Source organism: Pristis pectinata, chromosome 2 (genome assembly GCF_009764475.1).
Source record: "Pristis pectinata isolate sPriPec2 chromosome 2, sPriPec2.1.pri, whole genome shotgun sequence".
NCBI classification, from domain to species: domain Eukaryota; kingdom Metazoa; phylum Chordata; class Chondrichthyes; order Rhinopristiformes; family Pristidae; genus Pristis; species Pristis pectinata.
In genome coordinates, this window is record NC_067406.1 from 103,474,129 (window position 1) to 103,614,276 (window position 140,148).

The 140,148-nt window shown below is 40.2% G+C and overlaps 1 protein-coding gene across 2 annotated transcripts; it reads left to right on the forward strand.

Moving 5' to 3' along the window:
• The first annotated feature begins 11,495 nt into the window (after positions 1–11,495).
• egf (epidermal growth factor) lies at positions 11,496–106,652 on the forward strand. Of its 2 annotated transcripts, none has more exons than XM_052045463.1 (24): positions 11,496–12,067; positions 36,739–36,870; positions 39,557–39,756; positions 42,772–42,953; positions 47,509–47,739; positions 48,441–48,643; positions 50,810–50,908; positions 52,621–52,743; positions 58,155–58,277; positions 60,825–60,950; positions 63,757–63,893; positions 65,193–65,341; positions 68,289–68,393; positions 70,304–70,527; positions 70,632–70,799; positions 74,977–75,123; positions 77,234–77,404; positions 80,054–80,170; positions 83,543–83,665; positions 85,320–85,503; positions 90,842–91,006; positions 93,650–93,755; positions 105,442–105,535; positions 106,324–106,652. In XM_052045463.1, exons 1-24 carry the CDS (start codon positions 11,947–11,949, stop codon positions 106,479–106,481), a joined length of 3,588 nt encoding a protein of 1,195 aa, XP_051901423.1. In that variant the 5' UTR covers positions 11,496–11,946; the 3' UTR covers positions 106,482–106,652. The 2 variants fall into 2 exon arrangements, with proteins under 2 accessions (XP_051901423.1, XP_051901434.1); XM_052045474.1 differs by having other exon boundaries at positions 11,497–12,067; positions 106,327–106,652.
• Positions 106,653–140,148: the final 33,496 nt, after the last annotated feature.

The window sequence follows — 140,148 nt, forward strand, 5'->3', positions numbered from 1 at the left end:
CAGGTGCTTTGAGAGCAGTTCCATATCACTCAGCATTGGGAAGATACATTCCAGATGTACATTCATGGATGCATGTTATCAATGACCAAGTGCTTAAGTACTCATAGACATGGTGAAAATGGTAGATGGAAAATACATGGCACAAAGCTATTCTTGATACAGCTCTTCTATCTACAGAAAGTACACATTTTATATACAGAGTGTTTAATAAATTATGGATTGCTGTACTCGTGACATGATTTTTAATTGTAGAGTTTCTAAGAATAGGTACTGGCATTTTATAGTCCCGAGCACACGCACCTCAAAATACCATTAAAAAAATTAATACTTGACTGTTTGATCTACTTTGAAGTTTAAGTGAAAAATTCTTCAGGTTGTAAGCAAAATTTCAAATTGTTTATATTATTTTTCAAGAGATTAGGCAGATAAATTTGATTATAATGAGAATACAGACCCTTGACCACAATGTTTTGTATTTGTGGTCCAAACTGTGACCAGCAGTTCGTCAGGTTGCTCTTTGGAAGTAGTTTCACCAGTTGTTTGTATCATACTGGTGCATAGTTTCTCTCTGAGTAACAGAGAAACATGAGTAAAGGAGATTTTGAGGCTTGGAAAACAGCTATTATTGGATGACTATTACACCTGGCATGTTCTGTGAAAACCAAACATACACCTTTACTCATTTGGCCAACATTGTGAGCAATGCCTGCATCCAGCTGAAGAGATTAGCCAGATACCATATAGTGATACCATATAGTGAAGAGGACTTATCATTTTTAATGTCATTAAGTAAAAGAACTAAATTTAGAGATGACTAATATCCCGGAGCATGCTTGATGTTTTTCCTTATCTTGATTTGCTTATTCTGGGCATTCAGCCAGAAAGAAGCTGTTACCTGCAATGACAAGTTAGTCTTTCTTCATCACAGTTCTGCATTGATTAGGAGCTCGTGTTCAATGCATAACATCACAGACTGAGAATAATGATGGTCCTCTATCACAAAAAGACAGAAATAAAGAAAGTAATTATGTAATATATTAAACATCCAATTTTAATTCATGCTTTTATCTCTTTAATAGAATGTACATGTTTTAACAGTTTTGTGAGAGTAGGAGGCTGACAGTCCCAATAGTGTTCCAGGCACTGAACTGCAATGCAATGTGCGTTGGTGGCCTTCTGATCCCACAGAACCATCTGGGTTGGTGTCTGCATCTTCACTGGTGCCTCTTCTAACCGACAATTTGGATGAGATATATAGCATTGGTAGGACTCTTCACTAGAAGATGGTGCCACCAGTTAAGAAGTTTCTGCTTCTGCAATGCAATTGTCCCCTTTGGAAAGAGAATGATGAAAATAACAGGTGGTACTTCAATGGGGATTCAGGACAAAGTCCTCCTATGGGCTCTAGCTTTGCTATTGCTTTGAGCAGCTATTTACATCAAATTCATTTATAGTAACTTTAAAACCCATAATTATTCAAAAGAAAGATCTATTTAACAGGAACAGTTCTTGAAATACAAGAGAAGAAATTTATGTCCCAATTACACAATCATATTTTACCTACTGTCTCTCTTAATTCAGATTTGCTTACTGCACCTGTTCATTTTTAATGTTCACTTCCCATTTTATTCAATTTAAATCATTGGATAATTAGTTTTTTAATGATGAAAGCAACCTTAAATGAACAGAAGTTGACGATAATCTTCAATTAATTTCCAAGATGGGAAAAATAGATAAAATCTTAAATCCAATTATATCATCTGAATAAATTTTATGATCTCTATTCATCAGAAATAATCTTAATCACAGATGAAAGAAATTACATCATCAAAATAACAGTAAAAAGAGAATGTCCTGGAATATGCTTGTCACCTGCAATCATCATTAAAAATAGGGGATAAATAGTCTATTCATATTTCTTTTTTTTTATGTTCTTGATAAAACAAAAGAAATAGGAGCAGACTATTTATCGCCTTGTACCTGCTCCACCATTCACCAAGGTTGTGGCTGACCTTTTATCTCAATGCCTCTCTCCTGCACTAACCCTACATTCCTTGATTTCCTTAATATCTAAAAACCTAATGATTTCTGTCCTGAATATGCTAAACAACTGAACGTCCATAGGCCTTGTGGGCAGAGGATTCCAAAGCCTTCACTACTCTCAGAGTGAAGACATTTTTTTCTCATCTCTGTCCTGAATGGTTGACTCTTTATTAATTTCTTTAACTGCTTATGATAGGACAACCCTCTCATCCCAGGAATTAGCCAGACAAATCTCTTTTTGACAACCTCCAATGCCTGTACATTCTTCTTAAATAAGGGCACCAAAACTGTGCACAGTAATTCAGGTGTGGCCTCACCAGTACCCTGTACAATAGTTTACAATAGGGAAGAAATACCTTCCCTATTTCTCAAGCCTCTTGTAGTAAAGGCCAAAATGCTGTTTTCTTAACCACTTGCTGTACCTGCCTTCTAACTTTTGCTATTTGTGCACAAGGACAGTTGGGCACCTCTATACTTCGCTCATCTGCAATTGTTCGGCATTTAAGTAATAGTCTGCCTTTAGAATCCTCTTACCTCACACTTTCCTACATTAAACTCCATTTACCACTAACTTAAACTCTCTATACCCAGTTCCAGACTTCTAATATTCCCACTGTTACATGCCTTCCATCTATATTTGTGTCCTTGGAAAATGTGAATACAAGTTTATATCAGGAATGACACTGACACTAACATTTAAACAATTGTGTGAATCGGACGAATATGCCACTGCATCTAAGTGCACTGCCATCTCTGCTCCCTTCTACAGGCCATTAATATAAATTGTAAGTAACTGAGGGCCAAGAATTGATCCTGGGGGCAGTTCCTGAGCGTCAACATCTCAGAGGATCTATCTTGGGCCCAGCACATTGATGCAATCACAAAGAAGGCATGCCAGTGGCTCTACTTCATTAGGAGTTTGAGGAGATTTGGTTTGTCACCAAAGACTCTTGCAAGTTTCTACAGATGTACAGTGGACAGCATTCCGACTGGTTGCATCACCACCTGGTATGGGGGCTCCAACGTGCAGGATCGAAAGGAGCTGCAGAGGGATGTAGGCTCAGCCATCTCCATCAGGGGCACAACCCTCCCCACCATTGAGGACATCTTCAAGAGGTGGTGCCTCAAGAAGGCAGCATCCATCATTAAGAAGTCTCACCACCCGGGACATGCCCTACGTTACTACCATCAGCGAGGAGGTACAGGAGCCTGAAGACCCACAATCAATGTTTCAGGATCAGCTTCCTCCCCTACCCCGCCCCCTGCCATCAGACTTCTGAATGGTTCATGAACCCATGAACACTACCTCGTTATTCCTCTTTTGCACTACTTATTTATTTTTGCAACTTGTAGTAATTTTTATATCTTTATGTCTTGCACCGTACTGCTGCCGCAAAACAAATTTCATGACATATGTCAGTTATAATAAACCTGGTTCTGATTCTAATTCTTTGTTACATCCTCCAAGCTGAAAGATCCCTGACATATATTCCTGCTCTCTGTCTTCTATGTCATAACCTTTCTTCCATGTTAACACACTTTCACTAATATCGGGAGTTCTTATCTTGTGTACCAGAATTTTATCCATGTTTCAATCCATGTTAACACACTTTCACTAATATCGGGAGTTCTTATCTTGTGTACCAGAATTTTATGACATCTTGTCAAATGCCTTCTGAAAATCATAATGCACTAAAAAGTCAAAAGTCAAGTTTACTGTCATATGCACAAATACATGTGTGCACAGGTGCAACGAAAAACTTACTTGCAGCAGCATCACAGGCACATAGCATCAGATAAGCAGCATTCACAAGAAAAACATAAATTAAACATAAATTATACACAATTTTTACAAGAAAGAACACAATTAGAACACAAAAAAACCCACAAAATCCACTTTAGTGCAAAATTATCAAAGTGGTCATAGTGTTGTTAAACTGTAGTAGTTAGGGTTTTTCCAGAACCGAATGGCACATCTACCGGTTCTGCTTGCTACATCTTTGAACAATTCTTTCTAATTTGTCAATCATGATTTACCTTTCATAAAACTATGTTGACTTGTTTTGATTACATTAAGCTACATTAGTTAGTTAGTTTAAGTGACCACCTTCTCTTTGACAAGTCCCTGTGTGGTTCCAGTGCTTTGTCATTTGACCAAGCCTGAACAAGTGTCACCTGAAAACAGGTGAGAAAACCTTTAACTGAGAGCAGAATCGTCCCCAGCTTTGCCCTATGTCAAACCTGCCAAATTTCCTGAATGTCCTTGACATGCAGAAGCATTTAAATGCCATTAAGCGCCAAAGAAACAGTTAAAAATTAATAATGATTAAATATTTTAAAGTATTTTTAAATAATTTTAAAAAATGCAACAAACACAATGCAAAAACCTTTTCCTTGTCTTTCTTCTTTGGCCATTTAAAATCTTCATTTACATGAATTGGCTCATGGATCCTGCCCAAGATCGAACCTAATGCGAAATCTGTGAGCAGGTTCCCCAGTTTAGATGCTGGGGAGTTCCACCAAGTTTGGGCTGCACCACTGGACTCAAAGTCCAGCAGCAGAAACCTGCTGGGAAATTGCCAGTGTGGAATCCAGGTGAAACAGCCAGCATTTCTCAGAAAGGTCTGCTCCCTTAAGTTGAAGGATGACACTGGAACAAACAAAGATGGCAGTAAAACCACATTTAACAAACAAGCCAAATGGAGTGTGTGTTGGTCTAAGGAACAATGGAAGTAGTGAGTGACCCTTGTCACCCGTGATCTGGCTCTCGAGGCACCACAGTCCAATAAATTTGTCTGGCAAAGCAAACACCCTCAGAATGGAGTCATGTGAACTTCCAGGGTTCTAATGGTCAATGACCACAAGGAACTTTGAACATCTTTCAATACATTGGAGAATTCCATGTACCTCAGGAGAGTTCAAGTGAGTGCAGTTCATCACTGCCTACACTGTAGGGAAGCTGCCAGTGTTGACAAAGCACTGGACTCACAAATCTGTGTCCTCATCATTGCAGGAAAAAAGGAAGAAATCTATTCTCCTCCAGTACAGAGCATCTTCGTGACCCGTCTAATGGTGGTGTGCACAGCAAACTGTGGAAGTGGCAAAAAACAGCACGGAACAAGGCATTGACCAGGAAGTTGTGAATGGTTAAGATGCTGTAGGCAAAGCAGTCCAGACACATCTGTGTGGCAGGAGAACATCGCAGAATGTTACATATCTCATTAATGACTGCCAGGGCAAACCTAGGCCTGTGGAAATATTGACATTCTCACCCACCTCTTTTGCTTTTCAAGTTTCTATCTACTCTGTCCCTCAAAAGGGCACTTAGTTTCCCTGTTAGCTTTGTTGTGCAGGTTGCAATGGGCTTTGACAAAGTCTGCAGTCCTCTTGGGAGAGGATCTTTTGAATTGATATGGACAGCAGAATCTCATCTAAAGAAGGACCTTGGCATTTTCCGTTAGTGTCCCAGTGATTTCAAGGCCTTTATTACAGGGATGCCCTATGGGAGTTGATGGAGTAAATGCAGATGCAACATACCATGGAAGGTAGGGCTAATTCCTATCACCCATGGACCATCTCTTGGGACAATGCTGGTCCTGAAAGGTGGCTGGCAATGTGAACTTTCAATGTGAACTTTCTGCATACCTGGTATTGACCATTAGTAAAGTCCTCTCATGGTCAATAATACTTCCACATTGACTGAGTAGAAGGCATTGTGATTGATGAAGAGCTCCAAGTTCGGAAAGGGATGATGAAGTATCACATTATCAACAGGGAATGAGCCTGGCCAGATGATTGGATTTCAGTGGGAGAGAATTTTGGGAACAGTGTATGTTTTATGATACCTATGGATAAATATAAGACTGGACCTTGGAGGAAAATACTAAACTGGGGAAAGGTTAATTACAACAGTATAAGGCAAGAGGGAGTAGATTGGGAGTGGCTGTTATTGGAATCACAGGTAGGATAACAGAATGGGTGGAGCATTGGCTGGTTGGCGGGAAGCAAAGGGTGGGAATAAAAGGATCTTGTTCTGGTTGGCTACGCGGTTACTAGTAGTGTTCTGCAGGGGTCGGTGTTGGGGCCGCTTCTTTTTACTGTGTACATTAACGATTTGGATGATGGAGTAAATGGTTCTGTGGCTAAGTTTGCAGATGACACCAAGATAGGTAGAGGAGTAGGGAGTATTGAGGAGACAGGAAGGTTGCAGAGAGACCTAGATAGTTTAGGAGAATGGGCAAGGAAATGGCAGATGAGATTCAATGTTGAGAAATGTGCAGTTGTACACTTTGGAAACAGAAATAAACGGGCAGATTATTATCTAGAAGGAGAGAAAATTCAATGTACAGAAGTACAAAGGGACTTGGGGGTACTCGTGCAGGATACCTTAAAGGTTAACCACCAGGTCGGATCGGTGGTAAAGAAAGCGAATGTTATGTTGGCATTCATTTCGAGAGGTATAGTGTATAAAAGTAAGGAAGTGTTGATGAGGCTCTACGGGGCACTAGTGAGGCCTCATTTGGAATACTGTGCACAGTTTTGGGCCCGTACTTTAGGAAGGATGTGCTGATGTTGGAGAGGGTTCAGAGGAGATTTACGAGGATGATTCCAGGAATGAAAGGGCTTACGTATGATGAGCGTTTGTCAGCTCTTGGACTGTACTCACTGGAGTACAGAAGAATGAGAGGGGACCTCATAGAGACATTTAAAATGTTGAAAGGACTGGACAGAGCAGATGTGGCTAGGCTGTTTCCCTTCGTGGGTGAGTCCAGGACCAGAGGGCACAATCTTAGAATTAGAGGGTAAAGTTTCAAAACAGAGATGAGGGGAAATTTCTTTAGGCAGAGGGTGGTTAATTTGTGGAATTCTTTGCCAGGTACAGCAGTGGAGGCCAGATCATTAGAGGCATTTAAGGAAGAGATAGATAGATATCTAAATAGTTGGGGCATCAAGGGATATGGGGATAAGGCTGCAAATTGGGATTAGAATAGTTTTTTTTCCTCCCCCCGTTTCTCATTTCTTTTTCTTTTTTCCCTTTTCCTAGGAGCAGACTCGATGGGCCGAATGGCCTACTTCTGCTCCCTTGTCTTGTGATCTTGTGAAATCCACATCTGACATGTGGGAGTCATTTAAAGGTCAGCTGGTCAGAATTCAGGACCAACCTATTCCTGTGAGGAAGAAAGACAAGGATGGCAAGGTTTGGGAACCTTGAATGGTGATAGATGTTGCAAATTTAGTCAAAAAGAAAAAGGAAGCAAATGTAAGGTTTAGGAAGCTTGACGAATATAAAGGAAGCAGGAAAGAACTTAAACAGAGAATCAGGAGAGCTAAAAGGGACCATGAAATGTCCTTGGTGAGTAGCATTAAAGGGAATCCCAAAGCATTTTATATCTACATTAAAAACAAGAGGGAATCGAGGGATAGGATAGGACCACTCAAGGATAAAGAAGGAATTTATGCCTGGAGCCAGAGGAAGTGGATGAGGTACTAAACAAGTACTTTGCATTGATATTAACCAGGGAGAAGGGTGTGGAGGATAGTGAGATCAGGAGGTATGCTCATATTCTAGGACATATTGATAAGAAGAAGGTGGAGGTGTTGGGTTTCTTGAAGAACATTAAGGAGGATAAGTCCCCAGGGCATGATAGGATCTATCCCAGGTTATTGAGAGAGGCAAGAGAAGAGATTGCTGGGGCCTCGACAGTGATCTTTGTACCCACTTTAGCCACATGTGAGGTCCCAGAGGACTGGAGAATAGCCAGTGTTGTTCCTCTGTTTAAGAAGGGCAATAGGAGCAAACCAGGGAATTATAGGCCAGGGAGCCTTACATCAGTGGTGGGGAAATCATTGGAGAAGATCCTTAGGGATAGGATCTACTTGCCTCTGGAAAAGCATAGACATATTAGGGATTGTTAGCATGACTTGTGTGGGGGAGGACACGTCTTCCACATGTGACTGAGTTTTTTGAGGAGAAGATGAAGATGATTGATAAGGATAGGACACTGGAGGTTGTATACATGGACTCTCGTAAAACTTTTAACAAGGTTCTTCATGGCAGGCTGGTCCAGAAGACTAAGGGGCATGGAATCCATGGAGGCTTTGTAGATTGCATTCAAAATTGAGTAGTAGTGGAGGGGTGTTATTCTGAATGGAGATCTGTGATCATTGGTGTTACACAGGGATCAGTGCTGGGACCTCTGTTGTTTGTGATACGTATATACATTATTTGGATGAAATTGCAGGTGGGACAATTAGTTAATTTACAGACAACACAAGAATTGGCAGAGTTGTGGATTATGAGGAAGGTTGTCAAAAAGTTCAGCAGGATATAGATCAGTTGGAAATATGGGCAAAGAAAAGGCAAATGGAGTTTAATTTGGACAAATATGAGGTATTGCACTTTGTGAGGTCAAAAGTAGGAGGAAAGTATACAGTAAATGGTAGGACCCTTAGGAGCATTGATGTACAGAAGGATCTTGGAGTGCAAGTCCATAGCCCCCTGAAAGTGGCAACACAAGTTGATAAGGTGGTAAAGAAGGTATACAGCATATTTGCCTTCATCAGTTGGGGCATTGAATATAAAAGTCAGGAAGTCATGTTGCAGCTGTATAAAACTTTGGTTGGCCACATTTCGAGTACTGTTTACATTTCTGGTCACTGAATTACAGGAAGGATTTAGAGGCTTTGGAGAGGGTGCAGAAGAGCTTCAGCAAGATGTTGCCTGGATTAGAGAGGATTAACTATAAGGAGAGGTGGGACAAACTTGGATTGTTTTCTCTAGAGCATCAGAGGCTGAGGGGTGACCTGATAGAAGTATATAGAATTATGAAAGGCATAGATATGGTAGACAGTCAGAATCTTTTTCCCAGGGTGGAAATGTCAAATACCAGAGAGCATAGCTTTAAGGTGAGAAGGGGGAAGCTTAAAGGAGATTTACGAGACATGTTCTTTACAGAGAGTGGTAGGTGTCTGGAACCCATTGGCAGGGGAAGTGGTGGAAGCAGATATGATAGCAATGTTTAAGAGGTATTTAAACAGACACATGAAAAGGCAGGGAATGGAATGACATAGACCATGTGCAGGCAGATGTGCAGTTTAAATTGTCATCATGGTTGGCACAGACATTGTGGACCAAAGAGCCTGTTCCTGTGCTGTACTGTTCTATGTTCTATATTCTATTAGTACATTATGTCTCAGCCTGAACATTGTGGAAGCCAGCTATGCTGGCAAATTCACATGCTCGCAAAGCCACATCCTTGACACTGAAGGAAGACCAGATGATCACTTACCTCTCGAAATTTGTGGTGAGCAGTAAACAGTGAGATCCAGGTATGGTAGCATAGTGGTTAGCATAATGTTTTACAGCGCCAGTGACCTGGGTTCAAATCCGGCCACTGTCTGTAAGGAGTTTGTACGATCTCCCCATGTCTGCGTGGGTTTCCTCCGAGTGCTCCAGTTTCCTCCCACATTCCAAAGACGTACAGATTAAGAAGTTCTGGGCATGCTATGTTAGCGCTGGAAGCGTGGTGACACTTGCGGGCTGCACCCCAAAATCACTACGCAAAAGATGTATTTCACTGTGTGTTTCGATGTACATGTGACTAATAAAGATCTTATCTTATCTTATATGGCACAGATCAACTGTGACCACCTGGAATGACCCTCAGGCTAGGATGTTGGAAGTGACCTTGACCATGACCTCTGTGGGCAGAGCACGGCTGGAAGTCTGCCTACAAAAGGTAACACATCTCTGTGATCATTTTCCTGGTAAACTGGAGTCTGAGAAAATATTTCTCAGATGCAGCAGACCATGACAAAGTATACAGGAGTACTTGCAGAGCTGTCTGTAGAGTCCCCTGGGCTGCTACAGCCAGTAGAATCTCATCTTTTTCCAGTGGTGTCAAGGCCTTCATTGTGGGGACTTTCAGCAGGAGCACTTGTAGACTTGCTGGTTAAAAGGGTCTTCAGAGATGTGCTTCTATCCTCTTCCCCTGGGGTCCATGACCTTGCCCGTGACACCTGAGGTGTCTGGCCTGGAGCTCCCATTCAAAAAGTGTTTCAGTGAAATCACCATGGTAACAGACTCCACAAGTGGTTCCCAAGTAACAATTTTTAAACAGAACTTCATAGGAGTGTCTGTAGTGACCAGAAGTACTTTTCAACCTGGGAAAAGAGCCTTCAAGGAGTTCTACAGCAGTCTGAAGAATTTTCCCATTCCCAAATGACTGTCCCTTTAAATGGCATTGCAAAAGACTGTGCAATGCTTGGATGAACTTCTGTTTTATTACTGTTAAATGATAGTTGTCACTTGGACCAGCATCTTCTAATTTATTGAGCAGCACTGTAAAACAGAATTCCATAACTGCACATCCCAAGTGGAAGTGCCAGGTTGAATTCCCGAGCTGGCACTATGTAATGTGGAAGTGGTTGCAACTGCATTCCATCCTGGGTTAAACCTGTCTGCCATCACACAGCACTGTAAAAACCAGCACCATGTCATCCAATTCCACGCAACCATGTCACCCATAGACTCAAATTTTTCAATAACATTATAAGCTGACACTATGACTTATTCACATACTTTTAGAAATAATTTAAATAAAGGTGTTATCAAAATCCTAGCCCAGTCTATCTCAACTGCTACAGAACACCCAGGGTCAGACACTAGATAGCATTCCTATAAATCTGGCACTCAGCTATGTAATGCCTCATAAACATGGCTAGCCTTTCTGAGAGGCAGAATGTAAATGTGTCATCTGCTTAATGTGTCCACATTCAAAAATGCCGTGTCTGTGGAATGCCAGTCATGCAGCCTCTGCCTTTGTAATTAAGTAATTACTTCTCTATCTTACCAGTGGAGTGAAGCATAATAGACTTGAAATTACAGCAGTTTCCATGGCAACAATGCCAATATGGTAGGTTGCTGTTTTTTTTCAATAAATTCAACAACAAACAACTGATTGCAGATTTAAGATACTTAAGGTGGTGAGGTTTGGCTGAAGTGCAAAAATTGTTTCAGCTTCCTGTCTAGTTTTCTAGTTTCAGGGAAAGTTAGTAAAAAACTGCTTCATTCAACAGTTTGTTAGAAGTAGTGGCTATTGGTGAAATCGGAATAATTTTATGGGATCAGTTAATCTGCATAGACCAAAACATGTTGATATTTAACAGTGTGTTAGTGATGAACTACCGTTGACTCTGGTGGCCTTTTGAAGAACTGATATTTACTGTAGTTTCTGAATGAGACAGCCGAAAGTATGAGTAGTCACATTCAACACGCATGCTATAGACTTGTACAGACAGAAAACTGAGTTACGGCTCTCTGTTCTTTGGCTGATTTCTCATCTACATTAGATAGCCCACATGTACATTTGAATGAAGTTTAAGTCAACTGATTTAAAAAAAAAGAGAAAGGGGTGGAGTGAATAAAATTCTCGTGCTGCTGAGGGTTAGTGGAGGAGGGGAATCCTTATAAATGCAAGCAAACAAGGAGAAAGTACACTTCATTCAGCAAAGAAAATGTTTCACTAAAAGGAGCACTGGGAGCCAGGACTGCAGGATTGTATTTTGAATTGCTCTTATCTGCAGGATTAATATTTGGGAGAAACTTTGGAATTATCAATTGATCTAGATTCTTTTTAAACTTGCCAAATCTGTCACAAGGGTGTCAGGCATTTCATACTTTACTTTGACAAAGCTATAGAACCCTGCAAAGCATTCCAAGGGAGTTGCACTTTACAAAAGTCTAGGACTCTACAATTTAAAAAAAAAGGTCATAGGAATTGTGAGAAAATGCTACAGACCATGTCAATCTTTTTCTAGGGTTGTCTTTCATCATTCTGTCTTGAAATTATGTTTAAAAAACATTGAACTGTGCATGGCTGTTAGGCAAAAGTGACAGAGATTATGACAGTATCATCTCTTCTAATTGTGATACTCAGTGCTGTTTTGCCAATTCTCTCTCTTTGTCTCGACTGGAAATGTTTGGATGGTTACCGTTTAGCTGATGATAACTTCACGTGTATTGGTAAGTTCACTTTTATTTCTACTTGAACATTTTAGAAGTTAAATATCAAATAATGATTTTACTTCTTGATTGCCATAATGTACTTTTCCTGAATTTGAAGTAGAATTTAAATTTTAAAATTTCAGAAGCTTTCTAAAAGACTTTTAGAAAATCTTGGTTATGCAAGTTTATAGGTGACTGTTGCTATATTAATGAGATAGACGCACTACTTATTGGTGTAAGTTGGGATTTTCATTGTTAGATATGAAAAGCACCCTTTGGTTTAATGAGTTGAAATAGGCAGCAAGTAACACTGCTTTAGGCATGTATTTACCTGGGTAACATCTAAAATCCCCATGCTAGTGTCGCAGCATGGCTTCTTTCTGTAACCTTCTCCTGCCCTTCAACCCCATGTAAGGTCTGAATTCTTCCAATTCTGACCCATAGTGCAAAATTACCAAAGATGGCACAAATATCCTTCCGCTCTTCAGGCCCTAGGTCTGGAATTCTATCCTGAAACCCTCTACCATTAGAGTGGGACTTGAACCCATGATCTTACAAACCCTGAGGCAAGAGTGAAACCACTGGAGCAAGTTTGATGGTAAGCCTATTGGAACAAGTTCTGATATCTGAATGCTACACAACGACTGAGAATCCTGTCATCAGCAGTTGTTCTATGCTCCACTGAGGTGAAACCTCCTTTCCAAGCAGTGTTGAACGTGTTGCCTAGATCAAACATAACATCTGTGACATGTGGCACATTTGAAGCCTACCTGCAGGCTGATCTAATAGATCTCCACTGCTGTGACTTGAATGGAGCTGGTAGCATATAAGCTACTGGAAGATGTTCCTGTTCCTGATAATAACTGTTAATAAGTCCAAGAAGAGCAATTAGCTCAGTTCCAGTCCTGTTTAGAAAAGCAAACCTTGTCTGATATGCCCAGGTACAGGTTTTAGGGTTTGCAAATTCAGCTTTAGGTATAATATCATAGGGAGTCATTTGCTTTCTTCTCATGAAAATGTTTATGTTATCTAAGCTATGCACTATAATAACATATAGGTTGCATTATGTGTGGTACCGAGTAGGTTCTGCATTGTTCATGTGATGCTTCTTAGGTGAGACTTTACATTACTCTCTCATTTCACTATAAAAGATCCCATAAAATTTAATTGAGTGTCCTCAACCAATTACAAACGGGTTACTTAGTCATTATCTAACTGAGTTTTCTAGGACCTTGGTTTGTCCAACCTGGCTGCTGGTTTCCAGTGTTACATCTTTGTGGTTGCACTTCACAGCTACTTCATTGGCTGTGAAACACTTTGGGGTATATTGACTTTGGGAAGGCACAATATATCTCAATATACTATAAACTAAGTTGTAGTGAAGAAAGTTATTTGTAGAATATAAACACACAAATATAAATTGTTTTTTTCTCCAGGGTTATTGCAGTTCCTCAGCTGAATTTCCAGCAGGCAAGCAGGAGAATACCTTTTGAATTTCAGATATGTATACCTAGAAATTCATTGCCTGACTGGCGTATCTAGTAGGAGCTGTTTCTATATTATTTCCTGTATTTCCTTCTCCTTAAGTGGTTCCTGAACAGCAGAATCCACTCTGGTTTTGTGGGTTCTGAGGCCAATGTTGGATCTGTTGACTTTTCTACAGATGGGGCAGGAGGTGTCCGATGGTGGCTGGGTGGGTGGATAATTTGTGAGGTGGTGTTCTCCTTCAGCCATTTACATGGGGCCTTTGTTCAATGCATGAACTCACAGTTCGCAATACCATCTCGAGTGCTCCTTCTACACTTTAGAGTGGCTATGGGCTGGGGATTCTCAAGGGTCAGTGGGTTGTTGCATTTTGCAAGGTAGCATTGTGCTTCACAGCTCCAGGGACCAGGCTTTCATCCTGTGTGTGTTGTCTATGTGGGGTTTACATGTTCTCCCCATGACTATGTGGTGCTCTGGTTTCCTCCCACATCCCAGGTTAATTGGTTAATGTAAATTTCTCCCACCATGTAGATAAATGGTAAAGGAATGAAAGGGGAATTGAAGGACATAACATCCTGATGGGCATAGAAAGGGTCAATGTGAAGTCTTTTTTTCCAGGGTGGGGGGAATCAAAAACTAGAGGGCATAGGGTTTAAGGTGAGAGAGGAGAGTTTAATAGGAGCCTCGGGGGCAACTTTTAAAACCCAGAGGGTGGTAAGTATATGGAATGAGCTACCAGAGGAAGTGGTACATTTAAAAGTTATTTGGACAGGTACATGGATAGAAAAGGTTTAGAGGGATATAGGCCAAACGCAGGCAAATGGGGATTAACTTAGATGGGAATCTTGGTCAGCATGGACAAATTGGGACAAAGGGACTGCTTCTGTGCCATTTTACTCTATGACTCCATGGCATGTAAGAGAGAATTAAGTCACAGATCTACAGGGAAAATAAGGAAAGGGGGAATGGGACTGATAGAATTGCTCTCTTGGGAACCCACATAGATCTGATGGCTCAAGTAGCCTCCTTCTGTGTTGTAGTAAATAAGTAGGCTTTGAGAACATCCATAAATCTTTTTCTCTGTCTGCTTGATAATCTAATCTCATGACATAGAGTGTTTCGGGAGTTTGATGTTGGGCACGTGAGCAACATGGCCTATTCAATAGAGCCAACTGAATGCAACACTGGCAGTATTAGGCAGGGAGAGGGTACCGATATTGGATTTGCTAATCTGTCCATTGAATTTGGAGGATTTAGTGGAGATTGCATTGGTGGTCTTTTTCCAGTGCCTTGAAGTGCCTGCTGTAGATAGTCCATCTCTAAGAAGCATCTAAGAGGACAGGGGTTATTGCTGCCCAGTAGACATGTTTTTTACCCTGTGATATTTCAATCCTTTTTCCTTATCAACCAAAGGCTGTGCTGGCACATTGAAGGTGATAATCAATTTCATTGTTAATGTGTGTCTTTGCTAAGAGATGTTCCTGGGATTTGTTCCATGTTCCAGAGTCTCATTTGTGAACCTTTATTATTGAATGGCAGTGTGGTACAGTGGGAGGCAGACTGATATAGCCAACCTTTGTTTTGCAAATATTTAGTCTAAGAACCATCCTCCCACATGTTTTACTAAACAAGTGTGCTTAAATGCATTCTGCTGCTTGACTATAGAGGTTTGGGTGACTTTGGTTCTGAAGTGTGGTTGCTATACATTGAAAACCTCTATTAGTTTTGAAGACTCCTCCACTCTGGTGGGTATAGGAAAGAAAGATTGTTGGGTGCATGACACAGCTTTTTCTGACTCCATTCTTCACAGAGAATAGCTCTGCTGTAGACCCCTAGGTTAGGATCATGGCATGCACCCCATCATGAAGCAGCAATGTAGCGTAGCGTTTAGCGCGACACTATTACAGCACTAGCGATCGGGGTTCGATTCCCGTCGCTGTCTGTAAGGAGTTTGTACGTTCTCCCGTGTCTGTGTGGGTTTCCTCCGGGTGCTCCGGTTTCCTCTCACATTGCAAAGACGTATGGGTACGTTAATTTGGGTTTAAAATGGGTGGCACAGACTCGTTGGGCTGGAAGGGCCTATTACCACGCTGTAAATAAAATTTAAAAAAAATAAGAAGAAGATGAATTTCTGTGGAAAACTGAATTTAAGGAGATTACAAGAGATTCTGCAGATGCTGGAATCTGGAGCAACACACACAAGAAGTTCTGCAGGAACTCAACAGGTCAGACAGTGTCTATGGAAAGAAATAAACAGTTGATGTTTCGGGTCAAGACCCTTCATCAGTCCTGAAACGTCGACTGTTTATATCTCTTCATAGGTGCTGCCTGACCTTCTCCAGCACTTTTTGTTTGTGTTGGATGGAACCAAGTGTGCTCACATCAAGGACAGAGGTTAAGGAGACTACTCAACATTTCCTCCTCGTTGAGGGACTCAAAGGCATTAGTAAGGTGTCAAGAAAGTCAGTATTGCTACTGTTCCTTGCATTTCTCTTGGAGTTGTGATGTGTGAAGATCTAAGGATGGACAATAAATGCTGATCTTGTCAGCCACACTCAGTTCCCAAAAATGAATATAGATAATAAAATGCTGTCAACTGTACCTCGATGGATAGAATCTGAGATTTGGGGAGCAGCTCTTCGGTAACTGATAGGAGACGGTTGTGTAGGACCTTGTAGTAGAGAGCAGGGAGACATCACTGTAGTTACCACATTGGAATTGTGTCTTGAAGATGGTCAGCATCTCTGAGGTCCCCTTGTATATTCTTTTCTTTGATAAGGTTATGAATTTATGACTGAAACCCTTTACTGCCAAGTTTTAGAACTTCAGCAAGGATACCATCTGCTCCAAAGGCTTTGTTTTTTTTAGTCAGGGTATAGCCTTTTCAATTTCTTGTTGGTCAGGAGTGTTGGCCACGCTGGACAAAATGGACCATGGTAGGATGGAATCAAGTGTGCTCACATCAAGGACAGAGGTTTTGTTGAGGAGGTTGTTTAAAATGTTCCTTCAGCAGGTGTTGACTCTCTCTCTGTTCTTGAGCAGTTCACCATTGTTGGCTCTCATCTGGGTGGGACCTTGTGTGTTTGGGCCATAGATGACCTTGACAACACTGAAGAACCTACACAGGTAATGGTTGTCTGTGAGTTGCTGAGCTGCCATCAACTTTCTAGATCACACCGTGGTGAAAATTTTACCATAATATGAAGCCTGGGATGTGGAATGCGAGGACCCTCATGGACAATCCCAGCAATGACAGACCTGAATGCTATCTTAGATGAGGAACTTAGACATCTTGACCTCAACATTGCTGTCCTGAGTAAAGCATGAGGGGCAGGAGATGCCCAATTTAAAGAACAAGACAGTGAGACAGTGAGGACACCTCTTTCTGTAGGGACAAAACAGAAAAGGAATGTTTCCTGCACAAATTGGAAATGAAATTGGAATTGGTTTACTATTATCACTTGTACTGAAGTACAATGAAAAAATTGTCTTGCATTCCGTTCATACAGATCAATTCATTACACAGTGCATTGAGATAGTACAGGGTAAAACAATAACAGAGTGCAGAATAAAGTGTTATAGTTACAGAGAAAGTACAGTGCAAGTAGACAATAAGGTTCAAGGCCATAATGAGGTACATTGTGAGGTCAAGAGTCCACCTTATCGTACTAGGGAGCTGTTCAATAGTCTTATAACAGTGGGATAGAAGCTGTCCTTGAGCCTAGTGGTATGTGTCCTCAGGCTTTTGTATCTTCTGCATGATGGGAGGGGGAAGAACAGAGAACGTCCGGGACGAGTGGGGTCTTTGATTATGCTGGCTGCTTTACCGAGGCAGCGAGAAGTGTATACAGAGTCCATGGAAGGGAGGCTGGTTTCTGTGATGTGCTGAGCTGTGTCCACGGCTGTCTGCAGTTTCTTGCGGTCCTGGACAGAGCAGTTGCCATACCAAGCCATGATGAACTCCAGACAGGATGCTTTCTTTGGTGCATCGATAAAAATTGGTGAATGTCGAAGGGGACATGCCAAATTTCTTTAGCCTCATAAGGAAGTAGAGGAACTGCTGAGCTTTCTTGGTCGTGACATCTTTGTGGTTGGACCAGGACAGGCTATTGGTGATGTTCACTCCTCGGAACTTGAAGCTCTCAACCCTCTCAACTTCAGAACCTTTGATGTAGACAGGAGCATGTACACCACCCCCTTTCCTGAAGTCAATGACCAGCTCTTTTATTTTGCTGACATTGAGGGAAAGGTTGTTGTCATGACACCATGTCACTAGGCTATCTCCATCCTGTATTCATCATTATTTGAGATACGGCCCACTATGGTGGTATCATCTGCAAACTTGTATATGGAGTTAGAGCAGAATCTGGCCACACAGTCATGAGTGTATAGGGAATAGAGTCGGGGGCTGAGGACGCAGACTTGTGGGACACCAGTGTTGAGAATAATCGTGGCGGAGGTGTTGCTGCCTATCCTCACTGATTGTGGTCTGTTGGTCAGGAAGTCAAGGATCCAGTTGCAAAGGGAGGTGTTGAGTCCCAGGTGTCAGAATTTGGTGATGAGTTTGCTAGGAATTATAGTTTTGAAGGCGGAGCTGTAGTCAATAAAGTGAAGTTCACCATCATGAATGGTGTCACCCTCTCGGTCAACTCTCCCTCAGAATTAGTGAACACCCTATAATTCTTTGGCCCACTCTAACATGGAACCAACATGTTATGGTCATCAGTGCATGTAGCACAACCCAAGATGGCTTCCGATGAAGCCAAGAGAACCTCTATGACATTGGGAAAACTCTGGCCTGCATCCTAGAAGGAGACAAACTGATCTTCTTGGGCGACTTCAATGCCAGGATGGGAAAGTATGCAACTGTTTAGCAAGGAAAGAGCAGGGAAGGCTAACTCCAGCAGGGTCCTTCTCTTGATTAAATGCTTAAAGCATGGTCTTACACCATAATCAATACTTTGCCTTATCAGAGAGACGAGTGCAACACCTCGTGGTAACATTCATGATCTAAACACTGGCATCTGGTAGATTATGTCATCACCTGAGTGAAGGAGCACAAAGATAACTGCATCACTGGTGCTCTTACAGTTCTGATGATGACTAAACTGAGCCCTGTATAATCCTCTATGTTATCTCCATCACACTGGGCCCCCAAAACACCAATACAACAGAAACATTGTCCCAAGAGGATCAGTATTGATGGACCCCTACAAGGTAGCTCTTTTCAGACATGGCCTCACAGTGCCTCACAGACAACTTGTTAACTTGTGCCCCAATCAGAGGTTCAGATGAATTTAAGCTGAGTTGACACAACTCCTAATTAAATATCGCATCAATGCAGAAGGAGCAATTTCTCAGTTAGTGATCATAACCTGCACTCTACCCATGCTTTATGACCACTACAACTGTAAGAATGTTACGAAATTTTTAAGAATAATTCTTTTAAATGGAATCAGACATTTTGTTTTAAATCTTGAATTTCATTCTACATTCATAAAATTATTTGGGCATTTGAAACATACTTAAATTTTAACTCTCAGGAAAAAAATGAGGGTTTTCCCATACATTTTAACATATCAACTGCAGCAGAACAGGATCAGCTCTGGGGCATTTCCCACTGATTACTTCAAATACCTTTTAAAATGATTTTAGATATATTGGTGATCCAATATATGACTGTCAAATCCACCCAGCAATTTTTTATAGTTGATTTCATATGTGAGGACATTTAAGTTAGAATTACCCTTGTCAACTCCTTTCCATTGTGTATTTAGTTTCGTTACTGTGAATACTTGTTATTCAGTATTCTAAATTGTCCCTTTCCAATGGAATAAAGTAAAAATTGTGCTGATTTTGAACCTGAACGACTTAGCAGTTTAAATTAGTGAATGCTGACTATGGAAACAACTGCTTGCAGAGCATCAAGAGACAGAGAAAAAGATGAACATAAGCCACAGAGCAGCTTCCCTGCCAGTAGCAACAAACTGTGACGGGTCCCAAGCATTCACCTCAGAGTGTGTTCGTTAGCATAAACCTGTCAATGGCCCCTTCAGTGCTTCACACAGTATTCAGATTTGTAATCCAGTTATTTACCAATGTAACAAAGGCCAACCCAGAGGATTTTTAATGTTATATTCTGCACATGACTTGTGAGATATTATTTAATCTTCACTTTCTATTTCACTGTAATAAATAATGCAAACCAAAGTGACACTGAGAAATCAATCAAATACAACTTTCATTTCAATATCACAATTTAGATCTCCTTTTAATTTGTTGCTTCTATGATTTGTTTTAACTGGCATTTCCCAAACATATTTTGTCCAAAATTTTCAGGGACCTTTTTACTCTTTTTGTGCCGATGTAAATGAGTCCTGATTGCAGGCTTCATTTACCGAGTGTGCTGGCAAGCACAAACAAGGCAAACACAAAATGCTTCAGACAACAATTCTGTCTTTCTCCATCAAGTGTCACCTTTCTTTCACTAGGTTTCTTAGGCTCCGAAATGGTTAGAATATTAATTACTGTGCCATTCAGGGAGCCTACATTGTGAACTCATGCAAAGTTTTTTTGTTCATTTTGAATGCAAAATCTCCTGGTGCATTCTAAAGATGTTTTTGAGTCATTTCCAAGATTTTTAGTCTTTCATTCAAAAGAATTGGTCAAGTTGCTCTGGATGGCTTTTGTTGGTTTAACTCATTTTATATTAGAAGCAATTCCTTTTGGAGCAAAACATTGCTAGGATAATTAAAAGCTGGGCCACAACTAAGAATGTTGATTAATCTCAACCACACCCCACCCCATGAAGGCTAGAACATTCGACTTATTTGGATTTTGCAATTTCATATATCATTGATTTGTACAATAAATGGATCTATACCTTTAAGACATTTATTTTGCAGACTTAGTACTTATCAAAGTGTCCATACCAGAGAATGCAGTAGTTTGCACTTCTGACTCCCAGGTCTGGATTTTAACTCTCTGACACATTTGGGAGGAGGAGACAGTCTCACTGGCAAATTTGAAGTTTTTGGAAATATGAGCTCTTTTAACCTAACTACACCATTTATGTACCATTGCTGAGTTACCTCAGCAGTTAGGCTTAGTAGGCATGCTGATGACATGTACAACTCGAATTCAGCTCCACTATATAAAGCCACATTTCTAGCATTATGTCTAATGTTAGAACATAGAGCACGGAACAGTATAGCTCAGTATGGGCCCTTCAGCCCACGATGTTGTGCTGACCTATATAAACTGACTCCATGATAAATCTAACCCTTCTCTCCTACATGGCACGTAACCCTCCATTTTTCTTATATCCATGTGCCTATCTGAGAGTCTCTTAAATGTCCCTGTTGTATCAACCTCTACCACCTCCCCTGGCAGTGTGTTCCAGGCACCCACCACTCTCTATGTAAAAAAACCTACCACTGACATCTCCCCTAAACTTTCCTCCACTCACCTTAAATGGATGTCCTCTGGTATTGGTCATTGCTGCCCTGGGAAAAAGTTGCTGGCTGTCTGTCCCTCATAGTCTTATACATCTCTATCAAGTTGCCTCTTGTCCTGGGTTGCTCCAAAGAGAAAAGCCGTAGCTCGCTCAACCTTTCCTTATAAGACATGTTCTCTAATCCAGGTAGCATCCTGGTAAATCTCCTCTGCACCCTCTCTAAAACTTCCACATCCTTCCCATAATGAGGTGACCAGAACCGAACACAATATTCTAAGTGTGGTCTAACCAGAGTTTTATAGAGCTGCAACATTACCTCGTGGCTCTTGAACTCAATCCCTCAATTAATGAAGGCTGGCACACCATATGCTTTCTTAACCACCCTATCAACTTGAGGGGTTTATGGACTCTAGAGTGGCTTAAAAATGGACAGTGGATATGCTATGCCTACCCTTTGATACCTTCCTGAATGTCATGCTAGGGGAAGTGAGGGCACTCAGAGATTCATATTCCCTTCCGTTGGGAGGAAGAGGCCTGGAGGCAACACCAAGTCAACACAGTAGCAGAGGTCGGGCTGCCCACTCCTGGATTCAGCTTCATAAGCAGTTTGATGATCTCATCAGATCTGGAAAGGTAAGCATGGTCACACATTCACCTACATACTGATGTGCAATTTAATCAAATCCCTTCAATCAGCTCTACGTTAGCAAATCACACCTCAAGCTCCAACCATCCGGGTTCAATGCTGACTTCCGTTGTTTCTGTGTGAAGTTTGCATGTTCTCCCTGGGACCATGTGGGTTCCCCCTGGGTGCTCCAGTTTTCTCCAACATTCTAAAGGCTGTGGGTCAGTAGGTTAATTGGCCACTGTAAATTGCCCCTGGTGTGTAGGTGTGTGGTAGAACCTCGGGCAAGTTGATGAGAATGTGGGGAGAATAAAAATGGGATTGTGAATGGGTGCTTGAAGGTCAGTGTGGACTCAGTAAACCAATGGGCTTGTTTCCATGCTGCAAGACTCTTGTGACTCTGTGACAAAGCATCTGCCACCAGGCTGATAGATTTATGAGTGCTAACAGGGCCGTCCTACCTTTGTCTCATGGGAAGATCCTGAGGTGCAGAAGTTGAGGCTGTGGTCACCTTCTCAGCCATTGGCCATGCTTGTCCTTGCACCCAGCAAGCAGCAGGACCCCTGCAAGGAGGCCAGAAGGATCTGCCAGCACCTCCCATGATATCTTGAGGCTTCTCAGTTGCACATGTTATAAATGTCCAGGAAATTGAGCCTCTGCCTGTGGACCCAGTTTGCAGGCTGTGGTTTCCTGCCTTATGACCACCGCCTCCCCCCTTGTGTGCAGCAGCAGGTAGGTCAGAAGGCACCTGCTGCTTTTCCTGAGGCTCCTGTGGCCATCCACTCCTGACTGCTTTGCTGCCTGAACAGCACCCATCATGAAGTGTTTTGGAGACTCACTCCCTGCAGTGAGTAACTGGGCAGGTCTAACTGTGGCTAAACTGAACAGCAAAGTTAGTGAAGTTCACACCAATCCTATCACGACTTTATCCACATTTTCTTGGAAGGAACCAATGCAATCCTCCAAAAAAAGTTGTTAACAGAGTCACGCAGGTCAGCAGCTGTGAGATTGCAGTACTTATCATAAGAATAGATCGCCAGCTCCACATCCCCTGACCAATGAGGCTGCATTGTCAACATAGTTTCATCGGTGGCCTTAACGAACTTGGGAAGCCTGTTCCCCTTGTCCACTGTGCTTTCAATATTCCGTATTTCCTCAGAACAGAGGAGGAGGCCATTTGGCCATTGAGTTTATGCCAGCTCACCGATCAATCCCCACTAATTTTCCCTATAACCTATTCTGACATGTCCATCAATTCAAATATTAGAGGGCATAGATTTAAGTGAAATTCTAAAGGGCATAGATTTAAGGTGAGAGGGGGAAAGTTTAAAAGAGATTTGCAAGGCAGGTTTTCTACACAGGCAGTGGTTGGTGCCTGGAACGCACTGCCAGGGGAGATGGTGGAAACAATTACAATAGCAATGTTTAAGAGGCATTTAGACAAGTATGGGCAGGCAGGGAATGGAGGGATACAGACCATGTGCAGGCAGATGGGTTTAGTTTAAATTAGCATCATTGGCACAGACATTGTGGGCCTAAAGGCCATTTCCTGTGCTGTACTCTTCTACATCCTATGTTCTTCCACTCCCCTCCAAATCAAGGCCAATTTAACTGGCCAATTAACCCACCAACTTGCACATTTTTAATCAATGATAACGTTGAAGTAAGTCAGATGAATTTGTGGCTAAAGGGATGGTGTAGGACAGAGGGTGTTTGGTTTCAGGATCTCTGGGACTGTTCCTGAGCTAAGTGGGACCTGTACAAGCTGGACAGATTGCATCTGAACAGAGGGGTTTGCAGGTACCATAGGGAAGGGTTTAAAATAATTTGGCAGGGGAATGGGACAGAGAGTAGTCATACAGTTGAGCGAAGATGCAGTCAAATATAGAAGGAAAACAAAGGCAATGCAGTAGGCATAGTGGACATAAGGTATGATAAGGCACATGGAATGAATGCAAGGCTAAACTGCATCTATTTTAATACAAGGACCTTGATTAGTAAGGCAGATGAATTTGAAGCATTGCTTAGCACATGAGAATTTGATATTTTTGCTATCACAGGGATATGGTTGAAAGAATGGCAGGACTGGCAATTCAGCTCAACATTCCAGGGTACAAAACCTTGCGTTATAGCAAGGGGGAGAAGAGGAAATGGCATTGCAAAACTGATTAAAGAATCCATTACTGTGATAATGGAAGGGGATATCCTAAAGCTGTTCAAATGAGGTCAGGTGGGTGAGCTTGGGAACAAAAAGTGAGTGATCACTTGTCAGGGGGTGTGCTACAAGCCGTGTAATCGGAGATAGAGAAACAGATAGCTATCCAACTCACAGAGAGATGTAACAGTAAAAGGGTAATAGTATTATGGGATTTCAACTTCCCTAGTATTAATTGGGATCATGGTCCAGGAAAAGGCATGGAGGGGGTAGAATGTGTACAACCACAGGCATCAGTGCTGGGGCCCTTACTGTTTGTTAAATACATTAATGATTTGGTTGTGGATGTAGGAGATTTGATTAATAAGTTCACAGATGATATGAACATTGGTGGTGTTATTGATGGTGAGGAGGCTTGTCTTAGACCACAGGTTAATACTGATCAATTGGTAATATGGGTTGAGCAATGGCAGATGGAATTTAATCCTGATCTGTGTCGATGCAGTTTTGTGAGGACTAGTAAGGGCAGGACATACACAATGAATGATAGGGTCTTGGGGAGTAATGAGGAACAGAGGGACCTCAGTGCCCAAGTCTAAGGATCCCTGAAAGCACAGTTAAATGAGGAGAATACTTGCCTTAATTGGCTAGGGCACAACATACAAGAGCAGGGAAGTTATGGTACAACTTTATAGGAGATTGGTTAGGCCACAGCTGGAGTATTGTGTGCAGTTCTACTTACCTCATCATAGGAAGGACACGATTGAGGAGATTCACCAGGATGACAGGGCAATACACTTATGAGGAAAGACTGGGTAGAACGCATTTGTTTTTCCTTGGAGCAGAGGAGGTCGAGGGGAATCCTGATAAAGGTATACAAAGTTATAGAACATAGAACAGTACAGCACAGAACAGGCCATTCGGCCCAAAATGTTGTGCCGACATAGCTAATCTCTCCTACCTACAGAAGGCCCATATCCCTCTATTTTCCTCTCATTCATGTGCCCATCCAAGCCCCTCTTAAATGCCCCCAATGAATTTGCCTCCACCACCCTATCAGGCAATGCATTCCAGGCATCCACAACTCTCTGAATAAAAAACATGCCCCTCACGTCTCTTCTGAACCTACCCCCTCTCACCTTAAATGCATGCCTTCTGGTATTTTATGTCTCAGTAATGGGAAAAAGATATTGTTTATCCACTCTATCTATGCCCCTCATAATTTCATACACCCAACAGATCACCCCTCAGCTTCTGCCACTCCAGAGAAAAGAGCCCAAGTTTGTCCAGCCTCTCCTGAAAGCACATGCCCTCTAATCCAGGCAGCATCCCAGTAAAACTCCTCTGCACCCTCTCTAAAGCCTCAACATCTTTCCTATAGTGAGGTGACCAGAATTGCATGCAATACTCTAAATGCAGCCTAACAAGAGTTCTATAGAGATACATCATAACTTCTTGACTCCTATACTCAATACCTCAATTAATAAATGCAAGCATTCCACAAGCCTTCTTAACCATCCTATCTACCTGTGTAGCCACCTTCAATGAGTCATGGACTTGTACCCCAAGGTCTCCCTGCTCTTCAACACTTTCAAGGGCCTTGCCCTTAAGAGTGTACTGCCTCTTGACATTAGTCCTACCAAAGTGCAACACCTCACATTTATCTGTGTTAAACTCCATCTGCCATTTCTCTGCCCACATCTGCAACTGATCTATATCATGCTGTATCCGTTGCCAGTCTTTTACACTATTCACAACTTCACCAATCTTGGTATCATCTGCAAACTTACCAATGCCTCCATCAACATACTCATACAGGTCATTTATGTACATCACAAACAGCAGAGGTCCCAGTACAGATCCCTGCGGAACACCACTACTCACTGGCCTCCAGCCCGAATAAGTCCCTTCAACCACCACTCTCTGTCTTCTGCGGGGAAGCCAGTTCTGGACCCACACAGCCAATTCTCCACTGACTCCACACATCCAAACTTTCTTGATTAACCGATTATGTGGGACCTTGTCAAATGCCTTACTGAAGTCCATATGAGGGGCATAGATAGAATAGAAAGTAGGAAACATATCCGCATGACAGGGGTATCTAAAATTAGAGGGCATAGATTTAGGGTAAGGGGTAAATGGTTTAGAGGATATCTGAGGAAGAACCTTTTCACCCAGAAGCTGAAATCTCGAATGCACAGCCTCAGTGGCTGGTGGAGGAAGGTACTCTCACAACATTTAAGATGTTTTAGAAGCGTTTTAAAGATATTAAAAAAAAGGCAATGGGATTTGGCAATGGCAAGGGCAATGGGAAAAAAAAGACAAAATATCTAGATGAGTCTCAGTCCAAGCTTTTCCATTACTGCTACAAAATTGGCAACTACCCAACAATGTGAAAAACGTCCAGATGTGCAAATTCAAAACCAAACCAAATCAATTCGTCCTAACTACTGTCCAATTAGTATTCTCTCATTCAACAGCAGTTGTGGAAAGTGTCATTGATAGTGCTATCAGGTAGCAATTACTCTCCAATAACCTGTTCACTGAAGTTAAGTTGAGGTTCGACCAGGACCGCTCAGCTCTAGACCTCATCAGAGTTTTGGTTTAAACATGGACAAAAGAGTTGAATTCCAGAGGTTGGTTGAGTGTATCTGCCCTTGACTTCAGGGCAGCATTTGAATTATAGTGGCATTAAAGAGAATCAGGATCAGGTTTATTATCACTGGCTTATATGACTTTGTTTTGTTGTTTTGTGGCAGCAGTACAGTGCAAAGACATAAAATTATTATAAATTACAAAATAAATAGTGCAAAAAAAAGGAATAATGAGGTAGTGTTCATGGGTTCATAGACCGTACATAAATCTGATGACGGAGGGGAAGAAGCTCTTCCCGAATCATTGAGTCTGGGTCTTCAGGCTCCTGTACCTCCTCCCTGGTGGTAGTAATGAGAAGAGGGCATGTCCCAGAAGGTGAGGGTCCTTGATGCTGCCTTCTTGAGGCACTGTCTTTTGAAGAAGTCCTCGATGGTGGGGAGGGTTGTGCCTGTGATGGAGCTAGCTGAGTCAACAACCTCTGCAGCCTCTTGCGATCCTGTGCATTGGAGCCTCCATACTAGACTGTGACGCAACCAATCAGAATGCTCTCTAGTGTACTTCTGTAGAAATTTGCAAGAGTCTTTAGTGACACGCCAAATCTCCTCAAACTCCCAATGAAGTAGAGTCGCTGGCGTGCCTTCTTCATGATTGCATCAATGTGTTGGGCCCAGGACAGATCCTCAGAGATGTTGACACACAGAAACTTAAAACTGCTCACCCTTTCCACCGCTGACCCCTCAATGCGCCTTCTCCTGACTTCCCCTTCCCAAAGTCCACATTCAATTCCTTGGTCTTGCTGACGTTGAGTGCGATGTTGTTGTTGTGACACCACTTAACCAGCTGATCTATCTCGCTCCTGTACACCTCCTCGTTGCCATCTGGGATTTTACCAACAACAGTGGTGTCACCGGCAAATTTATAAATGACATTTGAGCTGTGCTTAGCCACACAGTCATAGGTATAGAGAGAGTAGAGCAGTGGACTAAGCATGCATCCTTGAGGTGCACCTGTGTTGATTGTCAGAGAGGAGGAGATGTTATCACCGATCTGTACTGACTGTGGTCTCCTGGTAAGAAAGTCAGGGATCCAGTTGCAGAGGGAGGTACAGAGGCCCAGGTTTAGAAGTTTGGTGATTAATACTGAAGGGATGATGGTATTAAATGCTGAGCTGTAATCGATAAACTGCAGCCTGGTGTAGGTTTTGCTGTTGTCTAGGTGCTCCAGAGTAGAGTGGAGAGCCAGTGAGATTGTGTCCACTGTAGACCTGTTGCAGGCGTAGGCGAATTGCAGTGGGTTCAGGTCCTTGCTCAGGCAGGAGTTAATTGTAGCCATAACCAACTTCTTGAAGCACTTGATTATAGTAGATGTGAATACTACCAGTTGATAGTCATTGAGGCAGCTCACCCTGCTCTTCTTGGGCATCGGTATGATTGCTATGCTTTTGAAGCAGGTGGGAAACTCACACCACAGCAGTGAGAAGTTGAAGATGTCCTTGAACACTCCAGCCAGTTGGTCGGCACAGGTTTTCAGTACCCAGCCAGGTACACCATTGGGGCCTGATGCCTTGTGAGGGTTCACTCTCTTGAAGGATGTTCTGACATTGGCCTCTAAGACAGAGATCACAGGGTCACCGGATGCTGTGGGGATTCACACAGGTGTAGTGTTAGTCTCCCTTTCAAAGTGTGCATAAAAGGCATTGAGCTCATCGGGGAGTGAAGCATCACTGCCACTTATGCTGTTTAGGTTTTGCCTTATTGGAAGTCATGGCATGCAAACCCTGCCACAGCTGCCGTGCGTCCAATTGTGTCTCTAATTTCACACAGAATTGCCTCTTCGGTTTCCCGATAGCCTTCCGTAGGTCGTACCTGGACTTCTTGTAGGATTCTGCTTTGGTAAAACAAAAGTCAAGAGGAAAGCACTGCATAATTCAAATCATACCTTGCACAAAGAAAGACAGCTGTGGTTGTTACCAATAGGATAGAGCTAGGCTGATACCTATTCACATCTTAATCACATTAACTTTTGTTTTCAGGGATTGGTTAGCCTGAGGATGTGTAGCTAATGTAGTCATGATGAAGGGTTGGAAAATTCATGATAGGCCATACAATCAAACATGGAATTTGGAAAAAGCAAACTCTTGGGCCAAAGGACTTTTTTTCTCTTTTCACCTTTTGTTATGTATGGATTTTATTTTCCATTGTATTTCTGTCTATAGCAAAATCAGTTGTGCCTCAAGCAGTTTTTTGTAATCTGCGTGCTGAGGAAAAGGCTTTGATATTTGGGTCAGTAAGTTTGCAGATGACATGAGGATGGAGGTGTTGTGGATAGTGTAGAAGGTTGTCATAGGTTAAAACAGGATGTAGACAGGATGCAGAGCTGGGCGGAGAAGTGGCAGATGGAGTTCAGTCTGGAAAAGTGTGAAGTGATACACTTTGGAAGATTGAACTTGAAGGCAGAGTACAAGGCTAATGGCACAATTCTTAGCAGTGTGGAGGAACAGAGGGATCTTGGGGTCCAAGTCCATAGATCCCTCAAAGTTGCCATGCAAGTTGAGAGGGTGGTAAAGAAGACATATGGTGTGCTGGCCTTCATTAATTGAGGGACTGAGTTCAAGAGCCACGGGGTAATGTTGCAGCTCTATAAAACTCTGGTTAGGCCACACTTAGAGTATTGTGTTCAATTCTGGTCACCTCATTATAGGAAGAATGTGGAAGTTTTAGGGAGGGTGCAGGGGAGATTTACCAGGATGCTACTTGGATTAGAGAACATGTCTTATAAGGAAAGGTTGAGTGAGCTAGGGCTTTTCTCTTTGGAGCGACACAGGATGAGAGGCAACTTGATAGAGGTGTATAAGATTATGAGGGGCATAGATAGAGTAGACAGCCAGCACCTTTCACCCAAGGCAGCAATGGCCAATACCAGACGACATCAGTTTAAGGTCAGAGAAGGAAAGTTTAGGGGAGATGTCAAAGGTAGGGTTGTTACAGAGAGAGTGGTAGGTGTCTGGAAACGCATTGCCGGGGGTGGTGGTAGAGGCTTCTACAATGGGGACATTTAAAAGACTCTTAGATAGGCACATGGATATAAGAAAAATGGAGGGTTACGGGCTGTGTAGGAGGGAAGGGTTAGAGTGATCTTGGAGTAGGTGTTTCTATGGGTCAGCATTACATTGTGGGCCAAAGGGCCTGTTCTGTGCTGTACTGTTCTATGTTGTATGTTCTATTAATTCTTTTTTGCATTGTTATTTGCTTCACCTAAAAAATACAACGGATGAAAGGCAGCTGTAAGGTAGAAATTATTGTCAGTGACATTATACATTAACTTCAAATTCCCAACTTTTATAGAAAATTATTCTGTTACTTAACATTTAACATTGGTAATATTCAATGCAAAATTCAAATTATCATGATTTTGCTACCACTGTTTTGTTTCACTGGATAGAATATTCAAGTTCATGTTTATTGTTGTCATAGGTACAAACACACACAGAGTATAAATACCATGAAAATTAGCTTTTTGCTGCAGCAGCACAGTACATTATAAGATGAGGACAAGCATAAGTTAACATAAATTTAATTAACATAAGTTATACATAACTTACATGTTTCAGTGCAGTTGGACTTTCCAACATGGGTATGGCAAGGGAAAGGAAATAAAACCAATAATTTCCCTTAAATACTTATGTACATTAAACAGGTAACCTGGGACACAGCTGTAGTGTGGATTAAGAAGTATATAACTCAGGTTATTTTCCGTTTCAGCGAAAAAATACTTCTGAAAGACAAAGGCACCAGAAAAGTGCACTGAATAATGTTCCAAATTGTAAAGGAAATTTGAATTCTTTGAAGCAAGCACTTGAACTTGCCTGCAACGAATATCAGGTTTGCAAAAATGTTGTGGTCTGATAGAAGATATCTGTCATTCTGTTTACAATCTACACAGCTTGAGAGGAATGTTTCTTCCTTGCTCTGTAATTATTTCTTCATACAACATATCATTTTACAAGCAAAGACCTGTACCCTTTTGCTTTTTAATGCCATATTGCATGTTACTCTCAATTCCACAGGACAAAAAATAGGTCAAAGTTAAATTGATTCATAACTGTGACTGTATTAAACAAAGAATATGCTCCTCCAGACTCGTAGTTTGGAAATGTTAGTTTTAATTATCTTAGGATAAGCCTTACAGCAGGATTGCCCTTAAGTATTTTCTTAAAAATACAATTCAATGTTTTCTGAAATATTATTGAAAAGTACAACATATAAAATAGGATAAAATTAAAACTATTTACTGCTATTACTCAAAGTTTATGTAATTGTATTTCTTCCAAAGCTAGACTTACGTACAACTTCCAACAGTTCCCAACGAAAACAATTTCAGTGCTCATCAGACTTATAGCATTACAATCTGCTGGAGGAACATAATGGATCAAGCAGCACCTGTGGAAGGAAAGAAATTGTCGATGTTTTAGGTCGAAACTCTGCATCAGTTCCTTCAGCAGATTATTTTTGCTCTAGATTCCAGCATCTGCAGTCTCTTGTGTCTATAGATTTATAGGGTTGTTCAAAGGAGAGACAATATTGTATATACTTTCATTGATGGAAGCTGGACTTTTGACTTCTTGGCAATATTTTTCCACACCTGACAGAGCTTTGAATGCAGAGGTACAACTGTAAAGGCTTCTGTGAATGTCTCAATGGTCTGCAGGCATTCTTTTCCTTTAACAAGAACAGCGAAGACACCTGGGAGTCTAAAATTGACTGAACAAATGTCATATCTCACTAATAACTCTCAAAAATGGTGCAACAACTTGGATTTAATCAAGCAGCCGACCTTCACAGTGCAAACATTTGAAAATATTTATGTCGATAATTAGTATCAGCACATTGAGCTTATTTTGAAGCAATATTCAAGAATAATGTTAGGTACATAGTATGCTATTTTAATGGGAAATGATGGAATTTTGAGGTGTAAGACAACTGTAAGTGTTTAGCATTGATCTGGTAGAAGTAGCAATAGATGCATAACTCACTATCATTAACAATAAAAAGGACAAAAAATTGAAAACCATTATAAAATTCCAGTTAGTTTCTGCAAAAATTTTGCACAGATTTCAATGGTCAAATGGAGACACAAGGAAGACTGCAGATGCTGGAAATCTGGAGTATCACACAAAATACTGGAGGAAATCAGCAGGTCAGGCAGCATCTATGGAGGGAAATGGACAGTCGACGTTTAGGGTCAAGACCCTCCTTCAGGGCAGGAAAGAAAGAGGGGAGACGCTAGTATAAAAGGGTGGGGGGGAGGGACTGGAGTGAGAGCTGGCAGGTGATTGGTGAATCCAAGTGATAGGTGGAAGTGACAAAGGGCTGAAGAAGATGGAATCTAATTGGAGAGGGCAGTGGACCATGGAATAAAAGGAAGGAGCTGAGGAGGGGGACCAGTGGGAGGAATGTGTGGGTGATGGGCAAATCGAGAGAGCAGGGCAGGGAAGTGAGAAGGGGTATGGGGACCAGAGGGAAAGAGAAAACAAAAGAGGGGACAGAGGGAAGGGGAGCGGCTACCGGTAGTTAGAGAAGTCGATGTTCATGCCGTCAGGTTGGAGACTACCAAGGAGGAATATGAGGTGCTGTTCCTCTAACCTGCATTTAGCCTCAACTTGGCAATAGAGGAGGCCATGGACAGACATGTCGGTGTGGGAATGGGAAGTGGAATTAAAATGGCTGGCCACTGGGAGATCCTGGCTGTTGTGGCAGACGGAACGAAGGTGCCCAACGAAGCGATCCCCCCAATCTTTGTTGGGTCTTACCGACGTAGAGGAAGCTGCACAGGAGAACAGGATGCAATAACTGACACTGGTGGGATCACGTTCAAGATGGTGGAAATTGTGGAGAATGATATGCTGGATGCAGAGGCTCGTGGGGTGGTAGGTGAGGACAAGGGGAACTCTATCCCTATTATGTCTGGGGAGGATGGAATGAAGGCAGACATGCGATGGTCAAAGCATCATAAAATACTGAATAATTTAATATGTGTCGATAATATTCATGTTTTCTGTGACTTCTGACAACTAATCAACGTGGTCCTCATCCACCCCAACTAACCCACACCCCATAAAATGGGTAGGATCCAAGACTGACATGGCAAGACTCTGCCAATATGCTGATTCACGAAATCTATTTACCTGTGCTGTTTATTTTCCAGGCACATATTAATAAATTCGCTGAATTAAAAAATATTTAATTTACCAAGCTGACTAGTGTGTAAAGATTATGTGACATATTTGGTACTTTTGAGTGATTTCCAAGGATTTAAAATCAGGTTACTCTGAAGTGGAGTTTGCTAATCATCCTAACTAAAGTACCTGCTTTTAGTGGTTAAGCTACTTTCTGCTGCAGCAGGTCACTATTCTTAAATACACAAGGGAACATCTTTTTATGGAAAGAAACAAATAAACAACTGCATTATATTATTTTTTTTAAATTTTATTTACAGCATGGTAACGGGCCCTTCCGGCCCAACGAGTCTGCGCCGCCCATTTTTTCAACCCAAATTAACCTACCCGTACGTCTTTGCAATGTGGGAGGAAACCGGAGCTCACAGAGGAAACCCACACAGACACGGGAGAACGTACAAACTCCTTACAGACAGCGACGGGAGTCGAATCCCGATCGCTGGTGCTGTAATAGCGTCGCGCTAACCGCTACGCTACCGTGCCGCCATTGGAATTATTGGAATACCTAATTGCATTTCTTCATAGAAGATCTTATGTTTATGATGATGGGAATGATTAATGGTCAAGATTTGAACTCGGGTCATTTCAAGAACATTTTCAGCACAATTTCCTGATTGCATTGAAAGTGTCCTGTGAACTTTTAAATCTTTTAGAATGATTACAAATGTAAGGCATAGCAGATAGTGAGATCTTATTACCTGATACGTGTTTAAAAGGCAAACGACTGAGTCACAGCAGTTGAGATATTTAACAGATGAGCAATGGACAAGAAAATTGCTTTTCATCAATTTAGTTTTTTGCTCTATCAACACTATAGTAAGTCACTGAGTGAATAGTGATTACGAGATGATTCAGATGTGTTGCAGTCAGTGCTAATAAGTACTTACAGATGTAGACAGAACCTTTTCCAAGACCAGTGATTCAATGTGATTGTCTTTGCAGCTTTTTAATGTTATAATATTTACTTGAGCTGTCTTGGTACGTGTATGTTTCCTGATAATAAAAAATCAGTTAACAGTGCAGCTTCAAGAAGAATGGCTGAACCTGACACCTGCAAAGGAGACAAGACTGTGAAATTAAATGGAGATATTCAATAACTTCTACCTCCTGTAGAGGAAACTAAAGTTAAGGTACAGCTGCCAACACAGATTACACCTGGTGTCTGGTGGGTTTCTCATGTGAAACCAGAAACTGATTAGGCACATTGCCTAGAATTATGCTCAATGTATATGTGAACGAATGTGTAGCACATCTGAATGACTTTCCTAAGTCTGTTGATTTCAGGAATCCTTTTACCACAATCCTTCTGAGTGTTCATCATTGTGAACTAGGTTATAATATTTATTACATTAGAAGAGGACACCTCAGTTGCCATATAAACTCCTTTATCACAGGCATATTGTACATATTTACAAATGGACACATCTCATGATGGAACTGCCGATGTCCTAAACAGAAGTAGCTGTAACTGTGTTTGGACAGATGTGGATTGTATGTTGAATTTTACAAATACAAACTTCCAATAGAATACCTTACCTGTGGGACATACGCTTCCGTGCAAAAACCCTCATATTTGTGTTGGTTGGGCTTTAATCATTTCACAGTTTATGCACTTAGTTTGCTACTCCATTTGTATAATATCAGCTACTTTCACTTCTGCCAAAAATAAACAGGAAATGCTGGAATCACTCAGCAGGTCAGGCAGCATCTGTGGAAAGAAAAAACAGTTAAAGTTTCCCATCTGGGACCAGGCATCAGGTTTGGAAAGGAGAGAAAATAGGTTAGTTTTCATAATATGAATGGATGGATAGAACAAAGGGAATATCTCTGATGGGTCAATGTTGCAGTTAGAATGCCTGTGTTACTAACAGCAGGGCTGTGGGATATGCCCAGCAGGTCAGACTGGAGACAGAAAAACTGAGTCAAATCACAAATGGATGACGGGCAGAAATGGCCGTTCTGACACACAGAAAGAAAGAATGAATGATGTAAAGTTAGAGAATTTGCTATTGAGTCCTGAAGGCTGTTTCATGCCCAGACAGAAGATGAGGGGTTGTTTAGCAAGCTTGTGTTGGGTCTCATCATAACAGTGCAGGAGGCCACAGGCCAATAAGTCAGATTGGGGGTGGGGTGCAGAATTAAAATGGCAGGCAATGGGGAATTAAGGATCGCCCCTGCAATTACTCAATGCCTCATCATTAGAGAAAATCAATGGAGCTGGAGGAACTGGAAGAAGGGAATGGAATCCTTACAGGAGCCAGGGTGGGAAGAAGTATAATCAAAATAGCTTTAGTGAATGTTTGAGTCTAGCCTCTTCCCTGAGATGGAGACAGAGAGTTCCAGAAAGGGAAGGGAAACTTCAGAGATGGACCACTTGAAGGAGAGAGCAGGGTGAAAATTGGCAGCAAAAGGAATGAAATTTTTGAGTTCTGCATGAATCCATAAGCAGCACCGATGAAGTCATTGATATATTGGAAAAAGAGTCAAGCCAGTGTTCACACAGGACTGAAACAAAGGCTTTTCCACATATCCTATAAAAAGACAGGCATACCTTGGGCACATGCAGGTGCCCAGAGCTTTGATTCTGGGGAAGGGACTGGAGTTGAGGAAGAATGAGAAGATAAGTTCAGCTACTCCCTCTATTAGTTATCTCTCTCCCACTCTGACTCTGCCTGTCTGTCAGTGCCTCCTACACTGTCACACTAAGGCCCAATGCAAGCTTGAGGAACAACACCTCATCTTCCTTCCAGACAGATTTTGGCCTTCCAGACTTAATATTGAATCCTCCAACTTTTCTAATTTTTTGCTTTCTTTCTCTCTGCATCAGAACTGGCCATTTCTGCCAGTCATCCATCTGTGACTTTGGCTCAGTTTTTCACTCTCCACTAGTACCGTCTGACCTGCTGGGCATATCCAACAGCTCTGCTATTTGCAACACATAACACAGAGAAAGAAACATTAGAAGCAGTTTACAGTATATTACATTAAGTCATTTGGTTTCGCTCTATCAGATTTATTCACTTTGTTCTACCCATCCCTCCCTTACATTCTCTGCTGCTGAAAACTAACTTGTTTTCTCTCTTTCCCTGTTCTTACAAAGCATCTCAGACTTGAAACATTAACTCTGTTTTTCTTTCCACAGAAGCTACCTGACATGTTGAGTGTTTCCAGCATTTTCTGCTTTTATTTCAGATTTCCAGCATCTGCAATTTCTTTTTGCATTTTATTTATGTGATGTCCATAAGGTAATGCCCAAGAAATTTCATAGAAATGCATTTGACTATTATGAAGCCAATGAAGGAGACACCATGGCAGGTGATGAGGTAAGTTTGAAGGAGCAACTTGGAGGAGGTCCAGATTTGGAAATTAATAGAGAATTAATACCAGAATTGATGGCCTGGACCAACAAAGCAATAGGAATTGATGGTGGGCTGAAGGGATGAGACTTGAGTTGGAGGAATGTGGATTCTTGGTTTGTTTTAGGACTGGGGAAGATTACAAAGATAGAGAGCTGTGAGGAGATGCGGGGACTTGAACACAAAACTAGGAACTAAAATTGAAGTTTGGAGGAATAAAGAAGCCAAAATAGGCTAGTAAGGCTGATTGATGTTCAGGACATGTTACAGGTTAGGAAACAAGAGAATTTCAAATTATGGGGAATGAAAAAATTGGAGGTATTAGAATGTTTATTTCCCTTTTCATTAATTGGCCCACCCAAGCCACCTCAACTTATAAAAACACCTGTAAAAATGCATTACTATTATCATAAAGGATTGTTTGTTTAATTGCAGAGAACAGAAGTCTCATCTTAAGTCTACTAACCAAAATGCTTTCTCAGTTTAAATTCCTCTGAATAAAAATATCTTTAAAGATGTTATGCTGAATAATGATCAAGATAAGGATGTCAACACTTATATAATATAAAGAACATTTTGCATATATAATATTGTGAAGTATGATTTGCAGATAAACTATGTCAACATTGTTCAGTAGTTCAGACAAAACAACTTGATTTCTTCCTCCAGCCAAGATTTTTATGCTGTTTACATGTGTAACATGACCAATCACTGCATTGTGGGTCAGAATCACAGCAAATAGTTTGCTGGCTTGTCACACTGTTGTAAATCCTATCTTTCAGACATCGATGAATGTTTTGATGGTGGGCTTGGAATTTGTGGTCAGATCTGTACCAACTTGCCAGGTTCATACACCTGCTCCTGCCTGGCTGGTTACACACTGGAGGACAATAAATGGTCTTGTCATCCAGACTGTAAGTCACTGATCAACTGATTACATGGTGTTTAAAAGCAAAAGGAAAACAAAAGTAAAGAAAAACAAAAAACAAAAGTGGAAACTTAATATGTTAGTAATACCGAGGATCTGATCAACATTCATGCTCAGATGAATGAGTTGTATAATGAAATTCTAAGTTCGATACTTCTCTGACCACCAGTGATTTCACTGCTTTTGACCTTGAGGCATGAATTATTTCTAAAGACAAAATGTTAGAAATCCAAAGGAAGGGTGGCCTGTTTTAACAGAGAAATATGGGGTTAGATGTATAAAGTTTGTCAATAAAACTTGGACAAAAAAATTTTGATCTCAAATGCCACTGTAGTCAACATAGAACTAAAGATTGTAAACTGAGCTGGTGGAGAGCTGTTGGCAAAAATCTCAGCCAGGTGTTAAATTCTTAGGAAAAACCCGAACCCAAGTACTTCAGCATTCTAATGTCATTTACGTAAGTGAAGTCTACATATTCTAAATATGCTAACATCAATCTGCTCTATGCAAACAGAAAATCCCAAAACATGTGGAGGGTGCTGGATATATGAACAGACAGCACATGAAATATTTTGCCTGGGAGGTGGCTATTAATCCTCATGGTCTTGCACTGCTGTCCACTTAAGGCCTGGGTAATAGAAGAGAACCTGAGAACCTCTTTCAGTAAAACAAAGTTGTTTTTCTATTACCGAAAGGAGTCTGAATAATCTTATGAATTGTTGACAACCAGCTCTGGTCCAGGATTATGAAGGTTAATTGCAAGGAAAATGAAATACAATAAAACTATAAATTTCATTGATATGCCAGTTAATACATTGAATGATTACAGATTTCATTCTTTATCATTATATTTGCATTTCTTTTGCAGGAATATTCCACATATTTCTTTTTGTTAGCTTTTCTTATGTTAGACTTCCTTGGTGCCATTATGTCATTCTCAGCAAATTTTAACTTCCTTCTTCAGTTAATGTGACAGAGTGAGCATGCTGAAATATTTTCCTGCCTCATAAAAAGCAATTTTCTCTCCATTAAGTACCTTCTTTATCAATCATTAACTGTAACTGGACAATCACTGAGCCTGGAATCATAAATGAAAAACAAACAAAACCACAGATACCAGAATCTGAAACAAAAGCAGGAATGCAGGAAGAACACAGTATCTGTGGAAAGAAAACCCAGTGTATGTTTCAGGTCGAAGACCTTTCATCATCAGTATAAACATAGATTGCAGCACTTTGTATTACAGCTCTTGATACACTTACTTCATGAGGCAGGCTTTTATTTAGTAGATTTTAGCTGGACAAAGTTGTCATCTTCTGACAGCATTTCACAATATCATATTATACTTGGAACTACTACTACTGCAGTCACTGCTAGTAAAAAGGCTATGTAAATTATTAAATACAATCAACACACTCACTAATAAATACCATGAATTTCTGAGAATCCTGTTAAAATGTTTGAAACTTGGTTATATTTTATGTCATGTTCATACTCAGCATTGTTGTAAGGTAAAACTGTCAATTTCAATTACTTTCAATTTTGCAGAAATAAGAATAACAGTCAAGAAGATTAAAACAGATGATTTCTTTTAAGCAGTTATGATCACTACCTGATATCACTGTGAGCCTATTCCAATGCTTTTCTAGCCCTTCCCATATTCCTGCTGACATATTTGACAGTAGTTGAGGAAATGCTCAAGAACGTACAGATGAAGGTACAAGAGAAGAATTCAGAAATAGAGCTATTAAAATGATTATGGGAATATAAGTACATTGTGGATCAGTCTTATAGAGTGCATTTGTCATTTGAAATCTTCCTCATGGTCACTGTTCTTCTGAATTATAGTTTGGAGAGTCTGTTATTCCTGGTGAATGGTGAGGCCTCTTTGCCAAAGCAGGCAAATAGTGATTCTTGAACCCTAATTTGTTCATCTCCACTTCAATGCACTCCCTTGACCCATCTAAATATTCGAGACATTTTCTGACAACCAGTAAAATTCTGCAGTGTTCCCTTAGTGATGTTTCTCATCCGTGGAAGATATGAGGAAATAACTGAATAAATTGCTTCTTGTTAGCTGACACTGCAGGTGGTCCAGTATTAGAATGGGAGGGCTCAGCGGTGCACGGACAGCCAACAGTGGATATTGTCTGGAGACTTCTTGAAGCATGCGACACATCTCTGCTACTGTCTCCTATCTTATTTCTGTCCCACCCTTCCTAAGTAGCTGGCTGGAATGAATCTGTAACAAAGCAATATAAGCAGATTATTTGCCTTGGATGTCTCCTGAGCTCCTTTGCAGACATGTTCTTGCAGGGTCTCCTCAGCCAAATGCATATTGCTAATCATAATGATTAGTCTATTGCACATTGATGAACAGCTCACGTGATCAATCAATTAGCTTTATGACATGGTACACCTATGCCTTAAGTGTCTGTTATACAAGTGAGAGCCCAGTTTGATTCATTCTCTCAGTGTAGTGATGTGTGGAATCCATTAAGTCCAATCAATAACTGCAGACAATATGGAAAATAATTAGGAAATATCCGCCACTCCGAGTATTCCCGTAGAGTAATCCCAACTAATGGAGGTGTTACTGCTAATCTTATTAGTAATTTTCAGACACCAGAGTGTTTCAGTTTATGAATTTATATGGTTTTAATTTCTTTAAGCTCCTCCACCCTACCTGATCTTCAGCCATGGTAATGCAATATATAAGATTGACAGAGAGGGAACGAACCACCAGAGGATTGTGACAAATTCTGGGCTATCAGTTCTCTTGGATTTCCACTACAGGAATGGAAAGATCTACTGGGCAGATACAGAGAATGGGCTATTACAACAGGCCTTCATAAATGGCACAAACAGAAAGGTGAGTGCATATAGGAGACTGCAGACGCTGATGCAGGGTTTCGACCCAAAACATCGAAAATTCCTTTCCTCCCACAGATGCTGCTTGACCTGCTGAGTTCTTCCACCAGATTGTTTGCTACTGAAGGTGAGTGCATAGCTCTGAAGGTAGAGTATTCAGGCTTTATTCCTGTACATTTTAAGATTGTGACAGATTGTGACAGGGGCGGCATGGTAGCGTAGCTGTTAGCGCGACGCTATTACAGCGCCAGCGATCGGGTTTTGATTCCCGTCGCTGTCTGTAAGGAGTTTGTACGTTCTCCCACGTCTGCGTGGGTTTCCTCCGGGTGCTCCGGTTTCCTCCCACATTGCAAAGACATATGGGTAGGTTAATTTGGGTTTAAAATGGGCAACACGGGCTCGTTGGGCCAGAAGGGCCTGTTACCACGCTGTAAATAAATTTTTTTTACATTTTTTCTTTAAAATTTAAATTTAAAAGATTCCTCAGAATGAAATTGACAAATATCAAGGTGGATTTGCACTATTCTTTATTGGACTTGTCAGGGAAAAAAATACTTGTCTGATTTTACACATTATAAAATGGAGAAAATCATGTATATTACTTTAATAATAAAATGCTCTTATACCTATTCCCAAGAAGTCTACTTTACATAAAATCTCTGCAGAATTGGAAATTGAAGAAATAGGAAATTATTGAACTTCTCAAATGAATACAGTAATCTTTGATGTAATTTTGAAACTTAAATGTGACACACTACTTTCCCACTTATTGAGCTTTTCAGAAACAGTTTCTAAAGGGCCACAAATTGGATGGGCATTGGGTGGGAAGGTTCTGCACCCATTTGCTGTTGGATTACCGTTTCTTGAATTGACTTCATTTTGCATCTCAGAGGACTTAACCCAATGCCTCAGATTTGGTGCAAAGGCATTTGATGAATAGCTAACACAATCCCACAGGATATGGCCAAGTTTAGTTCTTTTTTAAAACTCTTGTAGCCATTTAGAAAGCAAACAAGGAAAACTTCATGGTGCTAGAGATCTTAAAGCAGCGCATGTTTGCTCTGTGCTTCCTCAAAAAGTTCTTATTGGATGATTTTGCGTGTTATTGAAAGCATTATTATTTGCATTGCAGATATTTTTCTCGGGGGTGGGTTCTTTTTCACACCTTAAATTAACTTTGTTTTTATGTTGACTGAAATATACAGTTTTGTGGAGAAGTGTAAAAAGCTGGGAGAAGGCATTTTGTGGGCACTGGTCAGCATCAGGTCATATCGACAAACTTCCTAGTCAGTGAGCAAGCGTGGTTCAGCTTGCAGCATGTCTAGCAGGATGCCGATCTTTGTCATTCTGTGGCAAGGCTCTTGCAGCTAACTTGCAGTTATGGGGGCAGCACCACCATAGATTGCCTAGATTACAATGAGTTTCATTCTCCACTGGCATCTTGAAATCAACTGATGTGATATGTACATATGCAAAGATAGATGACCCATATGGCAGTTCTTCACATCAACCACTTCACTTCCTTCATACATCACAACATGGCTCTCCAAAATTACAGGTTATTGTATTTCTGCCTCTGTAGGGATCATTAATAACTGCTGTAAGTTCAGTCTGAAATCTAACCTGAGTGATCACATTTATGATATAATGGAAAAGCAAAAATAACCTGTTGTAAATCTGAAATAAAGACGGAATATGCTGGAAATAGTCAGCATTAATGGAGGGAGACACAGACTTAACATTTCAGGTTAGTGACACTTCAACAAACTACTGGAGCTGCTGAATGTTTCCAGTATTTTTTTAAATTAATTTTTTTAAAATTTTATTTACAATGTGGTAACAGGCCCTTCTGGCCCAACGAGTCTGCGCCGCCCATTTTAAACCCTTATTAACCTACCTGTACGTTTTTAGAATGTGGGAGGAAACTAGATATCTATCAAAGAATGGCTGTGTATGAGGTACAATTAACATTTGTAAGATTATATGTAGATCAGACATAGGCTAGCGGGTGTGTGGAACAAACCATTACATAAATTTTCATGTCAAGCAGTCACAGATAACTTACCTGACACAGGATACTTAAGAGAATCCTATAAAGTAATGCTTTCAAAGGTAGATAAGATAATATAAGATATCTTTATTAGTCACATGTACATCGAAACACACAGTGAAATGCATCTTTTGCGTAAAGTGTTCTGGGGTCAGCCCGCAAGTGTCGCCACCAACAGCGCCAACATAGCATGCCCACAACTTCCTAACCTGTACGTCTTTGGAATATGGGAGGAAACCCACGCAGACATGGGGAGAACGTACAAACTCCTTACAGACAGTGGCCGGAATTGAACCCGGGTCACTGGCGCTGTAATAGTGTTACGCTAACCGATACACTACCGTGCATCAATTGCTGAAAGCGAAGGGAAAGGCTCTATATAAATGTAAATTTTCTTTTCTCTCTACATGCATAAACACATTCACTTTATCAACCATCAAACATATGGACCAAGTCCTCCACCATTCATTGACAGAATCTATTTTGTCTCTTCATTCATATTTTACTTTTGTTTTCTTTAGACCTGCCGATTCTCAAATCTAAGTTCCTTTTCTCCTCCACTTCGGGGGTTGCAAAAATATTCACAAAATTGGAAGTGTATTTACCCCTTTTAGTGTGAAGTGGCTGTATGGCTCTAAATATTCCCAGGAGTCTAAAGAGCTGCTGTAAAAATGTACTTTACACATTGTCCACTCCATCAATGCATTCCCTCCATCCAAGCACGCACCATGTAAAAAGGCACTCAGTAATAATGAAGATTGTGTGCACACAGTTATTTAGCTGAATAAACCTTATTGTAATTTCTAGATTGATATTTTTTGTCAATTCTCTAAAGAAGGAAGTTCACCAGTATGAACAGACAGCTGATTAGTGGTTGAAGTAAATTCAATAAAGATGCACTGTTATCAAATTACTGTTTTTGAAGAAAAGAATAAAGAACACAAATCTGTCCTATTTGCATCACAGACTGTGCGGGCTGTGGGGAAAGGTCTTTTGGGCTTTGCTGTGGATTGGTTACACAACACCATCATTTGGACCAATCAAAAGAAAGGGACCATTGAAATGTCGAACTTACATGGAAAAAATTCCAAGGTCCTGCTGAAAGATCTGATTTTTCCCACGGTCATGGCAGTGGATCCAGAGGAAGGGTAGGACTTTGATTTGTATTTTTCTACCATTCATAATTCAAGCTCACTGGTCTAAATATGCAGCTGTAATGGGAAATCAAATCGGAGTGCAGTCCCAGGCTGGAATAGCGTGGGATTGAAACAAAGGCATAGCATTTGCTATTTTTACCTATCAGTAGGCTTCAGGATCAAAAGCAGTGAACACTTGGATTTTCATGTTAAATTTTAAAAATAGGCATTTTTTCTTGACAATTTTATTTAAAAATTGAAGATATCTTCCTTAGAAACATTTTTGAGAGATTAATATGTTATCCACAACATTATACTGCTTTCTTAACATTTGTGAGTTTTAGATTTAAGTATAAAGTTCTAAAGGCTGAAGTTTCAAAGATATAAATGGTATGTAACTCGGGTGCTGTAATTTTGATATCATGCTATAGATTTAGTGCCTGGATCAAATAAATGTACTTCAGATATAACTGACACTTAGGTGTCACCTGACAACCTAGTGAGTGGGATACTATTCCACTTTGTCTCATCACCCGCCATCCATGATTTTAGTGTACCACAGCCAAATGCAATGTAAAGATTCCAGCTGTTCCAACTGTAAGAGATGAATGGTCCTGTTGTTTTCTGTAGAAACATCGGAACTGCATTTAAAAGGAATCCATTTATGTTCCTCTATGGATAACACCTGCCATGCCCAACATACCGTCCCTATGTACCATAGAACCATAGAACAATACAGGCCCTTCGGCCCACCATGTTGTGCTGACCTTCAAACCACTCCTAAGACTAACTAACCCCTTCCTCCCACATATCACATATCCCTCTATATTACTCCATATGCTTATCTAACAATCTCTTGAACTTGACCAACATATCAGCCTCCACCACCACCCCAGGCAGCGCATTCCATGCACCAACCACTCTCTGGGTGAAAATCCTCCCTCTGACGTCTCCCTTGAACTTCCCACCCATTACCTTAAAGCCACGTCCTCTTGTATTGAGCGTTGGTGCCCTAGGAAAGAGGCGCTGGCTGTCCACTCTATCTATTCCTCTTAATATTTTGTATACCTCAATCATGTCTCCCCTCATCGTCCTTCTCTCCCATGAGTAAAGCCCTAGCTCCTTTAGTTTCTCCTCATAGTCCATACTCGCTAATCCAGGGAGCATCCTGGTAAATCTCGTCTGCACCCTTTCCAACGCCTCCACATCCTTCCTATAATGAGGTGACCAGAACTGGACACAGTACTCCAAGTGTGGTCTAACCAGAGTTTTGTAAAGTTGCATCATTACCTCGCGGCTCTTAAACTCGATCCCACGATTTATGAAAGCTAACATCCCATAAGCTTTCTTAACTACCCTATCCACCTGTGTGGCAACTTTCAGTGATCTGTGGATATGAACCCCCAGATCCCTCTGCTCCTCTACACTGCCCAGAATCCTGCCATTTACCTTGTACTCCGCCTTGGAGTTTGTCCTTCCAAAGTATACCACCTCACACTTCTCCGGATTGAACTCCATCTGCCACTTGTCAGCCCAGCTCTGCATCCTATCAATATCCCTCTGTAAGCTTCGACAGCCCTCCACACTATCCACAATACCACCGATCTCTGTGTCATCTGCAAACTTGCTAACCCACCCTTCCACCCCCTCATCTAAGTTGTTAATAAATATCACAAAAAGTAGAGGTCCCAGAACTAATCCCTGTGGAACACCACTAGTCACAGCCCTCCAATCTGAATGCACTCCCACCACCACAACCCTCTGCTTTCTACAGGCAAGCCAATTCTGAATCCACACAGCCAAACCTCCCTGGATCCCTTGGCCTCTGACCTTCTGAAGAAGCCTACCATGTGGAACCTTGTCAAATGCCTTACTAAAATCCATGTAGAGCACATCTACTGCACTATCCTCATCAATCTTCCTGGTCACCTCCTTAAAGAACCCTATCAGGCTTGTGAGGCAAGATCTTCCCTTCACAAATTCATGCTGGCTGTGCCTAATCAGTCCATGATTTTCTAAATACTCATAGATCCTATCTCTTAGAATCCTTTCTAACAGCTTGCCCACCACAGATGTAAGGCTCACTGGTCTGTAATTCCCTGGACTAACCCTACTACCTTTTTTGAATAAGGGGACAACATTTGCCACCCTCCAATTCTCCGGTACCATCTCCGTGGACAACGAGGACTCAAAGATCCTAGCCAACGGTTCAGCAATCTCCTCCCTAGCCTCACGAAGCAGCCTGGGGAATATTCCGTCAGGACCCGGGGACTTATCTGTCCTAATATTTTCTAACAGCTCCAACACATCCTCTCTCTTGATATCTACATACTCTAGAACATTACCCTTACCAACACTGTCCTCAGCGTCATCAAGACCCCTCTCCTTGGTGAATACTGAAGAGAAGTATTCATTGAGAACCTCACCCACTTCCACAGCTTCCAGGCACATCTTCCCACCTTTGTCTTTTATCGGACATACCTTTACTCTAGCCATCCTTCTGCTCTTCACATACGAGTAAAAAGCCTTGGGATTCTCCTTAACCCTAATCGCCAAAACCTTTTCATGTCCCCTTCTCGCTCTCCTCAGCCTCTTAAGTTCCCTCCTTGCTACACTATATTCCTCACGAGCCCTGTCTGATCCTTGCTGCCTACACCTTATGTATGCTGCCTTCTTTTTCCTAACTAGATGTTCCACCTCTCTTGTCACCCATGGTTCCTTCACCTTGCCATTCCTTCTCTGCCTCACTGGGACAAATTTATCTCTAACATCCTGCAAGAGATCCCTGAACAACGATCACATCTGCATAGTACATTTCCCTTCAAAAATGTCATCCCAATTTACACTCTCAAGTTCTAGCCTTATAGCCTCATAATTTGTCCCTCCCCAATTAAACATCTTCCCGTCCTCTTTGCTCCTATCCCTGTCCGCGACAATGCTAAAGGTTATGGAGCAGTGGTTGCTGTCCCCCAAATGCTCACCCACCAATAGATCTGTCACCTGACCCGGTTCATTACCTAAAACTAGATCTAATATGACATTTCCTCTAGTCGGCCTGTCAACATACTGTTTCAGGAATCTGTCCTGGACACACTTAACAAACTCTTCCCCATCTAAACCTTTGGCACTAAGCAGGTGCCAATCAATATTTGGGAAGTTGAAGTCTCCCACTATAATAACCCTGTTATTTTTGCACCTTTCCAGAATCTGCCTCCCAATCTGCTCCTCAGTATCCCTACTGCTACCAGAGGGCCTATAGAATACTCCCAGTAGAGTAACTGCTCCTTTCTTGTTCCTAACTTCCACCCATACTGACTCTAGAGAGGATCCTTCTACATTATCCACCCTTTCTGCAGCTGTAATAGTGTCCCTGACCAGTATCGCCACCCCTCCTCCTCTTCTCCCCCCCTCCCTATCCCTTTTAAAACATTGAAAACCAGGAATATTCAATATCCATTCCTGCCCTGATGTCAGCCATGTCTCTGTGATAGCCACAATATCGTAGTCCCATGTACTTATCCAAGCTCTCAGTTCATCTCCCTTATTCCTGATGCTTCTTGCATTTAAGTAAATGCATTTCAGCCCATCCGCCTTACTACTTTTATAGCCTGTACTCTGCTTCTCCTTCCTCAAAGCCTCTCTACCTGTTAGATCTGACTTTTCCCCATCCCCTTCTACATCTGACCTACTCCTCCGGTTCCCATCCCCCTCGCAAACTAGCTTAAACCCTCCCGAACCACCCCAGCAAACCTGGCTGCAAGGATATTGGCCCCACTCAGGTTCGGGTGTAACCTGTCCTCTCTGTACAGGTCCCACCTTCCCCTGAAGAGATTCCAATGATCCAAAAATCTAAAACCTTCCCTCCTGCACCAACTTCTCAGCCATGCATTTATTTGCCATCTCCTCCTATTCCTATCTCCACTATCATGTGGCACTGGCAGCAATCCCGAGATTGCTGCCCTTAAGGTAAAGCTGATTTAAATTGATTTTGTTCATTTCTGCACGGTTTGGTAAACAGGCCAACCCTCACTTCAATATTAAACTGTTAAAACGTATGACTGTTAAAAATACGTATCTTTCAAGAATTCTGCTTTCTTCTTCTTCTTCTTTTGTTTCGAGCTCAGTACTCTTTCAGCTGAACCACATTGACTACCCTAGGCAGTCGTTTAGTTCTTTCACATACAATTGTATATATGACATCTACTTTAACTGGCATTGTATAAGTGCCAGTCACTCTCTGTTCTCATTTCTAATTATTCCTTCTTGATATTTGGCAGAGTTCTGTTAATTCCACCTGTATTTCGGGCAGATTCAAAATCTTAATAGGCCGCAGAGTCACAATCAGCCATTTTTTACACAATTGCACAGTAATGTTATTCCATTCTTGTCATCTACTTCCTGTATTTTCTACACTAATAAATTCATAATGGTCTTTACTGATGCCGAACTGTTAACCAATTGTAATACACATTGACCTACAGTCAACCCTGCAGACACTTAAATCCCCTTTGAAAGCTCTTTTACATTACAGTGATAATTAACTCAGACTACTTTATCTTATTCCAAGGTATATGTTTTGGGCTTCAGAAGGTTCTGTTCCAAGTATTCATCGTGCCAATCTAAATGCTACAAGAGCAATCTCCATTGTCAAGTCCATGACAAAAGTAAAGACATTGACGCTGGATCTTATTGACAAGAGGCTCTTCTGGTTTCAAAGTGATGCTGAGAACATCTCAAGCAGCATTAGGTCATGTGACTACACTGGAGGCTCAGTTCAGATCATCAAACAATCAATGCAGTAAGTGTAGTGACAAGAAAATTAAGTCATTTTTGCATCCCTTGAATTACCTTCCACTAATGTTTCTTTTTAACATGTAATTTTCAATTATCAAATGCCTGTCTTCCACTTTAATGCTATTGTTACTCTGGTGCATCACAGTTGACATGACAATAAACAAATTCTATGCACTTTATTATGTATAATAGTCCAGGTATTCACTTTTGCTATGTAAACAAAGGAATGAAAATATACTGGAGACACAAGAGGCTGCAGCTGCTGAAATCTGGAGCAACAAACAATCTGCTGGAAGAACTCAGCGGGTCGAGGAGCATCTGTGGGAGGAAAGGAATTATTGACATTTCAAGTCAAAACCTGCTGACCAAAACGTCGACAGTTCCTTCCCTCCCACAGATGCTGCTTGACCTGCTGAGTTCTTCTAGCAGATTATTTTCTCCTGTTACATCGAACCATTATCTTTCCTACCACTGATATTAAGCAAATTTCTTGATTGTCTCTTGGATGATTAACTCCTTTTTAAAGTGTATAAATCACTTCATTTGATAATTAATAGAGTACAGATCTTGCTGTTGTATTAAAATACTTACCGTGAGGAAGTACAATCACTTGACTTGGTTCATGAAAAGGAACTGTGTGACATGCAAGAAGAACAAAATGCAATTTTTTCTTATGATTTGGCATTTCCCCTTCTTTCTGTACAGTCATTGGCCATTTGGACTGTCTCTTTTTGCTGAACATGTGTACTACTCAGATTGGAAGACCAGCACTATTCGTCGAGCAAACAAATACACTGGGAAGGACATAGTGGTCATCAGCCCTACACGGTCCTTCCTGCCTCCAGCTGATCTGAAAGTAGTGCATCCATTCTGCCAGCCGGAAGCTGAATCAGGCTCACAATTATCAGGTAGAGAATTGCAACCAACAATCTGCCGCTAATGGCTTATGGAACCTTTTGTCCATTTGGAATGTTAGAGTCATGGAGTCTTAGAGACATATAGCATGGAAACAGGCCCTTTGGCCCACTGAGTCCACATCAACCATCAATTTACACTTTTCCCAGATTAATCTCATTTTTTAATCTGCAATATTTTACAATATTCTGCAACATTCCAAAGCTACGTTGTAGGTAATAAACTCCAGAGATTTCTTTATTGATGGGATGTGGGTGTCATTGGTAAACTCAATATTTACTGCCTAATCATCTCCTGCACTGAGGCTTTCTAGGTTATTTCAGAGAACATGCATGAGAGTGCAAGCCTTGCATGCTTTGTGGGTCTAAATCAGATGTCAGATTACCTTCCCTTACAGGGAAATTTCTTCACTTAGAAGATGTTGAATCTCTTCTAAGGAAGGTGGGAGAGGTCCAGAGATTGAGAGATTTCTGGACATTAGAGTAATCTTGGGATATGCGAATAGGGCAGGAACTGGTTTTTGAGGTCTGCCACAATCTTTTTGAGTTGTATACAGGTTCAAGGTGATGAGTGGCCTACTGCTGCTCCTATTTCTTATGTTCTCTGAAAGACAATAGTACACCAGATAGATTTTTACAATAATCCAACATTTTCATTGTTATTATTACTGAGGCAAGCTTTTTAATTCCAGATTTTACTTGAATTTAAATTCTCAAGTGGCATGGTGAAGCTTGAATCTGGGTACTAGGTCAGCAATATATCACTTTGCTGGTCAGCCACTGACATATGAACCATGTACAAACTGTAACAACTGTAGAAATGGGCTGTCCTGGCTAATTGAACAACCATGGTGGTAGATATGGCTTTAAACCAATCAGAGGACTAAGGAATAATTTATGTCTAAAGAGGAAGGTCAAGGCTGCAGAGCAAGGTATAATAGGTTAAAGACAATTGGATTGTGTCAGGAATGAAGAGCGAGTTTAAATACTAAGACCACAACAGGAAAGGTATCAAAAAGTAAAAATTAAATGTGCTGTGTATTAATTTACGAAGCATTTATAGTAAGATAAATGAATTCAAGACCTTAAAAAGAGATGAATAAGTTTAATCATGATACCATTGTTGGGACTTGGTCGCAGTGTGTCCAAGATTGGGAGCTAAATATTATCAGGTATTTGGCCTTTTCTGGAAAGGAATGGTGCAAAGGAAATGAGAAATATTCAGTCCAGAAAATCAGCAAGACAATTATTTTGTAACCAGAAAACACTGGTGGAAATAAGTTATATGGTCCAAACTATTTTGTGGGACATCAGGCCCAAGGTGACACATAGAACAGTTCTTCCTACACTCTTCATTTGAAGGAAGGCTTTTCCTTTCCCAGCTCCACATGACTCAATATCCAGTGAACTGAGGATTTTGGAGGTGGTGTAGGGATGGACTGGAGTGCGGGGGTTATCGGAAGAATCTAGTGTGGAGTTGGTGGTAATGGGTGGGGACGGTGGTCAGGAGGATCAGTTCAACTAAAGGGAGTTTGAAACATTGGCATTGTGGCCATTAGTAAAGAGGAACATTGGGCATTGGGGCATCAGGTTGGTCTGGTGTTGGACAGATGAGCAGACGTCCCGTCAGGTCAGAGTCCATTGGGCTATTTGACAGTTGAGACACTGAGGGCATTAACAAGGACAGTTGTGGGAATGAACACCACATAAAGCAGGACTTACTGTCAAGACAATGGATAGCATAGTCTCCTACAGTGGACATGGTAAGACAGGCCCTCTTAAACCAACGTCAAAGCAAACGTCATTCTCCAGTTTGGGCCTCCTTTATGGCTGGCTGGCCCCTCTCTGGGCCTCGATTCTCAAGAGATGGCAAGACATGTTTTGTTCAGTGTTTTTATGTCATTGTGCATGACTGAAGCTTCTGTGCAAATGCAAGTTATATGTACAGAGGGCCAGGTCTGAATCTGTGGTACTGACTTACTTACTGTCCATTATAGCTCCAGCCACTTTGGCAAGTATTTCAATGGTTCCCCATCTCTGCTAAGGTTCTCAGCTTCCGTTATCTGCCCTATAATCAAAGGAGAAACACCAAGCTATATTGGAGTCATTAGAGCCTCTTCAACTTCGATGTTTTCATGTCTCTAATAAACATTTCTGCAGAAAATGATGCTGGAAGTATTTGCAAGAAAAGCCTCGAGGGAAAGCACTGCAAATGTGAGGATGGCTATGTTCTCAGTGATGATCAGAAATCATGCAAAGGTAAACTTCATCTCATGATATAGAATCTCATTGCAGTGTCTCCTTTCATGGTTTAGTCTTTCTCACATCCTCAAAACTATGAACTTATAGCCATTTTCTGTCTTACCTGGCAGTTTCACTTCTGCTACATGGTACGGGGCATTACAGTAATAGGGTGACAAGTCCATGAAGGACATCTTGTCACACTCACTAAAAAGGAAACAGAAGCACAATTAAACATTTATTTCTATATCACTGGAATAATTCATAATCACAAATAAATGATACAATAATATTTCTAACATAATTAATGCATTAACATCAAGAACTGTAACAAAATCACAAAACTTGTTAGTAACTCAATTATACCTTTTACAAACTTAATTGTTTACAGAATAGAACTGTGTGTGTCATAGTCAGATGCATGCACATTGTCTTCATGTGCATATGTGCTGCATGTTAGATACTGTTTGCATCCTATACACAGAATTCACATAAATTGCTCTGGCTATAGAATTAGAGCTGGTGCCAATGAGATGGGACAAATGGCCTCTCTCCAGTATGCTTCCAAACATTCTGTGTTGAAAAGCATGAAAGAATAGCATGCTAATGTTTATCTATTGTGTATGTATGATAGAGGTAAGATGTTCTACTTCCAAATTACAAGTGTTGGGAATATTATTAGGAACTTCTTTTTCCATCCAGCAATTTTATGAAGGGAAGTCACAGGCTAGGGTATGCAACTTCTAACTTGGGCTACCTATGTGTTCCAGACAAAAGGGAAAATCTACTACATTTCCACATTTATCTACCTAGGTAATGGAAGCACTTCTTTTATGAGTAAACTAATATTTATCTGTGGGGATGAAAAACACTATGATGCTAGAGGAACTCAGCAGGCCAGGCAGCATCATGGAGAAAAGCAAGCAGTCAACCTTTGTGGTCAGGACTCTTCTTCAGGACTGAAGATAGGAAAAGGGGAAGCCCAATATATACGAGGGAAAAGCAAAAAGTGATAGGCGAGAGAACTGTGGGGAGATCAACTATTTGTTTAGATTGTGAGGTTGGCAATGCTAGATAAATGTTCTAGGATAGTTTCCTTAACAATTGCAGCAGGTTTTAGAATTAGACTACATATGCCCAAAAGTCTTTGGTACATTAACAATCAGCAGAATAGCCTTAGCAGAACTGGCAACAACTAACACAGGCAACTTCCACCTGGATAATCTTCCTTGGATCTTTTAAAAGAGACACAATCATCATCAACCAATCTCCAAAAATGTCAGTCAGATGTCAATCAGTAATCCTTCAGCAACACATTTGAATGGATTCTCTTCAGCAGTTCCAAGTAAAATTGACTGAAGTGGTGGTGTTGGGGGACGGGCCGGGAGGGGTGTGGGGGGATGAAAAATCAGCAGAGTGGTCTCAGCAAGGTCAGCAACAGTCAGTACAAGTAGTTCCCATGGGTCTTTTAAATGATACACAATCACTGTCAACCTACCCACCTTACTGCCTAACTTTAAATTATACAGCACAGAAGTATACCACTTGGCCTAGTGTCAGTGTTGGCTCTCGAAGGATCTATGCATGTGCTCCTACCATTCCTCTCCTTCCCCATACTCCTGCATTCTGTCTGTAACTTGGCGCAGTAACGTTCTTGTGCTTTGCCTACCTCCAAATCAAATCTTCATGCAGATTTTCCTGTTTCTGACTCGTGTATCTTTATTCCTCAGATGTCAATGAATGTGCTTTTTGGAACCATGGTTGCACATTGGGCTGTGAAAATGTCCCAGGCTCTTATCATTGCTTCTGTCCGAAAGGGTTTGTACTGCAGCCCGATATGAAAACATGTCAGGGTAAGATTTTGCGAAAATACCTTCCCAAGCAATTATAAGTGAGGGACAAGACTATTCAGCTTATCAATACTCAGATGTCCAGTATCCAGACAGCGTCTTGTACTTTCTAAACAAATTTTGTTCCCAAAAAATTGTTACATCATACAACCTAGAATTTCCATTGAAAAAACTGATATTTACTGTTGGGACTGAAGAATTTATTTTTACTGGAAATGTCAATGTTTGTTAAAATTATTTGTTTATTAAGTGTTATAAAATATAATCAACATCTATGAAAACAAATCTGTGCAAATTTAGAGCCTAAATTTTGCCATACATTCATATAATCCATATCTGACCCTCCAAAGAGAAAATTATGATATAAATTTTCACTTTACAAGAGGTTTATGTGTACTGATCAGAACATGCAGGACAATGGCTGTTCTTTCTCCTCCTGCTAAGGTTAGGGCTTGTGGTGAACTTCTTATGACACAACCTCAACAATAAGTAATTTGGGAATGTCCACCTGCCTTCATAAAGGCCAATGGGCAAAGACTACAGGTGGGCAAATAACACCATATTTAACGTGATTTCAGCTGTAGATTCATAGGCCTTTGAAGTTTGGCTTTAATTATTTGTGTCAATCTTGACTCAATAGGTAGCAGCATTGACATCCAACTCACTATCCATCCATCACCAAAATTCAGCAATTGTGCATGACAACTTTGTGGATATTTGCTACTGCACTGTTTGGTTATTATCTTACATTTACTTAAAAGGTGGTGTAAGGGTAACCACCTTTTTAAAATGATAAATGATAAAGTGGGGAGACATGCATTGGAAAAAATTACAGGGGAGATTGTTTATATGGATGGAGATGTTTTGGATCCTATGTGACAGTTTTACATTGCAGGAGGCCCCATTGGTTCTGATTAAAAAAGAAGAATTTGTTTTTGCAAACCAAGAGGCTTTTTTTCAAATAATACTACATATGTTTAAATGAGAATCACTAATGTCTTTAGATTAAGGAACGTACCCAGTCAGGCTGTTTCTTAAAAAAAACCTACTTGACCCCTCGCTTTCCTTAATCACTACCCCACCTCCAACTTTATTTTTAAAGCTTCTAATATGCAGTCCTGTTGCCATGTTCACTACCCATCCCCTTCAATACCTCATGAGTTTGAATGCTTTCAATACCAATCCTGTAGTCTCCAGAGTATTGAAACATCCACCTCATTGTCTCCAGGGGGAGAGAATAGTATTAACTTCACCATTCCTCTTGCTGTACCATGTGGTCCTCCATGGCATACACTGACATGGCTCTCTTCCATTTGCCAGTGCTGGTTTCCTATTGAATTCAATTGATGTCCCATGTCTGACCCCCACATTCCTCACCAGGTACTTGATGGCATTGTATATCATCACTTAGATTTTGGATGTTGCCTGCCAGTGATGTCTATCATGTATCTGTGCATACATGCACTTATGCATATGATAATAAACTTATTTTTATCACCAATTCTCCACTAACACTTTCATTTCATGACCATAAACATGTATTTGGATTGTCCTATTTCAGTTGTGAAGTTATCAGAATACTTAGCGCAGGTTAGCACTAAACCTTCAGTTCATTCATAATAAGAACTCTCCAGTGAAGACCCCACAATCCCATTCCTTACCCTGTTAGCCAGCTAATACTTAGTCTACTGGTACACAATTTCACAGACCTCATTTCAGCTCTTTCTGTTTCTGAAACTCTATGTTATCTTAATGGTTGCCTCAATCGCAATGCTCCTCCTTGCCTTTTTACCTTTCCCTACATCATCCTGGCTAGCTTCCAAAATTCAATCCTTCAAAATCTGCCAATCGCAGAATGTTTCTACCTACATTTCATGCTGCACTAAATCCCATTCACCAATCATGTGATTCCAACCAACCTGTACTTGCTGTCTGTTGCCCACACTCAGAACTTTTTACATATTTCCTCCAAACTTCCAACTCCCTTTTAAGAGTTAGCTGAACTTTATACTCAGCTACACCTAACTTTTTAAAATGATGCTACATTAAAAGGCATAATAGAAATGCAAATTTGTGTAGGTTGGTGTAATCCTGATCTGGTTTTTAAATATGCGCACATTAATAAGTAATAACACATCTAGCATAATAATGACTTGAAATAAACTTGGGACAAAAAACACCATTCGAGGCTTGCATTGCTTAAAACAACATCGATAACAGTATGCTGTTGATGCCCTTTCTTTTCTAATGGCACGACTTTCATTACATATATCTCAATGAAGAAAATCAAGGAACATACCTTGATCAATCAAGAATGAATAATCTTTGTTCAAATGAAGGGGCAGTTCTGATCTTAACTATGAAATGCTAATATAATACTTTGAATAAACAAGAACAACCTGGATTTATTTAACTATATAGATGTGTTCTAATGTTAACAATAGAAATATCCTAATGTAAAACAATTATAAAATGTGAACCTGATGCTTTAATTAGCTATTTCTTCCTATTCCTACTGATATTTTGTATGAAGTGTATTATTTTCAATCTTGGACTGGTTCAGTGACAAGCCATAATTATTCAGATTGCTGGAACCTAGAATGTTGTTTTGTTGTGGGTCAAATATTGAAATATGTTAGTATGATAATATACATTTGATGCAGAATTTATTGTAGTGAATACTGAGCTATTACCTGATTTCATACACGAAAATAAAGTCATTTAATGTAATGGATTGATAAAGCAATTACTTGCCATATAGAAATATCCTAGATGATAAACAAAATAGGATCCACGATGAGCTGCCAATTGAATATTAGCCAATTGGATACAAAATTGGTGGAAGTGGACAAAGTGTGGTAGTGGAGGGTTGTTTTTCAGATTGGGGCCCTGTGGCCAGTGGTGTGCCACAGGGATTGGTGCTGGATCCTCTATTGACTGTCATATATATTAATAATTTGGATGAGACTGTAGGTGGCATGATTAGTAAGTTTGCAGATCACACCAAAATTGGTGGTGTGGTGGATAGTGAAGAGGATTGTCTAAGGCTACAACGGGATCTTGATTAACTTGGAAAGTGGGCCAAGAAATGGCAGATGAAATTTAATTCAGACAAGTGTGAAGTGATGCACTTTGGGAAGTTAAAGCAAGGCAGCATATACACAGTTAATGACAGGGACATAAGAGGTGTTGCAGAACAGAAAGACCAAGTACATAGTTCCCTGAAAGTGGCAGAATAGGTAGACAGGGTGATGAAGAAGGCATATAGCAATCTTGTCTTCATCAGATGGGGCACTGAGTACAAGAGTTGGGTTGTCATGTTACAGCTGTACAAGATGTTGGTGAGACTGCACTTGGAATGTTGTGTGCAGTTCTGGTCGTCATACTGTAGGAAGGATGTGATTAAGCTAGAAAGGGTGAAATGATTCACAAGGATGTTGCTGGGACTGGAGGGCTTGAGTTATATGAGAGAGACTGGCTAGGTCTGGAGCAAAGGATGCTGAGGGGTGATCTTATGGAGGTTTATAAAATCATGAAGGGCATAGATAAAATGGATTTTCACACTTTTTCCAAGGTAGGGGAGTCTAAAACTAGAGGACGTAGATTTAAGGTGAGAGGGGAAAGATTTAAAGGGGACATGAGAGGTAACATTTTCACACAGAGGGTGGTGGGTAGAAGAAGTTGGAGAGGTGGGTACAATTAGAATGTTTAAAAGGCATTTGGACAGGTTCATGGATACGGATATAGGCCAAATGCAGGCAATGAGACTAGTTCAGGAAGATACCTTTGTCAGTATGGACGAGTTGGGCCGATGGGCCTGTTTCGGTGCTGTATTATTCTAAGACTCCATGATTCTATGACTAATTCATCATAGCTCACTGACTAAAAAGAGGCTGAAACTCCACACTTAAAGACCCAGCAGATTCTCATTACCCCAAGAATGGGCTCTTCAGAACAGCTATCAAAATTATTATTGTTGTGAAATCTCCTGTATAAACTTAAGGACAGAGGAAGATAACATATCAATTTTGCGATTTTTTTTTCAATTATTATTGTTGATGCAGAATGTTCTTTTAAAACCACTATGTTATTCCTTAGATAATAGGGGAAAGTAACTATTAGCTGAGCAATGATCCAGTTATTACAAGGAATTTGGTGGAAATATGCATCACAATAATGTGTCTATATTGGTCTTTACGTTCCACACAAAGCTTCTCCACACGTCGCTTCATTTCTCCTTCCTCCTGCATTTAATTTGCTTCACAAATACATCAGTGCTATTGGTCTCATTGAGGTAACTAGTTTCATATATTAACAATTTATTAATTGTCCATTAGCTTATATGAATTTCCCAAGATAAATAAGTGCAACTCTAGAAAATAGTCACAAAATATTTCAGAACGGTGAAGAACAATATTAAGATTCATTTATCAAATAAAAATTGCAGCAGAAGCAGACTGTAGCATTCTGTGCCCTAATATATAACTATGGTTTTAGCTGAACTTTAATAGATATGTAAGTGTGATCGTTGAGTTCTTTAATTCATTAATTGTTAAATACTTCATTAGCTCCAGCAAGTTTTGGTACATATACCACAGCGTGACTTGTCAATGGTTTGAATGAGCTATATGAGAAATTGAAAATGCATTTATAGTCCATGTTCACACTGCAGCTTTGACCCAAACAGAACCATTTCCAAAGTAGCCATGATCTCTTCCATTTTTCGAATGACCATATTGAGCCTTGACCAATATCACTTACAACCGAAGTTGTATTCAAAAAGTACATTTGGATTTAATAGAAATTTACCTGTGTTCGAAGTTAAACAAAACATCTTTAGCTAAATTATCTTTATAAGCTGTTAATAATTTTAATAGTAGCAAAATGATGAGATTCATTGAAACATAGAAAAATGTATTTATGGACTATTCGGCCTCATAAGTTCATTCTGTCATACATTGGATATTGATGATGGCCAATATGTACATACTTCTATTCTCTTTCCCTGCCTTTTCTTCCCTTGATACAATTTCCTAACGAAGAGCTATTCATTTCAGTCTTGAATGAAAAATACAAAATAAAAATGGGAAAATAATACTCAGTTCCAACACATTCTCCCTCTCTTATCACATCCTTTAAATATACCCAGGAATTTTCAATGTCTGCCAGCACTTTCACCGAAAAGTCCTGGCAGTGTAAGTGACTGTTAGGAAAATGAAGGCTTTTCATCACAATACCATTAAAAACCCAGGAGTAGTAATTAGGAAAATAGAAACTTTTTATTCAATGGGAACAAGGAGTAATATTTCTCAATAATGAGGGAAAAAAACACTCATTTTATTGTGCAGCAATATGTTAGAATAATAGTTGAAAGATATTAATTTAACTGCTGCTGTGTTTACTTTATTTACCAGATCTTACTCCATGTTTGGAAAATTACACCGAATGCAGCCACGATTGCACTCAGACATCTAAGGGGCCAATCTGCATCTGTCCACCAGGATCTGTTTTAGGATCTGATGGCAAAACGTGTTCAGGTATCAGTTTGGATCCCTAGGTTATTTTGAAAAGATTCCCCTATCAATGTGTATTTGTTTATCAATAAATGTGATTACGATTAAGCATTAAACATTATAAAAGATGGATCAATATAATATTTTTGAGATTAATTACTTACATGATGGAGTTTGGAATAATCAGAATGCATGTACTACTGACTAATTAAACAGGATACTGTCCCTGAAGCATTAAATACCAATCTACTCTGGGGAAGAATTTACATCTGATAAGTTTAATATGAAGTAAATATGTCAGGAATGGTAACAGAAGTAAATTTTGCAACTTACAGACAGGTTTGGAACTGTGAAGATTGTGCCAAATTACCTTCATTCAAAGTTTACCTGTACAGATATACTGTGAAAGAAGCATGGTATCTGCAAGATCCTCCAAGTTTAAAACTTTTGCTGGTTGGACAACTTGTGGAAGGATCTCATTTGAAAGGCGAAAGTCTATAGTGTCGGATCTGGTTATTTTCAAATACACAGGTTCTTTCAGGAGTCCAGGAATGAGTTGAAAACAACTTGGTGCTTCAAAGTTTTATTGGAAAGTTTAAAACAAAGAAACAGTCACAGAGCACATGGCATTAGCCTTGATGAGCCAAGACAAAGGGAACAAAAGATGAGCTCAGGCCAGGGGGGAAGAAGAGCAAGAGAGAGATTAACAAAAAGATGACACCTTTTATACCTGAGATAAGAGACGCTCTTCAGCTAACAATAGTCCAATCAGGAAACCTATTAGACACTTGTGGCCAAACCAACCAATGAAAAAACCACATATTCACCTGATGGACGAGCCAATAAGCTAGTAAGTGGCCATTCCTTGTGCTGCCACTTGAGGTGCATTAAGCACTATACATGTTAAAAAGCTAATTAAAAACAGTCGAATCCAACAATGGCATTGCAAATTGGATCCAAAATTGCTCAGTAGCAGGAAGCAAAAAGCATTTTAGTAAATAGAAGGCTTTTTGCAGTGGAGTTCAGGAGACTCAGTCCTAGGATCAATGTCTTGATGCTTTATATTATTGAAATATTGAATAAGGAGTTTACTGATAATCCAAAAATTGGCTCTGCTGTTGATAGTGAGGAATTCAAGTTGTGGACTGCATGAAGCTATCAGTGCATTGCTCAGGAGAGTAAAAAAATTGTAGTAAATGGAATTAATTCTGGAGGAGTATACAGCACTCAATTTGGGAAGAATAAGCAAGGCAATGGAATGCACAATAAATGGTGGGATGCTGCAAAGTGGAAGAACAGGATTCTTTGAGTGTAGAATAGATTATTTGGGTTTTTATGGAGGCATTCAGAATACTTCCCTTTATTGGCTGAGGCATAGAATGCATCAAAGCTTATGCTAAGACTGTCTAATGCATTAACTAGGGCTTATATACATCATGGGAAGGATGCAATAGCACTCAAGGGGGTACAGAGGAAATTTGCAAGAATATTGATGGATATTCCTAGTTATGAAGAAAAATTGACTGGCCAAGGATAGTTTTCTTTGGAAGAGTAGAAGCCAAATGGAGATTTAATCAAGAGATAAATAGTTATGAGAGGTCCAGATAAATTGGTTTCAGAACAAATTCTTTCCATTAGCAAAGAGGTCAATAACTAGGAGATATAAATTGATACAAAGATTAGATGGGTGTCAAGGATATTACTTCTTCACCTTAAGGGTAGTGAGGGTCTGAAATTCAATCCTTAAAAGGACGGTAGAGGCCTAAACCCTTATTGCATTAAAGGGTACATTAGCTAAAAACTGTGAAAGATGAGTTGGGTGAGGAAATTGACTGAATTAATTAAAATGATATTTTCTTTTTCCCTTACTATCTTACATTATCCAGATTATATATTGTTCACTTGATGAACATGTATAGGACTCTGATTAGCCCTCAGTAGCTTGGCAATAACAGATCCATCCTGAGAATATTTCTTCCTGTGTCTCTCTCATATCACGACAATGAGATCACTAGTAACATCAGTCATTGTAAGAGGGAGCTAAAAAGGTAATTGACCAAAAAAGGCCAGACAGACAAATGGTAGTGAAATGTGCTTTTAAACTCTAATTTTTCCTGTTTTTGCAATTTCCCAAATAATCAGGATTGTGACTTTAGATGATTACTATGTCTTCTCTTTTCAACATAGTGAATTAATGTGTTGGGCATTCCACATGTATGACATCAGTAGAGATTATGCACTAACGTCTTTAAGAATAGCATAAAGGGTAATTGTTGCAATTATACTAAATCTAAATAATTGGCATTGGGAATTTCTGAAGTAAGGTTTGCTTCTGCTCTGTAAGAATCTAATTGTTAGAACATCATATCTCATTATGATCCAATCCTCAGATACTCCATTCTTTTCCTTGTAAAATGGAATGTTACTTTGGGACCCAGTTATATTAAAGATTTCAGCTGTATCAAACACATGAAGCCAGAGAGATAATTTCTGAACAATGTTTGACAAAAATACCACTTAAACAATGAATGCTGTACAGTGAGTTCATCACTAATTTAATATTTTTTTCAGGCTGTATGACACCAGATAATGGTGGCTGTAGCCAGATCTGTGTACCACAAGGTCCAGTGTCTTGGAAATGTGAATGTCTGCCCGGCTATAATCTGGAGCTTGACGGACAGCACTGCCATGCTTCAGGTTGGTCGTGATGCCTGATGTTGACAATGTCATGAAATCATGACTTCTTGATTTTGAATATCATATTTTAGCATGAATTTGGAAAGGATGACGTAGGAGAAGCACTTTCAATTCAATGTTTGCTCTTAATTATGTAATACATGTTTATAAAATAAAATCAGCTTCTCAATATAAGGAGCAGCTATACAAAGTTACAAGCTTGACATGGATCTTTGCACACATTGGCAATTCACTGTATTAAAAATTAAGAGGACGCAACAATCTGCTGGAGGAATTCAGCGGGTCAAGCAGCATCTGAAGGAGGAAAAGAATTGTCAATGTTTCACGTTGAAACCCTGCATCAGGGCTGAGAGTAGAGAGGTGAGATGGCCAGTATAAAGAGGAGAAAGGGAGCAGTCAGAAAGCAGTCTGTGGTGATCGGTGGACTGTAGAGGGGTGTGAGATGACAAGTAGGTTGCGCCCGGTAAAGGAGGGGAGTGGGGGTGGAGCTGGGAGACAGTGGCAGTTGAATGAGAGATGGAGGCAGACACAGAGAGAGAGAAAAAGAAATTGAGAGGCAGATGGAGCAAGGTGGGGGGAGGGGAGTGTGAAGGTTGGAGACCTCTGCTGGAGGGAGACAAGCAGGAACACAAAGCCCTACCAGTGCTGGAGTCTGATAAGTAAAGGAGGTGAGAATGGGAACCATGAGGGGAAAGGTGAATGGCAGATGGAGCCGGAACCAGAACCAGATAGGGAGGGGTGGGGGGATGTACTGTGAATGTAGTGGGTGGATGGAACCAGGAGGGGAGGGGGATGAAAATTGGTGATGGGAGGCTGGGGTGTGGGGAGAGGGTTTTGAAGGAAAGGTCCTTGAAAGACAAGACTGGGTGGAAAGTAGATTTGTAAAATTACTTTATTATTTGCTACTTTTGAAAAGTCTACTTTTCCTACTCCATTAAGTATTTTCTCTTTGAATCTCTGTTCTTTTAGAATTGGGGGGAAGTGCCCCACTTCCCCCAGTGCTGCCACTCACTTTGGAGGTCCAGTTGTTTTACAGCAAGGAGCCAATCCACAGCAAACTAATTCTGGGAATGCCTCTGGAAAACTACCCAGCATAACAAATTTGCTTCAAACTCATTGTTTCAGTGAATCATAAATTTGCATCTTAAGTGGAATAGCCCTAAAATTGCACCAGGTGCCCAATCATGTTGGAACTCACAACATTTTCTGCAATTTAAAAGCGGTCATCTGGTTTATTTTCAATAAATAAATGTCTCGACATGAACAATAGACAAATAAAATTTCCAATTAAGGCTTTAAGCAGAAGAACTGGAGCCCTGACATTCTGACAAAGGGTCTTTGACTTGAAATATTTCTCTTTTCACAGATGCTGTCAGACATGCCGAGAGTTTCCAGCATTTTCTGTTTTTATTGCAACTACAACCCTATTTAATTACATGTAAAATAGTGGAATTGACCATCATCAAGAAATTTGGAAAAGGTTATCTGTACAACAAGAAGCTAGCCAACAACATTAACATTCTATCTTTGCCTTTATTGACAAAGTGATTCTCTCAGTGGTCTCCAGCAAACCCCACAATATTCCAAAGCCCAATCTGGTAGTTGCTTTGGAAATTTAAGGAGCTGATCTGAGAGCTTCTTCTCTACTCTCCATTGTATATTCACAGTCCGGCGGTTCTTCTATTGCAAGGCTATCTCCTACCATTTCCTTGTACCTCTCAAAAAACATCTGTACCAACCTCTTTCAAAGTTTCCTTCAGTATCTTTATCGGGTTAAAAAGGCCTCTCCCTCAGTAATTTTTAACATTGTCAAAATTCTAATTGACTAACCTTTGGCCCTTCATTTGTCAAAGTACTTCCACGCCATTTATTTTGCTGAAAACAAAAACCCCTCACATCCAGTACTAGCCTTATCTTCATTTCCTCATGTCCAGAGAGCCATTTTCAGCATACCTGGCATACCACTGGTTTAGTTGCCCATCATCAGATCTGGCTAGAGCATGTTCTGCATGATTGGGCCACTCTATTTTCTGCCATGATATCCAGCACTTTAAAACCATCCCAGATAACAAAAATAATCCCCACCCTCTTGATGACCAACTGATTCCTTAAGGTTCTTTGCCAGTTTCCTTCGAACAAGCACAAGGTCACAAACTGTTGAGGCCATTTGCACATCTACTTCAGACGTGTGTTTTCCCTTCCCCTTGCCTAGTAAACCCTACTGTTTCACCAGTTTTTCTCTCTCAGTTCCCCTTGTCCCTGAGACCACATCCTGCTCCCTTGACATAAGATCCACTAAACTAACCATTCAAATCCCCTTCCTGGCCCCATGTCAGTTAACATTGTAAATAGTTATTTCTTTTTGGATCATGCCTGCTCCCCTTTCAAAATTGCCATCATTAATGTCTCCAAAAATCTATCCTCAACCCCTCAATTAATAACAACTAACATTTAATATGGATCTCTGTTCCTTTTTAAATTTTCTTGAAATTTTGCTATCTCACAAAGTTCTCCCCATCTTTTCTGCAACTCATTCTCTAAGAAAAGTTTACATTTCTGCCCCAAGTGTCAAATGCAGAGCTTAAATTTGTTCTTGTTTTTTCCCTTCTCATCTTTCGTGCCTTCTTATCCTCAAGTTCAAAGTTCTAACAGGATGTCTTCCTGGTGGGAATTTGCAGCTGAATATCTTTTAAGTCTCACAGCATAGTTGCTCCTGCTCTCTGTAAAGGTTTGGGCATGAAGACTTCAATATCTGAATCACTGCTTTTGAGTTTTTATTGAAAATAATCCAAATTTTACTTAACAGGTCCCAGACCATTCTTGTTATTTGCAAATGGTCATGATATACGGCGCATAAACTTTGATGGAACAGATTATCATATTGTACTGGAAGGACAGATGGGAAGAGTCTTAGCACTTGATTATGATCCGGTTCAAAGTAAGGTAAATAGGATTTTATAATTTCACGTGGTTTATCCTTCGTGAGTGATTTTAAATTCTTCAAAGGCTTTCAGGGTTCAATCAATATATCAATTTTATTGATATTTTAGATGCAAAAGCTTAGAAATTACTGTTGGTGAAATTGGGAAAACAAATCTTACGGCACACTGATCACATTCTATGCTTTTTGCAGAAGGGTTAGCCTATTTTAAAATCAATGAATATTAATTAGATATGCTTTTTAAAGTATTGTTTAAATAATCATTCAAAATTGCTTACATTATCATTATCAACAGTGACTTTCAGACCATGGTAATTCAGTAATCTAGTTCATTGATCATGAAAAGCATTAAATCATATACTGCATAATTATAAGACAATCAAATGGTAGCAATGCTGAGTACAATCACTCATCAAGGACATTACCACTCTTACGATTAACCTCTTTCAATGAAGAAGGCCAGTCCTTCATGCTTTTTAATGACATCTTCATTTTATCTCAAAATTGTGCATGGTTTTATGGTCAATTTTCGTGGTATTTGCTGGGATTCTGGTAAAGATGAGCCTTTGTTTTAGTTGTCCTGCACTGAGGAAAATGTTGTCAATCCTGTCCTGAAAAGTGTCTGCATGTTGGCTGAGAATAAGACTGGACTGGATTAGTTACCAAGAAGTGTTTTGAAAGTCGCATGTGGGACCAGTCAGACAGCTCACGTTAGAAATCATGGGTGCAGAGCTGATGATTTTTCACCCTTTAAAATGAATGTCAGGAAATAGCTGTATGCCTGTGATTTCCTATGTTGCATTCCCTGTGATCATCATCTCTCTTCAGACAACAATTACCAATATGTCATGGATTTCCCTGTCAGTTGGACATCGTTGCATTAGATTTGGTCAGGAATGACCAACATGTCAAAAAGCCTCGCAGGTTACCTTCACAGATGTAGTTTTATGCTTTAGACTGATAGAGTAGGGGACACTGTAATGATTGAAGTGTATTGCAGAGTACAGATATCAGTACTATGCATCCCATTCTGGCATGCATGTCATTGGAGTGCCTTATGTTATCACTGGTGCTCAAAATAGAAAGTCCTCCATTCTCCAGCTCATTATTGCTGTTTGAAATAACAGGGCTTGGATGTAAGCTTTGACATATGGTAAACAGGCTACAATTGACAATGGTTCAACAAGATTATTGTGCACGTTCATACAGATACAATGCTCTTCGATATTTCGGCAAACTGTTCTGTGTAACATTTATTGACCTGTTTTATGAACCTACTGTGTGGTCTTTTTCATTTGCAGGTTTATTTTGCTCACACAGGCTTGAAAGAGATCGAAATAGCTAATCTGGATGGTTCAGAGCGTGAGAAACTCATTAGCAATGATGTGGATTTACCTGAAGGACTAGCTGTGGACTGGATTAACCGCAAATTATATTGGATCGACAGGGGGTATGTCTATAGTTAAAGAGCTAATTCTCAAGGTTTACCTTAATTTTAACTATTTGGTGAAGTCACATGTTTAGCTGGACATCTGTTAGTGCTCCTTAAAGTATCCATTAGCAAATAACTGTAAGCATTAACAAGTAGGATTTGGAAGTATCCAGATAGATAAATTTAGTTTGGCAAAGGAAGAGATGGTCTCACACATTTGCCAGGAAAATGAGATTTTTATTTTCCGTACTTACTTGGGGAACTAATATTTTATCAGATTACTGATGATGCTTCAAATGCACCTCCGTCTCTAATAAACAATGTTGGTCAATTGGAATGAGACAGTTAGTATGTTTCTATACTTCACGCTTGTGCGATACCATGCTGCTGGTTTCATACTTCGTGTTTTGTGACTGACAAGAAGTAATTGATAGATGCAGGTTTCTCAAAAATCTCTCTGCAATATTCTCTTCTTCCAATTCAACCCATTTTTATTGTGACTCTGGTTGAAGTGAATAAGCACAATTATTACAAGTTCTGTTTTATGAATTAACTCTGAAAAGCCATGCCTAATTCAAGTTTCAAAGTCAAAGGCATTTTACTGTTTTTACATTTGTGCATCATCCCACTGGACCTATCCTGAGCTATTTCAGCATGAACACCCCCAAGTCAGGGCTGCCCTTACCTGCCATTTGAGATCAAATCCAAATAAATCCAGTGCAAATATTTATAGACATTCCTTTGGCAAGCTTCAAACTGTAAAGGAGCAGGAAGAGCAAAGGATTTGCTGAAAGTGCTAATTAAAATATTATTACATTGCTGTTGCACTGGAAATTTCTTTTTCATTATAGTCTACAGCTGTAACTGGTAGTACTGCTTCTATTATGGGTTTTCCCATAGGAGGAAGATTTGCATTAGAATTTTGATTAAACATGCATTCCATATCCTGAATGTAATATATTACAGCATTTATATTGTGAAAGAAATCAAACGAAAATAAAAAAAAATGATTTTTTACAGTACCTTTTACAGGTTCCAATTCACACATCAAGATGAAGTATTTTTGAATTGTTCACAGTAATTGTGGGCTGCACAGTGACATAGCTACTGTCTCACTGTTCCAGTAATTGGTTTCAGTCCTGACCTCTGGTGCTAACTGTGTGGAGTTTGCACATTCTGTCCATGTGGGTTTCCTCTTCGGTTTCCTCCCACATCACAAACACATGTAAGTTGGGAGGTTATTTGGCCACAGTAACTTGCCCAAGTGTAAATGAATGGCAAAATCTGGGAGAGGTTGACGGGAATGTGGGAAGAATAAAGTGGAATTACTGTAAGGGGATGCAAAATGTTCGATGCAGACTCAGTGGGCAAAAGGGACTGCTTGCCTGCTGCATGATTCTATAATCTGTTTTAATGCTGTTGATTAAAAGATCAGTGTTGAGCAGGATCGGGGATATAATTCCACTATTCTTCTTTAAAATGTTGCTGCGGGATCTTTTGCATCCACCTGAAAAAGTAACTCAGGGCCTCAGCTTAACTTCTCAGAATGGTTACGGTACAGAAGGAGGACTTTTACCCCATCAAATCCATGACTACTCTGTGGAAGAGCAATTCAGCTGGACCCACACCCCCAACAGTCCTGAAAGTTCTATCCTTTCAAGTACTGATGCAGTTCCATTTTGAATGCAACAATCAAATCTGCATCCATTACCATCCATGGCCAGTGCTATCCCACTGTGAACAGCTTCTATCCCACTGTGATAAGACTATTGAACGGTTCCCTTATACGATGAGATGGACTCTGACCTCACAATCTACCTTGTGGTGACCTTGCACCTTATTGTCTACCTGCACTGCACTTTCTCTGTAGCTGTGACACTTTACTCTGTACTGTTATTGTTTTTACCTGTACTAGCTCAATGCACTCTGTACTAACTCAATGTAACTGCACTGTGTAATGAATTGACCTGTATGATCGGTATGCAAGACAAGTTTTTTCTACTGTACCTCGGTACAAGTGACAGTAATAAACCAATACCAATACCAGTGCATTCCAGACCATAACTACTCTTTTATGTCAGTGGAGTGTCAGCTGAGATATTTTATGCTGAAGCCCCTCAAGCAGAATATTAACTGCTAAGATTTGCAAGAGGAAGTATGAATGCTTCTAACTAGGCCACAATGTTCAGTGTGTGGGCCAGATTTAAGCTGGCCATCACAAGTCTTGTGACCACAAGGGCATTAAAGAGAAAGAAAACCTAGATTTCCAGCCATGCAGAGTATCTGCTGATCCTATTGTGTCAGCTAATGAGTTGCAGAAAGAATGAGACTTATTTACTCCAAAAATAGACCCTATTTGTACAGTGTGACAGCAAACACTGCATAGAGACTATTTAAAAAGAATCTTCAGGAAGGACACCCAGCAGAACTCATGACCAAATCTACTGCTTCATTTCAATAAAAACAGTGTGATTTCTCCATCACATCAGTGAATAGGGGATTGTTGCATACAAACAGGGGAGCTGAGTATAACTTCCAAGCATAAGAATTGTGTGTATTAAATTCAATCCCTGTCACTTAAAAGAGAGCAATCTGACAGGTGGGGTAATTGCCAAATCTTCTCCATTCCAGCTGAGAACAGTGGTAGCACAATATGCAGCCAATATTATTTTGTATTGGAACATAGAAGCACATTTACAGCAGACTGGGGCATTCAATGAGCATTCATCCATTGACGAATGTACAGACACACTCATGAGGCACGAAGAGCTTAAACAAACCTCTTATTCAAGGGCTCTTCACAGCCTATCTCCTTTTACAGGCTATTACAACAGAGTGAGTAGTCTTAAACAAATGATAGTCTTGAAACAATTATTGTTTTCTATCGATATTACATGAACTATAGAGCCAAATAAGGAAGTGCATGATGAATCACTATAATAACTGCCACCTCTCTTTGTTGCAGGTTATCACATATTGCACGGAGTGGACTCAACGGTACACACAGAGAAGTGATTGTCCATGAAGGTGTCAACAAGCCAAGAGGAATTGCTGTCCATCCGTTGGTTAAGTAAGTGTGAAATTACAAAGTGATTAAGCAGCAAGTGGGTTGGTCAGATGAGAATACAGTTAGAATTAGAATACATCATTTGTATTTCTAAAGTTGTGGATTATTAAGTGATCTGACAGAATTTTTCATAATTTAAAATATTTGAAAGGCTCCTCATCAAAGCACATTCTGGCGTGTTGTCCTGTTCTTTTTCCATTAAAAATCCGTTGCCTCAAATTTCAAAGGAGTGCACTGAATCACCATGGCAGCAGAATGACAGCGAATGTTTCTATTCTTGACCCCCTGCTGAAAATTTCAGTACCCACAGAGACGGCATTGGACTTTTTAAATACAGACTTTTTAAATTCAGAATTTGCCTCCTGATCATCCTTTCAGAAGCCGGGTTTGGGGGTCAGGGCTCTGCTGTGGCTCAGGGTTGGGGGATCCCAGTATGCTAAGCAGATGCTACATGGAACAAATCCAATTGTTCACACATAGAACATAGAACATTACAGCACAGTACAGGCCCTTTGGCCCATGATGTTGTGCTGACATTTTATCCTGCTCTAGGATCTATCTAACCCTTCCCTCCCACGTAGCCCTCCATTTTTCTATCATTCATGTGGCTTCCAATTCTCTACCTAACTATTGAACCAGTGGAGGTCTGTGAACAGGTCATTCACAGTATATTAAAAAATATCTTGCCAATTATTTAATAATGATGTTATACATAGATAACTGGATTTGTTGAAATAGTAGACAAATCTGATCCAAATATGCAACTAGTATCATTAATATCATTAGTTTCATTAAACTATAAAATATCAAGAGGAATACAAAAGAAATAAAATGGTGGCACAGGAGATAATATGATGTAAACATCATTAAGTCAACCAGTTTGTAAACATAAACAAAGTTAGCTAATCTAGTCTACAGATCAATGAATCTCATCCACATTCAAATTAACTCTTGTCCAAGAATTCACTTTGTAACAAATAGGAGGAGAAACAAACTATTTCTAGAGAACTAGGGCAATTGACATTTTGGTAAATGTCTCCAGAAAGGTACAATAATAACCAGTAATAATTTCTTACTGACTGTATCCATCCTATTGCCATACAATTTAGGCATCTGAGAGTTTACAGGAGAAGATGTGTCACATGGGGCAATTCAATGCCAATATACATGGACTTGTAGTCATGATTTCCCACATAGCTGAATCACTGATGAGGTTGTGCAGAGGAGATGGCAAGTGCACTGAAGCATTTATGTTATAGACCAAGCTGAAAAGTAACTCTTGTCTCAGAGGTTACAGCAGCCAGTTTGAATCAAACTGAACTCTGAGAACAGAATGTTTGTCAGTCATATGTTGTGTGGAGGCCTGGCAAGGTCAATTGTTTAATCTTATCTTTCCATGCAAGCTTTCTCTGTTTTTGTTTTGAACAGGGTACTCATGAGAAGCGTTAATATGTTCAATAATATTTTAAAACCTTTATCTTTTTATAAAAATAATCTTTTCAATTCCATAATTGAATATGATACAGATTTGCAGTATGCCCACTTCTAGTTGATAGAGATATTCAAGTCTGCATTCCTCTAGTTCAGAGGGTTAGCTGGTCTACTACTAGTTAAAGCTTTTTAACTGCAATAGATTTCTGAACATAAAGAAATAACTTAAATATCATTTTTTGCAGTGGCTTAGACAATGTAGCCCTTTACCTTTTAAAAACATTTGCACCTTGATAATGCAGGACACTACAAAAACAAGGATATTCCTGATGCATAGGATTTGCTGAGGTGTTAATAATACATCTAATTCTATCACTAATTAGAATGCATTAGTTTCAATTGATGATGGGCTTATTTAACACATGCTAAACAGATGAAGTAAACCTTAAATGATTTGTTGTATACTATTTCATTTAATAAAGGAGGCTATTCTGGACAGCATGTGGAAATGGACCCAGAATAGAAAGTTCTTCTCTGGAAGGTGGTGACCGTTTGGTTATTATCGGCAATAATCTTGTTTGGCCCAGTGGAGTAACCATAGACTACCTATCTGACAAGCTGTACTGGTGCGATGCCAAACGCTTTGTTATTGAGACATCAGATCTACATGGATACAACCGTCGGATTCTTGCACAGAATGAAGTAGGTGAGGCTTTGTGTTGACAATGAAGTTGTGTAGTATCTTCTTATCTGCAACAGGAACCGAACAGTTCTTGAAAAAGTTTTTACATTTTTTTTCCCTCTCTGAAGGACGCCCATTTGATGTAGCAGTATTTGAAGATCATGTTTGGTTTACAGACTGGAGTAAACCTTCTCTAATGAGAGTAGATAAGTGGACTGGTCACAACAGAGTGAGACTCCGAGGTGGTATGCGGAGACCTTCATCTATTTCCGTAGTTCATCCAGTAGCCAAACCAGGTAAATTCATTAGGCTAGCCGGACTAAGTAAAACACAGTTTAAAATTAGATCCCAGTTAGTCTTTTCAATTCCAATAACAGGAAATGTTATATTATAATTATTCATCTTCTCACTGTAACTTAACCTGGCTATCATGGAACAGGCAAGGTCAGATTTTACACTCTCTCTGATTTTACTCAGCACAATACTAAATGGAGTCTTAAATCAACATTATATCCGACGAGTTCGGTTAAAATTATGGAAAGTGCCTATCTGGCCTATCAGACTTATGAGGATGGTAGTTGGCTATTTAATAACAGTGGTTACATTTCCAAAGTAATTGACTGGCTGTGAAGCACTTGGGACATCCTAAGAGTAGAAGATTGTCATATATGCATGATCCTACTTCATTTAGTTCCACATCAAGGCTACCTCTCTCTAATCCCGTTTTCCTGTTCTTTCCTTCACCCTTTACATATTTGTGCAGTTACTTGAGTTGCTTCAATTTAGTCAATTTTAGGACAATGCCATACTTCCAGCAGGTGGTTGTGCCCACTGGATATATGGGCTGGAGAGCCAGAACTACAGTATTGGAAGCACTGGATCTCAAAATTAAGCCCTTTAGCAACAAAAGCTGATGCTGTCTTTTTGAATTTTGGACAATTCTTTGAGATATGGGATCTACAGAAAATCAGTCCCACATCACACAATGAAAAAGAATTTTAATGACCATTTTGTTGGTGGGAGATTAATGTCTTTGGTTCATGGCTGTGTTGCTAATTTTGTTTTATCTCCTGTGATAGGCAACAACTAGTTTTCAGTACAAAATGCTGGAAAGAGAAACAGGGTTGACAGTTCAGTCTTGATAGATCTGAAACATTAACTCTGTTTCTCTTTTTACAGATGCTGCCTAACTTGCTGAGTATTTCCAACTATTTGTTTTTATCTCAGATTTCCAGCATCTGCAGTTCTTGGTGACAATCCCTTCACACAACACCTCCTGGTGACGAAGCTGTGGAAGCACAGAAGGAAGTCACACATTCCTACTCCTTCTATGAATTCTCACTGTGATCCAGATCGGGTCTGGAATTTGCCAATCAGTGAGAAGCTTGATGTCCTCATTGAGTAGTAAGATGCCACTCCTGAACAAATGACTGCTTTTACTAGGTGCAGGCAGACAGGCCATGAGCAGCTCACAGTTCTACTGGAGCAAAGGATGTTGCATTGTATCAGCTGGCTGTTCTCCATGCACAGAGAGGTGTTGCCCATCAACGGACTGCTGTCTTGCATGAGCAGGGAGGTATCCCCTGTATGGTTGCGGTCTGGTTGCTGGGCGACTGCTCCTTTTTTCTTTGAGTCTGCACAAAATATTTGATGACCCATGAGAAACTTTGGCCTTAAATGAGCAAAGTGTCTCTCCCACAGGAGCAGAAATGTACATGTGGAAACTCATCTTTCCTCTGCAGAAGCTGTTCATCGCCCCAACTCATACACCTCTTCATCGTCTTCTGAGATGGTGCAGGCAGCTGATGCAGAGGAGAGTGAAGACAGTGCATCTGAGACTTAGGTTCTTCAGCTGGGTCAGCACAATGTCTAGAGGTTGAAACAGTGGATGTACAGTCTGAGTGCCAGTGGATTGTTGCTCACCCATATCCAACAGCCAGCAAACCCAGACGTTTCCAGTGATTGGCACTGGACAACAATTTCAAATTTGGTAAAGGCTTCTCATGGGTCATCAAAGACTTCATGCAAACTCAAAGGGAAAGGGAGTTTTCATCCAACAGCCAGACTGAAACCATATAGGTGACACTGCAACAAAGTGCCGACATTGAAACCTACATACAAGAATGTAAAACGAGAAAGATGCTAGTTTTTAATATTACAGAAAAATATTATGATCACCCATTCATTTAACATATGATTTGGCATTGTTATATTGTTTCTAAAGACACTAGATTCAATGCAGTATATTTTAATTTAGTGCTAGTTGTGCAGAGATAATTTGCACTTGTCAGCGCGGTAGTGTAGCGGTTAGCGTAACGCTATTACAGCGCCAGCAGCCCGGGTTCAATTCCAGCCACTGTCTGTAAGGAGTTTGTACACTTCCCATGTGTCTTCATGGGTTTCCTCTGGGTGCTCTGGTTTCCTCCCACATTCCAAAAAGACGTACAGGTTAGGAGCTGTGGGGATGCTATGTTGGCGCCGGAAGAGTGGCGACACTTGTGGGCTGCCCCAGCGCATTCTCAGTAACGCAAAAAGACGCATTTCACTGTGTGTTTCGATGTACATGTGACCAATAAATAAATATCTTAAAATATATCTATGGACCTGACTATTATCCCACCTAGAAAGGTTGTTAATGTCACAGGTGTTATTAAACAAGTTCAAGTTAAACCTCGATTGTGGGTGGTCATTGTGTGGCACTTAAAGATTATCCCTTCACTCTAGAAGACCACATGATTTTGAAATATTAAGGCATGTCATGCTGTTTTGGCAATGATTGTGTATCCCCACCCCATCCCACAATGTGAAGTTGACTACTATATCATAATTCTTACCTCCTGCTTGTCCTATGCTCAGAATAGTTATCCCAGCCACCTCTGAGGGAGAGACTCCCATGAGAGGCAGAGTCATAAGGGAGATTGTATGCTGAGAAGAACCTCCTGTTCTATTGCCCTAAATTTTGGAGGCCACTTTATGACGGGAATGCAAAACAATTGGATTAAGTGAGTGAGCATTAGTGAGAAATGATGACTTGTGCAGGAAAGCGTGACACTTCGTTGACCAGGTTCATTATCCGCTGGTTGAGTGAAATGTGACCCTCTTCCAATGATACATCCGTTGAAATGGTCAATTGGTGCAAAGGCTTAGAATGAACCTCAAATGGAGTCTCATGAAGGATTTCTCATCGAGAAATGATCATGGATTTCATTGGCTTGAAATGTCTACCCCCATCATGTTTAGTGTTTCAGCAGTTAAATGTGGGAGAAAGCATTCCATTAGCTTAAACAAACATTGTGTATTAGCAGAGTGTTTAACCAGTCATTTCTGAAGGTGCCCAGTCAGTTTCCTGAAGTGCTTTTAAATAGTTTAAAAAAACAACAAACTAGCACAAGGTTCCCCATTACAATTTTTTATCACAATCATAAGTTGCAGCCTTCTGTTCCAATTTATGTCAGTAAAGTCATTACATAGACAGTGACATTAATTTGGTGAGCCTCAGGAAAAAAAATCAGATGTGCTAATGTTAATAGCATACAGAGGTGCCTGGTCCAATTTTGCAGCTGGTACTATTGAACCATATAGCACCTGAAAAACAGGGACTATACAATTCAACTTCTGGGCCATGGTGTCCTATATAGGGCACCTGGACCATATGTAAACAGGGCAAGCATCTGTGTGTCTCTTTAGCCAATCAGCTTGCACTAATGAAACATTTATACAGTATCTGAAACAGGAATTGTCATCTTGAATTCTCTGTTAAATCAGGTTGAGAAAAGAGAATAAAAAATTGAAAAGCATAACAAATCAGATTGTATTAATGAGCAGCTTACAGTATATCTGAAACATGAATTGTTACCTTGAATTCATTGTTAAATCGGGTTGACAAAATAAAAAAAGGAAAGAATACTAGATCCAGAAAGAAAGAAAGAAGACAGTATGAAAAAGTTGAATTTGTTTTTTTTTAATTCTCTGAGAATTATTAAAATCTGAAACATGAGATTCCATAGTTGTAAAAGTTCCAAGAGAGGTTATTTGGGAGTAATTAAGATTTACCACACCACCAAAAGGAAAAGAGAGGTTCTGTTCAATTTGTTCAATGTCCACATTCCATCCATATTTACAATATCAGTGCAGGAATTTCATACCATTCAATATATTTGACTGGGCAGCCACTTATTAATTTTATGCAGCTTATGGAGGTGAGGTGAGGTGTGAGGTGCAACTTGTGGATTTTCGCATTTAACTGCTCATGTCTACTTGCCATGAATTGCCAATTCAGTTGTACATAAATATCTTCAATTGCAGTGTGATTTTTCTAATGACTTTGAATCAATTACTGGTCAATTAATAAATCAACGCAAAGACTGTTTAACTGAAATTCTTTCAATAATTGTAATGGTAAGTTGAGACTTTCTGAAAATTCTACAATGATAGTTATGAACTACATTCAGATTTCTTGTGATAATACTGAAGGTGCTGACCCTTGCCTGTATAAGAATGGTGGATGTGGTCAAGTCTGTGAGAATAGATTGGGAGTCGCTCGGTGTTTATGCCGTAATGGTTTCCAGAAAACAGCAGATGGAAAATCATGTCAACTTGTAAATGTTTCAACAACTGTAGGTAAGAAATGTTTTCCTCATGGTCCTGCTACTTGCTAATAATTTCCTATTTGTACGCAATTGTATGCACATTATCAAGAAGACTGCAGATGCTGGAATTCTGAAATAAAAACAGAAAATGCTGGAAACACTCAGCAAGTCAGGCAGCATCCGTGGAAAGAGAAACAGTTAACCTTTCCTCTCAGACCTGAAACAGTAACTGTTTCTCTTTTCACAGATGCTGACTAACCTGCTGAATGTTTCCAGCATTTCTGTTTTGTTTTGTTTTTTGATATGCATATCATTAGATATGTACATCTTCCTTAATAAAATAGAAACTCTCCTGGGGGGGGGGGGGTGGTGAATGGAAGCTTTGTCATTTTAAATCTTTGATAACTTTAATTAATTTGACAACCTTTCTTGAAAGATGCTATAAAAGGCACCAGCTGCCTTTAATGTCAGTGAAAAGAATTTCAAATACAGATCTGTATGAAACTGGCAATATATCAACCTCAGTCCTGAGCAGGTTGAATCTATGAGCAGGCACACACTTAATTCCAGAGTAACTGGGCATTACGCCAGCTACAAAATAATTCTAACCTGTCCAGATGCCACATTATAAAACTAGGCAGACAGCTCCTGGGAACATTGCCAAAGTTGCATTAAAACTTGTAATGTTCTTAAAAACGTGGGTTCAAGGTAACCACTTTGTCAAAATGAAAATTTGTGACCAAGAACTACATCTGTTTGGGATTCTTTTTTTTCCTGAAGGAAATGCAAATCCATTGAGGTGTAACTGGATGCCTAACTCTGCACTGCTGCTAACTCATCATGTCATAGAATGTGCTGGTCTGCAACTGGCATCTATGATATTGCACCACCCCAGAGATATATTCATGGACTATTGCCTATAAGATGAAGACAATGAAACCTTGCAATATCTTCCCAACTGCAAAACCTTTGAGGATATTATTGTTTGAGCAGAAAACATATGCAGACTAAATTCAGTCCTGTTGGTCATAGAACCACAGACATTTCTAGCACAAAAGGATTCAGCCCAGATTATCTTTCCCCAGAACAATCTAAAACTAATTCCTGGGCCCCAAACTAGTTTCAGATCATCCCCTGTCTCAAAAGTGAATCCATTGTGGAATCATTGTGTTTTATTACATTACCTTGTTCGACCCTTTGTATCATTAACAAATGTCTTTTACACTATTCTTGCAAACCTCTATTGATATATGTGCAATATAAACTAAAGCAATAGAGCAAAATGCTTGGACGTAACAGACCTACACAATTAGGGACAATCTTGTTAAAAATAATAAATGTTGAAAGAACACAGCCATCTGTTTGAATCTGAAAGAACTCAGCAGCACAGGTATAGTAAGACAGAGCAACACCTTCACATAATCCAAAGATAGGGGAAGAAGAGATATAATGATGTGCAGACCATCTGGTTAAAAGGTGGCTAATGGGGTTAGCGATATTTTAAAAGATATGACATTAAGTGCTGTATGTTACTCCTTAGACTGACAAGAGAAAAATATTGAAAAACAAAAGATAAATTAAACATTGCTCCAAGATGGAAGGAAAGATGTTGGAAAATGAGTGGGAAGTCCAAAGAGAAAATTAGAAACTTAGCCAGTGTCTGAATCCATTGATACCAAGAGGCTTAACATGCACAATAGGAGTATGAGTAAGAGATTGTTTGAACCCTTCTATCTCTAGAGCCTTTACCAGTCCTACAATCCTCTATTTCTGGCTCCTTGTTCAATATCCACCATCTTTGTGGTTTGTACACCCAGTTGTCTAGGTCCATGCTCTAGCGTTTAGCTAAAGTCATTTAGCTTTTCTACCCTTGAAGTCCTTTTTATTATTTATCTCTTTACCCAAGCTTTTCAGAGATTTTTTTGATCTGTTATAATATTTTGTCTGATGTAATTCTTGTGAAGTGCTGTTTGAAGTTTTATAAAAATAAAAACAGGTATGGCTTATCAGAACAGTACAGGAATCCAAAGTTTTCATTGAAATCAGAATGGGAAGGGGATTTGAAGTGCAGTTGATGGAGAATTTGATACTGTACTTGCAAATTGAACAATATAAAGCAACGTTTGGACTCTTGCTAACAGACCCCAGAATTACATTTTCCGCCAAGGTGAATTTGTTCTCAACCCCCGGGTTACAAGATGAAAATCTGTCCCCGTCTGAAGGCAGCTCCTCCACTACCAGTTTCAACGAAGATAAGATTACTCCTGAACTTCAGCCAAGATCCACACTTGTGGCAGAGATAATGGTATCAGGTAATTGCTGCTCTGATAAACGTTTACTTTATACCTATTACAATACAGAAGGAGGCTATTTGGTCAACCTGGTCCATACTGGCTCCAAGCAGAGCAACCCCATCAGTCCCATTACCCCTCTCCAATTTCCTTTAACCCAGCAACTTATTCTCCCTCACATCCCCATTAACTCTCCTTTAATTATTTTGCTACATAACTACACTGTTGACTGACTGTGGCCAATTAACCTACTAACACAGCTTTGTAAAGTGGGAGGAAACTGGAACACCCCACGGAAACTCTTGCAGTTACAGGGAGAACGTGCAACCTCCACAGCACCTAAGGTCAGGATCGAACCTGGGTCCTTAGAGTTATGAGACAGCAGCACTAACACCATTGGCACTGTGGCACCACGTGTCGACACTTTTAGGGATTGGCCAATAAACAACGTAAACCTTGATTACTCGAATATGAGGGCTTTGAAACAGCAACTTGTGAGAAAGCAATCTTTTCAGCTTCTGTATTTACTGCTAAAAGCTTTGACTAGTTTAATGCAACCTACTGAATTGGCAAAGAATATTTTTTACCTACCTGTGATTGCATTTTACTTGATAGAATTGGGAGTGAATAACTGCTTCGCCAATTATTGTTTTCTTAATCGTGTGAATGCTTGTACAATTTATCTGACAATGAATTTAATTCCAGATTGAAAATTTAAAATTAATCCCATGCAATTATCAAAAAGTTACACTAAATTCCACAGCCAAAATTACTTATTTATTGAACAATAAACATTGAACAAATAAAAGCAGATCAGGGAGGCAACTCAGGACATTTAATTCATTCATAGAATCACACAAAGTTATAATAGAAGCAAGCCATTCACCCTATTTAGCCTGTGCTAACTGTATGCAAGATCAATTCAGATAGACCCACTCTCCTGCACTTTCCCCATAGCATTGCATTTTTTTTCTTTTCAAGAATTTAGCCAACACTTTGATTGAATCTGCCTCCATTACACCTTCTGGCAATGCATTTTTGATCCTAACCACCTGCTCTGTAAATATATTTTCGTCATGTCACTTTTGGTTCTTTTGCTAATTATCCTCATTTAACGTCCTTGGGTTCTTCAACCTTCTGTCATTGGGAACAGTTCTCTCTATTTACTCTGTCTAGATCCTTCATGATTTTAAATACATCCTTTACACCCCTTTGCAATCTCTTCTGCCCCAAGGAGAACAAACTCAGATTCACCAATATGTCTTGCAAATATAATCATTCATGCTCAGAATCACCTTTCACATTCTCTTGAAGCCTTTACATCTTTCCTGAAAGCGTGCTGCTCAGAACTGTACACAGCACTGCCATTGTGGTCAATTCAGTGTTACTTAAAGGTTCGTCGTGACTTTCCCTTGAAAGGCCTGGGTAGAGTGGACATGGTCAGGGTGTTTCCAGTAGTGAGAGATCCTAGGACCAGAGGGCACAGACTCAGAATAGAAGACGTCCCTTTAGAACAGAGATGAGGAGGAATTTCTTGAGCCAGATGGTGGTTAAACTGTGGAATTCATTGCCACAGATGGATGAGGAGGCCAAGTCATTGGGTATATTTAAAGCAGAGGTTGATAGGTTCTCGATTAGTCAAGGCGTCAAAGGTTACGGGGAGAAGGCAGAGGAATGGGGTTGAGAGGGAAAAATAAATCAGCCATGATCGACTGGCAGAGCAGACTCAAAGGGCCGAATGGCCTAATCCTGCTCCTATGTCTTATGGTCTCTTTTACTCTATGCCTCTATTTACACAGCCCAGGTTAACAATTGATTTTTTTAATTGCCTTCTCAGCATGCCCTGTCTCTTTCAACGATTTACGTACATCCTCCAGTCTATCTGTCCCCCAAAGAAATCTGTGTATGGTCCAGTCTTCACCTTATTTGTCTCTCACTCTACTAGCATAACTCCTAACTGGCTTTCAGAAAATGCCAGAATTCTTGCCTCAATTGGTGAAATTTTACATCTTACCCTGGAGATCATGCCTTCAATGCCATTAGCTGATTTGAGCTCTTCAACTTCACTGTCACTTCAGTTCTGAAAAAATACTCATTCTGATAGATGATATCTTTCCACTGAAGCATCAAATCAAGGCTGTCTCTATCTAATCAGGTAGAGATCAAAGTTCTTATGCAAGTATTTAAAGGACAGTCCTCCCTTGATTAAAATGAAATTTATCAGAACTTTATTTGTTGCTTGTGGCACTTTACAATCTGCCAGTGTCTGATACATAGCACCTAAAACATTCCCACTGGTTTCGGATTGTATTTATGAATGGATATAATAAACTACTGCAAAAATACACATTCTTTCTCTTTCACAATTACTTTGAGTACACTCTTCATCTCTTTCACAAAGTGCTTCCAAACATGTCTTGCCTTTTCCCATTGTATCTGAGACTAATATACCATAGCATGCATTGGCCTGAAATGGGGACACTTTGGATCAACCTTTACTATTCCATTTGATATTGAATATACTAATAAAGGCATCCTGCCCCCACCTCCTCATTTGTGTCCTTTCAGGCTGATTTGTGTTTTTCTATACTTTCCTTAGAACAGGACAATACAATCACATTTTAAAGCTGGTTAATTATTTATTAAGTTGGCTTGATTTCCCTTTTTCAGATCAAGATGACTGTGGAACCTCAGAATGTGATCTCAATGCTCTGTGTATTGTATCAGAAGGAATTGCTAGATGCCAGTGTTTGGAAGGATTTACTGGGCAAGGCAACATTTGCAACGGTAATGAATTAGGTTTAATTGTCCTTGTGTTTGAGCTTTCAGTTCTCCATGAAACAGATTTATTTTGAAGCTGGGATGGAATGCATCCATGTTAAGTTTTACTTCTGTGACATATTGATTGTGCATTAATTTTACACAGTTCATGAGTTTTCAAATGATTTCCAAACTGTAGAAAAGCTGTCTCAGGTGCACCATCATGTCCAATCTGCAGTTTCTATTCCTACTGCCAAATTATCATTATCCATTGCATGGTCCAATAATATGTTTATGTCATCCATCAGTAGTTCAAAATGCTCTCTGTTTATTCTGCCATGTATATCATTAAACTACAGGAAGTGTAGCACGTTTAGAAGGAGCATGTTCCTATGGTCCCCAAAGAGCTCCGCCACTTAGGTTTTACTTGCCTCATTCCTGAACCCGTAGTATACTGATAGATAGAAATTGATGGCCATGTTGAATCAATGAGTTCTTTTTCATTGTATTCTTCAGCTGGCCAGATTACTTGAAACAAACTGGCTGCATGATGGAAATTATTCACCTACTAATCCCTAGGTTCTGAAGATTCATTGGGGATGATAGTATCAGTTATTTCCATGATGCAGAATATTATTTCCTTACAGATATTGATGAATGTGCTATTGGTGTTGCACCATGCAGTGAACATGTAGCAGACTGTATTAACACAGAGGGCAGCTACATCTGTAAATGCCATCCTGGTTATGGCAGTGATGGATTCTTCTGTTACAGTGAGGAGTATTTTATTGTTGCGCTAATTTTCCTGGATGAGGTACTGTTAGTGGCAACCATATGATCTCTTTGACATTTTTTCTTGTAGCTTTTTAAAGAAAAGAATAAAGGCAGTAGAGAGGTAGAATCTTAGTTTGGAAAATCACGAACTAGAATCAGTTTGGGCAGAGTTAAGAAACAGTGAGGAGTAGAAAACATTGGTGGCAGTTCTATGTAGGCACCCAAGCAGTAATAGCAATGCAGGGAATTGTATAAATCATGAAATTAGAGGTACATATTAATACAATAATCACAAGGGAACTTCAATCTACATACAAACTGGGAAAACCAAATTAGTTTTAATAGTGTGGAAGGTAAAGCCATGTGGTTTATAAGAGATGTGTTTTTAGTTCAGTATGTTCAGGAACCAACTAGGGAACAGATTATTTTGTATATGGTACTGTGCAATGAGAAAGGGTTAATTGAGGACTGATCATTAAGGGGTCTTTTGGGAACACTGATTGCATTATAATAGGATTTTATATAAAAAAGTCAACCTAAATCCAGGGTCTTAAATTTGAATAAAGTAAACTAAGAAGGCATGTGGCATGAACTGGCACTAGTACACTGAAAACATTACTAAAAGATATGACAGTAAACCAGCAATGATCAACACTTAAAGAATTGAGACATAGATTACAATTCATAAATATCCTTTCAAAGCAAAAATGTGCAGTCGGTAAAGTGATCCAGCCTTGGCTATAGGGAGAAATTATAGGTAGTATTAGATCAAAGGGAAAAGTTTATTGTTTCTCCAAACAAAAAGCAGTGAGCCAGCAGATTGGAATATTTCAGAATTTCAGTAAAGGAGGACCAAGGCATTGATAAGGAAAGTGAAATTAGAATATGACGGTATCATAGTAAGAAAAATAAGATTGAACTGTAGAAACTTCTATCGAAAAAGATTAACTAATGTTGATGTGGATCCCTTACAGTCCAAGACAGTAAAAGTTATGTATGCAGATAGGAAAGGTAATAAGCAAATCTTTTGTGTTTGTTTTCACAATAGACAGCACAATAATACCTTCTGAAAATGGGGAGAACAACAAGAAAATGAGGAGTCCAAATAAACTAGCATTAGTAACAAGTAATATTGGAGAAACTAGTGGAACTGCAAAGCAATAAATCTTTAGGATCTGTTGATGTGCATCCTAGCATTTTGGAAGAGGTAGCAATGGAAAAAGTAGACACATGGGTTACCATTTTATGAAATTTCAGAAATTCTAGAACTGTTCCTACAGTTGAGAAGGTAGCAACTGCAACCCTACTATTTAGAGGAGCATGACATCAATTGTAGGAGAAATACTAGAATCTAGTATTAAGGAAGTGATAATAGGACACAGAAAATAACATTTCAATCAAACAAAGTCTAAATGAATTGATGAAAGGGAATCAAATTTGATAAATCTCTTGGAATTTTTTGAGTTTGTAACTAGTAACATTGTTAAGGGTGAACCAGCTGAAATGGTGTACTTGGACTTTCGGTAAACCTTTGATAAGGCACCAAGCAAAAGAAAATCTAGGAAAATGATTAACAGAACAATACATTGGGAATAATATACTGCATTGGATTGAAGATTGGTTAATAGGCAGAAAACAGAGAGAAGGAGTAAATGGGTCATTATTGGTTTGGGAGGATGTGACTAGTGGGGTGCTGCAGGGATCACTGCTGGTGTCCCTGCTGTTCACAATCAATATCAATGATTTAGATGAGGAGATCAAGTGCAAAATATCGAAGTTTGCTGATGACACAAAGCTGAGTGACCATACAGACTGTGAAAAGCATGCAGAGAGATTTTAGGGTGATAGACAAGTTCAGTGAAAGGGCAGGAATGTAGCAGACAGAATATGATGTGGAAAAATAAAAGGTCATCTACTTTGGCAGAAAGATATAGAAAGCTGGAGTATTTTTTGAATGATGAGATTTTGAAAGGTGTTGCTGTTCAGAAAGGCCTTGATGTCTGTCAGTAGGAGCCAATGAAAAATAACATGAAGGCACAACAAACAATGGTTCGCTAGATTGATTCCTGGTATAGTGGGGTTGTCCTGCGAGGAGAGTTTAAGCAAAGTGGCCCTGTACCCTCTTGAATTTTGAAGAATGAGTGATACTCATTGAAAGATATAAAATTCTTACAGGCTTGACAAGGTAGATGCAGGCATGATGTTTCTGAAAATAAGGAGTCAACTATTCAGGACAGAGATAAGAGGATTTTTTTTCACCTAGAAGGTAGTGAACCTTATATGTCTCTGCCTAAGAGAGTCTTGGTGGCTCAACTGTTAAGTATATACAAGAAAGAGATTGAGAGGTTTTTGGATACTAAGGGAATCAGGGAATAGAGGGTTAGTTCAGGAAGATGGCATTGGAGTAAAGATCAATCATCATCTTACTGAATGAGAGAGTAGGCACGAGGGGCCTGGATGGCCTACTGTTTCTACTTCTCATGTCCCTATTCTACAGCTTGTATCTTGGATTATTTTCCAGTTTCTATCAAACTTGTTAAAGCTAGCTATCAATTTAAACTGAAACCTATAAATTAAATGAGATGTGAAGGTGATTCTTAACATCAGATTTATGGTGCTTTTCAGATATTGATGAATGCAAAACTGGAGTTCACCGTTGTAATGAAAATGCTGTCTGCACAAATACAGATGGAAATTACACCTGTACATGTTACAAAGGATTTATAGGGACAGGATATTATTGTTTACGTAAGTATGCAAGCTTTACACTGTATGAGCCTGTTATATTTAGAATTGCTGAACTTTACATTTTCACAAACCTTTTTTGTTTTTATATATATTTATATATATACGTGTGTGTGTGTGTGTGTGTGTGTGTGTGTGAGTGTGTGTGTGTGTGTGTGTGTGTGTGTGTGTGTGTGTGTGTGTGTGTGCACGCAGAGTTAAGATTATCAATGAATTAACAACACTATGGCCAATATGAACACTTTGTATTACAATACTTTGCTTTTTTGTTCTAATTGTGTTCTTTCTTGTATAATTTTATAAAATTTATGCTGTTAATTTATATTTTTCTTGTGAATGTTGTGTATCCGATGCTACATGCCTGTGATGCTGCTGCAAGTAGGTTTTTCATTGCACCTGTGCATACATGTACTTGTGCATATGACAATAAACTTGACTTTGACTTCAATGAAATTCAAATTCTCATTCAATGTGACTTTTAAAAGATTCACTCATTTAGTCACAAAGAGTATTGGATTGTGAATACAATTAATACTCTTTATTAAGATAATTTGGGAAAATGGTTCATTTTTCAATGAGGTGAATATGATCCATTCAGCAGCAGTTATACCCCTCATGGTTTTAGGCAGCCAAGCCTATTCTTGTAGGACAAACACAAGTGGGCAATGGAGTTCCTGGCGCAATGGAGTTTCCATTCTTGTGTGTAATTGAAGGTTTGCAGCACTTCTGTGCATGGGTTGGTAGTGAAGCCAAAGCAGTTCCAAAAGAATTCCCAATAACTCCTGAAAGTTTGTTGTAAACAAATTGAACAGAACAAAAGACTTCTTAAAATCATATTCAATATATTTTGTTAAATATTTAAACACTTGAGTTTAACATTAAATAAAATTAACTATAAGATTATGTGATGTAAATAACTTTCGTTACCTATTATGTTGTTCAGGGTATTTTAATCCCATGTTCTCCATCACTAAGAAGTTTAGTAGCAAGAATCGCTCAGGGACATCAGCTCTTCCAAGTTCCTGTCATGGGCGGCACAGTGGTGCAGTTAGTAGACCCTCTGCCTCACAGTGTCAGAGATCTGGGTTCAATCCTGATCTCAGGTGTTGTCTGTGAGGAGTTTGCACATCCTCCCTGTGACAGTATGGGTCTCCTCTGAGTGCTCATGTGGGTTGGTAGGTTAATTGGTGTGTAAATTGCCCCAAATGTATAGGTGAGTGGCAAAATCTGGTCGGAGTTGATGGGAATGTTAGAGGAATAAAAATGGGATTAATGTAGAGTTGGTGTAAATGGGTGGTTGATAGTTGGCATGGATTTAGTGGGCTGATGGATCTGTTTCCATGCTGTATCTCTCGCTGACTTTAAGCTCCAGAGCACCACCCTTTGGTCATGCATTGCCTGCCATTCCCTCCCTATCCCTGCATCAAAGTCCTTGTACCCTACCCAAAAACACCTTTCCCACATGGATTGCAACAGTTCAGAATGTCAGCTCACTGTCACCTCCTCAAGAACAACCAGGGATAAGCCTCACCACATACCCATTTTACCAGGAGGAATATATTTAAAAAAATGAAATACAAATTACTTCTTCTTCCAGCAATGATGCTGTCTGTAACACCAGACCGTTTAAGGTATGAAATATTTCTAATTCATTCAGGTGCAAACAGCTCTGTTGTGCCCACTGAAGGATCGATAGAAGCAACTACCAGAGACACCACATCTGAGACAACTACACATATGCAGGAGAATCACATGGTGAACTGCCCACGTTCGCATGAGGGCTTCTGTCTGAATGGAGGGATTTGCTTCCTTATCACTGAGATAACATCAATGTCATGCAAGTAAATAAAATCAGTGATATCCTGTTGAAATTTTAAGCATAAAATGTAAAATAGTGTGCTGAGTAGTAGCGAATAGAAACCAGAAGGAAATTTAATCACTTATCACTAAATAAAACTGACTACTAGTTTTATGGAAGATAAAGAAATACTTGAATTTACGTATTATCCTTCAAATCCTCAGGGTAACCTTTTACTCTTTGCAGCAATGACATAGTTTTGAAGTGTGGATTACTGCTGTAATTGTGGACAATATGCAAACAGGGATGACCTGCCAACAGTGATGTGATTGGTTGAATGACAAATATTGGATATACTTCCAAGGAAAATGGGATATATATTGGGATCACTTAAATCCCCATGAGAAGACAGAGAAGTCCTCAGTTTTATTCACACCTTTGAAGGACAGCACCTCGATAGTGTTAGCTTTGATTTTGTGCTCAGTTCTCTTGAGGTGGATTTGAATCAAAAATCTTTATGGCTCTAGGGAGACTGCAACCAATTGAGCTGCATTTGACACCTAGAAGGAAGAGCATCTCATGAGCACAACATTGTGAATTAGTTAAGCACAAGCTACAAGTTATAAGTAATACAACTTGAATAAAGGGAGCATTTATTTTATTCACACAAGAAACAAAGTAGACGTTGCAGGGGTTTTAAGGCACAGGGAGTTAGATAAGTAATCCATGACGCCTAACACTTGCATCCCCTTGTAACAGTAATCAAGGCTAAAGAAAGAAAGAATGAGCAGCAAACATGCAAATCAAATGATAGACAAAGGGATGCAAAGAAGTTGTGAAAAGAGTAGAAAATAATGGGGGGAGTTCTCCAATAAAGTGAGTTATGCACAAAATTACTTCTGCTCCTGTTTTCCACATCCTCTTAGTATTGGTTCAGGATCTAATTTGCCTCTAGCATCACAAAACTGGGCACAGATCAGATTACAAGATTCCAAATGATTACAATGGCCAAGGAAGGGTTTGCAAGCTGTGCTTATGTTTCGAGGAGCACAACCACTAGCTGGAAAGTTTCATAACTCTTGCATATCAAAATGTACAAAGAAACTAACTATTAAAGATTTTCTTAAATTCATACTTATTTTCTTTAAAATCAGGTTATTCACAGCCAAGGGACTGGAGATGGTTGTTAAGAAACTTATTTTGGGCAGTTTTCAGCTCTTTGAATAAAGCTCCACCAACTCGTACTGAAATACAATTTCCCTACCATACCAATATGTTATGAAAATAATTTTTAGTGAATATTCCTTGCATTTTATAACGGCACGTGGAAAATATCTGAAAAGCAGTCATATTGGGTGTGGAGGGAGGGAGAGATTGATATTAATTTGAGTGAGAGTGTCAAACAGACAGCATGGATTCAGGCATGGATTCCATGGGAATGAAAAGCAGGGCAGATGAGCGATGACTGAATCAATCCATATTGTCCATTTCACACCATCTTCCAGCTGCAATATAACAACCATTTTAATATACTTCTTTAAAGTAGTTCAGATGCAATCTTTTTTTTGAAGAGCAGGAAGAAAAATGATGAGGAGTTGCTGGAAGAACCTGAACTGGATCGAGATCTTACCTTCTTGCTTCATCTCTGTGGACGTTTGCCGATGACAACTTATTTTTTTTAAAAGAAGGGAATTTGCAGTAGAGGGCAGTGTTGCCACATGACATTAGTTTTTTTTATTTAGTTGATGAATAACAAAATCATCACATCTCAATTGGTGCTTCAATGCAGAAAAATGTCCAAGGTTTTCATGGAAGTGTAATCAGACAATATTAAGGCTGAGCAGAAAGAAATCCCAATGTTAAGCAGGAGTGAGAATTGATAACCAGCTGACGGGGTTTAGGTCAACCCTAATGATGGCTGGCATTGGCAATGAGAGCTCAGGTGATTTTAACCTGCCCACAATGGGCTGGATAACAGCAACTGGCTTTGCATGAAAGCAGACGTTCAGACACCAATCACCAATCACCAGCAAAGGTTCAGCCATAGGCTATAAGGTAATGCCATTAATCCCATTCCTCTTCCTCCTGGCTCTACAGGGTAAGTTTAAAAAGATACTCAAGATGTTTCAAACGTCTTTGGCCTCAGATCATCTTCCATTCTGCACCAGACAGGAAAGCCACTACTTCTTGCAAGCTCAGCGATAATTGTCCATCTACTCCTGATGACGTCATTGGATTACAATCAGCCTATTTACTGTCTGCCCCAAGGTTTAGATTATAATAGTTCAGAGCAGACATCAGCAGATTCAAGTGCTCCAAGACAAGTTTAAGTGCCAACCCTTCTGCCATTCAGCAATAGATGCCCTATGAGCTCTCCTAATGTATGCACCACCAATCAATAAATCAGAAGAAAGAGGAATAGAGAAAGAGCAAAAACACTAAGAGAAATTAAAATAAAAAGAATATAGTGGTGTCATCTTTGCTGTTTATCTGCTATGACTTCAGGGGGAATGAATGGAATGTAGAACAAGCTGCATTCATGTCATTGCTCCTAGTTCAAATGGAGGAATTGGGTCTTTGTGACACTTTTCACCTCCTCAAAATGTCCTAAAGCATTTTATTGACAACAAAGTAAAGCTTGAAACATAGTGGTCGGTATAATATAGAAGAAGAAGGCGGCCATCCCATAGTCAGGAATATAACAGATGATCGCATATCTGTCTTAATAATGCTGTTTGTGAGAAAATAGGACTGAACATGGGAGTGAACTCTCCTACTTTTTTGTGAAATGGTGCCATGGGATACCTTACTTCCCCCTGAGAGGGGAGAATAGAACATAGAGCATAGAACATAGAACACTACAGCACAGTACAGGCCCTTCGGCCCACAATGTTGTGCCAACATTTTATCCTGCTCTAAGATCTATCTAACCCTTCCCTCACACATAGCTCCCTAATTTTCTATCATTCATGTGTCCATCTAAGAGTCTCTTAAATGTCCCCAATGTATCTGCCCCCACAACTTCTGCAGGCAGTGCATTCCATGCACCCACCACTCTCTGTGTAAAAAACATACTCCTGACATCCCCCTTATACCTTCCTCCAATCACCTTAAAATTATGTCACCTTGTGTTAGCCATTGTCGCACTGGGAAAAAGTCTCTGATTGTCCACTCGATCTATGGCTCTTACCATCTTGTACACCTCTATCAAGTCACCTCTTATCCTCCTTCTCTCCAAAGAGAAAAGCCCTAGCTCACTCAACCTATCCTCATAAGACATGCTCTCCAATCCAGGCAACATCCTGGTAAATCTCCTCTGCACCCTCTCTAAAGCTTCCACATCCTTTGGACACGTTGTAACTTTCCATCCAAAAGCCTCCAGGCCTGGCAGTGGAGAGCTCAATTTTTAGTGATCTCTACAGCTTTTCTTCTCATGGACAAACAGACTCAACCCCTGGTATATTATCAAGACTAGAATGTCTTTGATGAAAATTTAAAAATACTGTTGGAAATCTGACATAAAAATAAAACATGCTGAAAACACTCAGTAGGTCAGGCAGCATCTGTGGAAGGAAAAACAGTCAATGTTTCAGATTTGGGGTCCTTCATCAGAACTGGGAAAGAGAGAAAACAAGTTAGTTTTAGTAGAGAAGGTGAGTGAGGAATGGTCGAACAAAGGGGATATCTCTGATAGGGTGAGACCAGATGACAATGAGGCAGTTAAGTAGCAGCTAAATTCAGATTAAGCTTCATTGTTGCAGATAATAGGAGAAACTACAGAAACCTAATATATCACATATATAACGTATACATACATGTAAATGTGGATACACCCATCAGCATATGTTCCTAATATATATGAGAATGCAATGATACATTTATATTTTAAGTATAGAAATCTACTACAAGATTATGTGCTTTATCTGATGAAAATGGGCTGAATTAAGGATAACCATTCATTCCTGTGTGAGAGCAGAGAACCAGCACCATTTTTCATCCAGAGCATGCCAAATGGCTTAATTGCACCTGCCTAGGTCATAAATGTGTGAGAAAATGGAAATGGATCTCAGAATACATATAGGAATGAATTGGACTGAAAATAGGAAGTGGGTCTGATACAGTGACATTAGTAGGGCCGAACTTCTCTGGCCTTCCTTCCTGGACTAGACCCTGCTAAATTCTGCCTCTGGCCCCACCCACTTTGATGGAGGTGCTGTGACTGTTAATTGGCCATTGGACATGTGCTGGTTCCAGTTTTGGCAGTACACCCAGAGCAAACAAGCAACTAGGGAGTAAGTGCAGGCGAGGGGAGGTGGTGGTGCTGGTTGAAAGTAAGCACAGCAGCCCAGCCACCTGCAATAGTTCTGTGGAAATGGAAGGAGCACTACCGTGTCTCCTGTCTCCCTACTTAAACTGGTAAATTGGTAAATTGGTTTATTATTGTCACATGTACCGAGGTACAGTGAAAAACTTTGTTTTGCATGTCATCCATACAGATCATTTCATACATCAAGGGAAAAACAATAACAGAATGCTGAATAAAATGTTACAGTTACAGAGAAAGTGCAGTGCAGGCAGACAATAAGGGGCAAGGCCATGACGAGGTAGATTGTGAGGTCAAGATTCATACAAGGGGACCGTTGGATAGTCTAGTAACAGCAGGATAGAAGCTGTCCCTGAGCCTGGTGTTGTGTGCTTTCAGGCTTTTGTATCTTCTGCCTGATGGGAGGGTGAAGAAGAGAGAATGTCAGGGATCAGTGGGGTCCTTGGTTTACCAGGGTATCGAGAAATGTAGACAGGGTCCATGGAGGCTGGTTTCAGTGATGTGCTGAGCTATGCCCTCAACTCTCTGCAGTTTCTTGCAGTTACAGGCAGTAAAATAAGTAAAAAGCAAAATATTACCTCCCACTTAGGCAGTCTTTTTGGTTTGCTGATTTGCCTGCTTTAGACTCTGGTACGAAGGCAAAAGATTGCAGATGCTGGATTCTGGAACAAAAAACAGCAGAGTCTGTGGAGGCAAAAGGTGCATGTTGATGATTCGGGTCGAGACCCTGCTTGACCCACTGAGTTCTTGTGTTTTTTGCCTTAGTCCTGCCAATCCAAGCATCACAGCAGTAGTCCTATTTGGCTCAAGCTCCTGGGACAGGCTTTGGGTGAGCAAAGGCCTAATGCCAATGTTCAACAGGCATCCAAGGTAGCTGGCACACCTCCGGAGAGGATCCAGGAGAGAAGTCAACTGCCCACGCTGCCTACTCCTGAGTTTATGCCAAAAGTCTGATATGACCTATTCCACATTGACTTTATATGCACCATATTTTTTAATACAAGACACATTGTATTCCACATCCTCTCTCCTCACTTGTTTTCTGCTAATTTAATAGCTGTCCTAAAGGTTACATGGGAGAGCGGTGTGAGTACAGCGACTTACAATGGTGGGAACTGCATCGTGTTGAGGAAGAGAAGAGGCGTAATGTGGTTATAGCCGTGTGCATGATGGTGCTAATTTGCCTGCTGTCAGTGGGAGCTTGCGTTACATATTGCATCAGGTGAGCCAAACTGGATGATATACAGAATCATAAAGCAACTGTCACAGTGAATTGTATATAAACTAAGATTCATAACATTTCAGGCAGTTTTATATTGATTCTTTATTATCAGAACTCTGGTTTCTGACCTAAAACGCAGACTCTATTCCTCTTCCCACAGATGTATCCTGACCTGTTATTTCCAGTGTTTTCTGTTTTTGTTTTAGATCTCCAGCATTTACCGTTTTTTAAAAAATTTTCAATGATAGGAAAGATTTGACCAGTTCAGTCTAACAATGAAATGGGGCTGTACAGAACTGCCAAATTAGGGCATTGAGATTTAAGAGTCTGAAATTCCTTAGGAATTCCTTGGGAACTTCAGTCTCCCTCCAGGGTTATGATTGGCAATCCATGGTTCACAGGTAAGCCACATAAGTGTAGATTACCAAATGCTAGGTCTGAGGTTTATTTCAATGAATATAACAAAAGAGGAAAGAGAGACAGAGGTGATGAAAGGTATTCAGGACCTTAAGGCCACAACAGCTGAAGAAGTGGCCACTGACAATGTATAGCATTATGGGATATGTGTAGCTGGAGAAGAGCTGAATTCTCAGTGGACTGTAGGGCTTGGCAGATTCCAGAGATAGAGGAAGTTGAAATAGTGACAGCTTTTGAAAACAAGGACAAAAATTTTGAAATCAAGGCATTTTTCAGCTAGGTTGGTGCAATTCAGGAGACTTAAACATCCTCCACAAAAAAATCTGCTCCCCTTTCCCAATCTCAGGTTCCCAATCTTGCCCATTCATTCATTCAGTGACAGAAAGTGAATCAAAATACCCAAGTATTACAGTTCTTGGTTTATGTAGCCAGACCATCAATTTGATACATCCCATGAGTTTTTCTTAATATAGGGGTTAATTATTTGAGGTCAGTGCAGAATAACTGCAGTCTGTGGCACCATCAAACCGAAAGATCTTCCTTGGTGTTTCCAAATTAGGAGCGAGGAGATTGTGCAAAATTGCTGGGAATCAGACAGTGTTGGGGATTGGAATTTTTGGCACTGTTGGAAATGGATACAACAGGAAGTTAAAACAACACAAACATAAGTACAAGAGAATCCTGTTTTTTATATAGCTCCCAAAAATTAGTCAGAGCCAACGTAGAAAGTAACAAAAGGGATAGCTGGGAAAATGTTGGAGGCAAAATAATCTTCACTGGGAAAACTCTTCAACTGGTAAAAAGAAAATATGGAGACAGGATACAGAATGTGGGCTACTGATGGAGATGTGTAGCTCAGAGACACCAGCGATAGATAGTGAATTGGAGCTGCCATCTGAGGTGGCTACAAGAAAGGCTGCCCTGTTTTCCTTCCAGGGCACCTTGTGCAGCAGAAAGGTCTGGAGCAAACCTGGCAGTCCGTGGTATCTGGGATCAATCTGGATACGGGTCCACCAGTTCTGGGAATGGTTTCAGTAGGCAACAGTAAGTTTTGAAGAAATTGCAATGATCCACACCTTTCCTGGTATCAAGTAGATATCTCAGGGTGTTGCTTAGCCATTAGCTCTGAATTGAATAAACACAGCAACTCAGCCTCCACAGCACTCTTGGTCCAATTTCAAATCCTATTCCTTAATACGCTCAGTGGCTTTGTGCTTGTGCCTGAAGTGGACAAATTATCAACATATTGTTTCTCTTAATTCATGTGGCTGGTTAATGAATAGATACTTTGACATAAACTGATCCATTGGTCAGTTTTGAAGGTTTCATTTGACACAGCATCCTCAGCTTCCTTAGGCTGAGAAGTGTTGTCTCCTGAAAAACACTATGATGTTGGAGGAACTCAGCAGGCCAGGCAGCATCTGTGGAGAAAAGCAGGCGGTCAACATTTCGGGTCAGGACCCTTTTTCAGGACTGAAGATAGGAAAAGGGGAAGCCCAATATATAGGAAGGAAAAGCAGAGCAGTGAGAGGTGGACAAAAGAGGGGAGGTGGGGTGGGCACAAGGTGGTAATAGGTAGATGCAGGTAAGAGATAGTGATAGGCAGGTGCAGGGGAGGAGGGGAGAGCAGATCCACCGGGGGATGGGTCAAAGGTAAAAAAAGAGAGAAAAAGAGAGAGAAAAAGAGAAAAAAGACACCAGGAAAAGGAAGAAGAGAAGAAGCATGGTGGGGGGGAGGTGGGTGGGGGGGGGATTACCTAAAGTGGGAGAATTCAATATTCATGCCATTAGGCTGCAAGGTTCCAAGATGGAAAATGCGGTTCCTCCAGTTTGCGTTTGGACTTCTCCTGCCAGTGGAGGAGGCCGAGGATTGACATATCAGTGACAGTGTGGGAGGGGGAGTTGAAGTGATTGGCAACAGGGAGATGCAGATCACGGTTACGGACAGAGCGCAGGTGTTCTGCGAAATGGTCACCTCGTCCACATTTGGTTGCAATAATGTAAAGGAGGCCACTCAAGTGTTGTCTCCTGCCTTTTGTGTGTAAAAGTACTTGCTGAATTTAACACTAAGTAGTTCTACAACTTTTACAATCATGGTCCTTCATTTCTGAAGGAAATAGTTTTTTTTTTACCCTCACCTTCTGATTTAATATTTTAAACACCTCAATCATATCACTGCTAATTGTACATGGAGCTTGGATAATAACAATGGGTTTTGTTTACTAGACACCAGAAACGTTTAAAGAAGAGCCATTATCAGGAAGAAATGAGTCAAACAAGCAGCAGCAGCATTGACAATGTCACCGAAACTTCAACAAACAGTGAACAGCAGGTAATTTTATTAAGGTTAAAATAGGTGCATGATAAATCATGAAACTCCATGTATGAATTTCCCCAGAGGAGCATGATTTGTAAAACAATTTCCAACATTTAAGAATGAAGAAATAACATTGCTAACACTTCAATGCTCCAGGTTTTACCATTAAAATTAAGATTGTTCAGTGCAAATGAAAGGAACTTGTTGATGGCGGGAAAGTGCTCAAAGAAAAGAACATTATTTTTACAATTTCTCTGCCAAAGTTGGAGTGGTGACTGCATTATATCTTACAGGTTTAAATAGCAGTTTGAATTCAATTTCTATGTTTTTATTAAAATTGTATGCACACCCTCATAAGTATTCTGTAATGTTACAGGAATCCAACTAAAGCTCAACAACACTAACAAATTTATGCATCAACAAGGTATATTGTATCTCAACCTCAATTCAGGGAGAATATAATGGAAAAGACAACTCTTCTTTATTAAGCCTTGAAGGGGTGAAATCTCAGCCTTCAAAAAAAATTGAATTTGTTAGTATCCAGGATTTTTTTTCTTTTTGCTAACTTGTGTGGTTTTGAATTTCTTTCACAGTGTTTTTTCTCCAAATATTTGAAAAGGTACAATTAATGATGCAATTCAACATGAAACAGGAGATGATTCATAGTATTTGAAAATTATTTAATACATAAAATCAGAAATTCTAACTAGCCTAATTTATATACAAAGGCTTAATATTTTCATCTTGCATTCCTCTGTACACTTTTTATGCACCATTTTGTCTTATAATTTTTAGTTAATGAGATGGAACCAACAGAGAAAATAGCATGCAAGGATGTGATACAACAGTGTTAAGATAGCACTTTCCAACTTTTATCTTCATAGGAACTCCATTGAACATTGGAATATCTGTGTGACCCTAAAATAATGCAGTTAACATGTATTACAACATCTGTCAAGTGTCTTTGTAACCCCAAATTCAGCTGTGACTTTAATGTTGGCAACCAATTCATTAAGGGTTTGTACAATGAGGTCCACAATTTAGAATATTTAAGTCTTGTATATATTAACACATTTCAAAAATCTTTTGGAAATATATAAAGCAATGAACTTTTATAATTGCCTGTCCTGCTGGAGGCCTAACCATAGACATCTCTTCAACTGATAATAGCAAAAAAAATTATTTCTTACATTTTCAAATGGTGGGAATATTTAATAATTGGAGTTTGGTTATCCAACTTGCTTAGTAATTCAAAACTGGATGAAGTTAGCCAAAAACCAGTAACCTACATGTGAGAAAGGAAGAATATCTTTGATCAAAAAATAGAAATATGAAGTTTCTTTTAAAGCAGGCATTTTTTCACATTCGTAGGATATGGATGTTGCAAACCATCCCTAATCATCTTAAACTGAATGGCTTGATGGCGGTAATGAGTCAGCCTTATTGGTGGCATCGATCTGTTGATTAAGACAGTAGGTTTCCTTTGCTTTAGAATACTGGTGAGCCAGAAAGATCTTTACAATTCAGTGGCTTCACTGTTACCACTATTGGAACTGGCTCCTTATTTCAGGTTTACTTAAATCACTGAATTTAAATACCTTAGCTCCCATGGTGGTAGTCAAAACTATACTCCAACTCATTAGTCTGTGCCTCAGGATTTTATGGTTGCTTCCTTTCTGGAGAAATCCCGGCTTCAACCTGTTTTCTCAACCCTGTAATAATTAATGAAGTATTGCAGGAATGCAAGTGGAATGCAGGCCCAACATCCCATATAGCTTGTCACAAAATAAGAGGGAAAATATAGAATATCTTATTTTCCCTTTCATACTATCCTGAAAGTCATCTCACTAATTTCACTGAAGCGGAATCTGCCATATTTGTGCTCAGATGCTTCAACAGAGTTCTTTCTTTAACTTAACAACTCCAATTGCTAATCTTTTTTTTGACCTTGTGGGTCCCTATTTTGATATCGTATTCTTAGATCATTTTATTGGGTCCAGGTGTCAATAGTTTCATTACTTTTAAAGTCTGGATAGTATTTAATTAGTAAAATGGATGATTAATATAACTACACAGTTGACTGTATTAGTTCACTGTTCACTGACATTACATAAGTTCAAGTAACTTTATTATCAAACCTAATTGCTAAGTGTGTGGTATAGACTGCAAAAGTATTTGAACTGTTTACTTGGACCTTGATTACCAATGAGTTAACAACAAAGCAAACCACTGTTGTATATTTTACTTCTTCATTTATTAAGTGGAAAACTGACCCTATATTTGCTTCAAACTGTAATCTAAACTAGATGAGACATGCTCGTGGTGATGCGAAAGATTCATTGTGCAAGCTTGTATAACGAGGAATGCAGTATCAATTTTCTGTAGTTTAACACACACAGATCTATTTACGCATGGTATTAACCCTATTCTGGGTAGACATATGCGATCACTGAACTATACCTTCTCTATGGTACAACATTTCTTTTATTTTACCTTCTTTATTATTCTACACATAAAAGGATGTGATGTTATAAACCAAAGCATCGTCACAAGAGAGATTTCCTCTCAGCACCTGCATTCCACAAATATCTAACTCTTTTAGGAGAATCTACTACTCTTTTGGACCTTAAGTTAATGATAAAACAAACCTGTTCTTAATATTAAGGACCTGACTGATTCACCATAACATATCAAAAAATTAGACAAATCACACAGCACTCTGTGGAGCACTTGATAGTGAGTCCTGAGTGTTAACTTCACCTCTATATTTCTGAACTGATAACGATTAAAGAGACATAACTACAGGAGACAAGATTTGCTCCTGAATTTTTAGGAGTACATAACATTTAAGAAGTTTAAGAAGCTGGGAAAAGTTGGACAAGTGCCTCTATTAATTAATTAGAGAAATAAGAAGGGAATGCACTAAGTTCAGGAAAGAGAATGCAGAGATTAATAAAGGTAATAAGTCACTTGTGGGAGTGTTGTACAGAGCACCCTCTAATAGTAACTACATCGTAGAATGGAGTATAAAAGAAGAAATAATCGGAGCTTGTCAGAAAGGTATGGCAATAATCATGGGGAATTATAATCTACATAAAGACTGGAAAATTCAGATGAGGAAAAATCAGCAAAGGAAGCCTAGCAGAGTTCATGGAGTATTTTTGTGACAGTCTCTTAGAACAGTACATACTGGAAACAAGCAGAGGACAGGTTATACTATACTCAGCATTGTGTGACAAGATAAAATTAATTAATGAGCTCATACTGAAGACACCTCTGTGTAGCAGTGATCATAAGACGAATGTTACATTCGGTTTGAGGAAGACAATAATGAATGCAGGACTATACTTCAAACTAGCACAGAAGCAAAACACAGAGCACTGCAGGGTTGACTTTGTTTTTTTTCAACCATGCATTGAATCTTCAGACTTTCACTTTGCAGTGTGAGTCAATTGTAATTAATCTGAGGCACTGTAATCAATCCTCACTGAAACAGCCTTATTATTACAATACATTCATTAAGCCATTTCTTTCCTTGTAAATTGGTAAATTGGTTTAGTATTGTCACATGTACTGAGGTACAGTGAAAAACTTGTCTTGCATACCGTTCATACAGATCAATTCATTACAATAGTGCATTGAGTTTAGTACAGGGTTTAAAACAATAACACGAGTGCAGAATAAAGTGTTATAGTTACAGAAAAAGTGCAGTGCAAGTAGACAATAAGGTGCAAGGTCATAATGAGGTAGATTATGAGGTTGAGAGTCCTGCTTAACATGATAAGGAAACATTCAATAGTCTTATGACAGTGGGATAGAAGCTGTCCTTGACCCTAGTGGTACGTGCTCTCAGGCTTTTGTATCTTCTGCTCAATGGGAGGGGGGAGAAGAGATGTCCAGGGTGGGTGGGGTCTTTGATTATGTTGGCTCCTTTACTGAGGCAGTCGAGAAGTTATAGACAGAGTCCATGGAGGGGAGGCCGGTTTCTGTGATGTGCTGAGCTATGTCCACAATTGTCTGCAGTTTCTTTCTGGTCACTGGCAGAGCAGTTGCCATACCAAGCTGTGTGGTTCCCATCCCCCGCCACTCTAGTCCCTAAACCCTCCAAAGTAGCACCAACAAACCTTCCAGCGAGGATATTGGTTCCCCTCCAGTTCAGATGCAAACCGTCTTGTTTGTACAGGTCCCACCTTCCCAGGAAGAGAGCCCAATGATCTGTAAATCTGAAACCCTCCTTCCTGCACCAGCTCCTCAGCCATGTATTGAACTGCTCTATGCATCTATTTCTCACCTCACTAGCATGTGGCAAGGGTAATAATCCTGAAATTACAACTCTGGAAGTCCTGCTTTTTAACTTTCTACTTAGCTCCTTAAAATCCCTTTGCAGGACCTCATCCCTCCTCCTGCCTATGTCATTGGTACCTATATGCATCACGACCTCTGGCTGCTCACCCTCCCTCTGTACCTGCTGCGAGACATCCTTGCCCCGGCACTAAGGAGGCAACACACCAGCCTGGAGTCTTGATTGCGGCCACAGTAACGTCTGTCTGCATCCCTTACTATCGAGTTCCCTATCGCTGTCACTTTGCCTGACTTCACCCTTCCCTTCTTTGCCTCAGAGCCAGGCACAGTGCCACTGACCTGGCGACTGCTGCTGGCCTCTGAAAGGTCATTCCCCCCCCCCCCCCCAACAGTATACAAAGAGGTATACATGTTACTGAGAGGAATGGCCACAGGGGAACTTGCACTGTCTGCCTACTCCCCTTACTTCTCCTGGTGGTCACCCATATCTATCTGTAGCCTGTGCCTTAGATGTGCCCACCTCACTAAAACTTTCATCTATGATATCCTCAGCATCCTGGATGATCCTGAGTGCATCCAACTTTCTTTCCTTCTAGTCTCAAAATTGATTTGAACTAAAAAGCTTTGTCTGCAGTGATTCACTTAGAGCATTTTGAACATTGTATGAGATCCTTCACAAGTTATTTGGTTGCCTTAGATGCCTTTATAGCAAGCAAAAAAGAACTCAGGAGCAAACAAACTGAGAAGTCATGAAAAAACTAACATTTTCTTTTTTAAGTCCAGCTGTTGATGACAGAGATTGGAGCAATGGCTCAGTTTCCCTGCTTCATTGACTTTTGACCTCAGCCATGTGGAATAACTATTGTGCACAGGGTCCAAGTGACCATTTTAGAACAAGAGGAGGAAACATTGTCATGTAGGGGAGAGAGGCCTGGGATAGGGGTTGGGGAAAGTCCAGGGTGTCAGCTGAGGAGCGATTGAGACCTTGAGGGAGAATGGGGGGATGAGGGATGTTGGTGGGGTATTTGGGGTTACAACTGGTTGACGGGGAGGGGTGGCAGGTGTAGTATGCCAGAGTTCTAAGCAAGGTTGTGTTTCTGTTACAAACAGGAAAGCAGATGTGGTGCCTGGGAATCTAAATTTCTTTTTAAATGAATAAACCTACCTGAAGCCTGTTGCCGGCAATGGTTGTGATGGGTTGGGAACCACACAGGCAGATTGTCTAAGTTTTGCTGAAGAAAGCCTCACATTGGTTGTACAGGCCTATTCTCCTTTGACTGGCCCTCACAGTGGGGTGCAAACAGCACTGTAAGTGGGGTGCAAACAGCACTGTAAGTGACATCCAGATGTGTGTTACGTGCCATAGGATGCTACCTGCTCATGTCTGGGTTTCTCTGTCCGTTGGAACATTCTGCACCAAGAGGACATGGGGGATAAACTTACAAGCATGCAGTCAGCTTTCTGAGAGAATTCTAACATGTAACATCCACAAACATTGTGTGAAGTAATGACATCTCTGGGCTAAAATTTATCAAAGCAGCCAAGCTCTTGATATTTTATCAAGAGCCATAGGCAAAGGAAAGAGATCTAAAGGCAGAATTAAACCATTCAATCCATCCAAAGTCTGTATTCAGAAAAAAATACCACAGAATTACAGGATCTTTTATGTCTGTAATTTTATTTTGTGAGTGGTTATAAACTGCTTGAGCTTTGCTCCCTTCTTTCAATATCCCAGTGACACTGTTTCATTAATCACTTACAGGTGCCAGTTTGATCCATATAATGTTTACTGGACAGAGAAGTCTTTGTTCATTAACCAATATAGAGTGTAGAATAGCTAACATCTAAGGGAAAATTCATTAAAGCTCTGTTCCTGTAGACAATTTTATGCTGTTTTTATGCTATGTAACTTGCCCTTTGTTCAGGTGATGAACTCCAATTTTTGTTTAGCTTTCCTAATTGTTGGTGTGCAAACTTGTGTCATGCCAGAGCGCTCACCAGTATTTTTGAAAGTCGCTCAAGTTATTTTCTCTGAGGTCCCTTATCTAGAACTTTTTTTTATTTTGATAACATTTACGAAGAGAAAAATTCGTCATTGGTCGTTGGCACTAGGCACGTGCAAGAGTATCGGATGTCAATTGCACTCACCTTCTGCAAATGCGCAGAGAGGTAAATGCAACCAACCACCATTGTTTGCATGAATATTCGGCACCAGCAACTTGGTTTTCATCCATTTTTGGGATCTGGATATTGCTGGCAAAGCCAACATTTATTGCATGTCCCTAAATTGCCCTTGAGAAGGTGGTGGGGAGAACTAAAGTCCTTCCGGTTGAGGTACCCCCACAATGCTGCTGGGTAGGGAGTTCCAGGATTTAGACTGAGTGACATTGACAGACATGAAATACATTTCCAAGTTCGGATATTATGTGCCTTGAAGAGGAACCTGAAGGTTGTGGTGCACCTTCTGCCCTCATCTTTCTTGGTGGTGGAGGTTATGGGTTTGGGAGGTGCTTTTAGACTCCCTGAGGCAGTAACTGCAATTAATTTGGTAGATGGCGTACTGCAGATATTGTGTGTTGGTGGTGGAGCAAATGAATGCTTAGGGTGGTTGAGCCACTTGACACAGGATACCTAGCCTCTGACCTGCTCTGGTAACCACAGTATTTATGTGGCTGGTCCAGTGGAGTATCTGGTCAATGGTATTGTTGATGGGGGACTCAGTGATGGCAATGCCATTGACTGTGAAGGCTGGTGGCGGACTCTTTTTAACTGAAGATAGTGAATATCTGGCGCTTCTGTGACACAAATGTTAATCGCCACCTATCAGCCATGCCTCAATGTTGTTTATGTCTTGCTTCAACCATTCGTGGGGTGTTCCATTTGCTGAGGAGTTGCAACTGGTGAAGTCATCAGTGAACATCCCTTCTTACGACCTCATATTCTCATACTTTGTAGAGGGTGGCCAGTCAGCCCATCAAACCTAGTCCCCCATGTATTTCCCTGTAACCCCATCTCTCTCGCATGTCCATCAACTCCACCCTGATTCTCCCACCACCCACCTACATGAGGGATTGTTTACAGTAGCCAATTAATCTCTAAAAGAACACATCTTTGGGATGTGGGAGGAAACCAGAGCACTCAAAGGAAATCTACATAAGAATGTGCAAGTTCCACACATACAACGTCAGCGATCAGGATCAGAGCCAGGTCTCTGGAGTTGTGAGGCAGCAGCAATGTCTGTTGCATCACTGTGCCATCCATTGATTGATCATTGATGAAGTAGCTGAAGATGGTTGGCCCTTGGACACAGCCGTGAGGAATTCCTGCAGTGATGTCCTGGGGCTGGAATGATTGACTTCTGACAACCATAACCAGCTTCTTTTGTGCAAGGTGTGACTCCAACCACTGGAAGGTTTTTCCTTTGATGCAAATTGACTTCCATTTTACCAGGGTGCCTTGATGCCACATTCTGTCAAGTGCTGCCTTGACATCAATGACAGTCACTCTCATCTTACCCCTGGAATTCATTTCTTTTGTCCATGTTTGGACCAAGGTTGTGATGAGCTTTGGAGCAGAGAACTCCTGAGGAAACCTCAACTGAACTTAGTGAATAGGTTGTTGGAGAGTGTCACTTGATAGCATTTTTGACTACAGGTTCTATCACTTCGCTGATGATTGAGTAGACACCCATTGGCCAGAAATTGGATTTCATAAATGGGACATTTGTGATTTTTCACAATGGGTGATTTTTCACATTGCCAGGTTTGTGATTATACTGGAACAATTTGGCTAAGGGCTCAGCTAGTTCTGAAGCACAGCTCTTCAGTACTACTACAGCAAGATCTTCCCCTTAAAAAAGTGTCTTATCAGACTCCGTCCCAAACCTATTAGTTTCTTCACTAAACAAATACCTTAAATAATTATGTTCCAATACAACTTTTTATCCTGTTCTATGATTCTGCAGGAGAAAATTATTAGATTGTGGAACTCCTGTATGAACATGATGGTCTGAATAGTTCTATGCTAATCAATCCTGAGTTCTAACATGTTGTAGATGAACCTTCAAAACTACAAGTGCAGCATGCTCTATGATCTGCTACAAGTGGCTGTTGCTGGATGATGCTACTCTGTCTGAATTTTCGTCATCTTCAATCAACCTCCTTATGTGCTCAAAACTTGTATTACTGAGCAATGGATGCTTGATGCATCAAATGGTGGTTGCCAACAGACCATGACTTCAAAATCCATTGCTCAAGCTTTTTGAATTAGCCTGAGCAAATGCACCCCAAGAAATTGAAGCTGCCTTTTGTGCCAGAGTGCAGTTATGAGAAAATTCACTTGTTGGCTATGGACAATGATTAGGCTGGATAAGCCTTTAGGCATTAGAACATAGAACAGTGCGGCACAGGAACAGCCCTTTGGCCCATGATGTCTGTGCTGACCATGACGCCAATTTAAACAACACATCTGCCTGCACATCGTTTTCCTTCCATTCCCTGCCTGTTCATATGTCTGTCCTCCTTAACATTGCTATTGCGTCTACTTCCACCACTTCCCTGGCAATGCGTTCCAGGCACCCACCACTCTCCACGTAAAAAAACTTGCCTTGTAAATCTCCTTTATACTTCCCCCCTCCCTCACCTTAAAGCTATGTCCTCTAGTATTTGACATTTCCACCCTGAGAAAAAGACCCTTGACTATCTGCCCTATCTATGCCTCTCATAATTTTATATACTTCTATCAGGTCACCCCTTAAAACATCAAATTTATCAATTTGATTTCTTTTTGTGAAACTTCATAAATTTTCCAATAAACTTCAGCAACTCTGCCTGAGCGTTAAACTTTTTCCCGTTCTTCGTGGCTGACATTGACTGGAAGACACAGGAGTGGTAGGAGATAGTGGGCTGGAGAGTAAAGCGTGGGGTATAGGACAAGAAGAATGATGGAGTAGTGAGAAGTGCAGCTTGAGAGAGAGATGGATTGAGATGCACTTGCTTTGAGGAAGAAAGTTGAGTTGAAGTATTTTTGACAGGCTTCATGGGGGGACAGAGGTGATGAGGAGAACACAGGATGGGCCACACTAGAAGAAAAGTTGCAAACACAGAGAATGTAAGGTCAGACTAGATGGTAGTGAGAGAATAAAGATTATAGATTTGTAAAGATTGTGTTACGAACCAGCAACAAAAGAAACACACTGAGTCATGATTCAGTGTTAAAAACTACTTTATTAATAACTACTTATGATAATAAGAAAAATAAAAGTAAAAATGTTAGAATGTTCGAAGTAAGAATGTTAAACCTTGAGCATTAACCCCAAAACTAAACTCGTCATGTGTGTGTGGCAAAGTCCCAAACTCCAAGTCCAGGAATGGTTCTTAAAGTTCAGTTCAGCAAGCTGTAAGGTGAAACATGAGCAAAGGCTTCTTCAACAACCACCGTTGTCTGAATATAAGACGTAGATGTAGAGAACATAGAGCTTAATTACGAAATCCAAATGTTCCACGATGGAACCCAAATGACACCTCAGTGTTTACTCGATAGTGACTTCCTCACCCCGAAAAGCATCCGAATCGTGGTCGTCCACACAAATACCTGTTTCCCTCTACAGGTCAGCCACAAAGTGAACTCCACTGGATTACTCCTAATTTCCATACGTGGATTGTAGTAACAGACACAGTTATTGTTTCTCATCCATCGATAGAGAAACTAGCAGGCTGGTGTCTCTCTCCCTTTTCTCTCTCTCTCTTCTCTTACTGACTTCAACTGACCTCTTCAACAACGTCATTACGTCCTTTATCTTCTGTTGAAGTAAGCACGCCACACACACACACACACACACACACACACACACACACACACACACACACACACACACACACACACACACACACACACACACACACACTACTAGCTCTATCTTAAAGGGACATTCACCGAGTCTGTAACAATTGTAGATTATAGATAGGATGAAACAGGGCAAAACAGGAGTATTGGGATGGACAAAGACTGTGGGTAATCCTTGAAAGCAGAAAAAGGAAGGAGAAACAGAGACAGAAAACCACAGGAAGTCAGGAGGATCCTTGTAGAGAACAGATGCTAACATTTTAGACATACACTCTGATGGGGTTGGAAGGTATTACAACTTGACAACATTTGCAAGGAATAGAACAAAGTAAGGAGCAAGGAAGGGAACGATGAAAATAGAGGCATAAGCACACACACATACAGACAGACACACACAGACAGACACACACACATACAGACAGACACACACACATACAGACAGACACACACAGACAGACACACACACATACAGACAGACACACACATACAGAAAACACACAGACATGCAGACTCATACGGACAGGCACACACACACACATACATACAGATAGACACACACATATACAGATACACACACACATACAGACACACATGTACAGACAGACACATACAGGCAGACACACACATACAGACACAGATATGCAGACAGACAGAAACATACAGACAGACACACAGACATACAGACACACATATACAGACAGACACATACAGACAGACACACATACAGACACATATGCAGACAGACAGAAACATAGACAGACATACAGACACACACATACAGACAGACACACAGACATACAGACACACATATACAGACAGACAGACACATACACAGGCAACACACACACAGACAGAGACACACATACACATATACAGACAGACACACAAACAAACAAACAGATACATAGAACAGGAAGTACAGTGATCTGCAAAAATGCTTAGGCGGGAAAAATGGTTAAAAGATTGATCTGATATTAACTTGTAATTCAGCAAACATGTCTCGAATTTCACCAAAATATCTTGAGATATTTCAGTTTCTCAGTTATGTTGTTGTAGTAGTCCAGGAGTTATAACTTATTTTTCTAAAATCTTAAATCAATACATTAACAGACAAAATTAATAGTAAGGAAAGGAAGGTTATAACCACAAACATGGATATAAAAGTCATTAACAGAACATGAAGTATCTGGTAATAGGTATTTGCAACTTTTTCTTGCAACTTAATGAATCATTACCTAGCTAAAGAAAAATTTCTGATGGGAAAAGATTTTAGAGGGAATATATTCGGAGATTTCTGCTGAACTAAAAATAAGCATGTTGTCACTAATGCCAGTGGTCTTACTAAAGAATTAGAGAAAGAGGATCAATAAAACCCCATTTCCTAAAACTAATTACTGACAAACAGAAAACTTTGTTCATAATATTGAAATTTACCTTTATAACAGGAACAAAATCTCTGCAATAACATGGGTATCCGTATTTTGTTTTGAAGTTATATATGTTATATCTCATTGGATTTAATATTTATTTGAAATCTACTCCATTACTATTTCAGTCTTTCACTGCAGTGGAACCTAATTGGAAGTTTGGAGACGCAAGTATAGTCCATATTATCGCAGTTGAAACTCATGACCATGCCGCAGAATCAGGTTGGTAGAATTCTTTTTGTGTTGGAATTTTATGTGAGATTTTTAGGGTGGAATTGATTCTAACTTTCAACTCATCATATTTTGACCTAACAATAATTTTAAATCTATAAATATGTAATTACAGTTTCATTGATGTTGATGTAAAAATGAAGTGTAGATTTTCAATAGGAATATAATATAATATATAGGAATATAATACCTCATGCTGGATTACAAGGTGCTGGAATTTGTTTCTCTGTAAATAATATTGACAGTTTTATGTCCATTTTTATATTTGTAACATGCATTCATTTTTGAACAATGTATTACCGCCACATTTGAGACTCTTTGCAATGAAGAAATGAATGTAAGATTACTAAAACTGGAAGAAATTATAATGTAAATATTATTTTCAGAGATTTCAAAAGCCCTGTACCCACATCTACAGGGAGTTGTAAAATTAACACTACTGTGTTCACTTCAAACCTGCAATTAATAAGTCCAGATTTAATGCCACTCTGTCATTATTGTTTTTTATCAAATGTAATTGAAGTCCCATATTTTAATGTATCACAAAACCAACAAAAGGGAAAATAAAGTTGAAAACTTCATTTTGATAAACAATACTAATGTTACTCACCTTCAACCTATATCCAAGCTGATAAAACAACTGGGGATAGTTATATTTTATATTTTATTTTTGACATAGACCTTTTTTACAATCTTTAAGAAGATAAGAAAAAAACAACTGGATTGATGTGCATTATTTAATGCGACCCAAAATGTATTTATTTTTATTGTGTTACCAGCAGAATGTGCAATACCTGCAGCATGCCATGATGGAGCTGGTTGTCATTTAAAGGAGATGAAAAGTCAATGTCTTCACCAACAACTGCCGCACGATCACATGAAAGAGACAGCAACATATCCCAGGAGCCTCCCTACTAGATCCCCACTACCACCATGAGCCAATCTCACTTATCTTGGCAACAGCCAGAGTGCCTTCACTGAACCATGAATCAAGGACATTCACTTAAGCACTAACCTGTTAGGATGGAAAGCCTTCACTGAAGACAATGAATAAGATTGTTGATTGAATTCATTTATGTAAAATTAAATCCATGGATTATCAACTTTAGGAACTGTCCCAGTGTTTCTGCTGCAAATATTTTCCACCATTTACTACTTGATTGGTCAATTTATAAACTAGTCTTCTCATCAGTTTTTCACTTTTTTAGGTAAAATGCATTTATTCCAGCAGATTGCCAGTATTGTTGCTGATAATGCTCGCAATTCTCCTAATGAAACTTCATGTTTAATAATTCAATTGTTTCTGGGAACAAAGTGGGTGGAAAAATAACCAGAACAAGGAGATTGTTTGCTGTGTTGCAGAACAATGGGATTGGAGATAAAAGACTGGATGGTGGAAACACTCAGCAGATCAGAAAGCATCTGTGGAGAAAGAAGCAGAATTAATGTTTTGGGTCAAAGACCTTTTGTCAGAATGGGATTCGAGGGATTAGTAAACATTAGGCTGTAAAAGTACTTGCAAATACTGCTACCTCAAAGAAGTGTCATCTATTGCTATTCAAATGATTGGTATGTAGAGTGAAATGATAGCTGGATATATTGAAGTAAGTTTTCATCTTGACTCTCCATTGTGGAGATCATTGCATTTCCACTTCAGTAATTTGAAGAGAATGGGAATTGGGCTTATTTCACAAGTGATGGGCAATCCTCACTGACAGATTCCCTGTGTCCACTGATGAAGACAAATAGTTTCTCCAGCTATTGATGAAAACACAAAGATCAATTTTTGGCTTTAGTGAAAAATTCTTAGGGGAATTTAACGATGTGATTGGCCCAATTCCACAGTTCACAGGTTGTACAATGACTCCTTATGCTTGTATTGCTTAGTTATAAAAGTGCAGTTTATAGATGGACTACAAACCGTACTCCACATTAGGTCAGGGTTTTACTGCAAGCAGCATTTTGATATTGTACTGTTTATTGTGCTGAACTGAACCACTATCTCTGTCACTCTGGGTAGAGGAGCCCTGTACAAACAAGCTTAAGTGCAGAGCTGCTGTGAAAAACCCGGTTAAATTTTAACATTAATCACATTTTTAATAAGTTATAAATGAAACATATTGGGTAAGAGTGTGCTTGGGGATAAGCTGGATAAGCATCAAAGATCTTCCTGCCCTGCATATTAATATTATCCTTTAACATTAAGGGGGAAGATATTCTTTCAGTACCACTTATTAAAAAGTTTAATGCTTTATTATACATTGAGAAAATCTCCCCTTGTGTGGACCTACATCTGCATTTGGTCTGTGTTGAAACAGCTGATGACATCCAGTACACATATTGCCTGCAACACTTTGGAGAGCAGGGAATAAAATTAAGCAGATTCCTAACTTGGTCCAAATCTCCATCCAGGGCCACTTGTTCCAGTTGCCCTGATGGATCCATCACCCGCAGCAGTTTCCTTTCTTCTGTTGTTAAAGTGCATGCCTTTGGTGACATAAATTATATTGCAGTTTATTGAAAATATTTGTCTGTCCTCTGATCCCAAGAAAGGAAGGGGTTACAAGTAAAGGGAAGGAGTCCTGTCCTACCACACTTCTATTGGTGGATCAGGATCACAGGGAAATTGAGCCCTCATAGCACCATGTTTGAAGTACGTACACAGTAGTTTTACAAGAACCTCTAGTCATTGAGAGATTATTGCGAGTGGAAATAAAAATTCCCTACTACATTTTAGGGCTTATGTCAGAAGCAGTTTATTTGCCTGTCATTAGTATATATTAACAAAATTTATCTTTAATTCTAACCATGAAGTGTATTTGCACCAACTGCAAATATAGTTGATCTACAACAGTTTATGTATAAGGACAAAGTTGGCAAATCTACCTTTAATTACCGATGGCTACAATGTCTTCTTGCCCTAGCGTTTTGTATGTTTATGTTTACAAGTAGACAGTCAAATGGAAATGAAATACTTTTCCAGCATTTTATAGTATAGCTTTTGCTTTAAACAAACACTAACATTTATTTCGAAAACTTTGGTTTTAAAATATTTCTGCCAAAGAGGAAAAGGATGAAATAAGACAGAATGCACAACAACTAAAGACAGGGGGTGTTTGTTTTCCATACTTGGATGTTTTACTTACTTTCCATTGCTGCCTGGATTTTTGATAGTTAAAAGCACAGATTATGAAATGATGGGCTATTTGGATATGAATGTAAGAGGTATGATTAGTAAGTTTGTAGATGATGTACAAAATTGCTGTTGTTGATTGTGAGGAGGGTAGTCTTGGGCTGCAGGATGATATTAATCAATTGGTAAGAAGGACAGAACAATAGCAGAGGGCATACAAATGAATGGTAGGGCCCTAGGGAGTATTGAGGAACACCAGGACCTTAGTGTACATGTCCATGAGCCCCTGAAAGTGACAGCATAGGTAGATAAGGTGGTAAGGAAAGTATTTGGGATACTTGCCTTCATTACTGGATCATAGATTTAGGAATAGGAAAGTTATGGTACAGCTATATGAAACATCAGTTAGGCCACAACTGGAGTACTGTGTGTGGTTCTGGTCGCCACATCATAAAGAATAATGTGATGCACTGGAGAAGGTGCAGAAGTAGTTCACCAGAATGCACCAGAATGTTGCCCGAGTTGGAGTGCTTCAATTGTAACTGGATGCCTTGAAATTTTTTTCCCCATGGAGCAGATAAGGCTGTTTGGGGACCTGATTTCAGGCAGACAAAATTATGAGGGGCATAGTTAGGGTAGACAGAAAGAAACCTTTCCCCAGAGGGTATAGAACCATAGAACCATAGAACAATACAGCACAATACAGGCCCTTCGGCCCACCATGTTGGGCTGACCTTCAAACCACACCTAAGACTATCTAACCCCTTCCTCCCACATATCTCTCTATTTTGAATTCCTTCATATGCTTACCTAACAGTCTCTTGAACTTGACCAATGTATCAGCCTCCACCACCACCCCAGGCAGCGCATTCCATGCACCAACCACTCTCTGGGTGAAAAACCTCCCTCTGACATATCCTTTGAACTTCCCACCCATTACCTTAAAGCCATGCCCTCTTGTATTGAGTATTGGTGCCCTGGGAAAGAGGCGCTGGCTGTCTACTCTATCTATTCCTCTTTATATTTTGTACACCTCTATCATGTCTCCCCTCATCCTCCTTCTCTCCAATGAGTAAAGCCCTAGCTCCTTTAGTCTCTCCTCATAATCCATACTCGCTAATCCAGGCAGCATCCTGGTAAATCTCGTCTGCACCCTTTCCAACGCCTCCACATCCTTCCTATAATGAGGCGACCAGAACTGGACACAGTACTCTAAGTGTGGTCTAACCAGAGTTTTGTAAAGCTGCATCATTACCTCATGGCTCTTAAAATTGATCCCACAACTTATGAAAGCTAACATATCATAAGCTTTCTTAACTACCCTATCCACCTGTGAGGCAACTTTCAGTGATCTGTGGATATGAACCCCCAGATCCCTCTGCTCCTACACACTACCCAGAATCCTGCCATTAACCTTGCACTCCACCTTGGAGTTTGTCCTTCCAAAGTGTACCACCTCACACTTCTCCAGATTGAACTCCATCTGCCGCTTGTCAGCCCAGCTCTGCATCCTATCAAGATCCCTTTGTAAGCTTCGACATCCCTCCACACTATCCACAACACCTCCAATCTTTGTGTCATCTGTAAGCTTGCTAACCCACCCTTCCACCCCCTCATCTAAGTTGTTAATAAATATCACAAAAAGTAGAGGTCCCAGAACTGATCCTTGTGGCACGCCACTAGTCACAGCCCTCCAATCCGAGTGCACTCCCTCCACCACAACCCTCTGCTTTCTACAGGCAAGCCAATTCTGAATCCACACGGCCAAGCATCCCTGGATCCCTTGGCCTCTGACCTTCTGAAGAAGCCTACCATGTAGAACCTTGTCAAACGCCTTACTAAAATCCATGTAGACCACATCTACTGCACTATCCTCATCAATCTTCCTGGTCACCTCCTCAAAGAACCCTATCAGGCTTGTGAAGCAAGATCTTCCCTTCAGAAATCCATGCTGGCTGTCCCTAATCAGTCCATGATTCTATAAATGCTTATAGATCCTATCTCTTATAATCCTTTCTAACAGCTTACCCACCACAGATGTAAGGCTCACTGGTCTGTAATTACCTGGACTATCCCTACTACCTTTTTTGAATAAGGGGACAACATTCGCCACCCTTCAATTGTCTGGTACCATTCCCGTAGACAACCAGGACACAAAGATCCTAGCCAATGGTTCAGCAATCTCCTCCCTTGCCTCACACAGCAGCCTGGGGAATATTCAGGCCCCAGGAACTTATTAATGTTTTTTTATTTACAGCGTGGTAACAGGCCCTTCTGGCCCAATGAGTCCGCACCACCCATTTTAAACCCAAATTAACCTACCCGTACTTCTTTGCAATGTGGGAGGAAACCGGAGCGCCCGGAGGAAACCCATGCAGACACGGGAGAATGTACAAACTCCTTACAGACAGCTACGGGAATCGAACCGCAATCACTGGCACTGTAATAGCGTCGCACTAACCACTACGCTACCGTGCCGCCCTAACTCTGTCCTAATATTTTCTAACAGCTCCAACACATCCTCTCTCTTGATATCTACATACTCCAGAACATTACCCTTACCAACACTGTCCTCAGCATCATCAAGACCCCTCTCCTGAAGAGAAGTATTCATTGAGAACCTCACCCACTTCCACAGCTTCCAGGCACATCTTCCCACCTTTTTCTTTAATCGGACCTACCTTTACCCTAGCCATCCTTCTGTTCTTCATGTATGAATAAAAAGCCTTGGGATTCTCCTTAACCCTACTCGCCAAAGCCTTTTCATGTCCCCTTCTTGCTCTCCTCAGCCCCTTCTGAAGTTCCTTCCTTGCTACTTTATATTCCTCACGAGCCCTATCTGATCCTTGCTGCTTACACCTTATGTATGCTGCCTTCTTCTTCCTAACTAGTTGTTCCACCTCTCTTGTCACCCTGCCATTCCTTCTCTGCCTCACTGGGACAAATTTATCCATAACATCCTGCAAGAGATCACTGAACATCGACCATATCTCCATAGTACATTTCCCTTCAAAAATGTCATCCCAATTTACACTCTCAAGTTCTCGCCTTATAGCCTCATAATTCGCCTTTCCCCAATTAAATATCTTCCCATCCTCTTTGCTCCTATCCCTGTCCATGACAATGCTAAAGGTTATGGAGCAGTGGTCACTGTCCCCCAGATGCTCACCCACCGAGAGATATGTCACCTGACCTGGTTCATTACCTAATACTAGATCTAATATGGCATTCCCTCTAGTCAGCCTGTCAACATACTGGGACAGGAGTCCATCCTGGACACACTTAACAAACTCTTCCCCATCTAAACCTCTGGCACTAAGCAGGTGCCAATCAATATTTGGGAAGTTGAAGTCTCCCACTATAATAACCCTGTTATTCTTGCATCTTTCCAAAATCTACCTTCCAATCTGCTCCTCAGTATCCCTACTGCTACCAGGGGGTCTATAGAATATTCCCAGTAGAGTAACTGCTCCTTCCTTGTTCCTAACTTCCACCCATACTGACTCTAGAGAGGATCCTTCTACATTATCCACCCTTTCTGCAGCTGTAATAGTGTCCCGGACCAGTATCGCCACCCCTCCTCCTCTTGTCCCCCCCCCCCATCTCTTTTAAAACACTGAAAACCAGGAATATTCAATATCCATTCCTGCCCTGCTGTCAGCCATGTCTCTGTAATAGCCACAATATTGTAGTCCCATGTACTTATCCAAGCTCTCAGTTCATCTCCCTTATTCCTGATGCTTCTTGCATTTAAGTAAATGCACTTTAGCCCATCCACCTTTCTACTTTTATAGCCTATACTCTGCTTCTCCTTCCTCAAAGCCTCTCTACCTGTTAGATCTGACTTTTCCGCATCCCCTTCTACCTCTGACCTACCCCTCTGTTTCCCATCCCCCTAGCAAACTAGTTTAAACCCTCCCAAACCACCCTAGCAAACCTGGCTGCAATGATATTGGCCCCCCACGGGTTCGGGTTTAACCGGTCCTCTCTGTACAGGTCCCTCCTTCCCCAGAAGAGATCCCAATGATCCAAAAATCTAAAACCTTCCCTCCTGCACCAACTTCTCAGCCACGCATTTATTTGCCATCTCCTCCAATTCCTATCTTCACTATCACATGGCACTGGCAGCAATCCCCAGATTGCTACCCTTGCAGTCCTGTTCATCAGCCTCCTGCCTAGCTCCCTAGACTCGCTTTGGTTTAAGTTTAAAATAGGAGGTTAGTGACAGGAGATTTAGGGGAGATTTAGGGAAGATATTTTTCACCCAGTGGGCGGTTGGAATGCATGAATCACCATAGCATAGAAAGTCAGAGGCTGAGTGCTGGAAGCTGGGATTAGTATAGATGGGTTGCGTGGGCTTGATGGTCCCAACCGTTTCTGTGTTGTATGACTCTATGACAGCAAGACACACACAATTTTGTTGCAAAACTCCTCACTGGAGACACATTTAGAAGTTACATCACTAATCTACAAAGTAAAGACTATGAGTATAACTTTCTTTCTTCCTTCTTTTAATACTATATTTATTATTATGTTTCTTTCCATATTTTGGTAAAAAGCCCAGACAAAGGATTACATTTGAAGCTTACTTTGTACTAACTAAAAGGGACCAAAACATTTACCTTCAAATAGTTTGAAAAGTTATTTCTTAACTTTGGTTCAGTTTTCTAGGAGGTATCCTTTATGTGTCTTCTATTTCCAGTCTCAATTCCCAGCAAGGAGAATATTAAAGCTGGATAGGATAAGATCAAGGTCTTCCTAGTTTGCCTTTTATCACCCTGGTGATACAATAGTATTGCAAGCTATGCCTACCTTGGTATGACTGACATTTTGCAAGACTGATTAAAGTAGCTTTCTCTTGCACAGAAATGTTATTTTTTTTGCAGGAACACAGTATAAGTTGAAACACATAAGATAACACAGACTACCAGTTCACAACAGATGAAAATGCTCATTGGGGATCCTCTTAATAATCCTTCCAGCTAAAATTAGTAATATCTGGTGTTCTTTACATGAGAATATCTTCAAAATGCACTCCTCACACAAATAAAAAGCTAATTTATAAACAATAAGTATTCCTTTCCAGTACCTATTACACCTTGTGTATAAATCCATCATTAGTTTCTGTTCAATTTGACTATTCTAATTGGAGGCTATTGTCAAGTGACACAACAAAGGATACTTTCCTTCAATCTAGGTAAGGCAATGCTCCCATTTGTGGTCAAACTGCAAGGACACCACAGAACTAATGTCTACAGGTCCTTACAAACACCTGCCTGACTTATGTACAGCCCGTATGTACAGACAAGCATTTGGGAGACGGGTGGGAAGGATTTGCTGGCTGCTCTGGGGCTGCAGGCATCTTCTGCTGTGTGAGAACAGAGGCTTTTCTGACTTGCAAACTGTTCAAATTATGAACAGTTCTCAAGAACGGAACCCTGTCGTGACCTGGGGAGGATCTGTGTGATGCAAAGCAAGTGTAGGCTCATTCCACACTTGTCAAGTGGAAGAGCTTGTGTTAGTTCCAATTATATATCATTTAAATAATAAGATAACATGCAAGTTCCTTTTGATTTCTTAAATCCTACAGTTCTTCTCCACCCTTCCCCACTTTCCCACCAGCCAGTTAATGCATCCAATGAAGCTAAATCAGGAAGTAACTCCACTTCAGTCCTGTGCTTCTGTAAAATGGCCATTAGCAGAGTCTCCTAAATATTTTTTTCATTCTCTGGGGAATGGTGACATTCACTCAGTGTATATTCCCTAAGAAGTGTGAGAAGAAAGGACGTTGGAACTGATTCCAGTGCTGTGTAATTAAGTTGCTGCATTCCCAGCACTCTGAGTTGCTGAAGTAACATCTTGGTCACTGGAGAACTGAACCGTAGCCTTGTCTTATCTTTCATGTGAGTACTTGCATAACTTATAAGTCAGCCTCCTCCGCTCCAAGGAAAACTAACCCAACCTCTCCCGTCTCTCCTTGTAACGGATACATTCCATCCCAGTTGCTGCCAGTCCCTCGAGCTGCTCACCTTTCTCACAGCAGTCCTTGGCCATGGGCCCCTGGACCCATGCATTATCACACCTTGGGAGCTAACCACTCCGAAAGCAGAGGCCCGAAATAATATTCAGTGAGAGTTGCAGGAGGAAATTGTGGAGCACAGGTCAACATATACCACAAAGGACAAGATTTCTTCTGCAGGATTATTTAGAGGTGTGTCATCTATCTTATTCTAACTTCTAGACTTCTTAATAGAAGTTCCAAAAACAATTGCAGCATTACAATGGAAAATAATGCATGGGAGGAAAACTTATAATTTGGGGTGAAAACCCAGTGAATTTTATATCGTCTACAAGAAAATATAATGTAACAATAATTAAACAGTTTTACAATATATATTTTTATTTCTTTATGGTATAATTGAAGTAACAGAGTTGCTTAAGTGACCATTGATAAGTTTGTAATTGTGCCACAATCTGAAAAGGTATGGTCCTCTGGAAAGGTATGGCTGACATGGAAAGTTAATGCAGATGGAGACCTCCTCCTCCTCACGCCATGCTTGCAACACAGTCTTGTTATAACAAACACATCATAGAAGCAAGTCCAAGATCCAACTGCAAGAACCTGGAGACAGGTACTGCCACCTGTAATATTACATTGTCATCTGAGTGAGGGATCACAGAGACATCAGCATCACTTACTGCCGGCTGCTGGAGCAATCATTGCCTAATACCATCAGTCATTTTCATCAACAAGGCAGTAGAAAGGCTGCTACAGAAAAATCAAACTTAAAGGATGAAATGATCCTGTAACAGAAGGCTCTACTTAGTCACTGCTTCACAGACAACCTGACAACTCCTAAGCAACAAGTGCCTTGCAGTATTCAGGTTGCCCTGAAATCCACAATGATTAGCACCTTAGAGCTTTGGCTTCATTACTAAAATACACCAGGACTGTTTATTATGACCAGGATGTTTAGGGACTAATTTAATCCTTAACAGATGGAAACATCATAATGTCTCAAGGACAGAAATGTAAATCTGAAGGACCCAGAGGCCAATGTCCAATAAAAAATTCTAGAACAGATGGTGGATGGAACGAAAACTGATTATCTGGCAACATACCAATAATCACAACCTGTGTGGGTTCTTCAGCATTGTCAAGACCATCAGCAGCTCAAACACCAAAAGACCCACACCACTGGGAACCAAAAGTGGAGGAAAGCTTGTCAAGGACAGAAAGGTCCATTGGAAAGAGCACTTCAAAGATCTCCTCATTTTTGTCTTTGATGAGAGTGACCTTGAATTTATTCCTGTGGTCCACTACAATCTCGGACTATCCCAGCCTGTAAAGAGGTTTAAAGAACCATCTTCTCATGAGAGGCGACGTCTGATCTGCCTTCTGTCTGCCATAGGGAAAGTCATTGAGCAGCACCAATGGCTTTCTGGAACTCTAAAAGACTTCACCTTCATTAACCGAGAGGGAATATGGCGAATCTTTCTCAGATCTGGCTCTCCTCACAAGCCTGTCTCTATTTTATATCCTAATAACAGCATGTAAGAAGTAATCCTAATAATGAGTACAACACAGACCTGATTTCCATGCAGACTGCAGATAAAAAGGGCTAAGAAACAGATTTATGTGAAGGAAACAATTGCAAACATTGATTTTACATCCATTGCATTTGTAACTTGTCTCATGCCAACATTCTGCAGATATGCAACATCTTTAATATTATGTTTTTCCTTTAAAACTTTATAATATGACCTGTTAACTTTGAAATTCCAGAATGGGAAATAGAGAATAAATTATAACTTTAATGTTGAATTTGTAAACATTATGAATCTAGAAATGTTAGTGTAAAGATCCTGAATATAAACATTGCAGTGTTAATTGGACTATCTCCTCACAGTTATTGTTTCATTAATGAAAATAATTATGCTTTATCACAGAATAATTTTCAATTCTAATAATCTTTAAGACATCAGATAATTAAATAAAATAATCTCTTGTGGGAGAAAAAAAGTGCTGACCTGAAATGAAGATTTGGGAGAGTGCTTCTGTGAGATATCTAGAGTTCAATAGGAGTTATTTCTTCCTCAGCATTGGAGACATTAATTGAAATTATGTTCTTCTTTATGGTCTGTGGAATAGTAAATTACAAGGCTCTTTCCTGTATGTATGGCTTCATTGTGGCTTTGGTTCAGCTGTTCAGACTTAAAGTAAGGGATAAAGGTTAATCCATTGAAAGAGAATAGACCATTGCTCGGCTTGACTTACTAAAGGAGCTCACATCATTACTGATCACTCAAACAGTAGCAGTTGGCCCTAAGTGAGGGTTTTCTTTTTTCTCTCCTCAGTCTTCACAAATGATGTTGTAAAAGGCTATTAAGTGCCCACTCAAAGGCTTTGTTTTGATCCTTAAGGTCATGGTCCGGTCTTCTTGGCACCAACCTTTCAGTGCATTCTGTCTGATGAACTAGATTTAGATAAAATAGAAGAAAGAAAATGTGTCCTAAAGGTAATTCCACATCTGGTAGGAACAGCTCTATCAGCCCACTCTGTTGGAGCCTTAATATTGAACAGCTGATAAATGATCACTAAATAGATATTTTTGTGTAAATAATTTAACATCTGTGGGATTTCGGGGACCTTCAGGTTGAGAATTTGAAAGGATAAGTTAAGAAAATTGTTTTGTTCCCTTCTTTCATTGTTGAAGTGGAAATGAAATCCAGAATTTAAATATTGGTTAGTCTGTTTACACATATGGGCAGTGGCCAATTTCAATGCAAACAATTGTAAGGGATGTCCTTCAAAGCAGGTAATTTTCTGCCTTGAACTTAAGAATAACCCACAAATAAATCAACGCACTAAGAAATAACAAGTCGCTCTTCCATTTTGGATGCACTGCATTCAAACGTGGGTTTCAAAAAGAAAGTTTAGTAAAAACAAAGGCAAAATACTGCAGATGTTGTAAATAAAAACAGAAAGTGCAGAAAATATCCAATAGGCCAGTCAGCATCTGGAGAAATAAGAAATAGAGTTATAGTTTTGGGCTACCAATGGTTCATCAGAACTTGGAAAAGTTAGACGTAAGAAGTTTTAAGATCCAGGGAAAAGTAGAAGAGATGGAAGAGCAAAGAGACAAGGTCGAAGATCGAAGGAATAATAGTGCATATCAAAGTGTAAGATAATGGGAGAGGTAAAGAAATATGAAATGACTGTGGAGGAAGGAAGAATTATCCATTGTATGAAATTGTTGAACTGAATGTTGAGTCCAGAAGGCTGCCATGTATCTAACAAATGAAGAGGATCTGCTCCTCAGGGAAAGGTACTATACATTTCCTAATCAGCTTACATCTTCCATTTGACAATGTTGATGTATGACTGCCTAGTCCACTTGTGTTATGTCAAAGTAAGAATTTTACCACCAATCCAATCATAGAGAGAGAAAAATCTGATTTTAATGCAATTGGTGCTAATATCACACAGCCATTTCCAAGCTCACAAATCATGCTTCTCATAGCCCAAAAAAATCATAATATATACAAGAGTCTACACTTATATTTTTTCTGTGGGAATATCCATGGAAACATATCTGGTACAGACATAATGTTGTGAAAGACATTGAAAAGAATGACGATAATCCTGTTGGAGTTTTACACTAAGATGCTGCAATTGCTTTATTTCTAAATACTTTTCTCAATTTGTTCACAAAAATCAATGAGTGGTTTAAAGCAACATTTTAAACTAATAATGTACAGTTTATGGTGCAGATGGGTTTCTTATTTTGGTTGAATTACTGTTCAGAGGAAGGTTAAGTTAGTAATCACACAGTTGACCTCTTTCTTTGCTACCGCACCACAAGATTAAGAAAATAATAAAAGATAAACCACTACTGTGGTCCTAACTCTCACACTACAGGGTGCCTTGGGCTGCAAACCTACTGGGAATTCAGTAGTTATCAAGCCTGGTCAAATAACGATTGAAAAAAATCAACATCAGGTCAAAGCACCAGAGCAAAATTCATTAAGGCTGAAAAAATGAAATAAATGCTTCTCAAAATAAATAAGTCCAAATGAAAATGTTATTTTGTTTGGTTAAACAAAGGTAATACATACGTAAATATCACAAAGGCAAGACTAGTGAATTTGATATTGGTGTATGTGGTGCTGACAGAGTACTTCAAAGAAATCATCTTTCTGTTTTTAAATGCACAATGAAAAACCAAGGTCATATCTAATGTTTGCTTCTGACCAGGTGTGACTGTGGATTAACCTCCTCTTACCTGCAATAAAATAAGTACAGGATAGGGCCAAGCTGAATGAAAATTGTTTATGTGAGCTCTTTGCCTTAAACAATCAGGTTTCTGTCACTAGGTGTAGCTATTGGGCTTTGGAATTCAACTTGCAGGGGTGTTCACAGCCTACCCCAACTGTCCTGATGGCAATGCAAAGATCCTTGTAAAGTCCATCAAAGGAATGGATGATGCTCATATGCCTTGAGAAGTCATTCTACAGTTTTACTAATACTCGGTTCAGTGGAGGCAAGACATTCATCCAACTAAATTTGTCTCGGACTGAGATTTGACATGAGTACTTGAAAAAAACTATATCAAATATAGAAAGAATGAAAGACTTGCATTTATGTATCACCTTTCAAGTCCCTTTAGAATGCCCCATTTGCTTCATAGCCACTGATGTGCTTTTGAAGTGTAGCCATTCTTACAGCTAAGAAGTAGTGTAGTCAATTTGTGTACAGCAAGCTGACAGAAACAACAATATGATAATGACGACTGCAGTGTTGAATGAGGGATAAGTTTTATTTTGGAAACCAATTTGATCATGAAAATTTCTAATTTGGCCTGCTGTTCCATTACTTTTGTGGTTGTGCGATGACACTTCATCACCAAGTTTAAACACAAATGGAACTAAATGATTCTGATACTAACGTGCTGAATCTTAGCACATTGTTTCAAATTGCTGGCCAAGTATTACTAATAATTGTCCAGTTTGAGTCAATCTACTGATCCTGGGTCCTGTAAATGACAGAAAAGCTTACTTCCTGTTAGAGGATCACACAATGACACAGATAGCAACCTCAGGGATGGCTGATGCCCAAAGCCTCCAGTGATAATAGTGGATGGAGGAACCATGGCAACAGCTCTCATCAGGGAATAATATAGAAGGAGAGAGTGACAACCCATATCAGGGATTGATATCATTAACATCTGGTGTCCTTCACTCAGCTTCTTTCATCGCAACCAGGACTCAGGGAAAAAAACACCACTTGAAAGAAAATAAGGCATAAAAATTCTAATTAAACATGAATTCATCAGCATGTCTTTGGTGTTCAAAACACTGAAGGTCCCACATTATCTTCTGTTAAGATTGAGTTATCTAATTTGCTGGGCCACTTGTTGAAATTCCCTTCTTAAATATTTCACTCAGAGAATATTTGAGGGAAGACCAATCATATTATAAAATGTGTGGTAATTACTTCTGAGAATTTGAAGAATGACTCCAGGTAAATCTTTTGTTCCAAAAAAAAGCGTTGGAATGCTTTAACATACTCAGCAGTTTGGCAACATCTGCAGAGAAAGAAACAAAGTTACCTTTCAGGTTGAAGGTCTTTCATTGGAACTGGTTCAAATGCTGCTAACTTTGAAACTCTTAAAACTTCTAAGCTACAAAAAAGAGACCATAATTTGCTGTGACAGTGTATCCAGCTGTGCCTGCCTTTAGTTATACATGCCCTTGCACTTTTAATTGTTAGGCATGATCTGTTGGTGAATGTGTGAGCTGATAATGTTGCAATGAGGGAAAATGGGCATCTGGGACCTACGCAAACAGGGCAAGGAACAATCTATTTTATACCAGTTCGGATGAATGGTTGTGAAATTATTGTGATTGCTTTGTATATTGTATATTGAATACATTAATGCCAATCAAACAGCAATTCTTGTTAATTTATCATGCCTTTATGTCACAATGCCTCATAACTCAATCCTAACAGGAGATAATTTGGGACCATTATACATCCCATCCAATTTTTCTTACATTGAAGTCAAATAGGAACTAGTACTGGAAGCTGATCTGATACTGCTCCTTTAATGTCCTTATTGTCTTTGTCTGCCTTCCCTGGTGACTAAAGCAAATTTAAATTACAAGCAACATTATTTGACCATCAGGAAGCCAATCCACTTTCCTGGGCAGCATGACTTCTTTAACCAACATTATTAAAGACACATTTAACATTCATTTGCTTCATTTGTTGTTGGTGGGATCTTCCTGTGGAAAACCTTCCTGTCACTGCTGTGCATATTATGACAGCAACAGCACCTCATAAAGTAACTTGTAACCGTGGTTCCTCGAGCCAAGAAAAGTGCTGATGCTATGAAGCAGCTAGTAGAGCCGTTTCCTCACAGTGCCAGAGATTCAGGTTCAATCCTGACCTCCGGTGCCACCTGCCTGGAGTTTGCAGGTTCTCCCTGTGATCGTGTGGGTTTACTCCGAGTGTTCCGGTTTCCTCCCACACCACAAAGACACAAACTGGCCACCGTGAATTGCTCCTAGAATGTAGATGAGTGGTCGGATCTGGTAGAAGTTGATGAGGACATGAGGAGAATAAAACTGAGATTAATGTAGGATTTGTGCAAATGGGTAGTTGGTGGTTAGTGCGGACTCAGTGAAATGAAGGTCCTGTTTCCATGCTGTGTCTCTCTGTCAATCCATGACTCTATGAGAAATTGTATCTAATTCTACCACCTCCTGTGGCAGCAAGTTCCAGACATCAACCACCCGCCCTTGAAAGTGAAACTAGCTTGTCCCCAATACCTTGGATGTTAAAGTTTTTTGAGGCAGTCAGCCTTCCTTGGAAGTTCCAGCTATTACATCTCAGAGAAGACTCTACTGTACTCTGAAATTATCTAATTACTACCTGACAAAACTTGGTAGGAGTTTTATTCATGTTACAGAGTTTCAACATCTTTTAGATAAAAAAATACATTGCAAGTTAATCAAATAATGGGAAATATTTATGTTCACTTTGTTCTACAAAGGGAAAGTTAATCAGTGATAAATATTGTATGTTACTCTATAGTTACTTCTTAACTTGAGCATTTCTTATTCATTGGCATTTCAAAGGGAGTTGTCAATAATGAAGCTATTTCAAGACCAAAAATACTGTAACTTGGAAAATGTCCTGCACATATTGCTCTTATTTTCTTAAATTATCATCCTACATTTAAAAACACCCTTCCCCATTTTACCATTTGAATGAATGTCTAAAGAGGAACTATTTATTTCAATAATGGTCTGGGTTAAAACAATGATTATCTTTCAAATCAAGAGCACTTCTAAGCTTAATTACAACTCAACCATTGTCAGTGTTGAGGTCTCAAATAGAAAAGACAAGACAGGACATCAAATGTAGCATAGAATATAGAACATAGAACAGTACAGCATTGGAACAGGGCCTTCGGCCCACGATGTTTGCGTCAAACATAATGCCAATTAAAACTAATCCCATCTGCCTGCACATGGTCTACATACCTGTATCCTATCCCCTGTCTGTTCATGTGATTGTCTAAATGCCTCTTAAACATTGCTATCGTTTATGAGAGCCCCTGTAAAAAAAAGGATAAATGAATGTAACTTTCAACAACAAGAACTTGAATAAAGGAGACACAAGACTGTAGATGCTGGATTTCGACCAAAAATGTCGACAATTCCTCCCCCCCCCCCCCCCCCCCCACACATATGCTGCTCAACGCATTGAGTTCCTCCAGCAGATTGTTTGTTGCTCCAGAAACTTGAACAAACCATTCAGTTTCTCAGGCCTGAAGCAGTACTCAACGAGACAGTGGCTGATCTGTATCTCAAAGACATGTGCCTGATTTTGTTCATACCTTATGAACTCTAACCAAACAAAAATCGATTAGCTCTCAGACCTAAAAGTTTAATTTGAACAAGCATCTATCCCCTTTGTGGGGAAGATGTTCAGATTTTCATTACTCTTTGTGCTTCCTGATTACACTTTTAAATGGCAGGCCCCTATTCTTGCTCTGGATCCTCTCACTGGAGAAAATAGTTTCTCAGTCTCTACCATATCAAATCCTTTTACCATTTTATCACCTATTTAGATCACCTCTCAATCTTCTAATTTCATACAAGTCAAGTGAATACAACCTGTTTTCTGAACAGCTGGATCCTTTGAGCACTGAAATAATTTTAGCCTTCTTGTTAGGCGGTCCCCTGGGATTGATGATGACTTACCTCCACTCCAGTTTTGAAGGTCCTGAGGTGGCCAATGAGGTTACTGAGGGGATCACAGATACCTACCTGAACCTCACTGGTCACCCCAGCAGCTAATGGCTGACGGGGTGGGTGGGTGAATAGTTTGTGAGGTGATCCACCCTTTCTGCCCCTTCATAGATACAGGGCCTCTATGTGCTTCTGATATATGGTCGAAGTTCTCAATAACATCCCAAATGCTCCTTCTCCACTTTGAGCAATCATAGGCAAAAGATTCCTGAAGTCAGTGAAGATGTCACATTTCCTCAAGGAGGATTTGAGCACTATGGCAACTGTTCTGCCCAGGACTGCAAGGAACTGCAGAAAGTTGTGGACACAGCCCTACACATCACAGAAACCAGCCTCCCCTCCATGGCCTCTGTCTATACCCCTCACTGCCTTGGTGAAGTGGCCAGCATAATCAAAGACCCCACCCACCTGGGCCATTATCTCTTCTCCTCTCTCCCATCAGGCAGAAGATACAGGAGCCTGAGGGCACATACCACCAGGCTCAAGGAGAGCTTCTACCCCACTGTGATAAGACTATTGAACGGTTCCCTTATACGATGAGATGGACTCTTGACCTCACGATCTACCTTGCTGTGACCTTGCACCTTATTGTCTACCTGCAATGCACTTCCCTGTGGCTGTGACACTTTACTCTGTACTCTGTTATTGTTTTTTACATGTACTACCTCAATGTACTCTGTACTAACTCAATGTATCTGCACTGTGTAATGAATTGATCTGTATGAACGGTATGCAAGACAAGATTTTCACTGTACCTCGGTACAAGTGACAATAATAAACCAGTACCAATACCTTGCAAACTCTTCCCTTGACAGAGCTTGGAATAGTGTCTGTTTCAGGAATCTGGTGCTGAACAGGCTAATGAGGTGGCCTACCCATTGTAGCCTACTGAGGGTAACCAGGGCTTCAATGTTGAGGATGCTGGTCTTGGGGAGGACACCGACAACAGTTCATATATCCTTCCAATGAACATGGAGGATTTTGCAGAGGCAGTGTTGGTGGTACTTCTTCAGTGTCTTGAGATGTTTGCTGCATGCTGACCATGTTTCTGGAGCCTGTAACACTTCTGTAATACCTTTGACATGATCCTACATGGGAGACTAGACCAAAATGTTAGGGCCTATGGCTTGGCAAGAGGAAACAGAGGGTGATGGTAGAGAGTTGCTTTTGTGATTGGATGCTTGTGACTAGTGGTGATCCACAGTGATCGATGCTGGGACCCTTGCTATTTGTAATATACATGAATGATTTGTATATAGATGTAAGAGGCATGATCAACAAGTTTGCAGATGACATGAAGATTTGTGCAGTTGTTGATAGTGTGGAGAATAGTCTTAGGCTGCAGGGTGATAGTGATGTGTTGGTGAAATGGGCTGAGAAATGGCAGATGGAGTTTAATCCAGATAAATGTGAGGTGATGGATTTTGGGAGTACTAATGAGGCTAGGACATGCACCATAAATAGTAGGGACCTAGGAAGTACTGACGAACGGAGGGACCTTGGTGAACATGTCCAAATATCCTTGAAGGCAGCAGTACAGGTAGATAATGTGGTTGAGAAGCATAGGAGATACTGGCCTTCATTAGTCAGGAGATTTGTTACAAGAGCAGGGAGGTTATGCTCCAACTTTACAAAACATTGGTCAGACCTCAACTGGAGTACTGTGTGCAGTTCTGATCACCACACTATAGGAAGGATATGATGGCACTGGAGACGGCGCAGAGGAGATTCACCAGAATGTTGCTTGAGAAGGAACGTTTCAGTTAGGAGGAGAGACTGGAGAGGCTAGGTCTGTTTTCCATGCAGTGTATGAGGTTAATAGGGGACAGGATTGAGTTATAGTAATTATGAGGGGCATAGATAGGATAGAATGCAGGAAACCTTTCCCCATATCACAGGTAGTTTAAACTAGAGGACATAGGTTTAGGGTATGGAGTAAGAGATTTAGAGGCAATCTGTGGGGGATCATTTTCACCCGGAGAGTGGTGAGTACATGGATTACACAGCCTGCTAGAGTGGTGGAAGTTGAATCGCTGACAGCATTTAAGAAGTGCCAAGACAAGCACTTGAATCACCTAGGCATTGAAGGGGATGGGTCAAGTGATGGAAGGTGGGTTTAATACGGATGAGTGTCTGCATGAATGTGGTGGCCAAGTGGCCTGTTTCCATGCTGTAGGATTCTATGACTCTATCCACGTCCAAGAGAACAGGGATCACTGTCAATCAGTTGATCATGTGATTGTGCCATGTCTTAGGTCTTGATCTCAAATACCCTTTTCCTCAAAGACTGCGCTGGCACTTTGAAGAGGGTGGTGAATATCATCATCAATGACTACCTTTGTCGAGAGATGGCTCCTGAGATATGGGAAGTTTTCCATGATTTCCAGGGTTTGCTGTGAACCTTTATTGTTGGAGGGAAATGTGGTGTAGCAGGGGCAAGTTGGCAGATAACTATTGCCTTGAAAACATTGAATGTCAGCCCATCCCCTCACATGCACAGTGAAAGCATTGACCATGCCTCGGAGCTCAGCCTCTGAGTGTGCAGGAACACAAGCATTGTCAACCTCAGTAACCTTGGATCTGGAGTGTAATTGCTATTAGTTGAACAGCTTCCCATTAGTTCGGAAGATTAGGTCCATTTCCATCAGAACATTGTTGGAGGTGGGCTGCAACTTTATGGCAAGAAAGATTGAGAAAAGTATTGGGGAAATGACTCAGCTTTTGTTTGATACCTGTACTCACTGAGAGTGGTTCTCTTGTAAGCCTGTTGGTTTGTATCATTGCTTTCATGCCATCACGGAGCAAGCACAAGATGGAGATGAATTTCTGCAGGCAGCCAAGTCTGAGGAAGGTGTTCCACAGTCTCTCCTAAGTGATGGTGAAGTCGATAAAGGCTGTGTAGAGTGGCTGGTGCTGAATCATGTACTTCTCTTGGATTGTTGTGTAGTGAAGGTCATGCCCACTGTGCCCTCATTGGATGGAATCTATGCTGTCTTCATCCACTGGGTGAAGGTTAGTTCATGAGGATCCTGGCAACAACTTTGTGGTGGACAGCAGGGAAATCCTTCTAATATTACCACAATTAGATCTGCCTCCTTTCTTGAAAATGGCCATAATTACAACATCACTGAGGACGTTTGGAATATCCTCCTCTTCCTGGACATAGATGATGAGGCCGTGGATTCATGACTGAAGCTTTCCACTGCCAAGTTTTAGGATTTCTGCAGGGATGCCATCTGTTCCCAAGGCATTGTTATTTCTAAGCTGGTGCATGGCACTTTCGACTTCCTGTCAATCAGAAATGGTTGCAAGTCTGGCCCAGATAGGTTGCCATAGGTGGAGTCAAGTGTGCTCACGTCAAGAACAGAGACACTGTTGAGGAGGTCTTTGAAGTGTTCCTTCAAGCAGGTGTTAACTACCTCTCTGTCCCTGATGAACTCACTCCCATTCTTGGCTCTCAGAAGGCCTTGAGTGTTTGGGCTGTAGATGGCTTTTACAGCTCTGAAAAACTTATGTGTGTCATAGTTGTCAGTGAGTTGCTGAGCCTCCTGCACTCTTTACACCCACCATCTGTTCTTTAGGTCCTGGGTTTTTAGTAATAAGAGTACTTATTGACAACACCATGTCAACTGTTATGTTAGATTTGGGTGAGGTGTAAGGTGTAAGGTGTAATACAGCAACGAAAGGCAATTTACATAGCAGAGCCTACTCAAACAGCAGGAAGAAAGAGTAAGTTCTCCCAATAAAAGGAATGTCACTTGCCCCTAAATCTGCAGTAAGTGAAGGTCAATTTAATTGAAATTATAGACATAAAATCAATCTCAGTCACCTACAACAGTGTGGGATTGACTGACAGAGGAATTAGCTAATTCTCCCACTGTGCTTAACCTGAGCATTTTCTTTCAGTGAATCTTCTCTGTCATTCCTAGTGACACAGAAATTAGCCAACCATCTCACTGTGTCAGGCTAGAGCTTTGTCTTTTTATAAATCGGCTTTGTCCTTCCTAATAGTGAGTGCCCAGGACTGAAAACAGTGCATTAGATGGGATCTGAATATGACACATACAGTATAACTGAAGAGTAATTCCCTCATCTTTGCATTCCAGACCTCATGAGATAAAGACCATTATGCTGTTTGCCTTTTTGATTCCTTTTTATACCTTTTGCACTAGTTTTTGATCTTGGTTTTATAAAAAGTTTGGGTCCCTAATTTACCACCAAATGATTTTAAAAAGTAGCTGAAATGATTAAAGTATCTCATTTTCCTTCTGTTTCTCTTTGCTAATTGGAAAATAACAATGAGAAAAGGTTATTTAATTGAAATTAATTAATATCAAAATCCTTTAACAGAAAATGAATGGGATTTTTTTTAACTTTACAAGTGCATTCCCTCAGAGAAATTGGGAATGTGAACTCTGATGATTGGTCCTGCAGATACACAAATAAAGAGCTACTGAGGGTAAAGATAAAAATTGACTAAACTCTAATCAAATTTGAGGAGTCAGATATTGCACAAAAAGTATGTCAGCCTTACTTTCCACTTATGATGGAAGTGGAACACCTCAATTGGTTATAATTGGCTGCAAAAATATTCCACAACAAATCTCAATTTAAATGACATCCATTATTCATAATGTGAATATATTGAAGAATTCTTTTGAATTCATTGACTAGTGGCACAATTAACTTTCATTTTCAGTACAGGTGATAAGAAAGTAATTGAACTCAGTTCTGAGGGACAACATAAAGCATCCAGAAAGGTACAAATTAATCAAGGGCAGAAAACAAGACGTGGGAAAGGTTTTTTGAGGGGGTATTAAAGAGGATCAATGAGGTCAGCAATTTTCTTAATTAAAATGGAAAATCTAGAGAAATGGACTGGAGGTTAGCAAGGTGCATGGAGAAGCCTTTATCGGATAGAGAGTTCAATACCACAGAACATATTTAAGAATATAAGAAGTATAGGGGTGAAATTATAAGTAAATTAGGAAAGTAAGGGGCATGGCAAAATACAACCAAATAAAATCAAAGAAAATCTAAAGATGCTTTCTTAGTACATAAAGAACAGGAGAAAAAAGAGAGCCTATTAGGGACTAAAAGAGGAACCTGTGTGTGCCAACAGATAATATGGTTAAGGTTCCCAGTGAATAAGTTGTGCGTATGTTCACAAAATAGGGAGGCAACGTTAACATTGCAGTTAAGGAGAAAACATGAGAAATATTGGAAGGGCTAAACATAACAACACAGGAAGTATTAAGCAGTTGAGCATCTTTGAAAGTGGATAAACCACTAAGAATAGATATCCTTATCTGGTAAAAGAAGCAAGGTATTAGTACTGGTATTGGTATTGTTTTATTATCGCCACTTGTACTGAGGTACAGTGAAAAGCTTGCCTTACAAGCCAATCGTACAGGTCAATTCATTACACAGTGCAGTTACATTGAGTCAGTACAGAGGGCATTGATGTAGTACAGGTAAAAACAATAACAGTACAGAGTAAAGTGTCACAGCTACAGAGAAAGTGCAGTGCAATAAGGTGCGAGGTCACAACAAGGTAGATCGTGAGGTCACAGTCCATCTCATTGTATAAGGGAACTGTTCAATAGCCTTATCACAGTGGGGTGGAAGCTGTCCTTAAGTCTGGTGGTATGTGCCTTCAGGCTCCTGTATCTTCTACCCGATGGAAGAGGAGAGAAGAGAGAACGTCCCGGGTGGGTGGGGTCTTTGATTCTGCTGGCTGCTTGAAATTGCAGAGGGTCCTCCATCATTTTTCTATCTCCCAGGCCACAGGAGTGATATCAGAGGATTGGAGGACTACTTAAAAAGGGAGGGAAGAATGATGCAAGTAATTACAGACCAATTATTTATCCTAGCAGTGGGAAGGTTATTGAAATCAGTTCTGAGGGACAATACAAAACTTAATTTGGAAAGGCACTAATCAATCAAGGGCATTCAGTAAGGATTTGTTATGACTGACTAATGTGATTGAACCTTTTAAAGAGGAAACAAGGAGGGTCACTGAGGGCGGGGTGTTTGATGTGGTTGACGTGGATTTGTGGAAGGTTTTTGACAATGTTCCATCTGATAGGCTGTTCAAAAAAGTGAAGGCCCATGGGAATCAAGTATGTGTGGCAAATCAGATCAAAATTGGCTCAGTGGCAGGGAGCAATGAAAATAATGGACAGCAAGTAATTAGGAAAGCTAACAGAAAGTTTTTGGTTATTATTATAGCAACTGAATACAAAATTAGGGAGGTTATTCTTCAGTTATATAGGGCATTGGTGTGACTACATCTGGAGTACTGTGTACAGTATTGGTCTGTTTACTAAGCAAGGACCTTTAATGCATTGCAAGCAATTCAGAGAAGGTAGGACAGGCTGGATTTATATCCACGGGAGTTTTGAAGAGTGAGAAGGGATGTGATTAAAACATGGAAGCCCTGAGGAGTCTTGGCAGGGTGGATGTGGAGAGGAGGTGTCCCCTTGTGGGAGAATCTAGAATCAAGTGTCACTGTTTAAAAATAAGAGATCACCTAAAGAAGACAGACATGAGTTTTTCTCTCAGGGGATTGTGAGCTTTTGGAATCCTTCCTCAATAGGCAATAGAAACAAAGTGCTTGAAGATTTTTAAGGCAAATGTAATCTTGTTCAATGTTAGAGAAGGCTTCAGGGGAGGAGTTGCCAACTCCTGCTCTTGTTTCCTATGTTCTTTTTTTATGATTGGAAGGCTGTTACTAGTGAGGCTGCACAATGTGAAGTAATCAACTGCTTGTACTTAGATTTAAAATATTGTTTTACATGTTAATGATTTAGACTTGGATGTAGGGGGCATGATAAAAAAGGTGCAGATGATAAAAAAAATTGGCCTTATCCTTGACAGTGAGGAGGAAAGATCAAATATAGATAATCTGGCTAGGGGCGGAAAAGTGGCAAATGGAGTTTAGTCTGGAGAACAGAGAACATAGAACATTACAGCACAGTACAGGCCCTTCGGCCCACAATGTTGTGATGACATTTTATCCTGCTCTAAGATCTATCTAACCCTTCCCTCCCACATAGCCCCCCATTTCTCTATCATTCATGTGTCTAAGAGTCTCTGAAACGTCTCTGATGTATCTGCCTAATATATGAAGCAAGAAGTAATCCATTTGGAGGGGTGCAACAAGTCAAGGGAATACGTAATAAATAGTAGGATATTAAGAGGTGTGGAAAACCATAGGAACCTTGAAGTATAGGTTTTCACAGATCCTTGAAGTTAGCAGGACAGGTCAGTAAGTTGTTCTTCTTGAAAAATTGAGACATGGAACATAAGAGCAGAGAAGTAATGCCAGGACTTCATACAACAACAAACTTCTGAGGATGTTTCCAAGAATGGAAACTGGTAGCTATGAGGAAAGGCTGCACCGGCTGGGATTTCTTTGGAACAGAGGAAGCTGAGGGGAACTTAACTGAGGTGCATAAAATGATGAATACCCTAGATAGAGTAAATAGGAAAGACTTATTTCCCTTAGGAGAGCAGTTAGAAAACAAGGGGGCATGGATTTAAATAAGTTATTGGAAGAATTAAAATGAAGACGAGGAAAATTGTTTAAACTCAGATGGTGGCAGGGGTCTGAAACTCATTGCCTGAAAGCATGGTAGAGGCAGGAACCCTTATCACATTTAAACAGTACTTGGATGTGGTCTTTGGGGCTATGGACCAAATGCTAGAAGGTGGAATTAGTCTTTCTCAACTGGCAGAGGAACAATGGACCAGATGGCCTCCATCTGTGTTTAAACTTTCTATGATTCTAATTATACCTTATGGAGGATTGACGGTATCAATGTGAAACTGCTTTTTGTAACTGCTTGTTCAGTTTTCAGAACCAGTTATTTTAAATGATTTCAACCACATTAAATTGTGAACCCATGAAAAGTATGGGACATGTGTGAATTGCTAACAATTAATCTGCGATAAAAATTCCAATCAAACGGCAATATTGATTGAGCAGGATTAGTTAAATTATAATTGAATACAGATGGCTTGTTTTAAGGTCACAATCTGCAGTGCCATGCCTAATTATTATTCTCTTTCTTGTCTATCATTGATTATTATTCACTTCATGTTTCTGCATACTTAACCATGCAGAACATGTTTGGATTCGTATACATCAAAGAACAGGTTAATATGACTAATGGAATTACACTATTCATACACACGACTGATTAGTGAAAAGCTGTAAAGCTGCAGAGATACATGAGTAAAAATTGTTTCAGAAAGTTTCCTTGGCAAACATTTCAGAATTTTTCTTTTTACTCCTTGCAGGAAGCATGACTTTTCAATGAGCCTAGAAAGTAGAAAGCTTGGTAACAGAATGTTAACGTTATGAAGATGTAGATCCCTCGAGCATAGATCATGATTAAATCCCTTGAAATTCATGAGCAAATTGTTTCTGTTAGTAGCATAAATGATTACATTTCATTTCCCACAGGTATATTCAGTTTATGCAAAATTGCTTATTTATGTATGTTGATACTTAGTGTAAAGCCTCACCTGCTGTGAATGCCTATTTGGAAATTTCTGGGAAATAACCTGTGATTTCTCAATGCAACAACAGCAGATGAGGCTTTGAGCCTAGAGTGCATATTGGTAAAATTTCTTCACATGAAATGAATAACATTAATTAGATAAAGAAGCATAAAAGACTGAGACATGGTTCTGTGCAGGGTGCCATGGTTGTACAGCTGGAGGCAGTGAGACTGCTGATTCATAGGTAATGCTTATACTGTGAATAGTATATTTGGAAGTAAACATAAACCTTGTGAGAAATATTTCAAGAAGGTAACATCAACCCCTTTGTCTAAAGGTAGGACAATTGGCAATAGCTCATTTCTTATTGGGAAATTGCTAAAAAATGTAATAAATTCCAATATTCATTTGGGCTGCACTTGAAGAAGGGTGACAAATAAGTAACATGATACAGATACAATAAAGTATTGAAGATACTTCAATTCAAAAACACAAAAATAAACCAAAATTACTATTGCTTCCCTTGTTGACATGGCTTTGAACCTTTTGGTTGTTTTTTATTGGTATTGATGGGACAGTATTAAAAGAAGACCTTCCTCCAGTATTTTGACAAAGGAAAGAAAACTGTTAGGAAGTTTAACTTATTTCACATTTAGCGGGAGACTTAAATAAAAGACTTGAATTTCTTAATTTCCTGCTTCAGGATCGTGATTCTACAGATATAGTAATGGCAAAACAAATCTACATATCTGCATGAAAACCTACTGATGCTGGAACAACTTCAAACTAACTTGTCTCTCTTTCCCAGTTCCAAAGAAGGGCCTTTGATCTGAAAGGTTAACTTTGTTTATCTTTCCACAGATGCAGCCTGACCTGGTGAATGTTTCCAGCAATTTGTTTTTATTTCACAGTCAGATGGACTTTGGAAAGGAAAAAGGAACAGGAATACAGGTGAAAAGAACAAAATCATATGAATGCAAATTGGCTGTTACCGATGTGTCATAGAATTGGTAATTGGTTGATTATTGTCACATATATCGAGGTTAGGTGAAAAACCTTGTTCTGCATGCCATCGATTCAGATCATCTCAAACATATGTATGTCGAGGGAAAAGCAATAACAGAATGCAGAATATAGTGTTACAGTTACAGAGAAAGTGCAGGTAGACAATAAGGTGCAAGGGCCATCATGAGGTAGATTGTGAGATCAAGACTCCATCATTATTGAAAAAGAGGTCAGTTCAAACACATCCAGCTTGCCAGATTTAGCCGTGTTTCTGTTTCTGGCTTGGATTGAAACCTTAATTACATGGGGAGTGAGCAAAAATCTTACTCCTGGGCCTTGTCCAGAGCTAACAGTTCTAGTTATTTGCATTTGTTCATCACATGTTGTTATGTTCTTATTTCAGGACAAAAAAGAAAAGGCAGGTAGGTGGATCTGAGTCCACGGCCAGATCAGCCATGATCTTATTGAATGGCGGAGTAGGCTCGACAAGCCAGATGGCCTACTCCTGCTCCTATTTCTTATGTTCTTATGTAAGAATACTTTGGGAAACAGTAAGGTAAACAGTTCACCTTTTATTACAAGGGAGTAAAGTTTGAGTAGAATGCACAGGAGAAAACCTGTCATGACTTGCCTCTTGACAATTATCTCATGAGCAACAGAAGGTATAATTATTGTTCTAATTATATTTGTAAATGGATATTGGGTTTTGGATTAGCTGTCACTTTTCATATTTTGATAGCTGGGAAGCAGAGTTTATTAAAACATTCAATGATACTAAATTACATTCATTATAACTTCTAGTGTCTAGAAATTGGATTGCATTGGTATTGGTATTGGTTTATTATTGTCACTTGTACCGAGGTACAGTGAAAAACTTGTCTTGCATACCGATTGTACAGGTCAATTCATTACACAGTGCAGTTACATTGAGTTAGTACAGAGTGCATTGAGCTAGTACAGGTAAAAACAATAACAGTACAGAGTAAAGTGTCACAGCTACAGAGAAAGTGCAGTGCAGGTAGACAATAAGGTGCAAGGTCACAACAAAGTAGATTGTGAGGTCAGAGTCCATCTCGTCATATAAGGGAACCGTTCAATAGTCTTATCACAGTGGGATAGAAGCTGTCCTTAAACCTGGTGGTATGTGCTCTCAGGCTCCTGTATCTTCTACCTGATGGGAGAGGAGAGAAGAGAGAATGTCCTGGGTGGGTGGGGTCTTTGATTATGCTGGCTGCTTCACCAAGGCAGCGAGAGGTAAAGACAGAGTCCATGGAGGGGAGGCTGGTTTCCATGACGCACAGGGCTGTGTCCACAACTCTCTGCATAGTGCTTTTTTAAAGAAATGTAACTGAAAATTGACTTGATCCAGTGTAAATCATGTTTGAAGCTAGTTCCAGTTAAGTTACCTCAGTCACCAAATTCAACCAGAGACTGTTGGTTGGAGCAACAAACAAGATGCTGGAGGAACCCATTGGATCAGGGAGCATCTGTGGAGGGAAATAGACAGTCAACGTTTCGGGTCGCAACCCCACCCTCCATCGGATCTCGACACCCACCCTCTCCACCTCAATCAGATCTCCATCCCACCCCCTCTCCCTCTCCATTGGGTCATCATTCCACCCCCTGTTCCTTCAGAGGGTCTCCCCCAACTGCCACCCCACCTGCCATCTGCTGGTTGGATCCATGCCAGTGCATCTGATATTTTCCCAGTTTCAGATGAGCCCCTAATGATATCCACTGTTGTACATCAATATTTCTCAAGACTGCTGAGTAAATGGGAGCTCCAAGCATTTGGCAGCACAAAACATAGCAGCTAAGCAGCCTGCTGCATTCCCTATTCTGACATCACTTAAAGGGCCCCTCAGTTTTGAAAGGAAGACTTTGGAAGGCAGCCCCAAACTTCACTGGACAATGCTCTCACACTTTCCAAGGTACTCAGAGTCTGCTAAACCCCACACATCGTGCTTTTGCAAAATAATCTTCCAATTACCTAGATTAATGAGTGCCCACACAGTACTACTGTTGGCAGTGCTTTGTGGGTGGGAGCGCTGGGCTAGATACTGCAGAAAAGGCTGACGGCCCTTGGGTAGGACTCACAGAAATGCGTACATGAAGCTCCTACAGAGATCAACGCACTATCTTGGCCTCTCCGACCAGTAGTGCCTCTATGGACTCAAGTTTTACAAGGCAGTCAGCTCTGAGATATGTGACATTCTTCATCAGGAAGTCTAGTGGCCCATTCTGGCCAGTACTTCTCTCAATGTGGAGGTCAAGGTGACAGTCAACTTCCAATTCTCAGGATAAGGTATTGATCCATGCCAGAAGTCATGATATTCCACTCATCACAGCGTAAGAGAGATCACTGAGTCTCTACAAACAGAGGCAGCTTCATCTACTTTATTTTCAATGAGATGACATTCTGTGCACTGCAACATGACAGCATTTCTGGATTCCCAAGGTCCATCTACCACCAATAGTACATTTGTTCCCAAAGGGGTTCCCCATGAGCAGGAAGAGTTTCTAATTATCCAAGTAATCAATGATCATGTGAAAAATGTTCTAACAGTCAATGCCCCTGTTTCCCAGAAATTCACGTGACTTCTTCATTCATAGAGTGTCCTCTTTGCCAGATACCTTCAGCAGGCAGCATGGCCTTGAGAGATGGATCTTGGGGCTACTCATTATTTACATGGCCTATGCTACCTATATGTAATCCCATATCTCCAGTTGAGCATCACTATAACAAGAGCTGTGGCATCAGCCTTCCTGGGATGAGATTCCACTGAGGCCACCTCCATGGGGTGTACTGTAGCGTGCACCAAATACAGGTAGAAAGATTGTGGTTATGTCCTCAATGGCTCTTTAACAGGAGGGCAGGCCTCCTGGGAGGAGTCCAGCTGGGAGGTAAAGTGTGAGAGGGCTATCAGTCACGAGAGGAAGACCAGCAGATTCAGGAGGGTGAGGAGGTGCTGTCACAACAACATCAGGAGCAGGATCATGCAGCTCAGTGCATGTGAGAGGCTATACCTGGGTCATGCCGTTAACAATGTCAGGAGGTCCATAACACCAGCAGATCCATCAATTTTCCCCTCACAGTAATTTATCCTCTGTGACTCCACATCAACACGACCAGATTCAATGCAAAGCAGCTGGATGCTGCTGCTTACTGAAACTTCTCCCCTCATCGGCTGATGTGAACATTCAGCTGCACTACTTCAGGCATTCAGGGAAATCATCAAGCTCCATCACGTCACATTTCTTACAGTTGCATGCCAACTACTTGGATGGGATGTGCGCGCATAGAGACCCAGACCCATTTGATGGCATCAGATGAACCCCTGTTGAGTCTGCACACATGAGGTTCCTGACAGAAAGAGCTACTCTAGCCAAATGTTGTGAATTATTGATCCAAATCAACAATACGTTGGAAGTCATTTAAAGAATGAGGTCCTGCAGCTGAAGGTAAAGTTCAGAGCCATACAGCCAGTGCTGAATCAGGAATGAAAGAAACCTGCAGGACTCACTGAAGTCATTAATCTAATTGCACCTCCCAGGAAACATAGCTGACAACTAATTGCTCTTCACGCTCATACTTTTCACATTAATCAAGTGTTATTACTTGGTCAGCAAGGATCCCTGGGACAGAGGTTCACGGTTGATTCTCTCAAACGTCCACTGACTGTGCTGAAGACCACATGGGGATGGGTGACCTTATCTGGCGCAACTGAAGGATGGCTCATAGACTCTGGCATGTCAAAGTAGTGCTCCACTCAGATGGTGCAATCTCAAGGCCTAGTGAAGGGAGAATATTTCTGAGGGATTAATCAGTTAGAAATCACTCCTACACGAGCACAATGTCAGAGACGGGAACCATGTTAGCTTGAAGGCACTTACGTGTTACAGAGCAACTGAGTACAACTCCTGAATTTTTAAAGGTACCTTTCAATAGGGAACCTGACTCCTTAAGTTAATAGCATTTGGATTCACCTGTCAAATGCTAGGTACCAGACATGCACACCAGGAAGATGCTGTCAAATAGGTCTGGGTCTCTATGCCCTCACCATGTCTCTCCCACTAAGAAGAAAAATACCCTCTTCTCCAGCATGGTGAGCACCCATCTTCTCCTTTCCACTGCACCCCAACACACGGACACACACCTGTAATCTGGTGATGCTCCTCTGGCAATTCTTTTGCTAGAAATGAGGAGATGATTGAGGTATGGCATTCCAGTTTAATGGGCTTGAAAAATATGTCTAGAAATAAAGGCATATTGGTGTGTGTGTGTGTGTGTGTGTGTGTGCGTGCGCTTGCATGCATATGTATGTGTGTGACGTGTGCGTGTGTATGTGTGTGCATTCGTGCCTCTATGTGTGTGTGTGTGTGTGTGTGTGTGTGCGTGCGCTTGCATGCATATGTATGTGTGTGATGTGTGCGTGTGTATGTGTGTGCATTCGTGCCTCTGTGTGTGTGTGTGTGTGTGTGTGTGTGTGTGTGTGTGTGTGTGTGTGTGTGTGTTCTTTCAGCTAGTGGCTTATAAATGAGTGCTATTTAATAATGGAATAGTAGTCTACAGCACATGTCAACATCTAGTCAGGGAAGATATTTCTTCTTGTATTGGTCCATTGTATGGGAGTTGATGTTCCTGGAGGACAGGACATCAGCCACCTTCTGCCATCCTCTCAGTGAGTCTCTGTCCCCCCTCAGTGCAAAGGACATCCTCCAAGCATTGATCTCCTCCACTCAGCTGTCTGTGAGGATCTTGGGGTTCTCTCCCTTTTCCTTAACCTTCTCTCTGTGCCATGGCAGCTGTAGTGTGGGTTGCTAATGCCTGGCAGCCATGGGGAGTAAGGGTCAAAGTGCTGCTCTGATTGCTGTCTGGGAACTGATCCACAGCTTAATGAAATTCACTGTGCATTGTCCATGAGCAAAAGTAATGCAGGTAATGAAGTACATGGCACCAATAATTCAATAGCACAATCACTAAGAAGCAATTTTGTAATCTTGTCTGAGGAAGCTGATTCTGCACAGCTGCACACAGCAACATTTCCATGCTGCAGAAAATAAACCCTGCAGGTACAAATGTAACTTAAAAACTATGACCATGAAATAGATTCCACAGTATAGGCTCAATGGGCACTAAATTACACATGAAACGTCCACCCTGACGTCTTTAGTGAGACTCAAGTCATCTGCCATATTCAGATGGATAGCATTTTAATTGTGCATGTTGGAAGTATGTAGATGGGCAGGTTGTGATGTCGATACAAAAGCAAAATACTGCAGAAGCCGGGAATTTCAAATAAAACAAAGTGCTGGAAATACTCAGCAGGTCAGGCAGCACCTGTGAAGAGCAAAACAGAGTTAATGTCAATGATGTGTCAGCAGAATTGGCACAGGCATCAATTCTTGCACAATAATGAGTTGCAACCGGCAGTGCCAAATTGAACAAAAAAATCAATAGGCAGACACGGAAAACCCAACAATCAGCAGCAGAGTGTGTCACATTCCACTCTAGCCCCTCCATCAATGACAGGGTGGGTCACATCTGACCCGATCCCCACCATCAATAACAGGTTGGGTCACATTCTACCCTAATCCCATGATCAGCACAACCTCTGGTATTTAAATGTTTATTACTGTTTGTGGCAAGATGAATCATGAGTAATGATTTCCCTATTGCAACAGCTAAGAAATAGTTGGGTGTAACTAAAGAGTCAGAAGGAATATTTGTTTTTCCCAGGAGTTAGTGGAACCATGTGAAACAGCAGACCCTAATGTGGAATGCAGCTCCCAAGCGTTAATCAGGAGCAGTTAAACAGGCAGCTTTGCAAAACAATCATGGTATACTTCAGCAAGTGAGACAATGGGGAGGGTTAATTTTCCCCATTAGACAAGATCCTGGGGCCTTGGTTGAGTTTGTCATGAAACTGTCTCGGATATACATCCATGGAGCCATTCGCTCTCTAGAAGATCGGAATTTTAATCTGTTTCAGTATGCAGTAATGATGGATTTTTCTGTGCCAATGACTGATGAAACTCTTGAAAACAACGGGAAGGGTTAGCAAAAGGAATGAAATCCTTTGTTATGCCAGGATTAAGCCCTCCTCAACTATATAGATGCGCCCTGCAGGAGAGTCCTTCAGAGCTTCTCCAAGTGTTGGTTTGTGGCCAATGCCTGGTGACTTTCAAACCCCTTCACATCTTGCTGAAGTATCCCGGGGCTCCCCTCCGTCGATAGACTGAGTGGCAGACAATGCAATGTTGCTGAGCACTACTGTGATTTGTATGCAATTTGAGCTCAATTTTACCAGGGAAGAGTTAAATGAAAGAATTTGGGATTTTGGTCTTGTTCTTTTAGTTTAGATTAGATTAGATTTGTAGCTGTGCTTTAGCCATTGAATTAGAGCTGTAGTTTCCTTTGTTTTTAGTTGTGTTAAATAAAGTTACTTGAACTTTCTGTGAAATCGCAGTGTCTTTCATTACCAACTCTGTTGTTCGAAAGGAGCCCAAAAGAACCTGAGTTCTGTTTTAATAATACACCGTGAGCTTTGTTCATGATCGAGTGGAAGAAGAGGTGGGGATGGGCCATTCAGAGTAGCTTCACAGTACACTACAGACTGGATGATAAAATTCATCATTTCCCTGGCACATCTTCCACAGCCTGGCAATAACACCGGATCTCAGCCCCTTTCAGCAGTTGTGGAGACAGCAGCAGAGAAGGAAGACTGGAATCAACATCAGGAGCCTTTTTCTGGGTGTGCGGTTGGTGAGTAACAGTTAACATTTCGATTTCATTAGGTTGTATCCCAGTTCTGTTCACAGATTTTCAGAGTGAAGCTGTTCACATCCACATGGAACAAGACTTTGAAACATTCAACCACAGATGGATAAAGAGCAATTAATTTGCACATCACACAAGGGCCAAGCAATGACCATAGCCAACAAGGGAAAGTCTAACCACCTCTCCTGACATTCAACAACATCCCTTCACTGAATGCCCCATTGTCAGTACTGCCAGTAGAGAGGTGGTTGGATGGGTCACTATTGAACAGTGCAGGTGTGGCTTTAATCTCAGGGTTAAGCAGGTACATTGAGATCCCCATGCCTGCTTTCAAGCAAATCTCATTTAGCCTCCTATTTAACCATGTCAGTAGTGTCTATGGGGCCTTCCATATTAATTATGACCCTACCTGGTGATACTTGCCCTCCGAAGTTTTTAATAGGATTTCCCCATCAGTGTGAAAACCCTGTGGTTCTGCAGTAGCACATTCTTGCCAGTAGATAGCAGTGTGAAACAGATTTACAAATTGTCACCTTACAGTGACTTTTCCATGTACTTGTTTTTCTCAATAACTATTATTTTTATTTCCCTAAACAGATGGTTAAACTTCATTAACAATACGTTAAACATTTTTCCCCAGACAAGAGGTCAGGGGTTTAATTCTCTGAGCAATTACTTCAGGCAAATGATGTTTATGTAAGTGCATTCAACTATTGGAGCTACAGAGAGAGTAAGGTTGTAGAGGGAAGATTGGTCCTGATGAAGGGTCTCAGCCCGAAACGTTGACTGTTTATTTCACTCCATGGATGCTGCTTGACCTGCTGAGTCCCTCCAGCATTTTTTGAGTATTGCTCC

Excerpts from the sequence above, each read along its gene's own strand:
- egf (XM_052045463.1), top strand. The coding sequence starts at position 11,947 with ATGACAGTATCATCTCTTCTAATTGTGATACTCAGTGCTGTTTTGCCA. Across the intron at positions 47,740-48,440 it reads ATCATCAAACAATCAATGCA|TCATTGGCCATTTGGACTGT; the intron begins GTAAGTGTAGTG and ends CTTTCTGTACAG. Across the intron at positions 65,342-68,288 it reads TTATATTGGATCGACAGGGG|GTTATCACATATTGCACGGA; the intron begins GTATGTCTATAG and ends TCTTTGTTGCAG.